The 143,841-nt window shown below is 43.6% G+C and overlaps 6 protein-coding genes and 1 non-coding gene across 7 annotated transcripts in view; 3 read left to right on the top strand and 4 right to left on the bottom strand.

The window, feature by feature from the left end:
- The window catches only part of GKN1 (gastrokine 1), an 8,086-nt gene extending 5,815 nt beyond the window's left edge, over positions 1–2,271 (bottom strand). The window contains exon 1 of the mRNA XM_048513319.1: positions 2,249–2,271. Within this exon, the coding sequence (XP_048369276.1) occupies positions 2,249–2,260 (12 nt within the window). The 5' untranslated portion in view covers positions 2,261–2,271. The remainder of the gene's footprint in view (positions 1–2,248) is intronic.
- Positions 2,272–6,969: 4,698 nt separating this feature from the next.
- GKN2 (gastrokine 2) lies at positions 6,970–13,191 on the top strand. Its single transcript, XM_048513320.1, has 6 exons — positions 6,970–7,010; positions 8,445–8,501; positions 9,431–9,562; positions 10,891–11,001; positions 12,013–12,166; positions 12,941–13,191. Exons 1-6 carry the CDS (start codon positions 6,999–7,001, stop codon positions 13,021–13,023), a joined length of 549 nt encoding a protein of 182 aa, XP_048369277.1. The 5' UTR covers positions 6,970–6,998; the 3' UTR covers positions 13,024–13,191.
- An 18,839-nt stretch (positions 13,192–32,030) lies between these two features.
- Positions 32,031–36,708, top strand: BMP10 (bone morphogenetic protein 10). The gene is made up of 2 exons (XM_048513303.1): positions 32,031–32,337; positions 35,000–36,708. The coding sequence occupies exons 1-2, from the start codon at positions 32,031–32,033 to the stop codon at positions 35,941–35,943; spliced, it is 1,251 nt and encodes a 416-aa protein (XP_048369260.1). The 3' UTR covers positions 35,944–36,708.
- A 20,399-nt stretch (positions 36,709–57,107) lies between these two features.
- ARHGAP25 (Rho GTPase activating protein 25) lies at positions 57,108–82,198 on the bottom strand. The gene is made up of 11 exons (XM_048512124.1): positions 82,138–82,198; positions 73,809–74,008; positions 69,282–69,369; positions 68,618–68,737; positions 65,551–65,758; positions 64,670–64,802; positions 63,937–64,010; positions 61,914–62,035; positions 59,603–59,802; positions 58,780–58,866; positions 57,108–57,308 (listed from the first exon to the last, which is right to left on the bottom strand). The coding sequence occupies exons 1-11, from the start codon at positions 82,196–82,198 to the stop codon at positions 57,126–57,128; spliced, it is 1,476 nt and encodes a 491-aa protein (XP_048368081.1). The 3' UTR covers positions 57,108–57,125.
- Positions 82,199–84,062: 1,864 nt separating this feature from the next.
- On the bottom strand, positions 84,063–123,249 carry CDS2 (CDP-diacylglycerol synthase 2). The gene is made up of 13 exons (XM_048512355.1): positions 123,053–123,249; positions 107,799–107,929; positions 106,996–107,092; positions 105,116–105,213; positions 100,248–100,387; positions 99,655–99,713; positions 96,905–96,987; positions 95,244–95,331; positions 94,623–94,691; positions 93,964–94,116; positions 91,755–91,874; positions 91,232–91,335; positions 84,063–90,307 (listed from the first exon to the last, which is right to left on the bottom strand). The coding sequence occupies exons 1-13, from the start codon at positions 123,113–123,115 to the stop codon at positions 90,181–90,183; spliced, it is 1,332 nt and encodes a 443-aa protein (XP_048368312.1). The 5' UTR covers positions 123,116–123,249; the 3' UTR covers positions 84,063–90,180.
- Positions 123,250–126,046: 2,797 nt separating this feature from the next.
- TRNAA-GGC lies at positions 126,047–126,119 on the bottom strand. Its single transcript has one exon. It is a non-coding gene; the product is annotated as a tRNA-Ala (tRNA).
- Positions 126,120–127,011: 892 nt separating this feature from the next.
- Positions 127,012–130,723, top strand: PCNA (proliferating cell nuclear antigen). The gene is made up of 6 exons (XM_048513503.1): positions 127,012–127,314; positions 128,608–128,705; positions 129,220–129,287; positions 129,618–129,812; positions 130,011–130,134; positions 130,224–130,723. The coding sequence occupies exons 1-6, from the start codon at positions 127,094–127,096 to the stop codon at positions 130,301–130,303; spliced, it is 786 nt and encodes a 261-aa protein (XP_048369460.1). The 5' UTR covers positions 127,012–127,093; the 3' UTR covers positions 130,304–130,723.
- The last annotated feature ends 13,118 nt before the right edge of the window (positions 130,724–143,841 follow it).

Genomic DNA, 143,841 nt, shown 5'->3' with positions numbered 1-143,841 from the left:
ACATCCTATTGAATGGCAGTAAAAAAAGGCAAAAAGCAATATGATCTAATCAGTGGTGGGATTCAAATAATTTAACAACCGGTTCCGGTGGTAGGATTCAAATAATTTAACAACTGGTTTTATATAAGCACCATTTTAACAACCGGTTCTGCCGAAGGGGTGCAAACCTGGTGAATCCCACCACTGGATCTAGCGGTAGGGATGCCAACTGCCTGGAGAAAGATTCTCTGTCTCTTTAAGTAGGGGCACACGCGTAGTGGTTAAGAGCAGGTGTACTCTAATCTGGAGGAACTGAGTTTGATTCCCTGCTCTGCCGCTTGAGCTGTGGAGGCTTATCTGGGAAATTCAGATTAGCCTGTGCACTCCAACACACACCAGCTGGGTGACCTTGGGCTAGTCACAGTTCTTCTGAGCTCTCTCAACTCCACCTACCTCACAGGGTGTTTGTTGTGAGGGGGGAAGGGAAATGAGTTTGTAAGCCCCTTTGAGACTCCTTACAGGAGAGAAAGGGGAGATATAAATCCAACTCTTCTTCTTAATTTGATGCTCAGAAAAAATCCTGTTGAGAATATAGTCTAGCTGAGCTTAGAACATAAGAACATAAGAACAAGCCAGCTGGGTCAGACCAAAGTCCATCTAGTCCAGCTCTCTGCTACTCGCAGTGGCCCACCAGGTGCCTTTGGGAGCTCACATGTAGGATGTGAACGCAATGGCCTTCTGCGGCTGTTGCTCCCGATCACCTGGTCTGTTAAGGCATTTGCAATCTCAGATCAAAGAGGATCAAGATTGGTAGCCATAAATCGACTTCTCCTCCATAAATCTGTCCAAATCCCTTTTAAAGCTATCCAGGTTAGTGGCCATCACCACCTCCTGTGGCAGCATATTCCAAACACCAATCACACGTTGCGTGAAGAAGTGTTTCCTTTTATTAGTCCTAATTCTTCCCCCCAGCATTTTCAATGAATGCCCCCTGGTTCTAGTATTGTGAGAAAGAGAGAAAAAATTTCTCTCTCTGTCAGCATTTTCTACCCCATGCATAATTTACAGTAGAGCTTCAATCATATCCCTCCAGCCACCTCCTCTCCAAACTAAAGAGTCCCAAACGCTGCAGCCTCTCCTCTCATAGGGAAGGTGCTCCAGTCCCTCAATCAATCCTTTGTTGCCCTTCTCTGCGACTTTTTCTATCTCCTCAATAATATCCCCTTTTTTTTGAGATGCGGTGACCAAGAGACTGGACCTACAGTACTCCAAGTGCGGTCGCACCACTGCTTTATATAAGGGCATGACAATCTTTGCAGTTTTATTATCAATTCCTTTTCTAATGATCCCCAGCATAGAGTTTGCCTTTTTCACAGCTGCCATGCATTGAGTTGACATTCCCATGGAACTATCAACTAAGACGCCTAAAGCTTGCTCAGTGGAGAATCATATTATGCTTTTAGAGGGCGTGAATATGAAGGGCCAGCAAAGTCATGTGTTGGCCTATGTCATAGAATCTGTATCAGCTGGTGTAACCCCATCATACCCTGAATTTCTCAGATCTGGAATTCAATGAAATCTCCCCCCACTTCCTTTTTAAGAAAGCTCTTGGCAAGGTGAAAAGCTTGGAAATCTAACCTTGACAAAAAGTTATTTGTGTAGACATACACCCTGACACAGAATTGATTTCTATGGGGTATGGCAGAGTTCTGGGAATCTATTTAATAATGTTTATTTATTTAATCTTATCTATAGTGATCAGATTATTTTTGAACAAACGTTTTAGTGGATACATTGGGTGCTTTTTGGCTGAGAAACCCAAGGGTTTCACTTTGAACCTGGAATAAATAAATAAACTTCAGTTTCTCTCTTAGTATTTGGTTACTGTGACCTGCAAGACTGAATATTTTAAGAGCGTATTCAATCACCACACATTACTGCAATTTAATGGTTAAGGCATTGCCTTAATTCAATTGCAGAGGTTTTAATCTCTGTGTGACTGTTTAAAGTAATGCCTCTTCACAGGTTGGTCCAAGCAACCGCTATCAATGATAAGCCAGGCAGGAGTTGAGGAGAAAACTAACCTAAAAAGCCAAATTGTGAGTCTAAAAATACTCTCCCTTGAGTTAAGCACTGAGAGTTTTTAAAGTCATTTCTGGATTTAAACAAAAAGTGTTAAAATTTGCCTTTGCTTGAAAACTTGTAAAAATGGCTACAGTCCAAATGTCGAAGGGATTTTGAAAAGAAAATTAAAAATACATATACTCACAATCAGCTTCATTTTGTTGCTGGTAGAGATGTGGGACTAGTCAGAGTTCAGTTCTTCACTTTATATACATGGGCCTCAAAAAGTTAGGTGTGGACAGGCCATTGAGATATGGCACCTTATCTCTGTGGTGTAACAGCTAGCACAGTCTTTCTTGGGTGACACCCTACAAATAAATTAAATTCAGTAGATAAAAGATAACCTGAAACTGATATAATCAATTTCTTTTGGATAACATTTGATTACACAGAACAAATGGGTGGGATGGGCCCCTCCTTTTTAAGTATGCTTAATTTAGACAGAATTTAATCCCATAAAACAAACAAACCCCCATGCAATAAAGTCAGGGCACATGCCAGAAGTTCTGCCCAAAATTACATTTGTAAGTTTAGATTTAATTCAGGATGGATAACATATAGGAATTGGGTGGATAAAAATCAGTGATTTTTTAAAAAAGTTAAAATCAGTTATTTAATTGAAATTTTAATTCAGTTGCTATATGTTTCTCTTCTAACAACCATTTGATTTTAAAAGAATGCATGAATGTAATATGGCAAAGCATGTTTAAGTCTACACAGAGGTGCCTTTAAAACATTATAAAGACATCAGGCGTGCCTTTTCATCAACTCATTCAAGGTTGGTGGATACCAGGATTGCCACATTAATTTGTGTACTTTTGCTGTATTTCTCCAAGCAACACAAGATAATTGAGGGGCCATCATCATTTGTACCATGATGTCACTTCCTCTGAAGAATTCCTAAAGTGGGGTGCTGTGTGGTTTCCGGGCTGTATGGCCGAGTTCTAGAAGCATTCTCTCTTGACGTTTTGCCTGCATCTGTGGCTGGCATCTTCAGGGGCGTATCACATACTGGACACAGTGTGTAACAGACTCCCCTCTGTGATACACCTCTGAAGATGCCAGCCACAGATGAAGGTGAAACGTCAGGAGAGAATGCTGCTAGAACACAGTCATACAGCCCGGAAACCACACAGCACCCCAGTGATTCCAGCCGTGAAAACCTTTGACGATACAATTCCTAAAGTGTCACTTTGTGGTCATGACATCACTTCTAGGTTTTTGCAGGAGGTGATATTACAATGTATGCAATGGTGTTTTTCAAGGACTCCACCTCCTGAAAGCTCCTGCTATCTGTGCAAACCAAGCTGGAAACCCTAGGTCAAGGTTTGGCAACTTTTGCCATCAACAGAGCCATTTTGCCCCCCCCCCCCCCAACATATTTGAGCCTTATAATGAAGGTAACACCGTCTATTAAGTCCATCAACTATTATTAGGTCTCGTTGAGTCTGAATTCATATTTTTTTAACTATTGCATGTGGTTATAGTCTGCAGTGGATTATTTGTGATTATTTGATACTTTAACTTTGCATTCCCTCTGCACTATTCCCATGCTTTGTTGCATTTTATGAATGGCCTATGGGCTATAATAATGGCAGACTGCCTGACCAGCAGTGCAGTCAAGATTGTGGTGGTAATTACTTCTTTATGCAGCACATAATAAAGAAATTAATCTGCACAAACATACTGATCATCATTAACACATATTGCTTCAAAAGGGAGTTAGACAAGCTCATGGAGAAGTACGCTATTAGCTGTATCTGCTGGACAGAACCTCCAGATTCAGCAACAGTATACCTCTGTGTATCAACTCCTGGAGAAATGCAGCAAGGGAAGGCTATGTGGGCCCATCATGCCTTCCAAAAATCACCTTTGATTAATTTACATATAAAAAACCAACCACTTCCTACCCAGATCTTTACCTGCTTCCAATAAATTCACCTTCATTAATATGTTTCTCCAAAATATTTATTTATCCTCTACCAGAGCCATAGAGAGGGGGAACTGCACCCTGCAGTTTGACCTGATCTTTGCCATGCCCCTGCCCCCGGAATACCCCCACCATGCTCATGCCACGCACCCGCACTGGAGCGCACCTGGTGTGCCACACCACGCCCCAAACCCCCTTGGCCCTACACCAAACCTCTGCCCTCTTTAAAAAAGGCAAAAAACATCCCATTTTCTACACTGATTCATAGGGTCATCATGAGTTGGAAGTGATTTGACAGCACTTAACACAACAAACTGCCTTTTGATGCTGCCCAAACACGTCCTATTGCAGCCCGAGGTTCTGCCTCTCAGTGGCAGCATAAAGCTCCAGGCTCAGCTAGAAGAAATAGTCAAGATCCATTATTTGATTGCCTGTCTCTTTATTCTGATAACAGTGGCCGGGGAAGCCCTAAGTCTTAAACTGGAACCCTGGTGCTGAAGGAAAGTTTTGCAAATGATTTCTCCCTCTGTGCCATTTTCCTCATGTAAATTTCCCATCTGCCACTCCCCAGAGCTGCTGCCCAAATAGGGAAAATATCTGTGAAGTCCTTCACTTAACAAACAACAGTGCAGCACTTACTATAGTGGACCTGGTGATTCCTAGAGTGGACTGATGTCACTTCCAGGTTTTCCCCAGAATGCCATCAGCTGACAGTACCCTTCTTTACCTCTGTCCCTCAGTCTTTCAATGGATACCCAAGTCCCTGTTGCTGTTTGCATTAAGACAGAAGGGGTTAAATATCCTGTTCTTGGGCCTTTCTCTTTAGTTCAAAATATGGCCCTGTTAGAAAGTGAAGGCATATGTGTGTCTTTAAACACTTGCGTCTACATCAAGGATTTGAGGACCCAGGTTAAATTTAAACTCTGCAAGTAAACACTCTCAAAGTTCCCTGCCTTTTCTGCCCCACCCTTTAAATTAATAGATTAGCTGGTGGAGCTGTATACACAAATGTTTGTTAAAGGCAGCAGCCACTTAGGTTAGGACCTATAAGTAAAGAAAAGGTTGGTCTTTCAAAAGTGTGTACTGATATGGAGTCACAGAAAGAGTTATGATTGGATCTCTCCAGATTTTGCATTTTTATGACACTCTCCTTACTTCTGTAGATACAAAATTAACCAATTCTGCTGTAGACTTTTGCATGGTTCCTTTTCTGCCATATATTGACATCATCTATTCAGATACTTGAGGCAAATTTCACAAAGATACAGATTGTTCAGCCTGATCTGGCTGTTTCAGTATCAACAGATCAAGGGGAAATTTATGGCAGGCAATTTTGAAAGGTTTTGTGGCATGCAGTTTCAGGCCCATTGTGAACCCTTGCTTCAGAGAGTGAGAACATCTCCCATAACATGAGCAGTGGTGATGCTGCAAAGCTCATGATAAATAATTCCCCTCCCTATAATGCTAATGTTTGTACCATTTGAGTTGCTTGCCTTGGAATTTTCATCACAACTGAAATTGAGATGCATTTAAGTCACATGACACTATGGGCCATTCATATTTAATAATCCCTGCCCTCCTAAAAATGCAGAAAATTCTAGATGGTGCAGTCTAGTGAATGTCAGTGATGAATATTCAGAAGCTGAGGACTTTTACAGTACACTTCTAAGCAGTTACAGCATATGAAACCTATCGACTTCACCCCACCAAGGTCCCTGTCCTCAGCAGACTCCATCCCCAAATCTCCATGAGTTTCCCAACCTGAATCTGGCAACCCAACCCCACCATGCCCCCTTGAAGGATCTGGCAACCTTAGGAGAGGAAGACCCTGCAAATGTTAAAACCCCAAGCAGATTCTTGTGCAGTTCAGTAATATTGACCCCAGAGGTCGGCAAGGTTGGTCCCCATTTCACCAGCCTCCATTCATTATATACATTTAGCACACGCTGCTGAATTACACATTAAGTTTGAACTTTTGCCTCCACCATGAATTCATGAGGCTATCCTTGGTTAGCTCCCTCTACAACATGGGGGTGCTAATCCTGATCTGCCATGCAGGGCACTTGTGAGAACTACAGCAACACTATATGGGCAAAACGCTTGGAACACTCCAGAAGTACTTTACAAATGCCATGAATACATATTACCTCTCTTGCTGTTATTCTTCAAGACTGCATCAGGGACATATTGTCTCAAATCAGATCAGTTGTTTAAAAGCTCCCTTGGGGATTGGTGACCGGGTCCCTTATGCACTCAACACCAACAGGTCTACCCTTGAAGGTTTTTAATTGGATGTTGATTCTTCTAGCACTGGCTGATGCTACAAATGAGCCAGTGTCCAATTTGGAGACATTAGAAGTGGCCAGAGACACAAATGTGGCTCTTGGTCGTTCTGCTGCCCCTCATTTCTGCTGCTCCTGAGCAATTTAACAGTTGTTCAGGATCATCCCCCAGTTGATGTTGCAGTTTAGTAAACTGATGTGCCTGACAAACTGTTCAGCAGCTTGAGTGATGGACACGGCCACAACCCCTCAGGTCACAGTTGACCCATCTCTTCCCTACAAGATGAGCTACGTGGCTCAGCGATTCCACAATCCTTTCCCCAAATGCACCTGTCATCCTTGTTAGTACAAAAAGATCAAGTTTAAGGTGTTCCTGATACCACAAACTAGGACATATGCACAACTTGAAAGGGTTAACTAATATTTGTAAAATGACCAATTTGGAATTTGTCATGGCTTGCTAATGAGCTCTGGACATATCAGGGCCTGGTTATCTGCCCAGGCTAAAACTCAGATAAAAGCCGTTTACTGTGGCGTGTCCCAAAGATATGGAATCACTGAGCTCATGAGGCATATTTCTGGGAAGTGTTTCCCACACCTACAGGCAAGATATAAAAATCCGAAGTCTCTGTGGTTTTATTCCATTTGCTTCTTATTAGCTTCTCGCTCTTATCTGAGGGAAAATGACCAGGCTTGTGAGTATACTTGACACATTCTTTCCTTTTAACAAAAAAATGAACGTATTTAGATTTGTGGATTGTCTCAGTAAAAGGGCGAACTCTTGACATGAATCATATGCCATCATTCATTAGGTGGTATAATAAGAGGACAGAAGCTAGTTTCCCTTGCCAAAATATACACACCACTCGATTCACTGGGGGATCTTCTCACCAGGGGGAGTATTGGGCTGTAACTGAGGCATGCATTTTTGAGGACAGTTAAGTAAGACAGGAACATATTTTGTGATGTTGATATGAGACCAGCCCAAAAAGTTTGATTCCTGAGCCACAAGAGTCCTTTTGTTGACAGAGAACACAGCCCACCCGCAAACTCTCTTGCAAGAACTTCACTGGAGTCAACAGCTCCAAAACAGAAATGTTCTGGGGTATCTTCTGTTCATTTCAATAGGGCATGCAGAAGAGAAGAGGCTGGTGGAGTATAAACTGTCGGTCAGAACCTGTCTGGCTCTTGTTCTCTGCTTTTGCAGGCTCACCAAATTGACTATCTGGCTTTGCCACTTTGTGGTAACTCCTATTCTGTTTGAAGTACAAGATACATCATTTATGGGGCAAAGTTAATTTCCAGATGAATGTATTCATGCAGTTCATTTGTTTCATAATTCACACTGTGAAATTTGCAGCAGGTAGGAAGACCAGAGAGAAAAGACACAAACATTCAGCTTGCAACTTAAAAACCCCCCCAGCAATTCTAATCTTAGTCTGAATTTTTGAGTATCCTCCCAGCCTAAAGCCATTGAAATATCTGCAATACACATCTTAATGCTCTCTTTGGTTGCCTATTCCTGTTGCTATTCCTGCTGGCCAGGTCAGAGCTGAGGAACCCTTGTGGTTCTGATCTGCTTCTGACCAGCCTCTGACTGTTACCAATTTTCCAGGGTAGTGGTCTACTGGAAACTTGCCTGGTAAATTAAAGGGCCAATTTGCCCCTGCCGGTGTGAGGTTATTATTCTGTGCCCCAAATTTTGGCAGACAACAACAGGCTATGTGTGCACAATTGAATGCTCTGCAAGGAGTTCTGCGCATTCACGGGCAGAACGGGAGACTGGCGTTGGCTGATTTACAGTTGCCTTGGGAAACTCTTGTAGACTTGGGGGTGTTGCCTTGAGTTTGGGGAGAGGAGATAGCTCAGTAGGGATGTGATGCCATGAAGTCTATCCTTTAACACTATTTCCTCCAGAGGAACTGTCCTCTCTAGTCTGGAGATCAGCTCTAATTCCAGGAAAACTTCTGGCTGCATCTGAAAGTTAGCAACCCTATTTGGCAACCCTAGGCTCAGAGGACCCAGAATATAGTAAATTTAGAAGGAGCCTCATTTTTTTTAAAAAAGAAATATGATTGTAGCCCAAATTTCTATTGAATAATAATGCTGTCATTTTCTTTCTTTTCCAGCTAATACTAATCGCTGTTCTGGGAGTCTTCTGGAGTCAAGCTTTTGCATCTTTTAGGGTAAGCAAATTACAAAGTTTATTCACTGCATTGTTTTGTATTTCCCAGTTTAAAAAACAATAGTGGACAATGGGTGGACAAGCAGGAAGAAAGGACACAAGCTCCAAAAAATCCAACAAGTTGTCTCCACCACATCACCAAAATACTGAAAGAACAAGAGTGGATTTGATTAAAATAGAAATTCCCAGCCTCTTTTGCCAGGACATGTTTATGGTACCTCCTATGAGCCCAAAGAACAAACCTTACAGAAGTTGTCTATTGTGTTTCTACATGATAAAATTGTTTTTGCCAGTTTCTTTCCAGTCAATCACTATTGGGGTGAGGACGTGGGGTTGTGGATAATTTTGCTGCATCCCTGCTTTGGATGGGTTTGGTTCATTCAATTGATTCCCATGTAGAGATTCAGCAGAAGCATCAGCCTTAAATTATGTTTTCTGGTGTATTTCTGTAAGTCCCCGTGCTGGGCTTGCTTCCTTCTGAAGAGGAACTCCCAGATCTACAGCAGCCAGAAGTATAATGAGTAGTTTGGCTTCTGTGAGGATAATTCCTGCATGTTCTTTTCAGGTATAAGAATGAAATGTGCTTCCAAAGTTTTAAATTTACAAAGAAAGTATACTTCTGTTATTCAAAAAAATTTTAATCCCAGATTATAGTTTGGACTTGTTACAATTTCCTATTTCTCTGAGTCTGCAGTGCCTGTTTACATGCCCTTCTTAGACTCAAGAAATAGTCCTTCGTAATCCCTACCACCACTGAGAGATGTTTAGTTTTAGGATAGGGGTTACATCCACTGTATCTCTAGAATTTCATTCAAAGTCAATAGCCTTAATATTAAGAAGACACAAGTCTTCTGACTTTAATGTGCCTGCCATGGCTCAGCTGTGCTGTGCATTTGAAAATAAAATAGCTTATGCTTCATTTATTCTCAGATCTTCAGGCTCCCCAGCAACAATGGTGATTACACCCAGCAAACAGTGACCATTGACAATGAGAATCAAATAGCCAATATCCATGTCTATGGTGGATCATGCTCTTCTGATACGATTTTTGACTACAAACATGTAAGTTAATTACAGTCTGCCTTTCTTTACCATTTATCTCCATTTGTGCATACTCTTCGGAGTTCACTGTGACTCATATCCAGATGGAACCATTTATTAGTAAAATGCACATTGTATCAAAATCTAATTCTCCAGTGCCAAGACTGTGTATTATTCTGATATTAGTCCAAGTCCAAGTCAAGTCTTTATTGTTTGAGCCATTGGCTATAACAATACAGAAATACATGCAGTTAAAACAGTAACTTAGTTAAAACAATAATTTAAATTAAAACAATAATTTAGTTTTACATTAAAATATAAATTATTAGTGTTCGCAATCTCTAAATTAAAATACATCATCAATACGTCAGATGTTTTTGCAGCTTCTTCAGCTAGTCTAAGTTAATCTCCAGTACTTTAGAACATCAGACGGCGGCGCTTCAAATGCATCGCTCATAGACAGATTCCATGGAGCCAAAAGCGGCGACCATGAAAAGCGTTGTGCAAACATTGTGCAGCACTTTAAATACTTTTACACCGTTTCCTTGCGTTTTCCACCCACTACTGTTTTTGGACTGTCTTGAGTCAACCAGTAGTTTCCTAGCTGCCAGGGCAAAGAGAGCCATCTTATAAGAAACATAGGAATCAATATCAGACAATAAGAAAATCAGTTTCTCATCATCGGACAAAAAAGCTGTCCTAGGTAGTATTGGCTCCAAAAACCTTTTCCTTATTTCAGAATATAAAGGACAGGAGAGTATGTAATGGAAGAGATCCTCAGGCTCTTGTTTTCCACAGATACAAAAGCACTGAGAAAATGGTACTCCTGTGTATCTGCCACTAAGCACTGCTGAAGGCATAGATTGAAATCTAATAGAAGTATAAGCTATTCTTAGGTTTCTTGTTAGTGTAGTGGTCAGATATGTAGCTCTAATATGATCTCTTTTAAATAGTTTATACCATGGAGCAGTTTTTGTCTGGACTATTAATTGTCTGTTTATTCTGGCATCTTATTCTGATATTAGAACTACCCATAAACAGTATTCATTGGGCTTTATGCAAACAGGAGGTGCTTTTTTGGCACAAGAAATGGTGTTTATCAGTGAAAGTTTGACTAGGAACAGTTAATTACATCAAATTCAAAAAGGCATAAATATTCCTTTAGAAACTGGCCTGGTTTTGAACTTTCTTTGTCTCCCAGTTTTATCTTCCCAGTATACTCCTTCAGTTTAGCCTTAATGCCAGTAAGACCCAGGTTGACTCCTATCTTAAAATAGCGAAGTAATGGATCCTTACCCTGTATAGATTTCCAGAGCTCACTTGTTTATTCCTGCTTTCATAAATGACAGGGATACATTGCAACAAGACTGTTTTCTCGACGAGCCTGCTTTGTTTACAAGATGGAAAAAGGCTACATTCCAGAACTGGAAGAAGTTGGACGTCTTGCTTATGAGAAACAGGTAACTGTGTGTAGGAAAGAAAAACCTGTATGAGTATTTCCATATTACATGCATATATTGGTTTTATACAGTTACGACTTCCTTCAAAGAATTCTGGGACATATAGTTTTTCAAGGATGCTGTGAATTCTACTGGATTTCCATAGTCTTCACAGCATTACAGTTCCCAGCTTCTCTATTGACATCAGTAATGTAGGTGTATCTGATGATGGTGCCAGGCAAACCAGGTCTGAATATGAAGCTGATGCAGGTGGAATGTTAGCAGTTATGGCTGTCAACAGTTACTTAGACTTTAGCTGCAATTTAGGGCAGTAACTTTCAAAGTCAGAACTGGATCTCAGATCCAAATTTCCTGTCACACAACAGAACTTTAAAAGATTTTGTGCACCCAGATGCAACAGCAACAGGTGTCACTGATGTAAGAGCCTTGGATGACTTGAGAAGGGGCTGAAGATTCATTGGGCTGCCAGAGGACCCAAGGTCAGAACTATGGGTGCTGCTAGGGGCAGTGTGTCCCCAAGTCTTTAAATCTTATCGAAGCCTAATCCCAAATCCAGCTCCTTCCTCCTCCAAGCATAGCCCACTTTGAGAATATTAAAGGTAGATTCAGACAACTTGTTGCATGAGATACAGTGTGGCAACCACTTTTTTGCCCAGACAGAAAATAATCTTCAGGAACCTGGTGAATTCCTGGTTTATCTGGCTGGAGCCCAATAAACTTAGGCCCCTTCCACACACGCAAAATAATGCGTTTTCAAACCACTTTCACAACTGTTTGCAAGTGGATTTTGCTATTCTGCACAGCTTTAAAGAGCACTGAAAGCAGTTTGAAAGTGCATTATTCTGCATGTGCGGAATGAGCCTTAGTGTCTGTGAGTACATGCAAGGGAAACTATTCAAGAGGGCAGCACCAACACTTTATCACCATCCCATGTTGGGAGAAGTTTCAGCGGGTCAGGAGCCACAAGCAAAATCCTTCATAATCTTCTTTTTTAACAAATTCTTCTTTCAGATGCTGAAGAACATGCTCTCTCCAAAAAATATATGGGTGAAATATGTGCCCAGTCATTCTTTCTTTGGATCAATCAAGGAGTGGTTTGTCTATGGCAGCTCCATTGAGAAGCTGTGCAAGGGTGTACCTGTTTACAAAGTTGAAAGAGTTGAGAGTGAGTATGAAGAAACCAAAATGCTGCTTTGTTTAGAACTGAGCTCTTCCAGAATTTCTCCGTATCTTATTGCTGATGTACAATGGAAACTTGAGTTCTGCTAGATTTAAACAGGTCTGCCATCTAGAATGACAGATTTGCTGGAAGTCAGCGTACATGACTAGCAATGAAACGGCATCACTTTTTGAGGCATTTAAGACCCCTAATATTTTCAGTCACTATTTCCATAAGTTACCATTTTAATGCTCATAAGAAGTGAATCATATCTCCCAGTTACCACCATTTTAATCTTGAGCTGGAAGCTACTAGTTCAAAAGTATGGAAGTTTGTAAATTTGGTCAGTCAATGGCCACATAAACTTGGTGGAATAATGGGAGGGATGCATACCATAGAAATAGCTCTCCAAAAAGAAAGACAGGACACCAGTTTAAGTCCATGCCTTCTGAGAGGGTAAAATTCATTTCAACTCACAGGCTGTTTTGCTGCCACATCAAAAGCAAGTTAGGGCACTGGGCTTGTGGCATGCATTTCAAGATCCATGGCAAATCCTCTGCCACTTTTGTAACAGAAAAAGCACTAGATTGATCCAGATTCCAGTTCCAGTTTAAATTGTTTTTTAGTGGACCAGAACGAAATGGTACCAAGGGCTACCAAAACAGCTGAGAGGTTCTGTCCATTCCTTATTCAAACCCAGATGGAAAAAAATATTGATACAATATCTTCAATCATTTGTATGTATGAATAACCAATCTGTGTTTCCTGTTTTGCATCTAGAAGTAGCAGGAGCTGGAGGATGTGTCAAAGCAGGTCTCCTTGGCATTCTGGGAATTTCAATCTGCGGAGACATCAGACTGTAACTTAAGCTGACCAGGATGCCATTGGCCGGATCCCTTCCCAACCAGTAAACACCCCACCTCATTGTGAATTTGGGAATGATGTCAATTTGCAAGCTTCTTAGGCTCTCTCGTATTTCATCTTAATGCTGTTAACCCAATAGCTACTAATAAAGATCAACTTCCACTTCTCGTGCGTGCATGTGTGTGTGTGTGTTACATTTTGAGAGAGCTTTTCATTTTGTACCAAACAATTATTTCACAGCTCCCATCTTCCTAGTGTGGCTGCAAGTTCCATAGGCAGCAGCCTCTAAACAGGATCAGCTTCTGTGTGAAAGATATGCAGCAAGTCATGGCATTGTGGGGAAATCGGTTTATTTTCAGACACACAAGTGTAACATGGCAAGGGGTGTGTGTGTAGAGCTGCACAGAAGCTAGTCTTTAGAGTTGCATCAGTGTCCCCATGAGCATGCCTGGGGTGCCCCTCCACAAATTTAAAAAAGACTGTTGCCCCCTTGCTGGCTATATTCCAGATCACAAATTGTTTCATTCAAGAGAGGTGTATGCAGTTGTCAGCAGCCCCCAGCCATGAAAAGAAGCCTCCTACTCTGAAAAGATATCTGTGAGCCAACTGTGCCCATGGAGGAGACGTCTCCAGCCCAAAGACAGTTTCCTTTCCACTTTATATCATATACAATATCACTACTATCATACAGTTGGATTACTCATCACAGCAGATGAGAATTGGCATAGATCAGTGGTGGCGAACCTATGGCACGGGTGCCAGAGGTGGCACTTGGAGCCCTCTCTGTGGGCACGCGCGCACAGAGTTCGTCATGTAGGGGGAGCGGAAAATCACACACACACCCCACACACACACATCTAGGCTGGCCTTGCTTCTGAATAAACCCTCCTAGGGTCATGATTCACCCATTTGAAGCGTTGCATGGTTGCTTCACCAAGCTTACTCCCGAGTAACGCGTGCCTTGAAGCAAACTGTATTTTTCTAAACTAAAACCTCAGCACTCAGGTTAAATTGCCATGTTGGCACTTTGCAACAAATAAGTGGGTTTTGGGTTGCAATTTGGGCACTCAGTCTCGAAAAGGTTTGCCATCACTGGCATGGATGTTCAGACCTGAGGTGGGGAGAAGAGAAGCAGGAGACTCCAAGGCTGCTGTGTTTCCTGATTCAGCTGCAATTTTTTGGCAACCTGGCAAGACTATTGACATCTTACCTTGTGTACTCTGAACTTGCTGAGTGCCTCCAGTCCTGGGAATGTCTTCAAACCCATGGTTGCCACCACAACACAAGCCCTCTTATGGAACAGCCTGGTAGTAAAAAGATATTTTACAGTACAACAAAGCCAATACTAACCTCAAATTTTAAGCCTAAATAAAAAGCTTGATATGGTGCTAAACATAACATGATTATGTTTTTGGGAATTTGGGGGATTTGGGGGGCGGGGAGAGCTTTCTTCATACTTTGCCTGGGTTCCTGAGCAAAAGCACTTTCATCTTCTTAGCAACATCAAGGCTGTTGTGTTCCCCAAATCTGGACAGCCAAATTTACATAGTATGCAAACTGTTTGTGGCTTATGCAAATACTACATTACATATCAATGCATGTAATTTCTGCTAGATGCTGAAGAGGCTTACTTGTTCCTTGGAAACTGGGCAGCAAACAAATTCTGGAATTATAATGCCTGCAAAGGGGTTTTTTTTCCTTTTAAAAATGGGGAAAAGCTTGGAGAGTCGTTCATGCATTAAATGGGTGCTGGGTGGCATATTCCAAGGAGTAGCTACATTTTTCTCCCAGAGCCAGGCAGCCGAGTTCGTGAGTGCTGAGAAAGAATCTATGTGAAGTATGCGATGCTGACAGCCGAAAGAACAAAGTGGTGGACTTGGGAATGTCAGGGTGGAAACAGAATGGCTGAAGAGTGTTTCCTTTGGCAAGTCCCAGCTGGAGCAGGAGAAAAAAGGAAGGAAAGAAAGAATGCCTAGTAATTGCTAATGGACACCATCACCACTTTTTGCAGTACCACAAAACTAAACATCGGATCCTCTGCACTGTCCACATCCGTTTTTTTTTGCTCCCATTCAAATGTGTTTCATTGAATGCTTTTTTTCCCGTTAAAGAAACTGCAAGTTAATTATTGCTGCAAACTTTAAATCAGCAGAGATAACATCAACAAAAACTTTTGCGAATTACTTGGGGAAATCCACGGCCACAAGTAGGTCCAATTTTAATTCACTGATTTGTGAATGAGAAACACTCTTTGTATTTTTGGGCTTTGTAGATCTTTTCTCAGGACCAGATTTCTATCAGTTAAAAGAGTTGTTCATTATATACATTGTTGATTATACGCATACACACACACACACGTATATGTATATGTATCTGGGCGGGGTATCATTTATACTTTTGTCTCCCTTTTTAAAAAAGATCCAGTTGTGCCTTTTCTGACATTCCATAAATGGCTGGGGGGGGGGGGGTTACAGAATTATGCCACTCCTCACAGTCTATGCAGTTTTATCTGACCATACAGCCTTTTCTAGTAATGTATAACATATTTTTGTCCCAAAATAAGAGTGAAAGAACACATTCAAGGGCTTCAGGCCTTGTTGAACTTCATAACAATATAAATATGTTATGCTTTGCAGACGTTTCAGCAATATTTTGTAATATTTATTATATCACCATCATGAGATGATTATAATGGTAATTTATTGAAATGTTTATGGTGTTTAAATGTTATATGTAATGCTGTAAGCTGCACTGAGCCCAAAAGGGGAGGGGCACCATATTAAATCTAATAAAATAAATAAATAAAAATAAATAATGGAGGGTGACTGAAATATATGAAAATGGCATCCTTTTTATGTGCATCTCCATTAGACGTCACCTGAATTTCTATATGCCTTTGCTAATTTATACAATTGAGATTTAATTTCCCCCCAATCCATACTGATGAAATATTTGGGAATGTTTTCCCATATCCACTGATGACATTTTCCCAGCAATTTTTCAAACTTAATTAATCAGCCAGCAGCCAGTCTACTACTTAAGAACTTTTAGCTTAACCAGCTATTCATTTTTATTTTTAATTAACTGATTGGCTGTCAGAATACCACTAACTGGCATGTGTAGAGTTCACCCTCCTAAAAGAGCTATTGTGTTTCCACTGGAAGATTCAGAAGGTGTGAGAAAGCTACTCCCTTTATAAACATGGTTACCGTCATGGTATAGTTGTGGTTGTACAGTTGTGATTGTAGGCAAGGATGCCAGAATTTCAACATGAATGTGCCGGCAACTGAATGTGCCTTGATCAAAGTTTTAACTTACTTAGGCCGTTTCCGCACGGCCACGATTGGGGTTGGGTCGGCGTATACGACGCCGACCCCACCCCCCTGGGACTGTTCGCACGAACGGTCCCAGAAACAGCCGGGAAGACGGCGCGGCGGAGCACCATCACCCGGCCAACTTGTCATGTCTGTGGCCGTCCGGTACGTCGCCGAGGCCTGGGGATACGCCCCCCCCCTGCCCTGCGCGAGTGCTCTAGCGTCGCAGGGCAGGGGGGCATGTCCCCAGGCCTCGGCGACTCGCTGGATGGCCACAGACATGGTAGGTGGAGGGTGAAAGGGGGGAGGGCGCCTTCGAGCCGCTGCCGTTTGCATGGCAGCGGCTCGAAGCCGCCGTTTTCCGAAAACCTTGCTGGGGAAGCAAGGTCGGAAAACGGCGGCTTCGTGCCTCCTGGGGACGGCGTTTTTGCCGTCCCCAGGGCGCCGTATTTGGCCCGTGCAGAAAGGGCCTTAGATAAGACAAGCTGCCTCATCAGATTGGCTTTATGCTGCTTTTTGACTTCCAACATGAACACCATGCCAAGTGGCGGTGAAGGTGTGCAACAGCTACTTCTGCTAGTAGGGTAATGGCTCAGTTGTGCCTTGTTAGATAAGTTTCATTTACTCTTGTGCTGCTGCTGGTAGCTGCTTTTGTGCCTGCACAGTTAATGGACTGGACTTTTTCAGTCACCAGAGAATAGCCTGTATTCCCCAAGTTCATGATTGGGTCATTATTTGTCAAGCACTCACAGTCAATCTCCTCTGTAAGAATGTTTATCCTTGCTCAGGAAAGTTCACCCGCCTTGTCTTGTAGTCATCAATGCAAATAGTGTGTGCCAGGAACAAGGATGCAGTGAATTTTTCAGGGGAAATGTTCAGCTCTGTGAGCCAATCACTGGACCTATTCAGTTCAGCAAGAAATTTGGATGCCCGTTGAACAACTCTGCATCACGTTTTTGCAAAACTGCACAGGCAAGAAAATACTACCAATTCAAACTGGTCGGAAGCTGTTAATGTCACTAAGGGCTACTTTGACAAGGAATGAATGTTAGCATTTTTTAAAAAACACAGCTTATTTATGTCTGATTTATATGACTTGTGATTGATTTAACTTCTATTTAAACAAATGCCTGCTGCGTAGCGCAACAGTGTAGTAAAGTGGGGGAAAGTCAAACATCACTGAGCTGCATCAGAATGTCATTTGCAAAAGCACTATTGAGTTGTACCGTACTGTTAGGAAGAACAGCTGAAGAAACCTGTTGAGCAGTCTCAAACAGTATTGTTGTGACTGTAAAATGTGGGAAGGGATGTATGCTACAAAAAGCTCAGAGAAAGGATGGGGTAAAATGTTAATTGGCTATGATTCCCCATTGCTTTCATAGAATGTACACGTGGGCAATTTTATTTAAGAGAGAAAAAATATTATTTATCGGTAGTCACAGTATTATCAACTTGTAGCCTCTTAAAATCAATATACAAGGCACACTTCCAGTGGCTATGATTCCATTACCTTTGCTGTTCATTGTTACATGATTTTTATCTTCCTGGCCCTTCCCTTTAACCTAACATTAGGTAGGATCTATGTTTCGTAGTGATTATCAGAAACACTCATAATATTTAGACAATTGGCAAGATAAGACTGAGGCCTTTTGGCTGCAGAGAGAAGAAATCAAATGGCAGGCCTCCTAACTAAGTAGCTTGAGAGTACTAAGCTCACCAGAGAGTACTGCGCTCTGATTTGCTTTAATGGCCCTTGACTAGGAAAAGGACTCCTACAAATGGAGATAACCCTCTAGGTCACCACTGTTGGGTTGTATGCCCGTGGACACTTTCCAGGAAGTAAGTCCCAATGACTGAAACAAGACTCACTTATGTGCACATGCATAAGATTTTGCTTGGTCTCCAATTCTGGTGTTTTTTTAACACCACCCAAACTCTTCTGTTGCCGGGGATAAATCCACCTTTTGCCTCAAAGCGTGAAAATCTAATCAGATGAGATTTTTGCACCTCCAAATATGATTGCCTCCTTTCATAAATGCATTTGAAATAGTAATCCCAATTGAACAAAGTAAAACTTTATCTCTACAATTAGAACATTGAGAAGCGCACCGAAAAAGTGATTCTGAGTAAAATAAATCTTCATCAACCTATCTCAAGCCAAACCATACTGGAGCATGATAATGTCTTATAGGTTATGACTAAAGGTCTTTGTAAAGATTCCCAGGGTAAAGCTATTCTGTAGTACTGCCTTAAAAACTAACACAGAAGAAAACCTTATCCAATATTTGAGGTGTGTTCTCTTCTTAGCAAGGAAAACAAATTCATTTTGAAGGGAGAAATAAATTAAATAGAATTTCTTAGTTCATGTAACTTCTCTAGATGTGAAAAGGAAGATTTATACACTAATGAAGCTTTAAAAACAAGCTGACAAGCTTCATATATATCTTATTAATTACAGGGTTATATTTCTACACTAAGGAGACGTAGATGACTAAGGATCATATATTTGTTTCTACACTTTTCATTGCATGTGGATTCGTGCCCAGTCTTGCACAGGCCTATTCAATGGGGTTAAATTGCACTGTTAGCCTCTTTTAAACAAATCTCAAATAATTTTCAATTCAACTGTTCATGATGAACTCAAGAACCAAAACACAAACTGATGCTCTTCAAGCTTTAGAGAAGGAATCAGGAAAAGCAACATAACTTTTTATCAATTTACTTATACAGAAAACATTTCAGATTCAAGTCCTCAGTCCCCTGAACAGGTGGACTGTTCCATGTTCCAGGGGCGTACCTAGGCGAACTTGAGCCCTGGGCAAAACCTGAGTTTGATGCCCCCCCCCTATGGGTGGCCACCCTCCCCCACCATGACCAAACAATGATTTTTTTCCACTCAGGTCGCTTTCCAAAGTCCACCCATCACATTATGAGAACATCTCCCAACTCACAAATCTGAACATAGCAATGGGCCATGCCACACAGCTGAAATAATATTTGGAAAACATTTTCAAAATGCTTTCAAAATGTTTTATTACTGCTATGAAAACATTTTATGGTAAGTTGCTTATCCCAGTCCCCCCCAATTGGGGGAAACAAAGCATCACTTTCAATGTTAATTTTAAACTGGGGGGGGGGGCAGATGGGTCTCCCTTTAAGGAATTGGATTTAAAAGGGAGGAATCACTGGGCTCCCTAGTTTAAAACAAAGTGATGCTGGAATCCACCCCCAAACAGCATCATTTCGTAAAATGGTGTTATTTAAAACTGGGGACCCTCAGATTCTCCCTTTAAATCCATGCCGAAGGGTGGTAGATTTAATAACAACCCAACAACAACAACCAATTCCTTTATTAGGCACTGGAGAGAATGAAAGAAAGAAAACAAGCATTGGTGGGAAGGGAGTGAATTTGTAAAAAAGAGAGATCTGGGGAAATTTAGGGGGGTGCCTGTTGCTTCAGGGGTGCAATTATTAAGATAGCAGCACCAAAATTTCCCAAGAGCATCTTCGGCCCAGAGAGATCCCTACTGATGATAACCCCACTCAGATTTGGTGAAGTCTGAGTTCAGGGGGGTCCAAAGTTATATGCTGGACCCTCAAAGGTGTAGCCCCCATCTCCTGTGGTCTCCCATTGGAAACAATGGGGGATGAGGCACTCAGCCCTTTGGGGAGTCCATAACTTTGGACTCCCCTAAAACCAAACCTCACCAAACCTGGGTGATATCATCAGGAGAGTCTCCCAAAAGATCCCTGAAATTTTGGTGCTGCTAGCCTAAAATCTGCGCCCCCTGCAGGCCAAAAACGGAAAAACACTGAAAATACAAAATCCCTCACAAACCTGCAATTTTGTCACCCACCACAAGGTGGCGCCCAGGGCAGCTGCCCACTTTGCCCAATGGGAGGTACGCCTCTGCCATGTTCCATATCTCATTTAGAGATCTGCTCAAGATGGCTCTCGAAAACAAGACACAACAAAATCATAGAAACAAAATCAGACATACAAATGACTAATGTTAAATCAAGGCATAAAACTCAATTAATTGACATTAAATAATAGCTATAAATAGGATTGGAGGCTCCTAGTTGGGAAATACCTGGAGATTTTGAGGGTGGAGCCTGAGAAGGGTGGGGCTTAGGGAAGGGAGGGGCTTCAATAGGGCCTAATACTGCCATCCACCACATATTCCAGAGTGGCAATTTTCTCCAGGTGAACTGATCTCTTGTCACCTGGAGATCAAATCCTAGCAGCACTGGCAATGCCAGCAAGCAGGGGTGTCCACAGCCACAGGATCAAGCATTGCCTGCTACCCTGTCACCCCCAGCTATGTTGCTTGGCTCAGAATGTGCAGGTGGCAACAATTGGCACTGGCTGGGGGGTCACACACAAGGGCTTTTTCTGAGCAATCCACCACAATGAAGAGTTTTGGGGAATTTGAAAAACTGCTTACAACGATGTGACCTTTGGGTTAATTCTAACAAAAAGGGGGTGGTTGTTTTAAAATGAAAAATAAAGATTTTTTTTTTAAAAAAAGGCAGTTCCATTTAAAGGACAGCAAATATGATGAGCTTGAGCATAGCTTATCTGTGAATAGTTTGGTAATTGTTGCTCATGGGTTTCACTGGCCAGTAGCAAAATACTCCTACAAAATTAGGTGACCACTAGGTGGCAAATGTTTACAACTGGAAAATAACTTAAAACTATTTAGTGACTTTGGGCAGACCTTTTTGAAACACTGGAGAGGCCTAAGGGGTGAATGTTCACTTGAGGGTCCCTTTCTTTTTCGCTGCATCCTGTGTCTGTGTCTTGTTATTCTTGGTTGTATAAAGGATTGACAAACGATCTTACTTGAAACTTTAAAGCTACTTATGCTCACAGGGAATTCCTGACTTGCTGTTCCTGTCACTGTGAATGCTTTTTTAGCGGAGCTTCTATACAGTGGTTATCCCATGCTTTGCCCTTTCACTCACTCACTCACACACTCACACACACACACGCGCGCACACACACACACACGGTGGAATTTTTTTGTTGAGATTTTGCAAGTGTCTATCACAGCTCAGTTATAAAAGGGTTAACTGTTCGTATGTAAACGTGTTGCTGAAGTCACTGTTTATGACCTGGTCTATTGATTAGCTATTGGTCAGTGAGGTCGCCATTGCTTACATGTTAGAGAGCACATACATCTGAAGTTATAAAGATTCAACTCTGTCTAACTTTAAGCCCCTTCCGCACATGCAAAGATTATTGCACGATTTTCAAAACCACTTTCTGGCGCTGTTTGCAAAGTGGATTTTGCTATTCCGTACAGCTTCAAAGAGCACTGAAAGCAGTTTGAAAGTGCATTATTCTGCATGTGCGGAATGAGCCTTTGTTTGAGCACAACCACACCACCACCACTACCACCATGAGAAAGCAGATAGATAACAAGATGTAACCATTGTACAGTAATGTAGATGTGTAACAGGAAAGAAAGGATTTCTTATTTTATATCCGTGTAACCCTCCCTTTATACTTAGTAAACTCATATATAATGATAGATAGATGATAGATAGAAGATGGATGGATGGATGGATGGATGGATGGATGGATGGATGGATGGATGGATGGATGGATGGATGGATGGATGGATGGATGGATGGATGGATGGATGGATGGATGGATGGATCCAACATTTTTGCCTTTGAAAACAGCAGTAAGCTAGGCTTGCCAACCTCCAGGTGGGAGCTGGAGATACCCTGGAATTATAGAAATTATACAGAAATCAGCTCCTCTGGAGAAAATGGCTTCTTTGGAAGATGACCCTATATTATATCCTGCTGATGTCTCTCCTCTCAGGAATTTCCCAATGCTAAGTAGACATATCACTGTATTGTGGAAGCAGCTGTGTTTGACATCAGAATTTAATGCCGCAGCATGTTGTTTTGAAAACAGATCTGTGAAAACGCCGACATTCTTTCTGCTTTCACTTTTTGTCAAATGATGCAAAACCAGGTACCATATTTATTTGTTTATTCAGTTGTTTATCTTGTACCCTTCCCTTCTTTTCACAGGCTCAGAGTAGCTTCCAACACATTATGAACAATAAAAGCGTAAGTTAAATTAAAGAATGAATGTACTCATAATAGCAGACAACATTCAGTTGTTGTAACAGATCATTTCTCTACTTTTCTTGTAGCAAATTCAGGGCGCATATAAAGAAATGTCTATCAGAAGGCCCTAGAACAGGGGTAGGGAACCTGCGGCTCTCCAGATGTTCAGGAACTACAATTCCCATCAGCCCCTACCAGAGGCTGATGGGAATTGTAGTTCCTGAACATCTGGAGAGCCGCAGGTTCCCTACCCCTGCCCTAGAAGTTGGAGATTCATGAATGTGTGTTAAGTGCAATCAAGTCACTTCTGACTTGTGGCTACCCTATGAATTAATGAAGTCACTAAATTCATCTGAGCATTAGAAGGTATTTCTTGGAGTTCTCTGGAGATATGTCAAAATCTGTGTTTTACTATATCTTCGCTATGATTATTTCCAACATATATAACCGGGGTAAAGCTTCATGCAAGGTGACAAATTTTTGTAATTATAAAAATCAAATCAATATATTATCATAACAAAAGCACCAGGAGATACAGGTGCAACTTTCTCTGGTGCGGTTTGTCACGTTTTCCTGAGGAATGCTTCGAGGTGTTTGACAGGAACACATCAATGTGATGTCCCTTGGGCATTACAGTGAGAGCTAAGCCAGGCACTCTGCCACCAGCTGGAGATAAGCCCGTCCCTTTGACACCAGGGGCTGCTGGGGAGAGGGGAGGCTGTGCCATGTACTCGATGAGATAAACGGCCTTCCACACCTCATAGAGCACTTGTAACTGCCAAGCGAGCTTGAGAAAAAAGGAACAAAGTGAGCAGGCAGGAGGAAGCCCCTGCTCACTCATCCACTTTGTAGTCAAACTGGGTACTCCGCAAACAGGTAGTACCAACTGCCCACACAATCACGTAGAGGGTCATTTATACAAATGCACTCAAGTTGGAAGCCACATTGTTTTCAGAAAGGGTTTGTTGCCCCTCTGGTTTCTACTTGTCATGTATTATTGCATACACACTGAACTTGTTTGTAATCCGTTATTTTGTTCCCCCAAATTCACTTTCACCTGCACCTCTGTCCTAGTGCTAGAGGGCAAATCTCCACCAGTGTCCCAATCCCCCCACTGATGCCCAGTGGAGTGGCAGGTGGAAAAATGGGGGGAAACAGCATCATGTAGTGTTGCTTCTGACTAGAAACCCAGAAATGACATTGCCATATCATGTTACATTCTAGGAATTTCCCTGTTCTCTATGGTTTTTACCAGAGAGTTACAGGAAAGCCCCTAGAGCATTGTATGACACCATTACATAACTTTTTGTTACACAATCAGAAATTGGGTCACAACATTGCACAATGCCCTTCTCCCTCATTTTCACTCCTGAGCCTCTCACCAGTTTTCAGCCAAAGGTTTGCAATCCAAATTTCTCAGTTGGAATCTGGTCTACCCAGACTTTGGATCATGTAATTGCTTCTTGCCCTGTCTCCACCACCACCCTTTAAAACAACACAACACGCCGTGCATACTCCAGGGCACTTCCTAAACTTTCATGAGATTCCATCCTCTCAGGAGGGTTTGATCATCATTTGGGTTGCTGTGACAATCCCACTGATTACTGCCAAACTTGCAACAGGAAGGAATTTCATGAAAGTCTGAGAAGCCCTATATGGTTTGTTAGGCTTGCTGTGCTGTTTTTAAAGAGGGCTGTACTTTGCTAATAATGGGTTGTGTTTTCCCACTACCCAAGGAAGCTTCTGCTTTGCAATGTGGCATTTTTTTTAATTGTGGGTGTAGGTCTGCTGATAGAAGCAGAGCTGGAATGGGAAGCAAAGCATGAATACAGTGGAAGGCTGCGTGTGTTAAATGCCATCAAGTTGCTTCCGACGTACAGTGACCCTATGAGTTAATGACCTCCAAAGCGTCCTATTGTTAACAGCATTGATCAGATCTTGCAGACTGAGGGATGTGGCTTACTTGATTTAGTTGATCCATCTCATGTTGGGCCTTTAACTTTTCCTAGCATTCTTGCTTTTTTCAGTGACTCTTGTCTTATAATGTGATCAACATATGATAACCTCAGTTTGATAATTTCACTTTATAGGGAGAGTTCAGGCCTGATCTGATCTAGAACCCACTAGTAGGAGGTTACCACCCACCCAAGTCTTTTGCCTGTGGCAACTGTCTCAGCTGGCTTCGTAACAGAGCCAGTCCTTGGAATCAGCAGTGAACTTTGTGTGGCAAAGGAAGCTAAGACCTAATCCAGAAAAGATTAATATCACTGTTGGTCAGAAACATAGTTGATGTAGGAATGGGTGTTGTACCTCTATTGGACGGGGTTGTACTGTCCCTAAAATCCAAGGCTCAAGGCTTGTAAGTGCACCTGGGTTTGCTCCTAGCTATCCTAGAGGCAACCTTGGCCAGGGATGACTTTAACTAGCTGTGGTTGGTTTACCAGCTGCAATGGCAATGAACAAAAGAGATATAGCCAGATATATACCATCCTCTGAAGATATATACCATCCTCTGAAGATGCCAGCCACAGATGCAGGCAAAACGTCAGGAGAGAATGTTGCTAGAACACAGCCATACAGCCCGGAAACCACACAGCACCCAAGATATAGCCAGAGTTGCTCAGGTCTGAGTGGCATCTACGCAAGACTACTGTAACATGCTGACACTGACTACTGCAACATGCTGACGCCTTTGAAGAATGTTCAGAAACTGCAGTTAGATTACTGATAGGGACAAGATTCTGAGAGCACACTGCTCTCATTGCATCTACATTGGCTGCCGGTTAGTTTCCAAGTACAATTCAGAGTCCTGGTTGTTACCTATAACATCTGATACTGCAGTATTCCAAACCTCTGGCAGGTGTCACATTCTGAGGGGCAAGGGAAACAGATCTCCAGGACATCTGTGAACAATAGGAACCATAGAGAGGAATGGAGAGCAGGGTCAAATATTGAGGAGGGTATGCATACTGATCCTTCCCTTCTCACCACAGAATGTTCTGCTTCTGTTCTTCACGGGTTAAAAAATGTACATCAGCAAACAGCGGCAGCAAAGTCGTGACTCAGCTGCTTAGAGGTAGGTCTACAGGTACTGAAGGTTCCAATCTCTAGCCTGAAATGGTGTCTATCTTTCTTCTGTGTATGCATGCAAGAGGAGGAGAGAGATCTGTTTCACACAGCAGCAAATTATTTTTCTTCTGCTAGAAACTGAGCTTTTTCTTCCCCCTCTAGTAGATTTGCAAGGACTGAAAATGTGCCCTTTAGAGGGAGATGGCTGAAGCCCTCCTGGCCAAAAAATCCCATGTTCCATACAGTGCAAGCCAACCAACTTTGAACACTGATCAGCATTTCTAGCAAAGAACTCTAGTTGTTGTAGGAATGTAAACAGACTGGCAACATAGCACATAGTAGTCAGAGAATTCCATATTGTTCTGAAAACTCTTTTTCCTCTCCGGATTTTTTAGCTATGGCAATTATCATTTTCAACACAATTTCTCTAGCTTGACTTTTCTTTCCTTGTCAGAGCGCTACCAAAAAAGTTGTGTCACTGGTGGAGACTTTTACTACTCTTTAAATGTTTGTCATTGACAACTAGAGTCAGCACAAAATATAAACGAAAATGCCTGTTTGTCAAACCAATAACACCCAACAAGGAAGCGTGGAGACAAATCTCCAGAGCAGACTACAAAAATGCCTTGCTATAAAGACTGAGAAAAATCGCTCCTGGGAATCTTGATGCTGAAGGGTTCATTGAGTTTGGGACTGGAATTCTCATTAATGATAAGAACGCGGGTCTTGAAATAGCACCACAGTCAAGAGAGGCAGACAATAAGTTGGAAATTTGTGAAAAGAGTTTGGGCTGTTGTCTTGCTTTTGTCAATGTCATGGGAGATACTCTTTTCAGCTTATCTGACACCCAAATGAATACCAAAGTCACAACGAAAATATGGCTTGACAGCAGGAGAATTCCAAAAATGTTCAATGAGAACTTCCTCCCCTTCTAGAGAAAAAGAGTTTCTTTATTGTAGAATCTTCTATTGACCAGATGAGCTTCGAATAATCTCAAAGAAAAATTAAAATGCAGTTCTATTCCCTCCACAATAAGGGATTGATTAGAATGTTAAAATGGCCCAACCTCTGGCCAACAGCAACAATAACAGGCGTATGTTTGCCCATGACTTCCTGTTGCACCAACACTAGTCAGGTCCAAGCCAAGTGGCCTAGCCAGTTGGGTTCCATTCATGTGTTATGTGTTGGGCAAGACCCTGCTGGAGGTGGTTTGGCAGAAGGCAACACTTGTTCCTGAAACTGAACACTTGTTCCTGGCCAGGTCTAAGCTGAGCAGCCCCTAAAGTAGTACTAGTCCCTTAGTGCTTGAGTCAGCTTGCTACTGTGTTTCCCCGAAAATAAGACAGGGTCTTATATTAATTTTTGCACCAAAAGATGCGTTAGGGCTTATTTTCAGGGGATGCCTTATCCCCCCCCCCCCATGATTTTGCGCCACCCCACGTGACCAGATCATCTGCGCTAGGAAATCTGTAACCAGGGCTTATTTTGGGAGTAGGGCTTATATTTCAAGTATCCTCCAAAAATCCTAAAAAAATCATGCTAGGGCTTATTTTCAGGATAGGTCTTATTTTTGGGGAAACAGGGTATTGGCTGGCTGCAGCCCTCCAGAATAATGGCCCTCTGGGAATTTTCCCAGTAAATGAAAGGGCAAGTTTGCTTTTTAAACCATTAATCATTATACTGGTTATGCTTCATCAGTGTATTATGTAACCATATATCCTCACACTCTTCCTGTTTTTCTCATCTCCCTTTCTTCCCCCTGTTGTTTCCTGCACTGTCAAAAGTTAATACCTGTGCAGATTACTGTGACTGACTTGGGGAGAATCAGTGCATGAAGGAGAAAAATCATGCTTGCTGACTGTGTGTTCAGACCTCACATGTGGATAAGTTTTGCACAGAGCCGATATGCATGAATGCTCTCTGCAGAATACCTGACCAATGTGTGGAGGTTGGAGGTATGGTCAGTAGATATGATCCCATCCTTTCCCCTCTATGCATCAATAGTTGTCTGGGCAAGACTGTTAATTGTAAATGGTTTGGGGTTTTTTTTGTTTTTCTTATTCTGCAAAATGCCGATGAGCATGAATGCTGCTATTAAAAGGACCTGGATCTTCTTTGCATAGTTTTATTTGACCGGGGACATCTTCAACCTTAAGAAGTGCCTTTATAAAAGTTAGGAATGGTCCATTTATGGAGACAACAGAGTCCAGCAATGAGATGCAATAGATAGGAAGTCAGTTTTTGAGAGATGCAGAAACGGAGGCTCATTCTGCACATGCAGAATAATGCACTTTCAAACTGCTTTCAGTGCTCTTTGAAGCTGTGCGGAATGGCAAAATCCACTTGCAAACAGTTGTGAAAGTGGTTTGAAAACGCATTATTTTGCGTGTGCGGAAGGGGCCGGATACTAATTTTAGTTAGCCTGTCGCTTGCTCATCACACTGTCCATGTCGTATCCTCTTTTATCTCCCATGTCATATCCAGTGGTTACTTCATGCATCAGCCAGCTTCTGCTAATGTGCAACAGGAGGAATTTCTCCAGTTTCAAGTACATCTTTTAGAAAGCTTCATACCAGCCATAGTTCAAGGAACCCAGCAATGATGGGTCATCTTCAAGTGGTTATCCAGAGCAGCACATATATAGATACAAATATCACTGCCAAACAGGAGACGTATGAACGCTGCATCTTGCTAGCCAATTTGGGAAGGTCAGAATTTACGTCTCAAAGTTGTGATAGCTTAGGCTCTTTTTTTACAATGGGAGGCACAGTCCCCTCTTACACCCAAAACAGGATTACTTTAGAGCGTGTAAGAGAGGAGGAGGAGGAGGAGGAGTCAACCTTTGCACTTCCACATCAGTCACTGTTCTGGAGCACTTCCTGATTGCAAGAAGGCAAGCTCAGAGCAGAGACTAATTAGACAGAACAAACAGCTTCCTCTGGGAGCTGATGCTTTCTCTGCACCCCTGCACTTGAATTTACTGAGTTCTTCGATCACACGCCTTATACAAAGATGAGCAGAACTGTTGTTTGAAAAGCAGATTGTTGCACTGGCTGAGCACCTTCTATCAACTGCAGCTGGATTACCAACAATCTTTTTTCTTAAACTCAGCCAACCTGGCCACGCTGATCTCTGTAACCTCATGGTTAGATTATTGTAATGCTCAAGGACTTTGCACTGTCCTTGAAGACAATTCAGAAACTACAACTGGTCCAAAATGCAGCAGTTGGTCTACTGTCAGGTGCTAGGTGATGGGAACATATATTGCTCATTTTGAGACGAAAATTAAAGGGTCACTTCATCAGTCACTTAGAGAAAAAAGGCCAAGGCTGATGGTGCAAGTAAATGAAAAATTATATTTTATTACTCAACTAAAAATTCCCTACATGTTTCACCAACAGACCTCTTAAGGGGAATCTGTTGGTCTTCCACTGTTTCTTCAACAAGAGTACAAGATCAGTAGCAATTGCCAATGGAAGGTCCATTCGGGTGTCAGCTTGTTTCTGAGTTCTGTTCAAGGTGCTGGTTGTGACATTTAAGCTCTCTATGGGCTTGGGCCATCTGTGCTGTGGTCTTCTGGCTGTACTCCCACTTAGGGTGGTCTATAGGGTTGCCAACCTGCAGGTGGTGGCTGGAGATCTCCCATTATTATGTCTGATCTCCAGGCGATGGAGATTACTTCAGCTGGAGAAAATGACCACTTTGGAAGATGAATTCTATGGAATTCATTATACCCCATGGAAGAACTTTCCCTCCACAAGCTCTACCCTCCTCAGGTCCCACATTCCATGTGATTCCCAACTTGGGGCCAGCAACTTGAGCAGTTTGCCTACTATAGACTAGAGCCCAGATTTCCCACCCACCCACCCACCCACTCACCCATCCATCATGGTTCCCACCTTGTGGAAAGAACTCCCTGAAGAAGTGAGGGGAGGCCCTTCACTAGTGATCTTCAGGATGGACTACAAGGCTTGTTTACTTTGTTTACCAGGGCTTTTGATGGGATATGAACAGCAGGCATCTTGGGGGGCAAGATTTGGGTTTAGGATGGTGCTGTAAGTCTGCATGCATATGAACTGGGTGGGACAGGGAAGGAAAGGCTAAGCATGCTTTCTCTGCTTACCACTCATGGTTGAGTGAGTCACTTTTGTAGCATCTAATTGGGCTTTGGGTCATCCACTCAGGCCAAAAATCTCCTAAGCATGATATTTGCTAAAATAATAATTTGAAAGTTTGAATTAGCCTTCTAAAATTAATGTTGGCACCTAGGAGGTCATAACAAATATCATGTACACAGCTCTCTCCTCCAACAGCCTGAAGGGCTTAAACTTATGGCATTTAACAGGAAATATGATTTTGTATTTTGAAAGCTATTTCAGGAAAATGTGTCACAAGCTTGTTATCCAGTTCTAATCAGAGAAAGGTCTTCAAACGTTTAAATAAATGTTAACCATTTGTGTAGAACTTGAAGCTCAAAATACCAGAAACAGACTTTGATCTTCATATTTTGAACACCTATAGCAAAAAATCCTCTTTTGGATTTTGTGTTGAGTGGGTTTGAGAGGGAGCAATACAATAAGGGGTCTAGACTCCGTCAAGAGGCCAAACTCCTAGCAGTGCCACTCAAGACAGAATGGTCACAGCTGAGATATCAAAGACGTGCCCACCCCCTAAAATGACTAAACTGAGGCTGTTATACTTTCGTCACATAATAAGAAAACCAGAAACAATAATGTTAGGAAAGGTTGAAGGCAGCTGGAAAATAGGAAGACACATTATGGATTGAATCTATAAAGGAAGCTATCCCCCCCCCCCCCCAAGTTGCAAGACCTGAGCAAGACTGTTAACAGTAGGACATTTTGGAGGACATATTCATAGGGTTGACTTGAGTCAGAAGTGACGTGACAGCGCTACACCTGTACGAACACGCACGCACGCACACACACAGAGCAAATGATATCTGAGAATCTCAGTTAAGACTGTCCCTCTCAAATCATCAGATCAGTGAAATTCACTCTCTGACTGGTTGAGAGCCACATTCACAATTCACCAAAAGAGCCACACAACTGTGTGCCCTGTGCATCACCACACCAAGCACACACACAATAGTGTATCTATAACAACTGAATATAGAACCGAAATCTTTGAAATTAAGAATATCTTTGTGCATGTAGGGTTGTCTCTTCTCACCACTGTTGAAATTTAGCCGGCTCTTGTGTATCTGGAGTGAGGAAAGGGCTTCTCTCTCAGCCTTCCCACCCTCTCTTCAGCATGAGGCATAGGAGCTCAAGTGAGAGAGTGAGACTGCCAAGGCCCCCAGATAAGAACAGCTTGGCTGTGAAAGTCAAAGTAGATGGGTAAAATCATTATCAATCTCACTTGCTCCTTTCCTGAGTGGCTTCAGTGGTGGTGGTAGTTTTACTCTATCTTCTCTACAACCAGTTTGGCTTTCCTTTTAAAGGAGAGCCCACAGACAACAGAAAAAGGCAGGTGATTATTGGAGACCTCTTCCATCCCTTGCATGAGGCCTGCAGCTCAGGGAGACTCACAGTTTATCCACCATTTTCTTCAGCAGCAGCTGTTTCAAGGGGGAGCCACATGCAAAGTGAGAAGCATTATTGGGCAGTGGCATACTGGCATACCAAACAATTTCCTGGAACATGGGGAGGGTAATGCACTGGAAGAAGTGCATGGAAGAACTACATCCATTCAATTCAGTTTAAAACCTTTATTGGCATAAAACATTTGGTTCCTAAGGGACTGAGTATTTGATTTTTAAAAATGGCCATCAGTGGCTCTAATTCATCCTAAACAGGGAATGTTTATTTTGAGTATAGAACTCTTTCCTTTCCAATGTCACTTTTCCATTTTCTGAACATCTTCCACCTTGCTCCGTCCGTCCGTCCGTCCGTCCATCTATCTGTCCATCCATCCATCTATCTGTCTATCTATCTGTTTGTTTTTGTGATCTCCCCTTGGAGAAGATGGATGAAGCTGAACTAAAACATCTCAAAGGTCTACCTGCTTCTGTAAAATACATGCTTTGTTGTACTAGCAGAAACTTGTTAACACTACGGAGCATGGGTGTGGTGTTGTACATATATTTAGCTGAAACTGTAACAAAGATTTGTGGTTTAAAAATGTCCAGCCAGGCCAAACAAATCAAGCAGCAAGAGAGGAAGGGGAGAATCGGGTCTTCTGCAGAAGAGGAAATTTTGCTTTGTTTCATAGCATCCAAATGTGGAATGTTTACAAAATGCTCATTAAGAGAAAGGATTGTGAGATAGCAACAGAAAGCTGGTGAACAGCTTACACTAGAGAAGATAAGGGCGCTACCATAGAAGACAGAGCAGGCCAATTACTAAGACCTCGATGAAAGGGGGGGGGAGGGAGACTGATCACAAGCAAAGAATTTCCAAACTTGTCAACTCTCTGACACAAGCCGTATATATCCATCGCTAGGGCTACAACAGCTACTTAGACAGCACCAGAGCTAAAACTTGTTGAGTACTGTGGCCAGCTAGAACAAAAGAATGGATTCTGTAGCCTTTCAGATCTGGGCAACCCTCTCTTTTCTGGTCCACCTTGCAAACTGCAGTCCCATCATGAGCCTAGATGTACCTCTTTTAGAGGAAGACATGCCATTTTTTGATGAACAGGATGTGCTGCTTCAAAATTTGCAAAATGCGTTGCTGAAGGCACTTAACCTCTCTGACATTCCCATGCAAGAAGCAGTCAAGGTGGACCCTCCAGAATATATGTTAGAGCTCTACAACAGGTTTGCCACTGATAAGACATCAATGCCATCTGCCAACATTGTTAGAAGCTTCAAAAATGAAGGTAAGTTCTGAGATCCTCAGAGAACAAAGCATGTTTTTCTACGATTTTAATCCCCATGTTTCCAATAATTAGATGATGACTAGATTGGTGAAAGAGAACAACTGTTACCTTAATGAGATCAAGATGAATATTTGAAGCAAAACACCAAAGTGATCCAGCTAATGTAAGTTAGTGGGTTTGCTTGCCATATAATGGAAAGTTGATTTTCATGCTGCAAACTGTTTGAAGCAAGAACTATTTCCTAGATCCTCTGTTGTCTGGCCAATCTCTAGATATAACTATTTTTTTAAAAGGTTGGATGTTACAACAATGCTTAGATATTGAGACCAAAAAAGGAAAAAGGGATCTTACTCAGCCATACCACATTTATGATACCTTCACTGTATTTAAGATATCTACACTACAGAAGTAATTTTTCATCTTTTCCAGATGGAATTACAATAGCCAAAACCCACCCAGAAATTCCTCTGCATGACACCAATAGAAATCATTGAGAGTTTTTTGCAAGACCATTTCTATTATCTTGCATTTCTATTATCTTCCATTCATTTCAATAGATCATGGGTGGTAGAACTTCCAAGTGGATTATGTCCATTAACTGGATATTGTCTTCTGATCAAACTTGTACCAAATTTGCATCAACCAGCCAGGCATAATGGCTAAGAGCAGCCAACTGTAATCTGGGAACCAGGTTTGAGTCCCCCCCACCTCCACTTTACAAGGTGTTTGTTATGGGGAAGGGAAAGGAAGCAGCTTTGGGATTCCTTAAAGGTAGAGAAAAGTGAGATATAACTCCTCTTCTAACTGCATTTGTTTTCTAGAAAGTTTATATAGAATAATGTAATAACAGTACCTATCAATGGTGTTTACATGGATAGGCTGATGTCTGATTTTTAAAAAAAGCTTTAAAAAGATTAAAACCTGTTAGAAGTCTAGGTGGAAAGGAAGGAAAGTTTCAGAAAGTTTTGTTTACTATTTTCTTGCAAGAAAACAGAAAAATGAAGAATTCAACATGTAGACAATTACCAAGGTTTCACTTACTTTTTTTTTTGCAAGAATTGCATGTTTTTATACATTGTTTTGATACCTAATAATCATTTTATATTGAGGTTCTGAAAATAAACAAACACCAGTTTGTCCATTTCATTAATATTGCACTAGAAACTAGAGGGAAATCTATGCATTCATGTTAGATAACGGTGATGCTGTGATCATCTACATGGAAGACTTCCTGATGAATAGAATATTTCCGTTTAAATCACTGAAGTCAATGGAACTAAACTGGCCTAAAATCTAACACTGTGTTCAAATTGGTGTGTAATGTAGGCTGTTATTTGCAAATGCCAGCGTTTAAGAAAAATAAATAATGGTGTAGCATGATATTAAATGGGCTTTGAGACTTTTCAGTGTGGCTTAACTGCCAAAGTATTTATGCCTAAACCACAACAAAACAAAACAAGATCAATCAATCCCTCTTTGCGTATGCACTTCTGGTGGAGAGCAATGCAAGTTTTTTGTATTGTATTGTATTAAGATCAATTAATCCCTCTTTGCGTATGCACTTTTGGTGGACAGCAATACAAGTTTTTAAAACAATACCAAACAAGACATGAGGAAAAGGAAACTTTAACTCTGTGTTATTTTCTCAGAATTAGACAATCCCCATCAATAGTTCTTTGTCCTGTGGGTATCTCTAAGTCCATTCTCTGTGTGGCAAACAAGAGTTTCAGAGAACCAACTGCAAGACGTTTAAACCCCTTCCCCTGTGCTATATTCCCTGTCTGATCCCCATATCAGGTACTGCTCTTTCCACTTAAATAAAATGGAAAATCCATTACCAGCTTTCTCAATGTCACATCTAAGTCGGTCCTTACTCAACTAAGTTGGTCCTTTCTCAACGTCACATCTAAGTTGGTCCACCTTGTGACTGAATAATCCATAAACCAGTTAAAAACATACTCATGTGTCACCATGAATATCCTGATACGAAAATATTTCACCATAAGTGTTTTGTTGAGCAGATTGTTAATTGGACATTTCTGCAAAACACATACATATATTACAATATAATGGAATATATCGTGACATGACCATTACTGAAGAAAACAGATAATTCAAAATGCACTTCTGCACCTAGACCCCCTGCAGTTTTTTTAAAAATGCACCCTTCTCAAAAAAAACCAGCACTGTCAAATGGTCTTTACTAAGTAATTTATACAGTGCTCATATCAAGTGCTGGTTCTCCACACATAATATTATAGATTTGCTCTTTGTGACTTCGTTTCCTTTTCCTAGAAAATCTTGATTTTACCCATTGTACATTGCTCCAACTTTCTTGTACAAATTTCCATTGTAAGCTATCAAGCCAATTTTGACACACAGTTAGTGAAAACGGCTTAAGAAGCTCTGTTTTCTTTTGCATTAACCTTATCTCATTTTTTCTATGGCCACAAAAGGAATCATATAAAACAGAAATTTCAGAGGACAGAAAAGCAGAATAAAAAGAAGAATGTGTTAACTGATCTTCTTGTTAAAGTACTATGCACCAAGATTCTTGAAAGATAGTCAAGTCAGATTCAATTTGCTTTAAATTCGCAGTGCAGACATGTATCCATACATTTACAAGGCAGAAGTGTAATAAATGTTTATTTTTAATCACCAGAACAGATTTTGTATCCTGTCCACTTTCATGGAATACGGAGATACCCTCTTCTTTTTAACATCTCTGTCCCTCACCATGAGAAGATAACCAAGGCAGAACTGAGGCTCTACATCTTGGCGGAGGACGAGAGAATGCGTAACGGTGGTCTGAACAGAAGGGTCACAATTTTTGAAGGGCTGGAGAACGAACATGGAGAAGAGAAGAAGAAAGGAGAGAATAAAATGAGAGTGCTGGCATCCAGACACATCCACAGCACTGACAATGAATGGAAAACATTTGAGGTCACAGAGGCCATCAGGAAATGGCATCACTCAGACTCAACCACTCATCGGCTAGAAGTGCAGATTGAGAACAGAGGAGGAGAGGAGCCTGACGAACGAGGAAAAGTAGATATAGACATCAATGAAGGGGCCAAACACGAGCCTTTATTAATTGTGTTTTCAGATGACCAAGGCCATGCCAAGAAAGAAGAAAGGCATGAATTGAATGAGATGATACAGCATGAGAAGATGCAAGATCTGCAGGACCTAGATGTGAATGATTTCTATACCAGACCCAGCGAAGAGAAAATTCTTCAGATGAGGTCCAACATTATCTACGACTCAACTTCCCGCATAAGAAGGAATGCTGGGAGCAGTTGCAAAAGGACTTCGCTCCTTGTAGATTTCAAGGAGATTGGCTGGGATTCCTGGATCATTGCTCCACAATCTTACGAAGCATACCAGTGCAAGGGAGCATGCTCGTACCCTCTGGATGATCAACTCACAACCACCTATGCCATGGCCCGGACTTTGGTTCACTTGAATGATCCCCAGAAAGCTTCTCCGGCCTGTTGTGTACCTACCAAGCTGGCTCCCATCTCTTTGCTTTACTTGGATAAAGGTGTGGTTACCTACAAACTGAACTATGATGATATGTCAGTATTGGAATGCGGCTGCCGATAGTAGCAGGGGGCCCCTTTGCATGGCACCTTTGGCCTCTGAGTATTTAATTGCCTGACCTGTAAATTTGTACAGTTTTGATTTGTACATATTTAAATCAGCCTATTTAAGTGAGGCATGTATAGATAATTGGAGCAGGCAGCAGATCAGAGGGGATATATATTTAGGCTTATTCACATGATACAAAGTTCAGGACACAAAAGGGACGTTGTATTGAGTGAACTGGCCCTTTGCTGCCTTCTTGACTTGGATGAATGGGGTTGTGTTTCATGCTGTTTTAGACAATACCAGTGACAAAGGTGGTGGTTGTTTTTAAAGTGTGCAATGTAAGACAGTAAATGGGGATGCTGTTTATAAGCCCCCCTACAAAATATAACTTCCCCAGAATGTAAAAATGGTATGGGCTTAGCGAAGTCATATCTCTGAAGGCTTTCTCTGACCTCCACCTGCCACACCCTGGCCAGGAAGAATTCTAAGCATCCCCTGTATGGAGTGGCATAGTTGGGAAAAGAGGTTATTATTGGATCCTGCTGATGGTATAAACTAGTAAACCCCAAAGTTTGAAATGCTGAGAGTTATTTCCCACTTTTTACCCATTTTATCACACTGCATCAAAAGAATGGTTAACAAGTTCTCATGAACCTAAAAGATGCAATAAAAACTGCCTCAGTGGAACAACAATCAATTCAGAGGGGGGGTGGGTTTCATGACTGTTCAGTGGGCACACAGATGAGATGCCCGTGTAATTTCACGTTGGGCTTGTGTTGATTGATTGATTGATTGATTGATTATATTTATATACCGCCCTATCCCCTAAGGGCTCTGGGCGGTGAACAACAGGATAATGTTACATAGCAACAATAGCAATAATAAATAATATCATTAAATAACATCATCAAACATAAAAACATAAAATTACAGCGTTCTACATAAACTACTTGGCGTCCAACATTAAAACTATCAATAAAACTCTACCAGAGAGGGGGACGGTAAATCTGGATGACATAAGCTCCCAGAATGTTAAAGGGGAGAGACAGATGAAGCCCCTGTGTATTTCTTTCCTATTTCACGTTAGGAGAAAATAGTTATTAGTCAGCCTGAACTCAGGGCCAAGCTACTATTTTTACTGGTAATTAGCAGATATGATGTGTGTGATTTGAACAGAAAATGTTGCGTGTGTATGTGTACAAGACGAGGTTCAACCACACATGAAGCTGCTTTATACTAAATCAGACCATTGGTCTACCCCAGGGGTAGGGAACCTGCGGCTCTCCAGATGTTCAGGAACTACAATTCCCATCAGCCTCTGTCAGCATGGCCAATTGGCCATGCTGGTAGGGGCTGATGGGAATTGTAGTTCCTGAACATCTGGAGAGCCGCAGGTTCCCTACCCCTGGTCTACCCATATCAGAATTGTTTCTTCTGAGTGGCAGAAACTGTCCAGGATCACGGGCTGAGGTCTTTCACATCAATTTCTACCTGATCCTTTTAAAGTGAGATGATGTGGATGGAACCTGAAAGAAAATGAGCCGCAACCCCACCCGTTCTCTCCATTTTCAGATTTTTCCCTCAAGATTCTTATCTGCCCCACCGCATGAAGCATTCAAACACCCTGCAAAGCAAAGTTAAATATTCAGGGGGGTATTCGTTTACACGCAGCATAGCCGTCTATTGGCTAAATCTGAATGGAAGACTTCTACAGACAACGAAGAGGACTTTTCTTTATAAGGACGTTGAATCCAGAAATTCCCAAGGCCATTCTTTTCCCTTTGCTCCACTTCAACCGTATATAGTGGAGTCACATGTCATGTTTCCACCACTCTTCTCCAACAAACCACTGCGATAAGAAGGTGTCAGAGCTGAGAAACAATAGACCTGATGCTTTATTTATACTAAGCTGGAAATTTGTCAGATTCCTTGCAAAGTGTAATTGATGGTGACTCTCCGCCCTTAACTACAGTTGGCTATACTGTCTCTTGCCTACATTGTACACTTTTAAGGCAAAGCTGTCTTCCCAGAATGAGATAAGGGATTTGTCTTTGAGAGAATGGACTATGACTCTTCATGGGAATTAACATCAAAGATGCCCCAGGACTAACTCAAACCAGCTTAATCTGCATCTGCACAGCCATTATTTATTGATCTATTTATTGACTGCTGTCCTTGTAATATACTGTAGAATACAAAATGTTTTATTTTTGTGCTTGTATGAAAACGCACTTGGGAGCTAATTGCTGCAACAAATGCACAGGGTCTTTTTTGGTTATTTGTAAATATATCATCTTTTTTTTCTAATTTCTCCATGTAATACAAATTATAGTGACATTCAGTATTTTGTAGATTTTTTTCTGGCTAGCATTAAGCATTTGGATACCTCAGGCAGGGAACTAAATCCACGTACACTCCCTGTCCCATTTCCCACAGATTTATGAAGACTGGCAAAGGTATTCCACCACCCAACTCTAAACCTGCCAGACCATTTTATCAAATTGTTTATAATCCATGTTCATCCAAACACTTCAAATTTTACCTGGAAGTGGCTCATGAATGCATGTTTAACACTACAATTCACTAGAGGGAGGCTGAAAGGACAGGAGGCATGTGACCTGGCCCTGGTGTAAATGCTACTAGTTTGGGCATAAGGGCACTTAGCCAGCACCAGGGCAGTGTTAGGGAGCCATGCAGCAATGCCACACCCAGGCACCAGTGCAGCCACTGCAGCAGTGCTCCTTTGACACAGGAGCTCATGCCAACTCTGAAGCTCTGAAGAAGGCACTCCTGGAGGTGGGGCTGGTACCCTGTTTCCCCGAATATAAGACATCCCCTCAAAATAAGACGTAGTAGAGATTTTGCTGAAGTGCGAAATATAAGGCATCCCCCGAAAGTAAGACGTAGCAAAGTTTTTGTTTGGAAGCATGCCCAACGAACAAAACACAGAAAAATAAGACATCCCCTGAAAATAAGACATAGCACATCTTTGGGAGCAAAAATTAATATAAGTCACTGTCTTATTTTCCGGGAAACACAGCATAAATTGGCTTCCTGAGCCATTTCGGCTGGAGAATGTCCCCATCTGCTGGTGTGAACGTGCAATGGTGCAGCCCATTGTCACTTACTATATTGGGACACGCCCACCCCACAAAGCAGCCAAGACAGGTGCTTTGTTTATAATGCTGCTCCATCTGGCTTCATTAAAGAACTACCAAAATATAAGAAAGAAATCTTACAAAAATGGTTCAGCAAATACCAGGCTTTAGGCACAAGAACTATAAACTGAGGCAACATGGAGGACATCACCACAGCCAGAGAAACAAGTCCTCCATTTATAAGGATTAATAAAAATGCGGGTGAGGTGGTGCTGGATGCTAACAGTGCCATTTATAATAAGGGACAGTTGCTCCCTCCCTCTCTCCTGAGCAATTGGTCATTCCTCTCTGGACAACTCACTTATTCTAAACCTATACAATTAAATGTGGCTTCATTGTACATATCAAAGGCACAAATAACTTTGCTTAAAAAGAAAAAAGTTAAGGTTTTCATAAGGTATAACCAAAATCAATCTTATATTACATTGATTTTTTTAGACAATTAAATCCTGAACATTTCTCAGAGAGTGGACTTTTATGCTGTACATTGAATCTACTCCCCCGCCCTCAACCCACAAAATGTAACTTCATGCATATAAGAACGTGAGTGTCAACAAACACAGCATTGGTCCTTAAGTCACCTTGACGAGAATCCTCTCCATCATGAATTTGTCTAATCTCCTTTAACGAAACCATCTATGCTAATGACCAACACTATACTTTCTGGTAATAAACTCCACAATTTAATTATTAATTGAAATATTTCCTTCCATGTGCCCTGAATCCATTGCCCAGCTGCCCCTGAGTGCCCCTGAGTTCTATTATGGGATAGGGAGAAAAAGTTACCTTTTCCCACTTTCTCCAACTCACACATAACTCCTCATTGTTGAGCCTGCCAGGGATTTTACTTAACAACAGAACGAAGGCTCTTATGCTCAAACTAGATCAGACAGGAAGGAAGGGTTTAATTGCTTCCCAGTGCGTAATTTTTTTTTCAACTCACATGGTTCCTCCAATACTAAAATGTGCCCTCTGGAAAAACGAAGATACCTACACAGTATACAGGCAAGAAGTTATAACCCAAGGAGTAGAATTTCCATCCTCCAGGGGAGGCATGGAGTTTTTCCACAATTTCAAGTGATCTTTAATATCACAGAGAGCTTTTGCATGTTAGCTGATTATGAAGTCACTATACATAAAGCACAGTGATCTTTCCCAGCTATACTGCACAGATACAGGGACAATACATGAAAACTTCCTAGTGGGTGTTATCCTGGATCAATAAATGGAAGAGGGTGCCACTGGGATTTTCCTTTTCTAGCAAGATAATGTCTCAGAGTCACCCTGGCCAAAATTCATGCAGCTTTTAGTCTACCCAAAATCTGATGGCAGCTCGTGCTACAAATGTCATTGGTTCTTGTGTCAGTGAGGTTAAGCAGGGCATGAACTGAAGATTCTGTTGAAAAGTTCTGTGTCGAGTTAAATTAGGAGGTTTAAGTGCAGGGTGGTCTCCACAAGCACCAAGCGCAGTAGCTAATGAACATTCCCAGCATCCACTGCTTTCAAGTTTATGTTGTCTTTTGCCGTAGCAACTCCTTATCTTCACAGAGATTAGAGTATTCCAGATCACTTGTTGCAAAGATTTATTGTGGGATCCATTTCCTAACCTGTCACCACTAGTTAAAACAAAGTCAAAACCTGAAGGGAGATAAACTACACTAGTAGAATTACAATTGCACAGTTACAGTCAGTATTATAGACTGAATTTCAGACAGGGCACATAGCTTCTTTCTCTGCCCACCTGACAGGAGAGCTAAGCATTATTTGCCAAAACCCACTGTAGTTTGTTTACTGAGAAGTAAAGTCCCTATTGAACTCAAGATGAGGGGGCTTACTTCCCAGGAAACATACATAGGATCCAGCGGTATGTCTGCTTTTACAAAAGAGCAATTCCAGGGGCAGTTTTAGGACAGCAAAAGGAAAAAAGATGCAAAGTTTTTGTAGAATTTCCTTAATCAAATTTTCCTTCACATGGATAAGGCTTTCCCCAATAGAATATTTCCATGTAGTTAGCATTAAGATTATCAAAATGAGGTTTCATCAACTGAAAATGCATAAAGATGCCCACTGTAAGCCTTACGACAGGTTGCAAGCCCCCTTCTGATGACATTAGGGCATATTTGAATGTTATTCTGAAATAAATACCAATACTGGGGTGGCAATCCAAACAAACCCCTGATTCTATCAAGCCCCGCTAGCGGTTTCCAGCCCCTTTAATCCAGTCTCACTCCCCTGACTGCTGACTAGTGAATGGTCAGTTGCCAAACTCTCAAATCTCTTTGCCAAGAATTGTTCATCTTTCTGTTTCCCCAAGACAGAGAAGGAGAAGTGAGGAAGACTAGCCTTTCTTCAGCTGAGCCGCTAAGCAATGGTAGGCAACAGTCAGTTGGCAAGCTATATGCCTTGTTCTCCCTTGTTATGCAGTTAACAGCTGGAATGAGAGTGTTTTGCATTATTATTGCATAAGCTTTCCCAGGACATCTGTGGCTTCCCCAGATTCCCCTTAAGTCACCTCACCTTGAACCTTATATATAAACAAGGTTCAGTCACTGGTATAAAAAGGAACGGAAGTGGCAGACTGGCACCTGGATAAAGGGGGGGGGGGGTCATGGGTTCAAACCGCTCCCATTACATGTCCAGCTTGCTTGAAATAATGCATGGAATGGAACAGCGGTAAAGACAGCTCAGTCACTGAACCAACCCCATCAAAAATCTATACCTACAACACTGTTTTTTCTACTTGACTTTGGAAAGCTGCAGAGCATTCAAACGTTACATCTTCTACCACCTTCTGGAAAGATAGTCCATTTTACTACCTTGACCACTCCACTTTGCTGTAAGAGTAGCACACCTGCTTGACAAGCAGTGGACTGAGATAGTAATGTAAATTCTACCATTTTACAGTGCACACGGGCAATACCATTGTTGAGTGTTCAGCTGTTGTTATTTTCTAAACACCTCCAAACAGCAAACTTGCCCTCTGGTGGGCCAAAATATCTGTCCTTAATCTAAATTTATATTTAGTGGGATTTTAAAAAAATGTGTGTGGAAGGGCATATTAGATCAGCCATTCTCAACCAGGGTACTGTGGTACCCTGGGGTGCAGTGAGCATGTCCCAGGGGTACTGCGGCAACACTACCGCCCGCCCCCCTCATTTTTCTGGTGTCTCCCACCAGTGCCAGCAAGGACATGGAGCTGGCCCACGGGGCAGGGCCTGCCACAAGGTCAGCAGCTACCCCCCCCCCCCAACTGCTTCCCTTCACCCTGGGAAAGGTACCTGGTCAAAGGTACCCTGACCTCGAAAAGGTTGAGAAACACTGTATTAGATTGCTGCAGATGGTGAGACCTTTCTTCGCTCAAATAAAGACACAACAATGACAGGCTGGAAAAGGAATGGGCCGCAGCCCAGTTTATTAATATATAATAATCAATAACATGATCAAACTTCAACTATGTACAAAATGAAGCTGGGCGGCAAACGGGTCGCACATCAACATCCCAATCTCCATTGGGAAATGTCGGGAAGGGAAGCCCCAGAGATATCACTCCGGCTTCCACCCTTCCCGCCCATGCTGAGGAGACGGGCACCGGCTAAGCCCATGGCCGCCTACCGGCCCGCCCTCCTCTCCTTGCTTGCTGGGGTGTCGGGCACTGGCTAAGCCCACGGCCGCCTATCGGCCCGACCCAACCCCACTCCCTGGGGTGTCGGGCAGCAGCCCGGCCTGCCAGCCTGCCAGCCTGCCCGCCCCACCCCCGGCCCTTCCACATGGCACAAGCCTGGGAGAATCTGCCGGAAGGCTCGTTTTCTCCCCAGATGTGCGACTCCCGTTGTCAAACCCGACAGGGCTGCGACAGTAATAACCACAACCCCAACCCCCTAAACATATAGGGAGGGTGGGTGGGCCACGCCTTTCTGAGTCTCGCCGCCAGGAAGGGCGAGGGCTGGGTGAGGCGTTCTTATATACCCTGGCTCCTCCCGCCTTTACCGGCCGGGAGCCAATCAATGCACCCCGTTTCTGCAGCATGCCGCCAAGCCATGCTTGCAACTTATTTTTGCTCCTTGGCTCACCCCGGCAGCAATGGCTGCCCCCAGTTATTCGGTTGCAGCTTTTTAATGGCAGTCCCCATCAAAAGTCTGAAGTACAACCCCCATTATTACCTCAGAAGTCAGCAGTCTAATTTTGGTGTCAAACTTCCCACACGCCCCAACACATGCTTAACCTGGGCATCAAATGTAAAAGGGGGGGATTTTCATTTCCCCCCCTCCCCAGAATTCAACAGACTTCTGGGGTTAGGAAGTATCATACAAGCAGCTATGAAGAATCCTTCTTCATACAACCTAATTCTATAAACTTGGTAAATGGATGGTATGGTCGTAACAGTTGTAATCATCTCTAGGTTAAAAAAAAGTAGCCTCTGACACCTTTAGAATACAAACTGTAATAGGCCTGGCAGGTCAAAGTAAGTATACTGAATTGTGCACTGAAGACAACATGGATATAGGTCACCTCACCAGCCGTAGGAGCAAACTGAGCTTCTGATGGACACCATACTTGGTAAGTGGACTTTTCCAATGTAACTGGTCACATTGTGCAGGATTTTCTTTCTTTGCCTCCATATCAAATTAGTGCCTTCCTGTTCATTACATCAAGGTCCTTGAAATGCCTTTTAAAAGTAAAAACGTGAGCAACAGTAAAGTGATCACCGGATATTTATTTTCCCACAAGTTGGTGCAGCATTCTTGACTTTGTGCCAAGATTCCAGCACCACTTGACTGGAAGAGTCCCATTTTGTTTCCTTCTCATATTTCCAAAACTTTATATTTCCAGATGTACTGAATGGTGTTGCTTACCTCAGTATAACGACAGCACTTGGTTCTAGTGGATGAGAAACAGCCTAATACTCAACCTTATCTCATTTCCACTGGGCCTGCCATTCTCAAAGTGTGAGGAAGGTCTCTCTAAGAAGGGGTCATCAGTTGCTAAGAGACTTGCAAACACCTCACTGATTCCCCCCAGGCTACCATATGTAGATACTTCTGATGGACTCCCTCACTCTGTCAGGGGGCATCACAATACTTAGGGTACTTTTAGCCACAAGCTAGACACAAAAAATCTGGTATGTGTTCCCGTTTGCTAGATAAAGCAGAACATTTGTATGTCATCCTGGAAGCAAGAGACATGAGGAACATCTTCAAATGTTCCAGTCAGACAGGTGAAGCCTCATTATGATTTCAAAAGTAGGTCAAATAGATTTATTTTCCAAACAGCAGTTTAACATCCTGTCTATTAGATGGAGGAGAGGTATCAGTAGAAATTTTGCAACTGAGGAAGAGTAAAATAAAGACTGGTGAAAAAAGACTGGGAAGGGAAGAGAGAGGAAAGAACTAACAGAGTAAAAATGCAAAGGACAAACAATAGAGAAAAACGGGCAGATGGGAAAATTCCTTTAATAAAACAAAGACATATAACAACATGCCTGAAGAAGGGAGAAATTAGCAGCAAACAAGCTCAGCAAAGGAGATACCAAAATTTCCTCACGTATCCCTTTTTAAAATAAGAAATGAACCCATTCCTCTAGTTCCTGCTCCAGCTGTTTTTACACACAGCCTTGAGAAATTCACTAGTTCAAAAATAGCTCTTTGGCTGCAGCAATGTCAATTCAGTAGGAGTGATCAAGTCACGTTCACTTGTTCCCAACTCCCATTATCGGTACATTGTGTCAAGAGGGCCTAAATATCGCATCATGTTTTTACGCATGATAAGTCAAATTTGCACAAGCTCTGTCAGCTGCAGCAGATGATATTACTGGGCACAAGACAGCAGCCTTCTATTCTTAAAGCGCAAAGAGACAGAGGAGCCCATTTGTGTATTCATTTAGTCCTTTCCTAGGCATGTCTTACTTCAGGGAACGGGGTTATAAAATTTGAATGCCTTTCCACAGGGAGCTCCCTACACATAGAATTTCCCTCGCCTGCCATGTTGAACAGACACCTGCCTTTTAAAAAAATTCTGCACCATGCAATTGAACAAAATAGCAATCAAATGTGCTTTATAGCTGAAAATAAGCTAATGTTAAAATATGAACATATGAACTAAAACCGAAGTCCAACTAGAATCCAGTATTCTGCCTTGGGAGGAAAAGAACCATTTCCTGTGTTATTGCTAACTGTCAGGTATAAAAGTAAACCCTGACAGATAAGTACCAAGTACCTGTAAAAAAAGTGGCACCTTCTACCTTGTGCTTTGAACCTGACATCCCGCAACAGCGTGAGTACCAATAAGAAATGTTAATGATTTTCACCCTTTATCTAATTGCCCAAATTTCACTACCTTGTGAGCCAGCATGGTGTAGCAATGGAATCTAATCCGAAGAACTGGGTTTCATTCCTCACTCCTCCACATGAATAGCAGACTCTTATTAGGTCAACCAGGTTTGTTTCCCTGCTTCTCCATATGAAGTCTGCTGGGTGACCTTGGGCGAGTCACAGTTCTCTTTGAACTCTCTCAGCCCCACCTACCTCACAAGGTATCTGCTGCAGGGAGTGGAAAGGAAGGTAACTGTAAACACTTTGAAATTCCTTAAAGGTAGGGAAAAATGGAATATATAAATACCAACTCTTCTTCTTCCAATAACAGAGGCTTCAGATAACAGGTTCAAGACTGATTCAGCCTCTCATCCTTCCAAGGTCGGTAAAATGAGTACCCAGTTTGCTGGGAGTAAAGTGTAGATGACTGGGCAAAGCAATGGAAAATTACCCCATAAACATAGTCTGCCTAGTAAACGTCATGCTGTGACATCACCTCATGGGTCAGTGATGACCTAATGCTTGCACAGAGGCCTGCCTTTACCATTTTATTTAGCTTAGCAAGTGAGATGGCTTAGAACACAGGTGTCAAACTCATGGCCCTCCAGATGTTGTGGACTACAGTTCCCATCATCCCTTGCCTGCATGATCCTGGAGGGCTGCTAGTTTGACACCTGTGGCTTAGAAGATTCAGTTGGCCAGGGATCATGCTTGTCATTCAATATCTGGGGGAGAACTGAAAGTGATCCTTTTGACTGGGATCAAAACCTCACAAAGAGGCAGAATGCGGAAAGTTCTGTGATGTAGAAAGCTAAGAAGAATGGAACCCAGAAACGAAGAAGCTGAAGGAGGAGTCTAGAGTAGGAAAGGGACTTGAGAAAGAATTGGAAAGATGGCAAAAACAATGAGGAAAAGCCAAAGGAGATATAAAAAGGACTCAGACATATTGTCAAGGGGTTTCACGGCCGGATTCAACTGGTTGTTGTGGGTTTTCCAGGCTGTGTGGTCATGGTTTGGTAAGTCTTGCATCTGTGATTGGCATCTTCAGAGGTGTATCACAGAGAGAAGTCTGTTACACACTGGATCTTGTGAGAAGAGAATTTTTAGTGGGGTATATATTGTCCATGTCCCAGGGTGGGGAACCAATCAGCAAGAGTTTGAGTGGAACTTGCTATGCAAAGATGTGGTTGAGTGCATTGTATTGTGGGTGGGGTTATCAGTCCATTTATATTTGTAGTCGCATTTGCATTCCCTGCAGCAGCAGTATTGATGAATGCAAATCCTGTGTCTGGGTGGAGTCCATTGTCCATGAACTTAGCATGCCATTGGCCTTTAATTCTGGTGTTTTTAAAGCTTGGCTACCAGTATCTAAAAACACCAGAATTAAAGGGAGGAAATTAGATGCACCCGAATAACCGGGGGCAGCCATTGCTGCCAGGGTGAGCAACGCAGCAAAATAAGGGGCTTGCATGGCCTGGTGGCATGCTGCAGAACCGGGTGCAATGATTGGCTCCCAGCCGAAAAGGCGGGAGGAGCCAGGGTATATTAAGACGCCTCTCTCAGTCCGCGCCCTTCCCGGCGGCGAGACCCAGCAAGGCGTGGTGGTGTTGTTTGGCATCTCGTGTAAGGCCTGGAAGGAGACTGGTTTCGGCCTCTTAGCTTGCCTCTCTTTTCTCCTTCTACCTTGCTCTTCTGCACTTCTTCGTTTCCAACCTTCATTTCTTCTTTCCTCCTTCTGGTCGCGACTGGTCTCGCAGCTTGCTATGGGGCCGAAGCGGGCCAAGAGCAGGGAGCCCCCCGCGGGGGGGTCGGCACCTTCGGGCAGAGCCCGAGCCCTCCTTAATAGGGTGAGGGCTCAGACTGGCCCAGGGACATCGGAGGGCCCGGTGGTCGGGCGTATCGGAGCAGCTGCGCAGGCGGCAGCGGTCTTTATCTTTATCTTTATTAACCTTTAATAGGCATAAAAGCGGCGGCAGCGGTCTTGGGCTTGTCCCCCATCGGACGGGGCAGGCCCACTGGCCCACCGGAGCAGTCCTCCCCGGAGGGGGAGGTCCTCCCATCAGTCCCGGGGGGCGCCGACCCGGCCTCCTCCCGGCCCGAGCTTGCCAGCGAACCAGGCCCCGATCCTGTCCTGGTCCGCAACTTGGCGGATACGCTCCTGCACCTTTCCCGGGCCCTCGGCGGAGCGGCCGGCGAATCCGGCACCCCGTCGGGTACAGGGGAGTTGGAGCCACCCGCGTCGGCGGCTGCCGGCGCGGCCCGGGCGGGCAGCGCGAGCGGAGCGGCGGAGGAGATCCAGCTTTCGCCACCGGTCAGCGCGTCCACGTCAGTGGACGCATCCGTTGGCCCCTCTGAGCGGGAGGGCAGGAGGAGGAAGCGATCGTCGAGGCATTCCCGTTCCTCCAGGCGATCTCCCAGCTCTTCATCATCGGGTGAGTCTACCGAGGACGATGACGTGCAGGCTAGCGGGGAGTTTTGGTACCATGGTGAAAAGGTGCCCGCTCTCCCACTTTGGATTGCAAAGCGCAGGCGTCTGGGGGGCGGGGAGGCGCCATCCCCCGGCCCGGCCCAGGACGACCGCGGCAACCCTCCCGGGTCCCATCTCCCCAGGAAGCTCAGGGAGCGGGCGCTGGATGGGTACTACGTTGATATCTTTAAGTTCCTACGGCGGGAAGGGGAACATGGCTTGTCGGGTGGGAAGGCCGACAGAAAGCGGAGGGACCCGGTGGCAGCCGAGCGGAATTTCAACAACTGGCTGCAGGGTTTCACGGAATTTTTGGCCCTCATCGGGGCCGCTTACCCCCTGCGGGCTTGGCACTTGGCGGCCCATATGGCGCACGTGCTGCGGGCTCAGGCGCTGGCCGGCGAACCCGCGGCCATAGCTTACGACGAGGCCATTCGCAAGAACGCTTCCCACAAGAGCCGGTTCCGCTGGGATCTCATTCACGACCAAACCTGGATGGTCGTGGTCCAGCCGGCCATGAAGGGGGCCGCGGAGCCATCCGTCCCAGATAAACCCAGCAGACCTTACCCGGGGCGGGCGGGGGCGAAAGGGCTTTGTTGGGAATTCAACAGAGGCGCTTGCCAGCGGCCGAAGTGCAAATACGAGCACGTTTGCTCCAACTGTTCTGGCAGTCACAGCAGAGTGGGCTGCCCCAAGCCGGCCGGGCGCTCTCCCTTTCGGCAGGCCCGGTCCCCCGGCGCCGGTCCCTCCCAAAAAGAAGCCGGTGGCCAGGGCAGCGCTCCTGCCCCCGCAAAACACTGAAACCCTCGCTCAGCTGCAGTCTTTGGCTCCCACTCCCATCCAGTTGGGGGTGCTGTTGGAATGGCTGCAGCATTATCCTGACAGGCGTGCTGCGCGCATGCTGGGGGAAGGCTTCTCCGTGGGTTTCAGGATTCCCTATCGAGGCCCCCGGAGGGCCTACCAGGCAAGCAACTTGAAGTCAGTTCGTGATCTCCCTGGCGTGGTGGCTGATAAGCTTAACAAAGAGATCAGGGCCGGTCGCATTGCTGGCCCTTACAGCCACCCGCCTCTCCCCAACCTCAGGGTCTCCCCCATTGGTGTCGTGCCTAAGAAGACCCCGGGGGAGTTTCGTTTAAGTCAACACCTTCCCCCCCCCGGGGCGATTCCGTCAATCACTTCATAGACCCCGAGGTCTGCTCGGTGCCGTATGCCACCTTGGACGAGGCCATAGTTTCCATCAGGCAGGCGGGCCCGGGTGCTCACCTTGCAAAATGTGACATCCAGTCCGCCTTCCGGCTCTTGCCCATTTCCCCCCTCAATTTCGAGCTGCTGGGCATCCATTTCCAAGGCAATTGGTACGTGGACAAGGCCATGCCCATGGGCTGTTCTTTCGCCTGTGCTGCTTTTGAAACTTTCAGCACTTTCCTCGAGTGGGCTTTCAGGCAGAGGGTGCCCTCCGGGCTGGTGACCCATTATTTAGATGACTTCCTGTTCATTGGCAGGCAGGGCACCAGGGAATGCGAATTCGCCCTGCAGGCTTTCCAGGCCCTGGCCGCCGAGCTGGGGGTCCCTTTGGCTCCCAACAAGACGGAGGGGCCTTCCACTGCCCTCAGCTATCTGGGCATCTACACCTGGAGTCACGGTTCTGGGTACTTCTATCCTCTCCCTGCAGATGTAAGCTCATGGCTCTTACCACCTTGCTCCACTCCAGCTCCTCCTGCGAAAATGCAGGCAATGCCTGGGTGAAGTCCTTACTGGGCCACCTCACTCTCAGCCTGCAGGGTGGGTGGGTACCTTGTGGCAGGGCTTTCTGCCATGTACATGCGAGGTCTTTGTCTGGCACAAGTCCCCTGACCATCACATCAGGGTATCTCGGGCTCTGTTAGAAGATCTGTGGTCTGGTTGTCTTTCCGATCCGGTGGGCTTCAACGGCATTTCCCTATGGCAGACGACTCTGCAACCCGGCCTGGTGCTGCAGGGTGCACTCTTCTGACGCATCCGGGCCTTTTGGCTTTGGTGTGTATTTCCAGGGTCAGTGGGTCTAGGGCCTCTGGCCTCCAGCCTGGCATCTCCACAGGGCACCACCATGATCTCACCTTTCTGGAGCTGTTTCCTATCTTGGTGGCGGTACATATCTGGCAACCGACCTCTGGCTTCTAATAGGGAGTGGTACTTTTCTCAAGGTGCCACAAATCCAGGTACGTGTGGTGCTGCGTGGTGAATAGGCAGCTTCGAAAGCAAGTCGGCATCGGGCTCATGCGCTTGGTTCGCAATTTGGTGCCTGCACATGCCTCACTTTAGTAACATTTCTTTCAAAGCCAAGCTTTGTTCCAGGTTTACAAATGAGATTGCTGACGCCTTGTCTCCGCCAGCAGGTGGATCGCTTCCGGCGCTCTGGCTCCCCTGGGCGGAGCTGGGTTCCTCGGCGACAGTGCCGGGCGCCCCTCTGGAACCTTGGCAGCCAGACGTCATCACAGGTGTTTTGAACTCAAGTTGGCACCGCCACGCTGCAGGCAGTAACGAAGTAGGAGCTGCAGTATGCGTGATTCTCCTGAGCTTCAAAGAAAGGCCAAGGGGCTTCCGCCTGCCTGTATGGGTGGACACAGGCCTCCTGCTTGAGTATTTGGTACATCTCCATGGGCGGGGGATGCACCCACGCCTTCCATGGGGGTGCAACTGGCGGGCATCGCTTCTCATTGCAGGGATTTCGGCTTCCCTGACGTGACCAAGTCGCTTGTAGTTCGCCGGCTGGTGGTAGGCTGGCGGCGGGTGGGCCCCAGGCAGAGGGACTCTAAGACGCCTCTGGGCTACCAGGGGGGGGTGTTAAAGGGCAGTCACCAGGGAGCTGGGCGGCAGGTGCGCGCCAGTCAACTGCCATGCTTTTCACAGCCGCTTCCACCTGGCCCACCACGGGGCTTGTAGGCCTGGGAACTGGTCGCCTGGCCCAGGGGACCGGGTCCGTCTCTCCACCAAGGCCCAAAGGGGAGCACCTCGTCTTTGTCCTGGGGACATGGTCTACGCGTGGCTTGCCCATCTCCCAAGACTGACCAGGAGGGCCAATGGGCGCTTTGGGTCACCATGCCAGTCTTGCCGGGCGACGCAATCTGCCCCCCCCCCCCACCTCCCTCATTGCTTGGTTCTCGCATAGGCCAATGGTTGGCGGGTATGCTCCTGGTGCATGAGGACGGGTCCCCCCCTCACCAGGTTCCAGATGCTTGCAGTGTTCCGGGCAGCTGTTTGGCCCGGGCTGGGTTGCACAGCTGCCGTAGTTCGCCTGCATCTCCTCGGATAGGGGCCGCCGCACGACCAAGCAGATCAGGGAGTGGGTAGGGCCCAGAGGGAGGACATCCGCACATCAGCTTGGGCAGGTGGCGGTCGGGGGCTTTTTCGGGTGTACATTCGGCCCACATCTGGACTTGTTGATTCCTTTGCAGTGGCCTCCCTAGGGACACCTCGCAGACTGTCTATCGGCAGGTGGTGTGGGTCGTGGGGCACAGCCTGCACAATAGAGTCGGGACTACGCTCTGCAATTCCGACTGGGGCCGGGCATCTCGGACTCGGGGCGCATCACGGGTGGCGATTGCCTGGATGGGGCAGGGGCGCATGTTTTGGGCATGAGCTGGAGCCCAAGATCATAGAGTGTGCATTTTTCAACTGGCCACGCCGGATCTCCTGGTTATCCACCTGGGAGGAGGAGGATCTCCCCGCCAGGCTCGGGCCTTGACCTCCATTGCGCGGTGGGCCACCACTCTCAGGGAGCTTTGCCAGGCATCGGCCTGCAGGCATGACTTTGGTATGGTCCGAGATGCTGCAGCTGGTCCACTGGGAGTGGGAGCTGTGGGATCCCACCCGCCGCGGACAGGGCCTGCAGAAAAGTTAACAAGGCAGCCGCCTAAGGTGGTGCTCTCCCTCGGGGAGCGTGCAGGACCACGGAGCAATCACCCGGGACAATAAGTGGGCCTCTTTGAGCAGGACATGTGATGTGCCTGCCTGTCCCAGTGGGGCATGGACTTGTGGCTCCAGTCGGTGCGATATACCCTCCTCCAGCTGGTCTCTGGGATTTGGACAGGCTCAGGCTTGAGGAGCTTTAGCGGGGAGCTTTAGGGAGTGGGCAGCTCGTATGGGTTTGCAACAGGTTGTTGCACATCTGGGAGAGAACGAGCTCCTCTCCGGGCTGGGGGCTCCCAGGCTTGTGCCCCATGCGGAAGGGCCGGGGTGGGCTGGCAGGCTGAGCAGGTCTGGCAGGCTCGGGTCACGTCTGCCCGACACCCCAGGGAGTGGGCTGGGTCGGGCCGACAGGCGGTCGAGGGCTTAGCCGGTGCCCCACAACCCCAGCAAGCACGTGGGAGGAGGATCGGGCCAAGCTAGGGCGGCCTTGGGGCTTCAGCCGGGTGCCCGCCTCAGCATGGGCGGGAAGGGTGGAAGCAAGCAGGAGTGTTATCTCTGGGCTTCCTTCCCCGCCAGTTTCTAAATGGAGATTGGGATGATAAAAGCGACCCGCTTACACCCAGCTCTCATGCATATAGTCTGCGTTGTTACATGTTATTGATTATTAATAAACGGGCTGCGGCTCATTCCTTTCCAGCCTGTCGCTGTTGTGTGTTTATTGAGCTGGGCAAGTCTCACCATCTGCAGCAAATAATCCGAGCCCGGTTCTTTTGTATTTACACCGCAAGCATATCCGTGCATGTGCATTCTGATTGGCTGTTGTTTTTGGGCAGCAGTTTGAATGAATATCTCCATCCTGCCTTTTGAATTGCTAGCACGAGTGGGGAAAAATGAAGCCTTCCTTTTTTCCATTTCTGGATAAGGCCCAGAACAGGACTCAACATGGTAAGTGGCAGCAAAAAACAATGGGGCACAGCATCACATCACATTCCCACTCACGTTCTCATATTTTTGTGGAAAACAAGAGACTCCCCCCCCCCGCACCCCGGTGATATGCCCACTAACATTCAGCCCAAAGTTCACATCTCCAAGCAACCAGTACATGTACAGAAAAGAAAACAAGGACATTTTCGGACCCCACTCCTGATTAACCCAGGCAAAACGGCACCTGGTCGATACCATGACAGAAAACGTGCTAGGATGGACGTTTCAGGAAGGGCGGGTTGCAACGGACAGCAGCTCAGCAGAGTTGAAAACTGACATGATGTCTGGTGGGGAGATCAGGGGGGCAGGTGGTGGGGCGGGGAGAGCAGGCGGCCGACGGGAAAAATAAACTGGTTCTGCTCCCGTGGAGTTTGCATGGTAGTGGGTTCGACCCAGGATTTTTTTAAAGAATTGCCAAATTGGCAATTTTTGAAAATCTCGGGATGAGGGAAATATCGCACGGAAAACCCACGTTAGGACTGGGAACCATATGAACTTCTTGCCCAAAGCGGGATATTTCCCTTGCTCAACCCAGGATAGTTGGACTGGGCAGAAACAACCAATGGTTACCACAAGAAATCAGGCAAAATGAATACAGAATTCATAGTACTGGAGGGTCTGTCTTCATCTACCAGATGCTGTGGAGCATGTTTGTGTAGGCCAATGACCTCGAACAATTGTCTCTCTATAAATATAACCATTAGCAGCTCAATCTGCAGATGGCCTGACCATCAGTCTCTAAAACAAACTTTTTTCATTGGATTTTTATAAACACTGTGAATTTTGAGAGGCTAAGAAATCATTCAGAGAGGTTAACACTGTTTTTCAAAAATAGATACAGTCTGACGCAGGCCTATCTGTAAAGGAAGTGGTGGAATTTCTAGTTTATATTAAGTAGACACTAACTTGGCCTGATCTCAGAGACCTTTTTTGCCCAGCTGAGCACTTTCATGTAATTAAGATGCATCATTGTTCTGTTAAGAAATGCATTTAAAAACATGAACAAATCCATCTATTTCAGCCCAAGAGAGATGGAGATGGTTCCTCCAAAGCTTTGAGTGATGGAGGCTAGTCACTTGTACAAAATACAGTGGAGTATTTGATAAGATTCCAAGTAGACACTTTGCACTGTATTACCTCCTGATCCCAAGAGATGGCACTGGCTACTGGTTTAGAAAAGGCTGATTAAACAAATTGATACAATTAAGCCCATCCTTCTGTCTAACAACCAAGGGCTGGGCTGGCTCGCACATGGATAAAAGAATGCCACACAATGGGGCCAATCACAGCTACAATGTAGGGTTCTGAAACCTGGTGGGAAGGACAGTTTTAAAAACTGGGGTATTAATCCCCCCCCCCAAAAAAATTAAGAGCACTTTCTGCACATTGAAAAAAAGTGACACCCAAAGGAGGAGACTATAGGAAATGGAACTAGAGCTATAGAAGGGGGGGGGGGCACCAGGGGCCAGCAAGGGAATGGGATTTTCCCTACCTATGAAGTCCTCTTGGGTCCCAGTTTTATCAATATCTAGTTATTACGAAAGCAGAAAAATATAGAAACCATTCGTTCACCACATTTCTCTCTGACAGTAATGCATGGGCCCTCTGAAAAGCAGAATAGCAACCATTTTGTAATATCGACAATGCTGGAGATTCATCTTTAGCTGCATTTGCAGCTGCCATCAATAAAAAGAGTCACACCAACTTCCGTTTCTGGCATGAGGGTCTGCACTTCAAGAGGGCTCACAGCTTACTCATTCCTCCAGAAGCAGCTGTTTCAAGGTGGAAACCACCTGCCAGCCACAAAGTCCACCAGTTCTTGTGTGAAATATGGGGCTGGTGCTACACTGGGAAACAGTGCTCAGAACAGCCACACGTGGCTCCCAATCCACTAAGGATCACTAATCTGTGTGTGTGTAAAGTGCCATCATCACAGCCAACAAATGGCAACTTCATAGAGTTTTCAGGCAACTGCCTTCCTACTCTGCATAGTGATGCTGGAATTTCTAGCTAGCTTGCTTTTTAGCATACTAGACAACAATCTAGTTGCAGTTCCATACAATACTTCCTAGATGGCAGCATCTGAGAACTCTGGCAATTTCAATTACTATCACAAAAACCTTGATGACATGCCAGGTGCCAACAGAATACATTTTTGAGAATCAGAGTTCATCTCAACAGATATGCTTCCTATTAATGGGCCAATACCTTCTTCAGGGTATAAGGAAAAGTGCTAAAGTTTAATTAGAGTCTTTCATTGGATATCTGTCAGGTTTACACAGAACTAGAATCATTTCTTTGGATCTAGAAACACAGACAGCTGGTCAGTATGAAAGCCACATACACAATATTTACAATCATATTTAGTATTGTAAAAGTTGCCCATTTGGGTATCAATCAAGTAGCAGAGGTTTCAGGTGCATTCTCTGGTCATTTTTTATGCATAGCTTTTCCTTGTTATCCATGAACACATGTCGATAGGGTCCCGGGTGAAGCCCACCACCTGTAATTTGGATTCCTGCTGTCCTTGGTCAATAACCAAGGACCAAGCAGAGGTAAGGTAAGAATCCCTTTAAGAAATATTATGCATCTCTCTTGAAAGAAGGGCTTTTCCCCCCCAAGGGCTTTGAAGGAGGCTATAATTCAGCAACCAAAAAGCACTCTCTTGATGAAGCAAAACAAAACAGTCTCCACTTTGCGCTTCCTGGGACTAATGACTGAGCAGGTGGTGTCAGAGCAATTCCAGGATTTCATTGGATATCTGTTAGGTTTACACAGAACTAGAACCATTTCTTTGGATCTAGAAACACAGACAGCTGGCAGTTTGAAAGCCTGGATGACACATCTGCTGTTGACCTTTTTCAGTCTGACTTATGGCTCAGAGACAGGAAAGAAACAAATTTGGCAGCTCTCGAGTACGATTTCCATGTTCAGGTAGATTGCAATAACTTATCTTTTCTGGTGTTGCTTGTTGGTAATGTTGATTACTATAACTATTGACTGTTCCATTCTGCTGGAGTGTTTTGGAGACTGGGTAGAAAGCAGAGTCCTCTAGTGGTTTAAGTCCTCCACATCCAAACATGCAAACAGTGGTGATGAGACGTACCTGCTTCTAGGAAGTGGTCCTTCACTGTTCTACAAGGAGTTCTTTTGTCTCCCATGCATTTTGATACCTAAATGCTCTGTCCTGGGCAAGTGCCTGGAAGCTGTGGTCAAGTGGCTAAAGAGGAAACCAGATGAGATGGAGATGCTGATGTCCTTGAGGAACCCATGTTGCCCACCCTTGATTAAAAGTCTTTTGCTGAGTGCCTCTAGGACCTCATTAAAAAGCCCCCATCAACTAAACAAGCCTTTCCAAGTAATGTTCCAAGGTTGCTCCCCTACCCACTTGAGGATAAGATGTCTCTGCATGAATTCTTTTTCTGGGTGACACTGCTCTGATTTTAGGAGGACACACAACTTTTCCACACTGTATACGTCAGATGAGTAGACCAAAATGTAGCCATAGCAAGGAATCCAAAATGGTAGACTCACAGAATTATACCCTTCTCAGCTCATTGACTCAGAAAGGTGCTAGTCTGCTTAGGATTGCACTGTCAACCACTTCAGTTGCAATTTCCTCCAAAGAAAGAGTGCCCTCCCTAGCCATCTCCCCTAGACTTAACTACATTTAAACACCAATCATGTCCCTCTTCTAATTTCCTGTAAAAGATATGATGAATGGGCCTGGACAAAAAAAATAAAGAACAGTATGTATTGCCCTACTTGCCAAGATTATCCATTTGGTAGGATGGAAGAAGGTTTCTAGATCACAGATTTCAACCACTCCCACCCCAAATATGTACACATAGTTTAGTCACTGAAGTAGATGTCCAACTAGGGAGCTTAACTCGAGCCTTAGCTGTTCGGCCTCTACTTTCCTCTTGGAAACTGCAGACCATCTGGACCAGACCTCTGTCTTGCATTACACCCTTCCCTACGTGACTAACTGGTCTCTGTAATCACAAGAAATGTTCAAAGATTCAAGTGAGTTTTAAAGGAAGATTGAACAGTGTGCAGGCAAAATAAATATAGAAAAAAGAAGAAGAATGCTTGATCCAGATTCTTGTACTTCTGGGCACAATCCTATTTTTAATTAACAAGGGCCAGGCAGGAAGGAAATTGCCATGTGGATGGGCAATTGCAAAGTGCTTTTTGTTGAGCCCACAGATCTCTAAGATCTTGGGTTCTGGTCACAAAAATACTTCTCAATATCCTCCAGGCCTTTCATAAGACCTAGCCATAAGCCATCTCTTCGAAGCTACTGTGCACCTGTACTTGCCAACAAATCCTCCTTCTGCCCAGGGCACATGTTTTTATGCACAAAGAGATACTGTTTTCACTTTTGGTTCCGTGCTATTTCATGGATTTCATGGAGTCCAGGATTTCCTGCTCTAGAAGTTTGTTCTTGTTCTCAGTATCATCTCGAGAACACTCGATATCCTGAAGCTTACGTTCCAGATCTGCAGATTTGTTCTTTTCTTTCTCAATCTCTTCGTTTAGCCTTACCACTTTGGCCCAGACCTCATAGTTTTCCTTCTCGAGGCTGGAAGAGAAACAGGGTGAGAGATGAGCAGAGGTCTTCAAGGAGTGCACCAATGTCAGTGAATGGAAGAGAAAGGTTTAACACTTTCTCCTCTCAACCTTGTTAAAAGTTCTGCTATCAGAGGTGGATCTAAAGGTAAAGTTTTCCCTTCAGTCGTGTTCGACTCTGGGGTACAACTGCAAGCAGTGATTTTATAGGCAAGCTGTTTTTGTGGGGTAGTTTACCATTGCTTTCCCTGGCTATTCTTTACCCCTAGCTATGAGCTAGGTACTCATTTACCGACCAAGAAATGGATGGATGGCTGAGTTGACCATGAGCCAGCTGCCAGGATATCTGACCCCCAGGGGGCTTGAACTCCTGACCGTGTGATTGGCAGGGCAAGCACTTAACCATTAAGCCATGCAACTCCTTAAGAGGTGAATCTACCATGAGGCAAATAGTCACAGCAAATTGAAAATTTTGGACACCATTAAGAACAACTTAGTGGGGAGCCATGGGCACAATTCTCCAGGAAAATCTCCTATCTAAGCCCCACTGGCAAGACCTCTTGGTATATGGTGCAACCTCTGGATACTTCACACTATCTCCCTTCCATATTTAAAGGGGCAGAAATTTGAACATAAGCAATTGTGTTATACTGAATCAGATATTTGGTCAATTGCCATTACTTAAACAGGTAGTGGTTCTTCAAGATCTTTCTCTTAGCCCTAACAAACAAGGAGAATTGGGGCCTCTTAAACACTGATTAATTTATTGTGGGAGGCACTTTTGTAAACCTGAACCTATTTCATCACATGCAGTCCTATTTAGCTAGAGATAGTAGGGACTGAACATGGGCCTTCTGCATGTAAGACATAAGCTTTGCTGTTAAGCTTGTCCTCATAGAGGAAGGAATTTTTTTTAAAAAAAAGTCTTCGATCCCACCCTTTTGCCTCCACAAGACATCCAAGATTGTCAAGATTAAAATTAATTACATGTAAATATATTTCTAAGCATAAATCATAAAACAATTAAAAACAGAAAACCAAGAGGGAAAAAAACTAGCCATCTGAGAAAGATGAACAGCAGAGGACAAGGTGGGCCAGATGGACCTCTCCCTGAGCAGGGAATTCCAGAACCAGGGCACCAATGAAAAAGCCCCATTCCTGGTGCCCCCCTGCCCAGTTTTGGATGGGAGTAGCACATGGAAGAAGGCCTCAGATGATCCAAGCATGCAGGCAGGCTCACGTGCAAAAAGGCCATCCTTTTAGAAGAGATGAGGCAACAGAATCCTTGTCAGTCCTTGTCGAAGCATTCACGGAGCAGTGCTTATATCTCTATTATTCCTATTAATATCATGGCTTCCACTCCTGTACACTTTACATTGCTGCCATCAGAATCTGGATTATTTTGCACACGCAAGGATTGAACAGAGTTGGCAATAACTACAGAAAGGAATAAGATCAGTGGAGGTGTTTTCATTACCTCGTTAATTCGTTCCTCGTAACCTTTTTTTTCTCGTATCTCTATCTCCCGTTTCAGTTCTTCCCATAAATCATCTTTCCTCAGGAACTTTCAAGGTCCTCCTCAGGAGGAGTTCTCATCTTCTTCAGCACTGGGTTTTGAAATGCGTCCCCATTTTGCCCAGGATCAGTCACCAGATCCTTCTGTGAAGTATCAGCAGATACAGCCAAAGAGTTCTCGCGGAGTCTGCTTTCCAGTCGCCTCCAGGGGAATCCAGAGAAGCTGTCAGAGTTCAAGAACTATGAAGAGTGAGCAGCTTAGAAACACTTCTCTGACAAGGTCCTTTTGTGAGTTCCTACTGAAGAAACAGGATTGGACTGGACCACTGAAGAAGGCTTACCAAAAGTCACTACTTCGAAAAGTTCACTTTGCTCCCCTCTGATGGAAGGAACATGTAACAAATATTTCCTCGGCTTCTAAAGGGTCTGAGTTCTTTTCCTGGACTGGCACATGCATTATTTCAAGAAGGTCTTTGGGCCGTAGTTCCTCATAACCTTCTTTCTGATGGATTCCTGAATTGCAGTTTAATTCACAGCTGGAATCATTTAGATCATCCTGCTGAAAAGCAAGAGCAAAACAAATTAACACAAATACTAAATAGGGGTGTTTGTTGGGTTCATAAAATACATATTAGCGCATGGATGGAGGCTTCAATTTACCACCAAATGGTCAAATTTGGACTTGTTGGATTTGGATTTTAGGAGATAATAATACACCGCCTATCTTGATGTGTAATCAAAACTATCAACAGGAGAAATTACAGAGTTAATGGTAATCCACTCACTGTTTGCCACTGGGTTCTATTCCCTCTGGATGATAGAGGCCTTTCTACAGCACCCCAGCCTACTGAACTGCGAGGCACTGAGGCCTTCTTGGAATCATTCTTCTGGAGGGGTAGAGAAGGAACCACATCTTTAGACACAGGAAATAGTGTTATGTGGTCACTGATCATCACAGTCATCACTTTCTGGATATGGTGAGTTCCTTCAGTGAAAGAGGGAGAGCAATAAAAACGTAAGCATAAGCATAAGCATTTTTATTGTCATTGTGTACGCACAACGAAATTTACAGCAGCATTCCTCGATGCACACAATTTCAGACTCATACATCATCCTCACTTTCCCCTTCCTCCACCCATCCCTACACAGCCCCAAATACATCAATATGAAGCAGCGGAGTTTAGCATAGCCACAGCTCTAGAGTAGAAGCTGTCTCTAAGCCTCTTTGTCCTAGTTCTGAGGGCCCTGTATCGTCTGCCAGATGGTAACAGTTTAAAAAGAGAGTGTGCTGGATGAGACGGGTCCCTCAGAATATTTTGGGCTTTATTTAGGCTTCGGGAATTATAGATTTCTTCCAAGGAGGGAAGAGGGCAGCCGATAATCCTTTGTGCAGTAGTGATCACCCTTTGGAGCGCCTTCCTATTCGCCACTGTGCAACTGGAGAACCACACACAGATGCAGTAGGTTAGGACACTCTCTATAGCACAGCGGTAAAAGGACACCAGAAGTTTTCCATCTAGTTGTTGCTTCCTTAAAAGTCTCAGAAAGTACAGTCTTTGCTGGGTTTTCTTAACCACCGCGGCAGTCTGTACGCCCCAGGTCAAGTCCTCTTTAATCATAACGCCCAGAAATTTAAAACTAGCCACCCGCTCCACTTGATCTCCATTTATAGTCAAGGGCTGAATTTCTGAGCTATTCCTTCTATAGTCCACGATGAGCTCCTTTGTCTTGTTAGTGTTAAGAACCAGGTTATTTTCCCTGCACCATGAGAGCAGTCGGTCCACTTCATTCCGATAGGCAGACTCATCCCCTCCAGAGATGAGCCCCACCACCGTTGTGTCATCAGCAAATTTGATAATGGTGTTACTATGATAGACAGGAGTACAGTCATATGTATAAAGGGTGAACAGTAAAGGACTCAACACACAGCCCTGTGGCGTTCCCATATTTAGAGTAAGAACTGAGGAAACCCGATTTCCCAGTCTAACCCTCTGGGAACGTCCAGACAAGAAGTCCCTAATCCACAAACAGATTGAATGTGAGAGTCCAAGATCCACAAGTTTCGTCACCAGTCTTTGTGGCGAGATTGTATTAAATGCGGAACTAAAGTCCGCAAAGAGCATTCGCACATAATTCCCCTGATTTTCCAGATGCGTCAAAGCAGTGTGGAGGCTAATGGCAATGGCGTCCTCCGTAGATCTATTAGTCCGATATGCGAACTGATGTTTATCAAATGTATCTGGAAGGCAAGAACTAATATGCCTATGGACCAGTTTTTCAAAACACTTCATGATGATGGGGGTGAGTGCCACTGGTCTATAATTCTGAAGATTGTCAGCAGGAAATCTCTTTGGTAGTGGAACAATGGTGGAAGCTTTCAAACAAGATGGGATGGTGGACTGGGATAAAGATCGATTAAAGATCCCAGTAAAAACACCAGCCAGTTGGTTAGCGCATTCCTTTAAAACACGACCGGGAATACCATCCGGTCCAGCAGCCTTCCTTGGATTCACAGCCCTCAAAACTTGCCTCACCTCATGTTCCTCCACAGTGAGGTGTGAGCTGCAATCACCTAGTGGCTGTGTGTCATCTCCTTCTGATAGACCTGTTTCAAAGCGGGCAAAAAAGTGATTTAGCTCCTCTGCCAGAGAAGAATCCCCATCTACAGAAATGTCATTGGTTGGTTTATGATTGGTAATTTGTTGAATCCCCTGCCACACCTGCCTCATGTTGTTATTATTAAAATAATCCTCAATTTTTCTCTTATAACTCATCTTGGCTTGTCGAATGCTCTCGCCGCACTATATTTTGCCTCATCACCAGATCTGAAAGCAATATTCCTGTCATGCAAAAGTCGCTGAACCTCCTTTGTCATCCAGGGTTTATGAGCCTTGGAATAATATCAAGTTATTTATAATACACATATTTGTAATTTTCTAGGGCTCTTTGTATCAGCATAACAGTATAACAGTATAACAGGTTTGGCTGTGATAGGGTAACTTTGCAAATGGAATGTGCCTTTTAGAACAAACGGAGCACCTGTTTAAATAAAAATGGCATAACGCAAACAGTTTAAACAGCAGCCCCCCACTGCACCTCTCATAATAGTTGCTGGATCCTCCACTTTTGGTCTGATGAGGTTCACACCAAACACTGTTGCCAGATTCTCCACACTCATCTTGTTGCTACTTGCGTTCTGCTGGATTTCATACAGGAATCTGTCGGAGCCCAATGGCAAAACAAAACAAGAAAGGGATGAATGGAAGCCATGTTCAAACTTTCTGCTCTAGCGCTGTGCAGACATTTAATTTGAATCTGGGGAAGGGGAGCTTGGCAGAACAATTCTGACCTACCCCCTACATATTGGAGGTCCTGTATTTGTTTGTGTTGTTCATTTCTTCCCAGTGGGGACCCAAATTGGATTGTGATCTTCTCCTCTCTTTCACTTTATGCTCACAACAACCCTGTGAGGTAGACTAGGCTCGGCGAGTGACTGGTCCAAGCCCTATGGTAGAATGGGAGTTCAACTCTGGGTCTCCTAGATCCTAGTCCAATATTTTAACCACTAAATAAGGGTCTGGCATGCATACATCCATGCCAACAGATGCATTAATCATTCAAACTGGACCTCCACCCAAGTTTGCAGGAGCCCACTGATCATTAATGCAGTGGATTTGCACGTTGGTGGGGCAGTGCTTTTTAAAAATTCTTTTTTTTTTTAATTAAAGATTAGAAACAGATGTATACAATAAAAATAAGATTTACAATTGTCTCCCTATGTCTCTTACAGAAAAGATTGCTAATGTTTTACAATCCCAAAAGCTATTCAAACATATTAAGAGCGTTTCAACAAAAATATAATATCATCGTTCGTGTAGAAAGTAACTGACCCATCAGGTTTATGAGACATAAGAAAATTTTCGTAAATACATGACTATAAGAAAGAAATTGAGCATATGAGAGTAGTAGGGAGGAGGAGAGAAAGAGTGTGAACTAGGAGAGAAGATCGGAAGGTAAGTGAAAGAGAAAAGAAAAGGTCAATAAAGGAGAGTGAAAGTAAAAGAAAACGGAGGAGAAAAAAGAGTTTGGACTTCCTCTTAGCTTTAAATTATAAATATATAAACCATATCTACTTAAGTACAAATCATTCTAGTATAAATTTATCAACATTGCAGATACAAAGATACAAAGTAAAAATTCAGTTTTCAAACATGATAAATGAGCAAGTTTCCTATCTTGTGCCGTTATCAAGGGTGCAGATATATCCTCCAAGGCATGCAGAAGTTTTCATCTTTCATCCACTCCAGATGCCAAGGAGTAGAGCCCATTTCATTCTCTGTATCTGAAGTCCACCTTCTCTTTCTCTCTAACTACACTTACAGAAGTTGCATGCACAGAAGAAAAGACAGATTTGTTTCTTCCATTCCTTACGATGTGCCATGCAATTACTTGCAAAGGGGCTCTCAGAAGCAGCTGAGAAGTCCTCATCTTTAAACCCATTTGACCCAAGAGATGATATATCAACAGAGGGGAAAAAAGGCATTGCTGGTGCTCAATAAATCAGGCCTGGCACCCCAAGCAGGTTGTGCAGCTGCATGTGTGACCTGCTGCCATCTCTTCTGCAACCAGCAGCCACTCAGCAGAGGAAGGGCTCCAGAGTCAGAGGCTGTGATTAGGCTTAAGCTTCATCAGTTCTTAGAGAAGCACAACCTGTAACAGAAGGGGAAGGAAGAAAGAGATAGGCTCTTTCCTCTTACTGGCACGCTAGGGTGTCATCTCTGCCTCTTCAGACTGCTGGTTCCTAGCAAATGTGATTGGTAGCCTTTGATGTACGCCTGCCCAGACCATTGGAAGTCCTGAAGAAATCTGGAAGCCTGCTTTATCAACTCTTTCTGCTTATAGCTGATTTGAATAACTAGTACAGAGGGAAGATTAGGGATTCTACTACTAGACTGCAGAACCCAAGTGTTGGAACCAAGAATTGCAGCTGGTACTTATGCTATCTTGGTGATGTAAAACTGATTCTCTGCCCAGAAGAGCCTTTGTATGTAGCCATTTCCACTTTCTCCAGATTAAAATACTGAATTACAAAATAATTTTTAAAAAGCAGAGAACCTACCGGCAAATGTAACTGAGAAGCTTGTAATTGTCTTGGGGTAAGAGAGACAACTGCTTCATTAGCTGCTGATGCCCCTGGAAGAATACAAAAGTGATTTTTTCAAAGGACAGAAGCATTTGCAGATAGCATAAAACACCAGCACTGTGGCTGCTGCTGCGGTTTTTATCAATTGTCCATTGAAGAAACAACAGAGGAAACCAAAAGTTGTGGAAGGGTTGAAAGAGCACAGCAAGGTGTAGTGATGTCTTCCCACTAAAGCTGTCAGACCTAGCTCAAGTCCATTCCCAAGGAAGCCACCCCCCTCCAAAGCTTTCCAAGGGGCCTGGGCAGGCTTTGGGTCATTGCAACGTCAAGCACCGGAAAAGCAGAAACTAGCAGGTCACAAGTGGAATTTGGCCGTGCCTATGGGGTCAGGCACATAGTCCGCTATGCACTGCTATGATTTCCAACAATAATCTGTTAGAGTCTACGTAATCCAGAGGTGATTTGCTTTTTTATTGCTGACTTTTCATATGTGTTTAAAAATGTTTTATGATATATTGGTTTTATTGCTGTTAGCTGCCTTGGGTCCAAAGGATGTATGTGTGTGCGCGCACATGCGTGCTTGTGTGACAGATTGAGAGAGAGAAACTGGAAAGTTTATAAATGCTGTAAGAATATAAAACAATTTCTGACACCACCACCACCCTGCATACAGTTTTCCTGCTAGGATTGGAGGTATATTATTTAGTACCTTTGTCTCATCAGCAGCTAAAAGCTGGCCACATAAGAGGAAGTCCTCATACTGGGTCCATGGTATGACTGGCTCAGGAAGTTCCCTTAGGTAGAGCTTAAACAAGGACGCCACTGTGTGTACATCTGTTTCTCTGTCAGATAAGAATGAGTTAGGGGTCAAAATGGTACCACGAAGAAGAACCATTTTCCCTTGAACAGTTTATAGATGGAGAATGGTGACAAGTACAATCCAGACAATTGTGGATTCTGTTTTGGATTAAATTTAGAGAATCGATAGGTCATAAAGGGTTATCCACAATGGGTTGTTCTAACCACTTTTGAAACAGCCAAGCCACATAATCTTTATTTGTTTAAAAATGTATAGGAAGCTCTTTCACTAAAGTCTGTAAAACAGTGGACAGGTTTATACAAAATAGATCTAAAAAGAAATGAAGTAAAACAGAAGCCCCAGAAGCAGCAAAATAAAAATGATCATACATAGAAATCAGATCAAAACAGCAGACCTCATTCAGTCTTTTAAAGCTTTGAAAAATGGGGCACTCAGATGAAAATTATGTTGCAGCCTCACTATTCTGTCTGGGGATGGTATTCCATTGGTGGGGTGGGTTATGTCAAGGTTAGGTCTAAGTGCCTGTTTAGTCTTCCTGGCTTCAGCTGCTCCTCCAGCTTAATGGCAAAGTCATTTAATTATGCAGTATCTTAAAACAAAAGACTATTAACGTTCATGTTTCCCCTGATACACAAGCTAAAGGATTTCACCAAATATCTCCCCAAAGGAGAAGCCACATAGCAAGCTAACCCCATAATTCCTCTGTCCCAATATAATGGCTACCAGAACCTGTAGCCTCAGGCACACTTGAGAATACATACAATCCTTACCGGTCAAACGACGGCCTCTCTCCAGCGTCAAAGGCATCCCTCAGCTGTTTCACTAGGTTGTCTTGGCCAGGAAGTCGGAAGATGCCCTCTTCATTGAGACCGTGCTTCCTTATGAACTCTGCACATTTCTCAACCAGAATGGGAACCTGATGCTGCCCAAACCTCTGTTCATACACCATGGTCTCCACCAGCTGTTGCCCAAAAACCACTGTGGGAGAAAAGAAGAAACACGATAAAGGGAAGGAAAGGAAAGGGGTTTCTCAGAGTGCCCCAAGAAGGTTAGAATCCAGAACCATCCTATAAACTTACATTCTATTGGTAAACAAAGACTAATTCTAGTAATAAAATACTTCACCAATATACAAGACTTGTGAGTATTCAAAGTGTTTTGCACACATTCCTGGGAGTACTTACAACCACCCTGAAAGGTGGATTAGTATTACTGTCCCTATGTTGCAGATGAATTGACTGAGACTTCCCAAACCGATTTCTTGGCCACTAGGTTAAAATCTACGCCGCTGCTTTCAAGAAAAAGACTTTAAAATGAGTCTCATTGCTTGGCAAGTACAGTACTGCATCTTGGTACAAGAGCTTCTGAAGCATTTGTTTGCATTGTTTGTCCATGGACAGCAGTGCCACATGTTATGACTGCACCTAGGAGGAATAGTTACACAGTTACACACACATCAGAGTAAATGAAACTCACGTTGAGCAACTTATGCTGTGCCTATAATTTGCAATATTTAATGACAGTACCTTTCCTTTGGAAAGTAGGCTCCTTTTTCCTGGCCTCCCAGCAAAAGAGCATCTCCGGAGCTGGACAACAGGCATTTAGCACCCAGCCCTTCATCTAATGCTCAGTCAGTGAGATGACAGCAGAGAAAATCCTCATTCTAACCAGCTCCAGAAACACTGAGAAAGGATCCTTGATGGTCCTGCAGTGATTTTTTTAGCAGCGTCTCCAGATCCCGGGGAAAATCTTGATGTCTCTTTTCTTTCCAAACCAGCATAATATTTGTGCTCCCTTCTTTTCTGGAACCCTGGAGGGGCCAGTCAGTGCCTGCCATTCAGAGGTCTGTTAAGAGTTTTTTTGTTTTTCTGTGGTAGTGGTGGCGGGGGGGGGGGAGGGATTTCCAATGCATTTACAAAGAGCTCTTTGGCTTCCAAGGAATCATCATAAACCTGTCATTGTATATAGTAAACAGATTATTTTTTTCCCGATGGTTTCAGTATATAACTTCTTTTAATACTACGAAAGTTGATCAGAGAGGGGGAAAAAAGCTTCCCTCTTCATGTCAAGTCTGCCTGTCTCTTGGCGCCCATCAAATGACAGGGAAAGTCATCATTTTTCAAAATATTTCCACAGACCAATGTGGCTCAGCCGGGGATCACACCCCAACTTCTGCCATGAAAATAATTGCAGTTTTAGAAAAAGGGCTATTTTAGCCTATCTCACACAGCTGCAGAAAGCACAAGCCCAGAGCCTCTGTAGAAGAACACAGCAGTGCCCATCATGACTCTCTGCTTAATTTAAAGCCAGTAGGATGAAGCCTGCCAATTTGTTGAGTGGGTAGCTGGAAGATCCTCACTGAATGGATTCTTCATAATGTGGTCCAAGGCTACATGCACAGCCATCTGCCTGCGGTAACCATGTGCATCACCATATCAAAGCCCTCTTGTATTAACCACTAAGATGGCCCCTTTGTTGCCAAGACCATGTTCTCCTACTGTAAATCTTGACTTTTGATTTATACACTGCTCTGAAGTCAATGTGTTAGAAAGGTATACAATGTGTTAGAAAGGTATACAAATAGCATACACAAAAAGTGACAAGGTAGGAACAGACCAGGCAGAAGAAGAAGAGTTTGGATATATATCCCACCTTTCTCTCTTGTAAGGAGACTCAAGGTGGCTTACAAGCTCCTTTCCCTTCCTCTCCCTGCAACAGACACCTTGGCCCTTTCCCCACTTACTGTTTGCTGCGCGCTACTCTGCCCAAATAGCGCGGGGTCCAGCGGCGCTCCCCACGAGTCCGGGCGGCGACAACGCAGCCGCCCCGACTCTGCCGCTCTCCCGCCTCCTCAGTGCAAGTCATTTCTGGCGCTGATAAAATGGCACCTTTCATGACCCCGCGCAGAGCGCGGGGCAGTGGGGAACACGACCCCGCGCCAGAAATGACTCGCGCTGTGGGTAGCGCGCCGCAAACAGTAAGTGGGGAAAGGCCCCTTGTGAGGTAGATGGGGCTGAGAGAGTTCTGAAGAACTGTGACTAGCCCAAGGTCACCCAGCGGGAATGTAGGAGTGCAGAAACACATCTGGTTCACCAGATAAGCCTCTGCCACTCAGGTGGAGGAGTGGGGAATCAACCCCGGTTCTCCAGATCAGAATCCACCTGCTCTTAACCACTACACCACACTGGCAGCAGGGTACCTGAATCCAACATCATGGGGGCTATCTGTCCAGCTCCTACCAAGCCTCAGCTCCTCAGGACCACATCTCCAGCCACTCCTTTGAATGTATTTTGGTTGCTTCTTCCCACCAGATACCAGCAACAGGCTCTACCCCTTCACAGATCCAGTAATAGAGAGCCCATGGCTCCTCCTTTATAAACCTCAGGGTCAATTTTTATGAGGAGCTGGAGTTGAGTTCACAGGGTAGAAACCATGGACCCTTGTGGGCTCTTACAACTCTATGATTCTGTCTGCTTTTGGAGGGCTTAAGAACATCAGAAGAGCTCTCCTGGATCAGACCAGTGGTCCATTGAGTCCTGCTGCATCCTGTTTCACACAGATGCCAACCAGTCATCCTGTATGATGGGCTCAGTGGCCAAAGCCTTCTCTTGATGTTGACTCCTATCACTAATAATCAGAAATTTGCGGTCTCTGATTAAGAAGATGCCATTTACTCACTGTGGCTAGTAGCCACTGATTGCTTCAAATTGCACTCCAGCCCTCCCTAGTTTCAGTGCCAGAAACCAGAAGAGTCATTATCCAGCATAGCCCTCACAAACAAGCACAGACCCAGTTATAGTTCCCTTCTTCCCATCTCAACGTGTTGCCACTCTTTACCTCCCAGTGGGGACCCTGCCACTCTTCGAAGCAATTTCACCCAGTCTTCCATTTCTGATTGGGAATTGGCCATCAGCAAATAAGAGTCCTGCCCTGTTCGATTCTGGTCTCTAGAGATCCCTGCAGGAAAATAATAACAATAAAAGTGAAATTACTCACAGGGAGAGGGGAAAAGTGTTATGTGTTGATTTTTCTATTGAGTGACATATTTTCTCTGAATCCTCTCTATTTGTAGCAAATCACAGCAGTGTGTAGCAATGCCAAACCCAGGTCATTTCCACTGAACATTTATGTAGAGCCGACTTTGTGTTTAACAGTAAGCAACAAACTTTCAGAAGGAGCCCTGTGGCACAGAGTGGTAAGCTGCAGTACTGCGGTCAAAGCTGTGCTCAAGACCTGAATTCGATCTCGAGTTCAGACTGGCATTCCTATTTTCTGGTATCAGATGTGACTCATATGCCCATGCTGGCTGGTTGATTTGCATTTCTGTCAAATATCTCATGTTTAATTATGAACCAAACAGGTATCTAGATAATAATCACAGGATTATGATAGAACAGATTTAGAAAAAGCAAGATTGATGTTTTTTCTATAAACATGCACTAGCACAATTCTGGAGCACAGCCAATCAAGTGCAATCAATAATTAATTAACAGATGCTCACCTGGAATTACCTCAAAGATAAACCGCCCTCCCTCATCAGAGGTGCCAGCAACCTCCTTGATTGTACTGCCAGAGAGACGGATCACACCCTACAATCAAAGAGAATAACTGTCTTGAAATAGCCACTGCAACACAAGTCCATTTACTACTGGAAATGCTAAATGTTCCTTTTGGAAAGGGACAATTGCCTCCCAATCAGGCCTTAGAGTCAGCTTGGCCGCCCTGATTTAAGTTTCAGTGAGAACAGAGAAATAGCCACATCACCAGAGGCAAAAAGTGTTGGAAGCAGCACAAACTGAAATGGATCTGCTTCAGGGATGCCCCAGTTGCACCAGCAAACAAAACAACCACTTGTTTTGAAACAGAGACACCACTGAGTGGTAGAGCACCTGGCCATCTAGGCACTTGTAGACTCCTTTGCATTGAGCATACATTCCCTTTGGGTTCTTGGTTATGCAAATGTTTCTCCCTCTTCAGCAGTCTGCCCAGCAGTCTGTTCTGAGAATCCCCATGGTTTCCAAAAGCCCTGAAAGAGCAACTTTCCCTCTCCTTTCCCAGGGGAAGCACGGGCGATCAGCATGTGCTTAGCTTTCGTCGGGTTTTCTTGCTCCTCCCTGCCTTCCTCTGCCCACACCACAGCAGTTCCTCCCACTCTTTGAAGGACCAGAAGGGTTTTTAAAAATCATGTTGAATGTCTACCGCAGGAGTGATAGACCCAATGAAATTGACAACAGTTTGACATGGTTTAATAAATTAATTCTAGACCCAAAATGGCAGCGGGGAAAGGCAGCAGGCAACCAAATGGAGTTTGCATGGAAACAATGAGGCAACAGCTAACAGACAAAATGCTGGCTAGGGACACTTTGTAGGAGAATCCCTGTGCAAACCAAAAAAAGTGGGAAAACCGCACTGTGAAATAAACAACCGTGAAGTAGTGCATGCATAAATGGCTTCTGTTGTATGCAGGAGGTCCCTGGTTCAATCCCTGATACTGCCAATTAAGAGAAGCAGGTAGCAAGTGGTGTGAAAGACCTTTAACCTGAGATCCTGGCAAGTTACTGCCAGTCAGAGTGGATCACATAGATCTTGACAGACCAATGGTAGAACTACTCCAGATTTAAATCTGCCACGGAAGAGTCAGCAGGACAAGAACAGGGAAGACCCAGACAGGGAGGCCATTGGCCCAGATTCCATTCACTCTCAGGAACTGGCCCATGAAGAGATGGCACTGGCACTCTATGTCATTGTACCCATTGAAGTCCCTCCCCTCTCTAAGCCCCGCTCTCCTCAGACTCTATCCCTCAAATCTTCCACCTGAAGCTGGCAACCCTAGAAGGCATGATGCAAGCAATGCTGAGACTGGATCTGTAATCATAAAACATACCTTGCTCAGTTAAATAGTGGGTCTGTGCTGCAATCAGACTAGCCTACCCCCCAAAAATTATTTATTAGGCCAGCCCAGGGAGGAAGGGCCAGACCCATCCATGAAAGTGGTGTGGGGGGCTGATATAAGGATGAAGGCAAACCTGCCCTCTTCATTCTATTCTGAGGCTCTTCTGAGACTGAGAACCTGAGACCCGTAAAAAGCAAACAGTGGAGGGGATTACACCCCAGTGCTGATGGAGCTTGATACTAAACCACCTCACAGTTGTTCCAAGGATGAAATGGAAAAGTTGAGAATGATGTTATCACCCACTTTGGATCCCCAGCAGGCAGAAGAGTGGGGTATACATATCTAAAGAAATAAATGGTCTAAAACTTAATATAAGCACATAGACTATAAGCTGTTTAATTTATCGGGCTACTAGAAAATGTTCTGCTTACTAGCAACAGAATAAAAGCAGTTATACCTTTTTTTCTGTCTATATAGTGACACAATTAGAAATATTTTAACAGCTATGGGGCAGGGATCTCCTTTCGCAAGTTTCCTCACCTGTCCCGTCTTTGATACCATCCACAAAGTGGTTCAAGTTCGGATATAATGCAAAGCCATTATTTATTTTAAACTAGTTTGTGAAACCAGGATTTGGCTTGTTGGTTATCATTCAAATTCTGGCTTGTTTCAGAACATGCTGGTTGCTCTTTGTCCTGCCCCTCTGCCGGCAGGGACCCAACTTTTCCCCAAGCTTGCATCGTGGTGAAGATGGCCCCAAGGAACAAGCCAGGGTGTTCACATTGGAATGTCACAAAAGCCATTGCTTGAGCAACTGGTTTCAGATCCATGATTTTGAAGGAATCCAACTATCCACCCCTTCCGCACATGCAAAATAATGCGTTTTCAAACCACTTTCACAACTGTTTGCAAGTGGATTTTGCTATTCCGCACAGCTTCGAAGAGCACTGAAAGCAGTTTGAAAGTGCATTATTCTGCATGTGCGGAATGAACCTTAGTGAAGTGGACTAATGACACTAACCATAGTTGGTTTAAGTCAGGGGTAGGGAACCTGCGGCTCTCCAGATGTTCAGGAACTACAATTCCCATCAGCCCCTACCAGCATGGCCAATTGGCCATGCTGACAGAGGCTGATGGGAATTGTAGTTCCTGAACATCTGGAGAGCCGCAGGTTCCCTACCCCTGGTTTAAGTAAACCATAGTTCCACACGATGTCTGAGCAGAGTCAGTAGTTTGAACCTCACTTCTCCTGAGATGCTCCTAAGGAGAGACTCAGGGTCTCTATTCTAAATATTCTAAACAAAAAAAGGCACTGAAGGGGGGAAAGGAGCTGTGAATTCCCATCACTTTAAAGGATGGCCAAAGGCTCTAATGGCATTAGGGTTGCCAACCTCCAGGTAGTGGCTGGAGATCTATTGCTATTAGAACTGATCTCCAGGCACAAGCATATCTGCCAGAGGGACATGGGGGAGGGGGTCAATTGACCTGGGCGCCACCCATTAGATCACATAGGGGGCACAAAATCACCCCCATGTCCCTCCTGCAGAGAGGCACCCTCGCCCCTCCACTGGCCAGGGCCGCTGCAGCCCTCCGCTGGCTGAAGGAGCACCCCCACCAGGCTGCCTGGGACCACCACCACCCTCCTCCTCCAGCTGGCTCCCATAAGTGGGGCATGGGGGGCACAAAGGACGCTTGAGGAGATGTTGCGCCAGGCGCCATTTTCTCCCAGTACACCTCTGTCTCCAGGAGACAGAGATTAATTCACATGGAGAAAATGGGTACTTTGAAAGTTGGACTCTATGTCATTATACCCCATTGAAGTCCCTCCCCTCTCTAAACCCCTCCCTCCTCAGACTCTATCCCTCAAATCTCCCACTTGGAGCTGGCAACCCTAGATGGCATGCAAACAATTCTAGACTGGATCTGTAATCATAAAACATACTTCGCTCAGTTAAATAGTGGGTCTGTACTGCAATCTTGAACTGGTTTAAACAGTCAGCCCAAATGCTGCATTTTGGGAAAGGAGAGCTATGGATCTCCAGAGACTTCTTAAACAACTCCTAAGCTTTCTTGGAAGGAAGCCACAACCATTTTAAACAACTGGATTAAAGCTGTCCGTTTGTAGTGGAGTCAGATCACTGTACAGATGCTGCCTGGTCAAAAGAGGTGCTTGTGACCAAAGCAGATGCAGCCTCTTCTTATGCCCACAGAGAAGCCAGCATGATGCCCTGACTCAGGGGAGTCACGAGGAAAGCTCATATGACTTCACCCACAGAGGTAATGATAGGACAGCTGCAAGTTTTTGATGGCTGTTTGGGGACATTGCACTTTCCAAAGGCTCACCAATTGCGAGCATAATAATATATGCATGGCAGAACTGGAGGGAGGAACTGTGCGTTAGGAGGGCGGTGGTGGAGAAACAGTTTCTGCCACAGGAAATATCATGGCAAAAATCTTAACGTCTCAAGGAGATAAATATGTGCATAGAGGTCAGCTGCTTTCCCTGCTCCCCGCCCCCCATATTGTATAGATTCAGCCATTTTGCACTACATCAGTTACTAGCAAAGTGCAGCATCTTGAACAGGATGTGGAGACTTGTTGGATACTTATTTACTCAATTTAAATTTAAATTCTGCCTCAATAGCACCCTGGAATAGCTAACATCCTCCCCTCCATTTTATCTTCACAGTCCCCCTGTGAGGTAAGTTAGACTGGGAATATGTGACTGGCCTAGTGTTACCCAATGAGCTTCCATGGGAAAATGAGGATTCTAACCTGAATTTCCCACATCCTTGTTTGAAACTAACCTTTTCCATTTATTTATTTAATGCTCATAAACCAGCCAGTCATGAGCAGCCAGTCATGAGCAAAAGAAGAGGAGTTTGGATTTATACTCCATTTTTCTCAGCTGTAAGGAGTCTCACAGTGAGTGTCTTACAAACTCCTTCATTTCCTCTCCCTACTACCGACACCTTGTGAGGTAACTGGGGCTGAGAGAATTCTGAAGAACTGTGACTGGCCCAAGGTCACTTGGCAAGCTTCATGTGGAGGAGGGGGAAGCAACCAAAACCAGTTAAGGATGATGCTCAGCTCTTAGTGTCTACAAGTTATCCAAGCCCCACCCCCTGCAGGTACCTGGAGTTTGCTGTCATCTTCATCTTTGTAATAAGACAGGTGTTGCCCTTTTAACACGAAGTATCTCTGCTGCCAGTTCTTGACGATGGAGCGCTGTTTCTTCAACCAGCCTGTTTTCAGAGGCCGCTCTGGAGGCTGGAGAGAATAGGACCAGTTGCAGGAACCCGCTGGGTCAACAGCCATCATGCTTTGGGAGCGAACTGAGGAGAGGAGGGAAACAGAATGTGGGGCAAATGCAGAAGGTGAAAGTCCTGGAACAAAGAAGCTGAAAATCCAAGGCAGTCTCTGATCAGAAGCTGCATCTGGCTTTTAGAAGAGGAAAATCCACCATAATCTTCCCATACTCCTAACCTAAACCAAGCAAATAAGTTGACAGCTAAAGATATGTCTCCTGCTGGGCCGATGTCCTGTGTCTTGTGGGGCATGTCTTGCGGAGAGCAGTTTATAACAAGGGAGCTACCACAGCTATTTGTCAGTGAACTTCCTTTTTCCTGTGCAGGCAATATTGTTCTTTGCAAAACGAGTAAAGAAACAAAAATAGCTCCCAAAGGGCACTGTGCTATTGTGTGTGCAGGAACATGGGGTGTGTATGTAGACTGTCCTTGCCTTGCAAATAGCTGCTGTAGAAAATAGGAAGGACTGATTAGTGCAACCCATTGAAAGTACTTAAACTGTTTCAAAACTCCTTTGCAAGGTCTGTGTCTTTTAGGGTGAGGGGCTGATTTCCAGTTATGAACATTAGCAAAATCAATCCACGGGCTAGAGCTCTGAAAAGAATGGAAGTTGAGCAAGAAGCTTTACCATTGGCATTTCATGTGGTTCTAAGAAGAATATCTGCTATGTATTTATTCTGCACTTTCTCAACTTTGCACAGTAAGTCATTGACCTGCCAAATGAGTCATTGACCTGCCAAAATTCACTGGTTGAGGGTTCAACATTGTCGGTTTGGCCATGAAGTTTGCATGGTTCCCGGTCCTAAAGCAGGTTTGTCTCACGATATTTCCCTCATGCCGGGATTTTCAAAATCCTGTATTGAACCTGCTATCATGCAAACTCCACAGGAGCAGAACCGGTTTATTTTTCCTGCCCAGCTGCCTGATCTCCCCGCCCCACTCCCTGATCTTCCCACCTGATGTCATCTCAGTTGCTGAGCCACCGACCATTGCAACCCGCCCTTCCCAAAGCACATTTTCTGCTCATAGTATTGACCAGGTGCCATTTCTCTTGGGTTAATCAGGAGTAGAGACCCCAAATGTCCCCATTTTCTTTTCTGTACATGTACTGGTTGCTTGGAGCACACAGCTAGGGCTGTGGTGGCGAACCTTTGGCACTCCAGATGTTATAGACTACAATTCCCATCAGCCCCTGCCATCATGGCCAATTGTAGTCCATAACATCTGGAGTGCCAAAGGTTCGCCACCACTGAGCTAGGGAGATGTGCAATTTGGGCTGAATGTTAGCGTCTCACCGGGGGGGTGGGTGTCTCTCGTTTTTCACAAAAAGATGAGAAGGTGAGTGGGAATATGATGTAATGCTGTGCCCTGTTGTTTTTTACTGCCACCTGCTGTGTTGAGGCCTGTGCCAGGCCCTATCCAGAACTGGAAAAAATGGGGGGCTTCATTTCCTCCCCTCGTGCCAGCAGTTCAAAAGGAGATGTTCATTCAAGCTGCCGTCCCAAAACAACAGCCAATCAGAATGTGTGACACCGGGGATGTTCTTGCATTATGGATACACTTGCGATGTAATGGCTAAAAGACCCAGACTCGTGCTTGAAACAAACTGGAATTATTTCCTCCCAGTCTTGCACTTGAATTCCTTCACTGACTTGGGCAGTCATGCAGAGAGGAGGAAACTATCAAAATAGACCCAGATTGTAAAATACCAATTGTAACCTGGCATAATTGTGCTGTGCAGAAATGGCCTAAGTGGAAGCTGAGGGATTAAACCCCTTCTTCCTTTCCCTCCATGGTGTAGAGGCAAAGTGAGACAATATAAGCCTGCAATCTGCATTTTGATGTAGATGCTTGCCTGTTCCACCACTGAGTGGGGTGTTGAACCCTATTCTTCCAAGTCATAAACTAAAACGCTAAGCACTCCCCCTCACTGACTGTTCGGCGAAGAAAACCATTTAATTCCCCTGCAAAACATTCAAGATCTTCCCCAGATTGTACCTCCCCCAAAACTTTTAACACAAAGTGCTGGGATCCAAAGCAAGGCTCAAACTCCACCTCTACATTTTCTACTGCTAATTCATGCTGTTCTGCTCTTTGCTTTATAGGGCCTTTTTTAGGGAGGTATGAAACGGACACCACAGTGACGAAACAGGATGTTAAAGTGGAAATGAAACTGATTTGAGAGACTGAACTACCATTCAGGAAGTCCCTGCTTGCATCTTCTGCCACTAACTCACTAGAGCAAATAGTGTGCCCGACGAGTCACACTCATGTACATTTGACCCTGGCAAGTAACATGTCCAAGGATTGCCCTGGAGGCAGGCAGAGAAGGCTGGAGGGAATACATCATATATTCCACTCTGTACTTGCTCATTAGGCCCGTTGGAACAGAAAAGTTGTTCAGAACAGAAACCGGAGTGTGTGGCTGTAAACACAGTCAATCCGCATAAACCACAAACACGCTTCTCCTCCCACCAGGAGCCAGCTGCAAGTTTGGAGATGAAGAGCGAGGGACAGACTCCTCAACGCCAGCTCAGTCAAATAAAGCCAATGCAAACATTTATTATTATTTATCACTGGGAAGACCTCCATGCCAAAGCAGCTGCCGCCAGAGGACCGTGGGGATTGGTTCCAGCCAAGGCAGCAGGTTGACTCACATCAAATCCAGCAGAAAGTCTTCCCATAACACAGAGTGTTCGGCACCGAGAAATGTTATTAGCTCTGCTGCCCCAAGTAGGCTCAGTGTTGCAGATAATGGCTCTCAACAGCTTTGACACAATGTGCTGAAACTGGGAATATTTGACCATTTTCAAATGTGAGAAAAAAATGTTGCATAACAAGAAAATTTGAGTTCAGCAGCAGAGCACACACACTTCACACAGACCCCAAATTCAAGCCCTAGCATCTCCAGTTAACACGGTCTCCAGCCTTGGAAAGGTCTTGGTATGAGGCTTTCAGGCTGGTCCACATAGGCAACACATAGCAAAGTGGTCCAATTACTCAATATAAAGCAGTTTCATACGTACATGTCATTATTAATGTTTACATCTGGGTATGCAACTAGGCCCTCTAAGTGCTGACTTAGAAGTGGGTCTCACACACATTGTTGACTTCTCAAGTTCAGCGCTGTGGCAAGGGAAAAATGGAAGTCTATGCCAAGCACCGTCTGGCAGAAGTGTCTCTTGACCCTTTCACCCTCAGAGTCTATCACAGCCAGCCAGTCCTTCTGCAAGCTCTACCCCGGGGGAGGAAGAAAACCCAAAGACCTCAGGTGCCTGTCCCATCTGCTATCCAGAGCTCCATCATGTATTATGCAGAAGGAGAAAGGAAAGAGAGTCTCCTTCCTTTGGTATCTGACAAAAGGAGCTTCGTCTCTCGAAAACCCTGAAAATATTGTTTGTGGCTTAGGTGTTACTGAACTAAAATTTAGCAATTCTTGTAACCAAGCAAAAAAGTTTTGGATGAAGATATATGGGTTGATAAAAGCAATAACTAAGATAGAGATAAATTTTACCTCAGACATATTTTTGTTAAGTATGGTGAAAACAGAAAAGCAGAATCTTCATAAACTGTTATTATACAGCCACCAGGTTGTTATATGCTCAAAGGTGGAAAGATTGGAGAATACCTTCCCCAGAAGATTGGATATTTAAATTAATTGATTTTGCAGAAACAGATCAACTATCAGGGGTCTTTATGAAAGAAAAAGAGCATAAAGTTGGGAATCGTACATAGAAATTTGGGAACCTTTAATACATTGCCTTAAAGCAAGCTATCCATTATTACCTGCTTCAGGTTTCAGGCTTTGTGGCTTTCTCTTGCCATGGGCATTTCACGGGTACATATACTCCACTTGCTTTACTGCGGCCAGATCCTCTGAAGATGCCAGCCACAGTTTCAGGCAAAACGTCAGGAGAAAATACTACTGGAACACCGCCATACAATCTGGAAAACCCACAACATTCTATTTTGGTGCAACAATGGAGGGGGCATTCAAGAGTTTTGGAAACCTCTTCTCCATACTTGCAATTGATTCAGACAGCTAGCGGAAAATAGTTGTTTTATGTTGTTCACCCTGCCTTGAGAATAAAACCCCAGATTTCCCCTCAAACCCTTAAAAAACAAGGACACAACAAAGTGGGATTAAACATACCAATAAGGAGCTGAACTAGATCTTCACTGAACATAGCCCTGAGATCTACAAGGTAGATGCATATATTATAAACATACTGGCTGGTTTTTACTTGTGGTTTGGACTTTTTAATAGCCTAGCTTAACCACAGCTAGCACTTAGATGGGAGACCAAGAAGGAAGTATGGAGTTGCTATGAAGAAGGCAGCAATGAGGAACCATCTCTGCTGTTCTCTTGCTTGGAACATCCCATGGGAGAGGTTGCCATAAGTCAGTGTTGACTTGACAGCATATGCTGTGCTTCTACTTGGAATTTTAATACTAAGACAATCTTGTCAAGCAGGATTGGATTTAATGTTAAGAGTCACTTATTTAAATCCATGTTATTTTGATTTTAACTTACCGTAACTTGTTAGGATTGTATGTGTGTGTAACAGTTTGACCACTTAGGAAGACCCATTCTGGTTAAATTAGTCCTTATTTTATGTACTATGTGTAACCATTTATGTGATCAATCTGATTGTTTTTCATTCAGTTTTTAATGGGTATAAGTGTTTTTAACTTAAAGATTGAGTGCACTGTGCAGTAAATGTTGTGTATATAATTTGTTTTATTTTCTTCTTGGTTCCTAACCTTGTTTCTTCTTTGAAGAGTTAATCCTGCTATGTTATCTTTTTCTGGCCCTTAAGATCACCTGGTCAGCACCTGGGTAGTAACAGTCTTAGATCATCAGGCAACAATTTGATTGGCCAATGTGCCCCTGATCACCTTAAGTCTTTTGCCATAAAGGTGACAACCCAAACATGCAAATTTATGCTTCATTGGAATCCGACAACAGGTTCCTAAGTTCACCATTCTGAATCTTGACAAGTGTGCTTTACATGCCTGAAATGATTATTGTTTTGACACCTTGGAATTTTGTTCTGGATAGCGTGGTCTCTGTGCAGCTGAAGAATACAGCTGGTATTTGGGTAACATCTTGTTTTGACTTTTGTCTTTGAAGAAATTTACATTTTACTGTTTTGTTAGTCCTCTTTGATACAGGTTTTATTATTGTATTCCCCACTTCTAATGTTCTTTTATTTGTATTCATGCTCAATTTCAATAAAGTTCCTTTAATCATATTTGAAAGTATTTTCTGTCTTCAGGTGGGTTCAATCTAAATCTAGTCCTGACCCCTTTGGCGACGTACTACCAAGTTAACTGTGCAAACTTACTGTGTAAATGGTCTGCCTCACAGGGCTGGTTTTCTTGTTTATACTCCGAAGAAGCTGGAAGTTTGCCTTTTGACTTCTAGTTGTTGGCACAGACAAAAAGGCTGGTGGCAGTACTGCCGGATGGGGGTTTGTGGATTCACAGCCCAAGGTTATTTAAGTGGTTTTGTTTGGGTCTCCCTCTTACCAGGTTATTGTTTGGATTAAGATATCCTGACATAGCCACCTTTAGATTCTACCAGAAAGTGTGAAAACAGTCTGTCTTACAATATGACATGATATGCATAACATCATCTTTCATGTGATTCTGCTTTAGCACCACGTTTCCCATTTTGCTTTCAAAGGCTGACTTGCAAAATCTATAGCAACAGGTGGTACCATTACAATCCTGTGAGCTTTTGTTAAGAAATTGCACAATGCAAGTCCAATTGACCTGGATAAAGGAACCTCAGTCAATTAGGATGGGCCAAGAGGGGTATTAGCAGTGCATATGGCATCTACAGGAAAACCAGTTGGGTTTTGTATGTGTGTGTGTTGTGTGTGTGTGTGTGTGTGTGTGCATGCATGCATGCATGCGTACACACACAAGCAAATATTATCTATCTATCTATCTATCTATCTATCTATCTATCTATCTATCTATCTATCTATCTATCTATCTATCTATCTATCTATCTATCTATCTATCTATCTATCTATCTATCTATCTATCTATCTATCTATCTAACTTTCATCCTGTTTTCCCAACAGGTCAGGCTCAGAATGGCAACAACATTCTATATCATTTATAACAAAAACATCAAACCAATGTAAAATTAAAAAACCCCAAACCTAGTAATAAATTTAAGTTAAAAAGTTTAAAAGATGACATCTTCAAAATTCCTCAACAACGGTGAACAAGCAGCAGTAATAATCGGTTTCAGTAACTCAACAAGGCACAGCACAGAAACCAAACAACAGGGGAGAACAGTTCCTGGAGGGGCCCAGCAGGCAGGCCAGATGTCGTAAACCATCACTGTTCCCACCTACAGGCCTGATGGAAACACCTCTGTCTTCCAGCCCTGTGGATCTGAGTTAAGTCCTGCAGAGCCTGGGTCAACTGAGTTCCACCAGGCTGGTGCCAAGGCTGAAAAAACCGTGTCTCAGATTGAGGACAGCCTGACATTTTCCTGTTGCTTCAGACCCACTTTGAAAATAATAAGCAAGATACCATGTTACAAAAACTAAATTATTGTATATATAAATAAAAGTGCTTGACCATTAACTTCATGGATAAACATGTAGAGTCTTAAGTCTTTTTGTAGACAATTATCCAAGCAATGCTGCTTTGCAAACAACTTTTCAAATATCCAAGCAAAACAACTCGACAGGTGCCGTGATTCTTCCTCATTTCTCAGTTGCTTCCTCAGAAGTCTATCACTTTAAATCACACGGGAGAACCTTAACTGCTTCCACAGGAGTCTTTCAGCTTCTTAACCCTGATTTTTACACAAAGTATACAGCATGAAGTTTTTTAAATACCTATGATTAACACGTGACGATTCCAATACATTTATTGCACACAGAGTAACAATACTATATTTACCCAAGGGAGTATTCAATCAAACACGACAGACGGCACTGAATCAGGACTCAAAGCCTTCCACTCTCTCACAAGCATCCGTCCTTCGCATTTCCCTCCCTCTCAATTTATAGTTAACAGTCCTTAATTGCCTTCAGCTGTCTAACCTCCAAAGCTTACTATGTGTTTTACGACCACCATTACAACCTCAGTAAATTACAAAAAAGAACAAGTCTATGACAGTATTCAGTGCTACAAGTTGAAATGTTTTCACTTTATGCGTGTAAAAAAACTGCTGATGGAGCCCTTTCAGAACATTTAACTTAGCTGTGTCCTATGCGTGAAAGCACACTAAACCGGCCAAAGAGCCACCAATAGAGACTAATATGAACCCCTACAGGCAGAAGCCACAAGACCTCATGACGTCAGCTTCGCAGAATTATCTGGCTCAAACTCCCTCGATGGCTCATTTGAATGGTAGATGATAACAAGAGCTTGTGATAGATGGAATCGTTTGACTTAACCCCATCATGCTCCTATGTTCTGGTCAAAATATGGAATGTGAACATTTTCTGACGGGGTTGGCGAGAAATATAGGTACTCTTGGTTAATAGATTAATGTAGGCCCTTTCCCCACTTACCGTTTGCTGCACGCTACTGCCCCCAAATAGCGCGTGGTCCAGCGGTGCTCCCCACGAGTCCGGGCGGCGACACCGCAGTCGCCCCGACTCTGCACTCCAACGTCCCCTCAGCATGCGTCATTTCTGACGCTGGAAGAAACGGCATCTTCTGACTGCGCGGGGCAGTGGGGAACACGACCCGCGCCGGAAATCGCTCGTGCTGGGAGTGTTGCGCCGCAAATTCAAAGTGGGGAAAGGCCCGTAGTCGGACATAGGGCCATTGGGTGTACATTTCCCTCCCCACCACAGAAACCCAGAGGAGATTATGAGGCATTGGACAAAATTAAGTTCATCAACTGGCAGAACAGCCATTCAGGATACAGAAATGACACCACTTGAACACAGCTTGCTTTAAAAAAAAGCCTAAACGTTTAAACCTTTCATGGAAAAACTAAGGGGTCTTTATGAAAGAAAAAGAGCATAAAGTCCCTCCCACACAAATACACTTCATCTGAAACTAGCCCTAAACTGGCTTTGCAAAGTTTCTATCAGCAATTCTAATTTGATAGAAGAGACAGGTTCACTTTTCAGGACAGGTCAAGGAAAATATGAGGGAAACAATAACAGTACCTATTTTGGACATATCCTTTTTCTGGTTGAAATTCCAGTTCCGTGGCAGCCTGAGTGACATCCTGGCTGCAAGAAGGTCTGTGTTGCTGAGCGGCTGCTCTTATTTGTCTCTACAAATCTTGTGCTTTAAAAAAAATCTTCCTGGGTTTGCTTGAAAAAAAAGTCTCAACTGAAGTTGGTTTGCCAACAACTTCCTCCTCTTCTTCTCAGTCTGATCTGTGAGAAAACCCACAGAAGCATTTCCCTCCAATCTGCTTTATATTTATTAAATACAATTCGTATCTCTGTTTGCAGCCCCCCCAGAACTTTGGAGAGCCTCCCAGTTCCCAAGAACTCTTCTCACTGCATTGAACTCAAATCCAGGATGCAATTAAAAAAAGACTGTCAGACCTGTGGCTTTAGTCACTGAGCTGCGTGGGTACGGCTGTCTCTTCATGCATTTGAGGAAGTGGCCCTCTTGGTTTCATTGCTGATGCACTCAGAAAAAAACACACCCACTATTTTGTCTGTGGTTGGTATAGCTCAGTCCAGAGTTTGGGGAAACAACCGATACAGAACACGGGCAAAATTCTGGCCATGTCTTCAGTTTTAAGTCAAAGGAATCAAATTGTAGGGTCTCTCCGCTACCCAGAGGTAGGCCACAGAGCTCATAATGTGGTCTCAGACCTGATTCTATGCTATTCTATAAAGGAAAGAACCAGAAAGACCCACAGGATCCATTGGTATCCTCTGGGTAGCCCAATGCTCTATGTTTCAGTGCAACAGTAGTACTTGGGACCAGAATGCTTGAGAGGCATTGCTTAAAATTTCTTTCCTTGTATTGGGGGTAGGTACAAAGACTTCTTAGCCCCTAAACATCGAACCTGATAGGCAATGCCCTCTTTCTGTGCAATGATGCTTATTATTCCAATCTTGCACCTCCTGTCTGCAACAAAACAATTCTTAAGGGGGAAAAAACATATTTCCTTGAAAAAAAATGTTACATGGAAGTCCTTTGTGAAAAGCTCTGAGTAAATATACAAATATTCAGTGTTTTACCATGTACCACTAATGCATATCCATCTATAGCTATCTAAAATATTTAAGTTATGTTTTTAACATCTTTCTGAATATCCTTGTTCTCCACTTTAGCCTTTCAGTACTATTCACTTCTGCTTTTATAAGGCATCTCTACACTGCAGATTTATATTACGTTAATTACTCCTTCCCAAGGAACTGTTCTGGGCAGCTATACCAGTATAAATCACAGGCCATCATCTGGTTGAAGAGTCTTAGGCCCCTTCCGCACACACAAAATAATGCATTTTCAAACCACTTTCACAACTGTTTGCAAGTGGGTTTTGCTATTCCGCACAGCTTCAAAGAGCACTGAAAGCAGTTTGAAAGTGTATTATTCTGCATGTGCGGAAGGAGCCTTAGTTGGCATACCTGTTCTAATCAACCTCTTTGCAAATAAAATAATAATAGTTCTGAAGGAACTAGCTTTCGATTTTGTGGTAGGCATCCTAGAAGCAGCATTCCCCCTCATGTCAGAGAGATACCTGTAATGTTGTTTAATTTATATATTGATATGTTTGAATTTTGCTGTTTCAAAGGAAGAATTTTTAAATGGCTAGCATGCTTAATAGATTAATAGTGCAATTTTATAGGAAATCAACACAGGCTTGCAGCATAGCTGTACCCATGTAACAAAAAGTCTTACAGCACTTAAAAGACCACTCAGTCAGATAAGCCCATAAATTCAGTCTCCCAACCATATCTGATGTTTTATGAACCTAAGTCATATCACAGAGAGAGAAAGAAATGAAAATATTTTTGTGTCAAAATCCCAGAACCTTTCCAAATTTCAGCCAGTGCAGTTTCAACTTTCCAAGCCATACATAACTTCAGCTTCCAATCCTAAAGAAATTCAACACACAAGCAACTAATTTAGATACATTTTTATTTAACAGTAACATACAGTATATAAATAGGGGTAAAATAACTTTATACAATATTTCACATTCTGACAGTCAAAAAAGCAAGTCTATGTGTGTCTGCAAAACTGACACTAATCCCCCCCCCCATAAAAGACAGTGCACAGAGAAATAAGCAAGTGATATGGATAGAATAAATACATCTGATCTAAAGAGCAGTAACCAAGGGGAGGGAGAGCCACGGAAGTACAGTGTTGTGCCTGAGCGAACTACAGGCACCACGAGTTCTTATGGACACACACTGACAAGTTACTAGTCAGCTCCAGGTGTTGAGTATACGTGGTTTCTACAAAGCTAAGTCACCCTCCAATATATCAAAAGATACAGGGGGAAAGAGTGGGGACTATTGCTAACATGATATTCAGTGGCCCAAAAATGGAAGTGTGAAACGTGGCTCTGGATCTGCTTTGAGTCACCATAAGTCTATTTGTCAGTGGGGGAATGTAGAAGTATTTTCAATCCAGTTTTTGGCATTTGGGGGTCAGGTTTGTTTTGGCAACAGTTGCTTCCATTACCTTGAGGGGGCGAAAACTCGCTTGGGAACAAACAGGCTAGATTCCAAAGTCCTAGATCTCAACTTCTCCTTTTCAGTAGTTTGTTGACTAACAAAATCCCAGCTTCACGCTTTCATATACTAAGCAAATAACACTGAGATAATTATAGGTTCTTTAAATGGGGGGTGAAGAAACTTGAATCTGCCATCCACATTCCAGTTTTCAGGTACCTCTATGCCCAAACTCCATTCAGTGAACTCTGCGAATTTTACTAAAACGTCATTGCTGGTTCTCGCATCCAATACAGCCCAGTTCATTACTCTCTTGGAGCCATTTTAACCCTAACTGGGCAGAAAGTATGAAATACTGTTGTAGGTCCAGTTCCAAAGGGGATGTCATGATTCTCTTTCCCACCCAACACAGGCAATGATCTCTTAAATGATCTACACAATCTAGATCCACCTCAAAAAGGGAGTCCTGAACACTATGCAGATTCCTCTTTTGCTGACCAAGCTAGTGGTGGATAGATATCTAGAAGCCACATGGCTCAGACTCCAAAGAGATGAGACTGCGAGCGCCTCACCAGATCTTTCCAGCAATGTCTAAAGCTTAATTACAGCTGCATCGTGCTCCAAACTTGGAGGGCGGGGAGTAAACCCTTTCAAACCCTAGGGGCCAGCCTGACCAGAAAATTAGCCATGTCTGGTCTAGATGGAGCATTCCAGCCCTGAAACATGAATAGCAGTGTTAGATCCCAATAATATTTTGTTGGTGGGAAATAATAATTCGCTCATCTGCAAGCCATGCAAACTGAAGGTATTCACCAGCAAATGTAGCTGCATCTCTTGACTTCTTTCTGAGAACTAACAGCCTTGAGACCAACAGAGTTTGAACACAAATGTCAATGTGAACCACATTGTTCTGTCTGGGTAGGAAAGATGAAACTATCAATCCCCTCCAGTGGTTACTGTCAGCACTGCAGTACTGAACACTTTCCAAAGCTAAACTAAAGCAGCTATAAGTGGTGCCTGATCACTGGAACTGCCATCAAGTAGAAACTAAAATACCATTCTCTTTTTTAAAGGAACTGAACTTAAATCGGTCAGTTCTTTCTTGCCACCAAAATTGACTACATGAACCAGAAGAATTGGCTATGTATTCAAATGCAGTCACCTTAAAGGGATTCCAAGCCTTTAGACTCTCTCTTCTGTGCCTCTGCTAACATTTTCTGTGAACAATACGAATGGCTGACTCTCTAAAAGATCCGTGAACTTGAGGGTTTCAGAATACAGACAGCAGTTCCCAACTCTGCCCCCTAATTAATCTCATATGATGTGTACTCGTATGCACACACATGAATGCATGCACAGGTAGGGTAATATCCAGGGTCTGAAAAGCATAACTGAAGCAGCTGAAAAACTACACTACAGTAAAAAAGCAGTGCGATCACACAACTACCATTTTGGCAACATAGAAACCACAAAGCTAGAGGATCAGCAGGACTCTAAGTCTATTAGCTGACCACCAACTCAATGTGACCATGTGCAGGGTCACCAATGCCTCACAAGTGGTGCAAGTCACAACAGAGACATGAAGCAGCTGCAAATGTGGGGCTGCGTTTGTACAACTATTGTTACTATTGAATTTCCTAGGCTTTCTTTCAAGAGCTGGCAAAAAGAATGAAGGTCTTAAGTCTTCTCTTCTGTGGGTGACAGCACCTTGGCATGGTTTGGGAGTGGGTAGGCAGACCTTCTCTGCTTTCCTGCAGTTCTGCGGAGCAAATCAGTTTAGCTTGACTGTGACTGCATTCAATCAGAAACCAAAAAAATGCCAATCAAGTTGTACTGGACAGAGACTGGTCTGAAGCACTCTCCTCCTTGAACTGGTTCCTCTTGAGCTTTGTGCAATATGGTGTCCATCAATTACCCACAAGCCATTGCCAGCAGGAAGTGACTGGTGCCAAAACACTCTGCTGGGTCAGGGTCACTGCGGTCACATGCTTTGTTGGAGGCAACTTGATAACTTCCAGCACAATACATAGCTGATAGGTGGTCAACATGTACCACGTGCTCATTTCCAGATTAAAAAACACCTCCTAGCTGAGGGCCAGTTTAAAGTACCCAAACATTTTTGGTCTCTGTGACAGCAACGCAGAAGCGTTTTTCCCCCAATTTCCCCTCAGTATTTGCAACTCTCAAGACTTCCCTGGAAGGATGCTGCCAACTGGAGCCATTCCTGTTTGCTAACGAAGAAATCCAACCACAGATCCTCTCCCATAGGCCTCAACATCTCTGGATCATTTGGTCTTTGATCACCAGAACTTGATTATTCAACCCCAGTGACTCACTTTTCTTTTAGTGGCTCCAGTACTCTGATGGGGGCAGGGGTGGGGACAACGTTCAGAACAGTCATTGCAAACTGTGGCATGGAGTAAGTAGTAACTGTGTCAAGAGACCATCATATCCAGTGGACATTAATTTTTTTAATTAAAGTTCAGTGATAAAACCAGCTAGCCTTGAGTAAAATGTCATGTGCATAGTCTGAACTGGATGGGAGGTTTTGGTTCCTTTTCTCCATTACTCAATCTGGAGGAGAAATTCTCCACCAATCATTTGTTTGAGAGCCAGTTAAAGCAATTAGAAAATCAAAAAGTAAAGCACTTGCTGGACTTTACCACTTATGAGAGGACTTTTTTTATACCCAAACATATATTTTTGGATGCTCTTCTAAGAATTATCAGAAACACTAGAAAAGTGGGGCTTCAGGCATAAGGTTAGGCTAGGCCCACAACACCCTGTTTTTGGCATACTTTTTTTCGTCTGCAAAGGAGCATTAAAGCATATAAGGCCCACCCAGCAATCTCAAATGGTACACATCCAGAAAAATGTTTCAGACTATAAATAATGGTGAAAATGAATAAACATGCAAACCTGGCACTTTTGTGTATAATCCTGACTGTTTCAGATGGAAGTGCTCTACAATGCAAAATAAACTCTAGGTTTAAACTACAGATCTTGTTTGAACTCTCAGAGGTTATTTTTTTTAAATGGCATGTTAAAAGAATTTGGCTATTCACAACTAAGTATTCAAAAATGAATATTAGCAAAAAAACACCCCAGGTGTTTCTAAAAGCCGCTGCAGTATACAGAAGGCAAAGCAGCATACAGAAAAAGAGGAGGAAAACCAGAACTCCCACTGAGTTTAGAAGACAGCAGCACAATTTGATGCGGAATGTTGCTTGCTAGATTAAGTCTCTCTTCAGTTACTCCTTATTTGAAAACAGATGCACAATGTATTCAGCTCCACAGTCCACTGCTTTTGCACTGTAGTGATATTCAAATTGCCATATTACATTTGTTCAGATTTTCAGAAAGGGAGGGCGACGACTTGGGACATTCCAGTAGTCTTCAAACCCAACTCTGAGAAGCTACCCCAGTGCAAGTGCCTGACGCTGCTAAGTCACAATTATAGTTGCAGACTGCACAAGAACACATATAACACCCAAGGTATGCAACTGCATATAACTGTTCGTGATGATCTTTGCTAGAGGAAAACAAGATGAAGTTGGGGTGGGAGTGGTTCAACCCTTTGTGTGGCTTCACCCACTCAATCATCCCTCTCCCAGTGGATTTCTCCACTCTTGTGATGGGAAAAAGGGAGAGGAGACAGAACAAGCGGGAACAGGCAAAGTACGAAAGGTGCATACAGAAAGAAAAAAATTTAGCCACATGAGCACTGATTGCATCACACCCACTCTTGTGATGATATTGCTATCATGTGTAATATTACCTATTGGGCCTGCGTAGCTTAAATATTCACTGTGCATACACACATCTGGAGTGTGTGACACAACCTGGCAAGGCAGGCTCTCCTCTTCAAGGATTTCAGATGCACTTGGCTTCAGATCCAAAAAGCCACCACAGCAAAAGCAATCAAGATTATCATTGGCTGCAGCCTCTGAAGGCGGAATTTCCATGGAATGACAGCCAATCCAAAGTGCCTTTTCCTACCAAACAAAGGCCTAATTTACACATGTTTTGCCTTAGCTGGCAGCAACTCACTCTTGGGACTCAGTATGTGTTCAGTGTAAATGGGGCTGTTACCCATGCAAAACAGCTACACAGCATGCCAGAGTGAATGCAAAGTCCCACTGATGTGTTGTTTTAGCTCACCAGCAGCATGCTTCAATTATGCTTTAGATAGCATGTGGCTTGACTTGTAGCAGGGATCATCAGAGCTCTAGAGCCAGAGAAAGCTACTCAAAGGGTTTGTCAATACTGATGGTCACGTGCGACAACCTGGGCTTGCTGGACCAAAACTACAGAGGGTTTCTTTCTTAGATCTGCAGCAAGTTTCCATGTAGCCAGATCTTATGCTTGATTCAGATTTAATATCATTTTATATTCTGTACTCTTCTTTCCCAATTCCACTAAAATGAAAAGTCCTTAAAATGACAGTAGGATTTATGAATTAAAAACAAAGGCTTCTCCCTTCCCGTTTTGGTTTTGCTTCAGCTGCCTTCCAGAGCAAATTGTTCACTCTGGATTCAGAAAGGTAAACATCTGCCAAGTTCTCTCTCCAATCTGGAGGATTCTTTGTTTAAAAAATAACACTGCAGCAATTGGGTTTTAATTTCTGGTTGCTCACTGAGTTTTGCTGATGCACGAAACACAGCAATGCCACTGTGACAACAGAACACATCCACGTGTCCCTGCTTATGGTTTGAGAACGTGCAGTTGGATCACAAGCACGCAGCCACTCTCCCACCTGGCTGGGATTTGGCTGCCGGATCGTGGCAACAAGCCCAGCTTTTTCTTCTTGCGCAATGAGGACAGCTCTGCTCAGGCTGTCCAGTTACCAAGCTACATTCACATATGGAAAAAGCCACATTCATACGACTGGGGGGGAACCACCAGCACCCAGAATGCTTGCCAAAGAGGATCAATGGACACGCCACTATATTCTCAAGGATGCGAAGGGAAAGAAAAGCTCACTTCACCACAAGCTGGACACTAATCAAGGCTCCTAAGGTCTGCATGAAACCTCTGTATCAACTGCAGAGTGTATTGGATTTGCCACACAGCAAGTGAAACGTGAATGTGGGACAATGGCCTGTCATCTACCTGCATTACAGAAACTCCACTCGGCATATTTCTGCCCTTGTGTATCCAATGTGCCCTGTTGCCATTCCACACATCCCCGCCCCCTCCTAGGGAGTGAGGGAAATGTCAGCCTCTTGTAACTTTCAACCCACGTCGGTCAGGTGAAAAAACCAAGCCTGCAAGTACAAGGGCCTATTAGGATACCTTCCAAAAGACGTGGTCAAGTTTCTCCTTCGATGCCATAGCTCCTTCTCAGCTGAAAGTTTCAGTTTGCTTGTTTGAAACCACAGCCTTATAAATACATTTTTTTTTAAGTTACAGAAATGCAAACCTCTTATATGGAAAAAAAAATAACAAGAAAATGAAAGATGTGAGGCCTGGTCATTGTCCTAAATCAGGCAAGCCAAGAGGGGATTTCCTTGGGTGGGGGGAACTTGCCCACTTTCAGTCCGATCCTGATGGCACAGCTGCCTACGCTTCTGATCCAGTCAACATGCCCTTGTCGACGAGGTGTGCCTTTAATGTGTTGAAGATGTGTAGTTGTTGGTCTGGCCGCAGAGTCAGAAACTGCTGGATGAGTTTGCTCGGATTAGGACCCCTTAAATGAAGAAAAACAGGCATTTGTGTCACATTTCCAGGTGATGGAACTTTCCCAGAGGAGGCTCTTAGTTGTGGAATGAGCTCAGACTCAATTTCATGAAGAAGAAGAAGAAGAAGAAGAAGAACTTGGATTTATATCACCCCTTTCTCTCCTGTAGGAGACACAAAGGGGTTTACAATCTCCTTGCCCTTCCCCCTTCACAACAAACACCCTGTGAGGTAGGTAGGGCTGAGAGAGCTCTGAAAAGCTGTGACTAGCCCAAGGTCACTCAGCTGGCATGTGTGGGAGTGCACAGGCTAATCTGAATTCCCCAGATAAGCCTCCACAGCTCAGATAGCAGAGCGGGGAATTAAACCCGGTTCCTCCAGATTAGAATGCACCTGCTCTTAACTACTACACCACTGCTGCTCCTTGAGCTAATGGTAAGGGAAAGACAGGACCTTCTTGACCTGGATAATGCAAGCTAGCCTGATCTTGTCAGATTTCATAAGATAAGAAGGTTGAGCCCTAGGCAAAGGCCTTTAAAATCCAACGGGGTGGCCATGAATTGACTGCAACTTGACAGCACTTAACACGCACATAAAACCACACCACCTGATCTGGTCCTTTGAACCAGCCCCTGCAGTCTCAAGCAGGTTCTCCACGAGGAAGGAATCATTCACACAGAACACAAGTTCTGGTGGCATAAAAATGAAGTCACAATTATGAAATTGCCTCCAATTCAAGAACTAATTCCTGGGCATTTGTTTCATTTTCTTTGCCTTTCTTAAGGTTCTGTTTCTGGCCTTATTTTAAATTCCACTTCAGTTTTATGGCAGTGTTTTAAGTTAATGGATTATAATGCAATTTTATTGATGGTATCATAAGTTGGAAACAGCAAAAGCATTTAAAGGTAAGTAAATGATTTTCAAGAAGCTTTACCTGATAAAACTTGCAATGTACACATTTACGAAAGTGGCCATTAGGTATTGGCAGTCAAACCGGTCCATGATGCCGCCGTGCCCTGGGATTGTGTTGGCAAAGTCCTGTGCAATTAAAAAAGAACTCATCAGAACAACCTCTGCAGTCAAAAGCCTGGCGGATTTCTGACCCAAGCACTACCATATCTATACCAGCAACAGCAAGCAGAAGGAAGACTTATTAATAACACTTGCCCCCTCTTTTGTTGGTCTGCAAACCAGTGGTAGAGGGGGGATACCTAGCAGGTTTTACATGCTTTTGATCTTTTATAAAACTATTTTTTTGTTAACAGAGGTGGAGGCTAGAAATGAAGCAGATGGACATTAAGCTCTCCTGTTTGTTGATTATCTGAGTATTTTAAATGCATGGAAATTAACCCTCCTCCCACAGCACCACATTGTGTATTTCAAGAGTTGCAACTGCAGAGCATGTGTGATTAGATCAGAAGGTGGATACAGTATCTGACACTGAACTTTCCATTTACCTTGATTTTGAAAGCTCTTTTAAATCCACTGGCAAAAAATCCTCCAAAGGGACCAATCAGGGAAGCAAAAGTGGAGAGTGCAATGCTATGTATCTGGAAGGGATACATTTGGACAGTTTTCTGGAGAAAAAGAAGGACAACGATCATGAGTTTCAATAGCACAGTGTATCATTTCAGGGGGGCACAAGAGCAGGAAAATCTCAGTGCAAATAAATTCTGCTAAGGTACACTAAATAAGAGTATTCAGTGTTGGATTGAACCTTTTTTTTAAAGGCACCATTGGATTCTTTAATACTGGAAGTAGTTTCACATTTTCAAGTGCTCCCCCCACCCCACAATCAGAATTAAATTCTCTCAGAGGAAGCTTCCTTCCCAACTTTCTGGCAAGCTGCAGAAGGCCTCTTCGTTCAGCACACAATTACATTCTCATTTGCACAGACGATAATTGAGCTGTTTCATCCTTTCTCGAGATCCTCAAGAGGACAGGAAGAGGTTTGGATTCCCAAGTAACTGAGATGGTTAAGTGGATGGAAAGAGGAAACATGGCCCAAAAAAAAGGTCACTGTGCCCAGTAACTTCATCGAGCACAAGTCTTTCCTTCCACTACCCAAAAAATCAAAGCCAGACAGAAGGGATCAATGTAGCCTCTAGAAAGGAAGGCTTCTGAATGCTCTCAAATGTCATTAATGATTTCTTTTTAATTCTGAATGCTTCCATCCATTCTAAATAGGTTGACTCAGATAGTAATTAGCAAACATGTCCTAGTTTTTTATGACTTGGGCTGGTTTCTACATTCCATGAAATCAAGTGGATTTACTTTCTTCTCTCTGAACTGTAGAAATCTCATAGACCTTTGAGTAGTATAATCTCTCTATGAAATGTTCCCTCCATCCCTCCTTTCACGTATCAAAACATATTCTCTTTTGCAATCCCCCTTTAACACAGGTATAGCGGTAGAGTCAAGGAAGACCTTCACTACTTGATTCTAATGCAAATAAGAACAGATCTTTATTTAGCTTTTCTGTTCTATGAGAGATGGTGTCCAAGGCCATCCAGAATGCTTCATTACACTGTGAGGATTTCGCACATCTTCACTGGGAGCCTTGCCCACTTTACATCCCCTTGGCCCAGCCACCCATGTAGATAAGCGCTGAGGTGTTGAGCAGCCAGTCGCAAAGCTACAAGGGGATGGGGGGCGCCGTGTACCGGGCGCATGCCTGGGGTGCAAAAAATCGCCCCAGGCCCCTCCCCCTTCTGCGCCCCCAACCCCCCCTGCGGCGCCCCCAACCCCCCGGTGCCCCCTCACCCCCCTTCCCACACTTACTTTAGTTCCTTTCCTAAAACTTTTTCAGGCTGCAAAAGGCCTGTTCTCAGTAAAAATGGCCTGAGGAACTACAGGAACTACAGTTCCCAGGAGATGTTGGGGCTCACAAGGTCTCCTGGAAAGTATAGTTCCTCAGGCAGTTTTTACTGAGAACAGGCCTTTTCCAGCCTGAAAAAGTTCTGGAAAAGTAAAGGAACTAAGGTAAGTGTGGGAAGGAGAAAGGGGGGTGAGGGGGTGTGGGGGGGGGGCAATGTAGAATGTGCACCGAGAACAGTTTGGCCCAGCCATGCCTCTGTGAGCAGCTGAACCTCAAGATAATTTCACTATTAGAGGAGAATGTAAATTACTTGTTAATTAAAACTTTTATATCCCGCCTTTCCTTTTGGTTCAAGGAGTTTTACAATAATAGTTAAAAACTTTTTTTCAAGCCAAAAAACAAAAATAAAATAGCAAACCCCAATCTCTTCCCGCTCCTCTCTTTAAAAATGCCTGCCAACTCAGACTCCCTCAAAAGCCCCGGTCCACAAGCAGGCTTTGCAGCACCTTCTGAGTCTCTTTAAGAAGAGCCCCCTCCTCCCCTCTTCAGGGAGCGCACTCCACAGAGCCAAAGCCATAGTAGAAAAAGCCGAGGCTCTGATCACTGCTGGTTGGACCACCCTAAGTGGCAGGACAGTCAACATATTGCTGCCTGATTATGGTAGTTGGCACACAGAGACTTAAGGAAGGAAGAATGTATTATGAAGCTGCCTGGCCTCTGCAATACCATGCTTAAGGTGGAATTCAGGGAACCCTGTTATTCAGATAGAAAGCAACTAAGGGTTATCATGCACATCTGCTTTTGTAAATCAAAGATCCCAAGTGGAAAGCCCAGACTGGAGTGCCTACCCAACCGATGACAGACTGAAGCACGGACGGCATGTTGTACTTGTGTAACTGAAACAACTCGGAAGGCTCACAGTCCACAGTGAAGCTGTTGGTGTCATTGTTGAACTCGACGGGACACACAAAACATCTATATCCAGACATCATGTATGACAGCTTGGTTTGGAAAGAGAAGGGGGAGAGAAACAAGGGTTAATTACTTCCAGGCAGCTTCTACACACATACATGGACCCATCAGATAGATTTGATACTTGGGCACTGGAGAGAACAACAGTTCTATCATCTAATTCTCAGGATTGAACTAATCTTTACCATAATGGGTGATCTGCCATAATGTCTTTAGCCTGAACAAAACAGTGCTGTTGTACATTCCGCATGTGCATTCCAGTTCAGTATTTTTCCGTTCTTTCCTTGCATCCATAAGTTGAGTTCACAGAGTCAACTCATCACTGTCTTCCACCATTCTGATTCAGTTTAGTGGGGCTTGCACGAAAGGATTTCCTGGTGGGCTGCAGGTCTACCACACCTCCCATATTGCCATAAGTAATAGTAACTCATACCTGCCCTTGGCCTTAACTCCTTGGCCTAGAACATGTATGTTCATTTGTACTCTTCTCCCCACTCCCCTCCAGGTCTCGCAGAAAAGTCAGTTAAATACTTACTAGCAAGCCGAAAACCACGGTGGCAAAGAACCCTCCAATAAAACCTTCCCAGGTCTTCTTTGGGGAAAGCTGCAGATAAAAGCACAGGCAATAATGTTTACTAGAATACTACAGACTGAAGTATACTGTTATAGATTTCACAGAATTCTTGGATATGATAAAAATTAGTGTTCACAACATTGCCTTAGCAACTGCTGAAAAATTCTGGCCTGGTGCTTGAGGGAGGATGGTGTTTAGAGAGGATGTGATATCACTTCTGGGTGACACTCTAGGCTGACTCCTCTAGTCTCTATGGTCTTTACAACAGATTTGGAAAACTCCTAGAGCATCAGTATGTGGAGGCCCCTTTTTTTCTCCGACTGCCCATTTTCCTGGAGGTGGGAAATTGGGACTAGTAATTCCCTGTCCTGGGTGGGTAAATGGGAAGCCTAAGTAGGAATTCCAAAAATAACAAATAAAGATAAAATAAGCATTACTTAATATGCCACCTGCCAGGGTGCTCTGCAAGGCCAGCCTCCGCAAGTATACTTTTTGAAGGCTTCAACAGCCTCCATTAATGCCAAAGTCTGCTCACTTATAATCAGTGCAATTCATCTTTTTAAATTTCTGGATCTCACAAACCTTAATCAGTGGAGTGCGCCCAAAGAAGAACCCGAACATGTAGGCCATGATGTCATTGCAGATGACACATGAAATTGGGACAATAAACCTGGAGAGAAACAGGAAAAGAGACAAGGAAGCTGTTCAATTTGGATTGAACAGAAATGAGTCTGCAGCCCCTTCATGCAGTAGTCGTAACTGCAAATTAGATCAAAGGTCTGCTTACCAGGGTTCAGCGGCCCCTGAACATTTAAAGAGTGCTTGGAGAACCTATCCTTTATCAGGTGAACATATAAGGAACAGACTCCATTTTGGCTGGTATTAATGATACCAATGAGCCTCTCTAATTAAAAAGTTTGTATCCCATAAAAATATTCTTAACTCAAATACTATAAGGTGGCTTACAAAACCATGACCAATTAAAACAACTAACACTGAATAAATAAGATAAAACAGCAACAGAACCACACATTGTCACTCCCTACATGAAAACAACAACTGCTACCAACACCCAATCAACAGCAGCAAGAATATGGAGTTTGAGTCAGGAATTCAGGCACAGTTCAAGGCACCAAACCAGAGGGGAGGAATAGGGCTAAGATGAGGCTGAGGGTCAGGAGTCTAAGTAAGTGGTTAAATATGCAAGGGCCACAGGCAAGAAGCACAGTAAAGGTCAGATCAATGGTCTTGATTCTGAGAGAGCAGTTCAGAGAAAGAATCATAATCAAAGTCAGATTTATGTCTGACAGGATCACTTTATATAGGGGAGAACATGTTTTGACTGGTAAATCATTCTAATATTGCTTTCCAAGTAAAATTATGAAAAGTTTGGTTAACCCTGAGGAAACTAAAAGTGCTTTGGTTTCCCCAGACAAGAGAAAGTGGGAGTGTGACTTTCTTAATTCTCCTGGACTTATCAGCGGTACAGTTGTTATCTGGTTTTTGACCGTAGTGGTTTGGCTGGCATATTCCAAGGAAAAGAAGTTCCATTAACACTGGAGTATGTTGTTCATGCTGAAGATATGCAGAGGGGACAGATGTTTGTAATGCAATCAAGAATTTAGGCTTGTGCCAGTGCTGTCTTCTCAGCAGAAATCCAATGGAACCAAGTGCTTGGCTTTAGCTTTCATGTGCCCCAAATTTTGTTGAACAGTTATTGGTTTTAGTGGGCAAGCTATTTTCCAGGATCAAGTCCCCCTGAGTACCACTGCCGTATTTAACAGAGACCACCTGACAACCAGTATTCAGACATTGCCTAGGACCATGGTGGCGAACCTTTGGCACTCCAGATGATATGGACTACAATTCCCATCAGCCCCCTCCAGCATGGCCAATTGGCAATGCTGGCACGGGCTGATGGGAATTGTAGTCCATAACATCTGGAGTGCCAAAGGTTCGCCACCACTGGCCTAGGACAACACTGTTTGTCAACTGATTTTCCAAACCAGGAATATCATTATGCACATGTCAAGGGAGACACTACTCTACATCCAGCTATGAAGTAGTGGAAGAAAGATTTGAGAGTGTGGCTTATTTACATTTTTTTGTTCCCCTGGTAAGTTGGTTATGTCACAGTTGCATGCCAGAGGGCCCTCCCCATGCTGGGCTTTCCTCATAGTGACTCAAGTGACCCATTCCACACAGCACAAGCCTAAAGACATCTGTACGCAGTACTGACTCACCAGATCATTCCTTCAAACAGGTTGTGAATGATGAGGTGCGACTGGGTCACAACAATTAGCAAAGTCACATGGGTCCAACCAAACTGGAAAGAGAGAACAGCATGCAGTCCCAGTTTGCCAAAAAAAATTCCCAACATTTTTTTTTCAAAAACAAGCCAAGATGCTGATTAAGAATATTACAGAAGCAGACACAGATCAAGAGCACCCAGATCCTGCAGAGAATTTAGTATTGAACAGTCTACAGCATAGGTGTGGCCCTCCAGATGTTGTGGATTACAGTTCCCATCATCCTCTGCCAGCATGATGCTGGCAGGGGATGCTGGGAACTGTAGTCCATGACATCTGGAGGGCTGCTAGTTTGACACCTGTGGTCTACAGTAACAACACTACTCTAGTAAAAAAAAGTTGAACCTCACCAAACATACCTTTTCCAGTGCTATCCTAAACTCCAGTGCTGAACTCACTAAGCCATGCCCAGCTTCTCCCCTGAGAGTAATTTTAACAGGCTGAAACACTCAACTTCCAGAGCAGCCCAAGTTCAAATGCTTCAGACCATTTTGAACTGCCCAGGGCTCTGATCAACACCACATTTTTAACAGGGATCGTGTTTTGAAAGGACCAAGGGATGTGATGTCAGCAGAACTGGCTCTGCCCACTGACTCACAACTCATAGGAGAGGGGCTGCTTAGTCCACTCCTTCCTGGGGGACAGCATTTCAGCTGCTCATGACCATCTCCCTGTGTCTTGGACTAGTAACATGAAAATGATCCCTTGGATATTCTGAAGGGAGAGCTCCGCTAACTGGGTTTTCACAATAGCAGGCTGCTCATGTTTCAGTTTGGGGAGAAAATATGTTGCTATGCACAGGACAGGGGAAAGGGCAGTGTTCTTTGGAATGTCCCTGTGCAACAGCAGTTTATGATGCACCTCCCTTCCTGTTAGCCAGTTAAAGGTGTTATCAGCACTAATGAATCAGGTCTAGCTAGTGCTACTATTAGTTAAGGTTCTTCGCCGATTTTAACACCACTATTTTCTTGATAGGAGCGTCAGGCTTTGCCTTAACTCTTATTTGTTTTACACCTGATAACTGTGCAGTACATTAAGTCAGAGGATGTTGCAAAGTCAGCTTTTTAAAGCCGCCTGCAATTCTTATCCCCATGTCATACCACATCCCTTCTTCTAACACTTTAGTCCAATGGAAAGAAGGTGGCGTGGCAGCCACTAATGCCTTAATTCACAGCAGACCAATCCTTGCTATATGAGAGACCACATTAGACTTTCTGCCCTACCAATAGTGCACAAGGTAGATTACATCTTCCCCATATGAAAGACCAGGCCAACTCTGCCCCTATCCTCAGCTGTCTACAATAAGGGACCTTACGTGGAAGGGAAACCGGGATAACGGCATTGAAAGCTGCTACTGTTCTATACCCTTTTCCACCAAAAGATCTAAGCTCAACAGTGAATTAATCTGCCACTTCTTCCTGGACCTTCTTTGTAGTGGAATACTCCGTGGGGGTCATAGCGGCTACCAAGTTCTGCTCTACCCTTTAGAACGATTATGAACATTCAAGAATCGCTTTTAAGCGCAGCCTTCGTCAAAACCATCATTCTGTGCACTGCTGAACATTTTACTGTGATAAGAGAGCCTTTATATTGCTTTGAACGACTAGGAGTTTCCTCTGCTCACAGTTCATCCAATGGCCATTTCCATGTAAAAAGCAGAAGGATAAAGTTTGTTTATCCTGGTGATCCTGTGCATGTGTGGGAGGTTTTTTTGCTTTTTTGTTTTGAGGGAGGTGTCTTTGTAGCTTTGCAGAATGTATATTAGAACAGCAGTTGCTAGGAGGACTAGTCTACCTCCCACTAAGATGAGATGTAAGCAGAGGAAACTCCTGGGGACAGTCTTTAAATGGCCGCAGGCTTCTGAACCCGGCAGAAAATGGCAGGCGCTACTACAGAAAGAGGCAAGTTTCACCAGCACTTGTTTGAGACTGCATAAATGCTCTCTTATCAAAGTAAAATGTTCCATAGCACACAGAATGATGGTTCTGACAAATCTCGCACTTAAAAACAAATGTTTAATGCTAATAGAGAATTGGGACTATTTTCAATAGTGGAAAGACACTCCTGTCACTTCTGCTGCACCACGCATGACTATGCTTAGATCTTTTTTTGGGGGGGGGAGGTATAATGTTGGAGTGTGACCCCATCACCAGAAACGGCAGCTGGCAGCTGATCCACTGCACCACTGTGTTGGCTTGGAGTGTTATACTAGAAGCCTTCGTTGGCATTAAGGCCACCAGAAATTTTTACTCAGCAAGTTGGAAAAGGAGAAAAAAAGCAAGAGTCTTTGCTTGAAACATTTAGATCTGGTAATGCCAGTAAAATCATCATTTGGACACTGGAGTGTTCAGCTCTAATGCTGCTTGAAATTAATTGTTTAATGGATGCAAAATTAAAGGGAAAAAACATATCGCTACTTCTCAAATTAGCATGAAATGCAGGCTGTCTAAGGAAAAAAAATCAGGCAGTGCAATTAGACGTTTGCATTATTCAGGCTGCCAGGAATTGCCATTCTTTCCCCTCCTAAGGCTTCTCTTAACACAAAGGAAGTACAAGAATGTCCTTAAAGCCTGCATGGTTACAAACCAAATACATGAATAGCCTGCTCACTTCCAGCTCTCTTTTTTTCTGCCCCCTCAAACTATTAACTCTGAAAGCAGAAAATCCATTTTACTTAATCTTACCATGTAAAATTGGAGTCGATAATGCTTCTTGACCAGACTCAAGACAAACATGCAGAAGCCTAGAGACAGTAAAAGAAATGGAATGAGAACTTGGCATTTCAAAGGAACGTTCCCCAACTCTCTACATACCGGTATGTTATCTCCTCTGTAGTGCAGGTATGTTATAACATTGCTTTCTGCTGCACCATTGGGAGGATAGAGAAAGGTGCAGGAAAAAGCATAAAGCAAGGAAGTCATCATTCTCACATTCCTTGCAGCAAAGGGGAGGGGGAGCTCAACCCAGGAATGTAGCTATCAACCCAAGACTTGTGTTTCCCCTTTACCCATACTGCTGCTTGGTACTGACCATCAGCCCCTTCCCTGCTTCTTCAACTGTCTTCAGTTGTGCTGCTGGCTTAATGCCTGCAGCAATCAGCCTTCCTCCAGCGATATCCTGCCAATCAGAAGGCAGAACTAAACACTCTGAGACTCCTGTACAGGGTTGCTTGTCTTCCAGGATATGGTTGGTGAGTTGGACTTCTACAGTGCTCTGGGAATGCCACCAAACAAGTACCCTCAGAAATAATGGGGGGGGGAGGCACAGTGCCACACACCTGTTAAGTAGAGGGCAAAAGAAATGAAGCGATGATATTTGCTGAGAATCCTCAAAGGCTCCTCCCTCTGGACCAGAGTGAAAAAATAATCTGTAACCGTCTCGCCATAGAAGAAGTAATTCACGCACAGCAGGAAGTACCTGGGGGGGGGGGGGGGGGGGAGACCCAGCTTTTCAATACAGGAACCTAAGGTCTTTTTTTTCAGAGATCCTGTTACCAAGGCTTCAACATGCTCAGTCAGCTGCAGGTGAAAAGCCCTTGGGGGTTAGGGCGGTATACTAAATTTAATAAATAATGAGAACAACAACAACAACAATAATAACAACAGTCACATTTGCACTGATAGCATATAGACAACCATATTTACTCCTGTTGCTAAGAACTCCACATCTGGAGTCTTGGTCTCTATGTCCTGTTGTTGGACCTCCAGAAGACGAGGTTGGTCACTATGCAAGATAGAATGCTGGACTGGATGAGCCACTGGTTTGATCCAGCAGGACTCTTTTTACGTTCTAAGTCATCCCAGAGAAATGTGTACTAGGCAGTGTCAACAACTGATGGGGGGGGGGGGGGGAACACACCTTTTTAATGACTCCATTCATCCAATCCAAGTCTCAACTTTCCTCTGTTGAGAACATGATTTGGGTTCAGCAACTTCTCTTCATGCTTGAGATGAACACAAAAGAGTTTTACAGAATCTCAAGGACTGACATTTTTTTGGGAGAATAAACTTTTGTTTAGATAGCAGAAAGAAAAGGGAAAGGTTGAAAAGGCCGTTAAATGCAACATATACCTTGTAACATTTCTAGGCAAAACTCGTAAGTACAGTTACCCTCCCACATCCCTGGGGCTAGGGGTATGATGCCCCCTGCAATCTGGAAATCAGCATTCATTTTTTTTGGCCCTTTCTTTGTGCCAGGGAATAAATGTGAATTTTTTTCTTTCTTTTCTTTTAACTTTTTAAAAGAAACTGTGTATATTTGTTGTATTAAAATATAAAATACGTTTATATTATACAATCCTATACATATATTTATGCATTTCTGAGTTTCTAAACTTTTTCTGTGACATCTGCTGGTCTTCGTATGTCTGTGGCTTCCGCAAAACTCTAAAAAAATCCCCATTTAATTTTGCATGCCAACCTGCGATATATCAAAACCATAATGGGAAAATATACGATGTGGAAGGGATAAATGTGTAACAGAAAAGCAGGCGGACCATTCATAACTGGTAATAGTTATATTATGTTAAGTAATTTAATATCTGCAGTGATTAAGAAAGAGGTCAGCTTAATGTAACCTATTGATATATTACAACATAGCAATTTTTTGTTACAGTATCACTTTGAAGTTCCTTTATTGAACAATTGTAAGTTTCATGACACCACCACAATGTCCAAGAAGAACAAAGTGTTCTGCACCAGGTTTCTGAATGTTGCTATTAGTTTCTGATTTGCTTTTAGAAACTAACTTGTCTACTATGTTGACAGTAGAAGAATACAGCTAATAGAGACTGACTGTATACGTGCCCCTTGATGTTATGCTTGTCATGATGAGGACTATGTGAACAAAAGAACAGAATTGGCATCTGGTTCTGCTGCAGGGTACTGTTCCTAGGATAAATGTCTCTGTTTGAGAGCCCACTGTTGTCGAATATCCTGATTACAGGAATAATATCCTGAGGACAGGATAACTGCCTCTTTGTTGCCTTTAGCCTTCCATTCTATTGAGAGCACCAGGTTCTGGTATAAATGAGATAAAACTAATATCAATCTAAGACTACACAAGCTTTTAAGAGAATTATACTCTACTCTGATCATTAAGACAGAGTGGATGCCCATGGCCATTTCATGGATTCAATTCTCCTTGTGAAAGGGGTTAAACAGGGCTGTTTGCTGGCTCCATTTTTATTTAATTTTCATATCAATGATACGGGTGAAACAAGCTACCAAGTGAGGTCTGGGCCCTGCGAGAGCTATCACAATTCCGCAGGGCCTGCAAGACGTGGCTGTTCCACCAGACTTTTCCGATCTAGCCAGCCGGATTGAATGAAGATCTCCTTTTGGCCTCCAGAGGGAGGGAGGGAGGGAGGGAGGGAAAGAGTTGGCAGAGGGGATTATGTATAGCCATCAGTTTTTAGCATCTATTTTAACAATCTAGCACTACAACACATTCTTTTAATGTTTCTATTAGAAATCTTCGATTTTAAAATGTTTATGATTGTTATTTTAATTTATGTTGTGACCTGCTCTGAGCCCTGCAGGGATAAGGTGGGACAAAAATCAAAACAAACAAATAAATACTGCCCAAGTAATAAATGTTGTAGATCAATTCACACCCTCCTTGATGGAATAGAACTACTTTATGTGGATGACATGGCCCTTATAAAATCCAGCCTAAGAAAGATGTTCTTCCCTTTAGTGGATTATTGTGATCAAGTGTTTTTAAAGATCAGCTATAACATGACCAACATTATTGTTTTTGGAAAGGCTAGACTATAATCACAGAATTGAGCAATATATACCCTTTAAATATTCAGGCAGTGCTTTTCAGTGCTCCTGATCATGGTGAGCACATTTAAATACCATCCTTATGTCTGGGCAGCGTACTTATGGAGCCATCATAATTTTTTTTGCACTAAAGGAGTGCAGCTTATTGTCCCATCCCTTCTAGGTAAGGTAGTTCCCCAGTTACTATACAGGGTCCAGATTGGGGAGGGAATCAAAAAATGTTGGACATCATTCAGAATACCTTTATGAAGAAAATCTTAGGACTTCCTTAGGGCACCCCAGCATCACATTTAAGAATCGACACAGATCTGCCTTCAGTTTCCATGAAGGTTCATTGAAAGCTCTTGTGGTTTTACCTCAAATTGGCCAGTGCCAATACACGGCCAGTGCTAATACACGGCTTGCCTCATATGGATATCACTTGTACCTGAAGGAAAACTGTTGGGTCAAGATCTTGACTCTTATTCTACAAGTTCATGATTTACCTCTCCTCAAGACCATTAAAACCTGGGCCTATAATAAAATTCGAGAATGGGTAAATGGATAAGAAATGGGTAAATGGATAAGAAAGCATGGGTAAATGGATAAGAAAGCATGTAAAGACATTTGCTTTGCTGAAAATTCTTTGCTCAAAGGTTTTTGAGATGGCATTCTCACTTTAAGTCAGTTAAAAACTCACAATATTTATCTGAACTTATGATGCATCTCTGATAAGAGAATTTACAAGTGCTCAATTTCAGACAATGCACTCGGCTTACATTCAGTAAAGAGAAGCAGTGGCGTAGTGGTTAACAGCAGGTGTACTCTAGTCTGGAGAAACCAGGTTTGATTCCCCGCTCTGGCGCTTGAGTTGTGGAGGCTTATCTGGGGAATTCAGATTTAGCCTGTGCACTCCAACACACGCCAACTGGGTGACCTTGGGCTACTCATAGTTCTTCTGAGCTCTCTCAGCCCCACCTACTTCACAGGGGGTTTGTTGTGAGGGGGGAGGGGGGAGGGAAAGGAGATTGTCAGCCTCTTTGAATCTCCTTACAGGAGAGAAAGGGGGGATATAAATCCAACTCTTCTTCTTCTGGGCAGATAATAGTAAAATTTCTCCAGATCTCAGTTTCTGCCCATGTGCCTCTAATCATGTAAAAGACCTTGCCCATTTTTTAAATTGCCCATTATATGATATTCTCCTTGCCAGACTGAATCAATTTGCTCCGCATTATTCCGCATTTTTTGAGGTCAGAAGAGGACAGCATCAGTTTTCTTCTGGCAGACGCAAATCCACTGATTACACAGATGGTTGCTTCTTTTATGTATTTATTGATTACACTAAGGAAAAGATTTGTGCATATTATCTCTCAAAAATAGATCTGCTTGTCTCATTTCTATTTATGGAATTGAGTGTGTTTTCTTTTATTGTATATTTTATCATACTGTTTCTCTTTTATTAATATGGTTTTATGTTATGTTGTTACAGCCTGTGGCTATAACTTTTAACAAATACTTACTTGTTTTAGATTAGGGTAGGGGTCTGCAACTTGTGCCTCTAGAGTCAGGTATGGCTCTTTAAAAATGAAAACAAATAATTACATTAAGGTATATTGGAGTGATAGATAAGAAGCTGGAATAGCCAGTGAGTGAAAAAAATGGCAGGCAAAATTTTAATGGGATTAAAGGACTTCTTACAGATCCTTTACAGCACTCGCGGCCCTCCAGATGTTATGGACTACAGTTCCCATCATCCCCTGCCAGCATCATGCTGGCAGGGGACGATGGAAACTGTAGTCCATAACATCTGGAGGGCCGCGAGTTTGACACCTATCCTTTACAGAAAGTGAAAGGATAGAGGCAAACAGCTGCCAGTAACTCAAGTTTGAACCATGTGCAGACTTATGTCAGTGCAGTAAAGCAACTGGACAGGGTTCTCCAATGCATGGCCCTTTCTGCATAACACATGAGAAGTTGACTTCCACTGACCCAAGGTTGGTACTATCTACTCTGGCTGTTGGGAGCTGTCCAGCATCTCAAGTAGAGGTCTTCCACATCCTTTTAACTGGAGATGTCAAGAACTCAAACTGGGACTTTCTGCATGCAAAGCAGATGCCTGAACAATGAGCAATGGTCCAACCCTATCATAAGATATGGGTAAGGGTGGTTCAGCATCACCTGCCTATGGAGCCCCAGCCACCTCTGGCTTGCACATTATTTCTGTCACAGTGTAGTACAAGGCTCTGTGTTTGGACTGACAAGCTCTGGTTGTTCATGTAAACACAATCTATTTGTGCCTCCAGGAAACTTCTCAAGGAAAAAGTAACAAGACTCAGAATTAACAAGTAACAAGAACAGAATTAAATGCAGCTCCACTTACCAGCTGAGCGTTCTGAACCAAGGTAGCTCATAGGAGTGATAGACGTTATAGCCAATTGTGATGATCTCATGGAAGCACTTGATCTGTACACACATCACCTGCAAGAAATGCAAAACAGGAGCGTATGATAGAAGCTCCTCAACTTTTAGTTTAGAGAAGCCAATTGCCAAAATAAGCTTTAAAATAATGTGCGGTACTGCAGAGTTTTGGCAAGTAAGCTAGAAATGTTTCAAATAAAATTAGCCAAAAAATATACTAAACAGTCCGTAATTTTATTAGGTGTCATTTTTGCTGACCCTGTAACAGACCAATTCCATCACATAGGAAATTAAAAACTCATGTTAGCACTGTCTCTCCTCCTTTTCTGATGTAGGGAATCAGTGGAAGGCAACTCCATTTTCATAAAATGATGAATTTTTCTTCAGAATGATTCTTCCATCTGGCAAAATGTGGTATTTACTACATCTTGGAGACCAGCAAGAAAAGCAGAGTCCCCCCGACATGCAATCATCACTAGTTCTCATTACATGGGAGACAAAGAAGAAAGAGTAATCCGACAGAATTATAGGAAAGCTGATATGGAGAGTGAATGAGGAAATCCACCTCTTAAGTACAAGGAGTGTTCAAGTTACCACTATATGACACTAGTCACCATGAGGTCAAAAATCACTGCAGTCCGTTAAACTTTCTGACTAGAGAATTATTAGTATTATTATTAACTTCATTTATTGCCTGTCTTCCTCGCCGAGACTTCAAGGCAGATTACAAAATATGAAAAGCAAGGATGGCAAAGACCTCGAATAAACAATGCAGCAGAACTAGGATTATGGAAATCAGGAAAATGCAAACAGACACTATCTGAGGCATGGCACATCGCAATGAAAAAGGGTAGAGGCTTTTGACAACACATATTCCTGTCCGTGGGAGGCTGGAGGCAATCTCCATCTTTGGGAAAGTGCTGTCTCTAGGAGAAGATTTTGGATTTATACCCCGCCCCCCCCACCGTAAGGAGACTCAAAAGAGCTTACGAACTCCTTTTTCTTTTTCTCCCCACACAGACACTTTGTGAGGTAGGTGGGGCTGACAGTTCAGAGAGAGCTGTGACTAGCCTGAGGTCACCCAGCAGACTTTAAATGTAGGAGAGGGGAAACAAATCCAGTTTACCAGTTTATCCAGTCCAGTGCTCAGGTGGAGGAGTGGAGAATCAAACCAGGTTCTCCAGATTAGAGTCCACCTGCTCTTAACCACTACACCATAGTGGTGGGGCCAATTTCTAAGATCATGCAATGACAAGAACCTCCAATCTCCAGTACAACTCCACAAAGGAGTGGTACTGGCAACATCAGCAGGTTGGCTGAAGCAATTTTTAACATAATAGAAGTCAGAAAGGCAGAGGGGTCACTTGGTGAAACACCACCCATTTGCCTTACGTAGTGCCCATGAGCATAACAAAGGCACTCTCTGGTCTTTACTGAATACAGAAATGTACATGATGTCAACATTTCCCTTCTGATTTAGAAGAGAGAAGTGATATCATCTAATTCCCAAAGACGGGGTATGAATTGTTGAGAGCAGCACCCCAAGATGTCAGCACTCTTGGAAGCTCTTTCCTTCTAAATCAAATGCAACTGCCATAAAAGGATCAACTTCTAGTGGAGAAGATTAGCCCCCAAAGGCTGCTGGTGTAGCTGCTTCCCCACTAACAGGCTTATCAGTGCAATCTTATCTGAGCAGTGAGGCTAAGAAGTGGAATCTTATCTAGCACTTGGAATGCTTCCTGTCCTGCACCAGAAAATGGTGGCGATTTCCTTAGGATGAAGACTGGTCTCCCCAAGGGGAAAAAGAAAGCATTTCAGAGAAAAGTGCGTACGCAAACTTACAATCATCATCAACACCATCGGCCCCAAGTAGATTATGATGAAGAAAAAGACTATCATAGCCAAAGTCAGGATGCCTCTCACCCACCAATTCTTCCATCTGCACGAGAAAGAAGAGAAAGAAAAAAAGACAAGCAATTACATGTATTGCACATTTTCATCTCCACTGAAAGCAGCAAAATGGGAGACAGACAGTGGACCCACTGAGTAACATTCAGCAGCAGAAGAACATGCTTTTTATTTTCAAACTTCAGTGTTGCCAGGGAAAGGATTTTGGGTGAGAGGATTGAGAAGATGGGTGCCTAAGATCTCCAAAAACTGGCTTGTGTGAATTAGGTACTCGGCAGTACATCACAGAGGAACTCTACTGCAAAATCTGAGCTCCTGTTTGCTTCACTGACCTTTGGGCAACACAGCTTCCCCACGAATCACGTCACATGCTCATTGATGAGGAGGAGGAGAAGGATTTGTTGCCTCAGGCAGCCAAAATGTCTTGAGCGGTGCCTGGGGTGGAATAGCTTCTGAACAACATTTATTTGGGGATGGGGCACCCTAGCTTCTGAACAACATTTATTTGGGGATGGGGCACCCTCTAAGCACAAGGGGGCGAGACATATTGCCCAAACTGACACCAAACCTATAGCCAATACCTTGTCAGCTTTCAACTGCAAGAATACCGCTGCCATTTTGGCTCTCTGCAGAACTGAACTACAATAATTACATGAAGTGGACCTTTATGGTTCATGGGGAAAAAAACCAAGTTTATGCAAAAAGATCAAAAAACTGATTTTTTCTGTGTATGCTACCTTGATGACAAGTTGGACAGTGCCCTATTAAGAACTTCTGGAGTATCATCGGGGGCTGCTGGGGCTACTTCTGGCTTGCCCTCAGTATCAGATGCAGTTTCTCCATCCAGCTTGTTTTCCAACTCTGATTCCTGAATAGAAAGAGACAAGGCTTTATTGCAAATGGGCAACAGATTCAGCATTTACTTTTTTACAATTCACAAAAAAATCTCAATGATGTCTGTCAGATCAGGACTGCAAGCAAACTAATGATTTTTTACTTTTAAAAATATCAAATTCTAAACCAGTACTATACACAGTGTGGTCTAATTTTAGATTTCTAAACCATTTTTTACCCCACTAAAGAAACAGACTTGTAAGGAAAAACTGTGAGGGTAGGAAGGAAAAGGGGAAAGGGCAAACAGGCTGAGGATCAGATTTATAAACACTGAAACAAAAACATCCACAAATAGGTACAAGATATCTTTCTTTGGCACGATTTGTTCTACAACCAAGAAATGGTGTTCAATAGTTTTGGAATTCTGGAAATGAGGAAAGGAAGCATGTGAAGACATACTATGCAGAAGAAAATTGAAAGATTGCTGTAAGCTTAACAGCTTGGGAGCTAGAGTCGTCAGGTTCCCTTCTGGCCACTGGTGGGGATGGGTGCAGTAGGGTTGCCAGATTTAGGGACGGAGCCTTGAAAGGATGGGGACCTCAATTGGGTATAAAGCCATAAAATCCACCCTGATCTCTGTAACCTGGAGATAACTTGTAATTTCAGGGGATCCCCAGGTTCTACGTGGAGACTGGCAACCCTTCTAGGAACACCTGCAATGGTGTTTTTACAGACCATATTTAATTTTCTTGAGACCAAACAATGGAGATATTAGCAGGAAAATACATTGGTATAAATATTTTACACGGAAAACCTACAAAGATGTTGGAGACACATCAAAACTATTTACCTCTCCACTAGCATTTTTATAATTCCCTAGGTGCTAGTGTTTACAAGTACCCATCTTCCACCACTTGATTGTAGTAGTATTTTCTACTTTGTTGTATTTTAATTGGATTGGTTATGTAAGCTGCTCTGGAGAGATTGCTGGATGAAGAGTAGGATTGAAACGGGATTAAATGCATAAATAAAATATCCCTCCCCAACTCCTGTTACCATCAGAATTTCAGCAAAATTTGTCAGCACAACTCAGGTGCAGGATCCCAGCCTGAAGTATTCCAGGTTCAGCTCTCGGACCAAGTGAGCTGGCCCTGGCTGGGTCATTGTCTCTCAGCCTATACTACTTTGCAGTGTTCTTGAGAGGACTCAATACACAATCCAGTGTTCTTGAGAGGACTAACACAATCTGAGATCAAAGGAAAAGTGGGATACAAAGAAAAAAGGAGATAAAAATTGAGGTGGAAAGGACCATCAAGTCACAGCTGATTTATGACAATCCTGTTGGGTTTTCAAGGCAAGAGATGTTCAGAGGCAGTTTGTCATTGCTTGATACCACATCATGGCCCTGATATTTCTTGGAGGTCTCCCATCCAAATACTAGCAAGGACCAACCATTCACAGCTTCTGAGATCTGATGAGATTGGGCTAGCCACAGGTCAGGATAAAAATACACACCATACTATTCTGATGTTAAGAGGCCTTTACACACATCCCTGCCTGCATCAGAGCTAGCCTGCTCTAACTTCATGCAGATAGCTTTATGTATAAGAGCGGGTGGGTAAAAGGAGACAGGATGAATGAAGGCCACAAGCCTCAGGAAGATGAAAGTGGGAGTTCTTCCAGCATTGGTTTCTGGAAAAGAGTAATTGACTATACACTGTTCTTAATATAGGATGCGTGCGGGGAGAAAAGACAGGAAGCCGGACAGTGCATTAATTGGCACCATCTTCGCATCTCCCTTGCAAATCACAAGTGACGCCCTTCAAACCAGCAAATTCTGAAAGCCAAATGAGCTGCTTTTACTGTTGTGCTGAGCTGTGGTCCAGCTGACAGGTTTCCATGGCAACCACCTCTAGTTCGCTCTGCCTCTTACGCGCACACATTGTGAACTGCTTTCCTTGTTACTGACAATCTGCACGCAGAATTATGGTAACCCATACATGCGAAGCGTTACAACTCCACTGTCTGCATATGTTAGATGCATACTACCCCTGATCATTTGGAGAATTTAGACAAGACGGTGCTTAAAATCAGAATTACAATTATTAAAAATAATAATCAGTCTTTTCACAAGCTATTTGAAGTCTTAGTCATTAAAATAGATCCTCGCTATATGCAGAGTCATATTTGTTTCACTTATTTGTCGTCGGCAATTTGATCACATTACATAATCTCCAGCCTGTTTTCACTCCCACTGCACTATCATTATAATCAATGTATAATTAAATTTTGTAGAAAATTTGTGTGTGTATGTCAGGGGGTTAACTATTACAAAACTGCAGAGCCCTACCTCCTAGTATTCATGGATTTCATGAGTCACAGTGATCACAGGAATGGATATTTTAAGTGTTCACCTGCAAGTGACTACAACTAACACCTACAAGTGACTGTAACTAACTTGAGTGACTATAACTAACATGTTTCCCAAATGAGTACACTATCTTTAGATTGCCAGTACTAGCTGCATCTCTCTATTTCACTCATATTGTAGGCACTCCAGGTTGGCAGCAGTACAACAGAGAACGCAGCCCAAACTCATACTTCCTTTACTGGGAGTTTAAGTTCTGTTAGTTTGCAGTGCTTATCTTCAACATACTGATGAGAATCACAACTTTCCCAATTTTTCTAATGAAAAAAATTGGTGGAACATTGAAAAGAAATCCGTATAAGTATTTTCTCTTTTAATTAGTATAATGGTATGTAAGGTAAGTTTTTACATTCAAAATGTATAGAATGAAGAAATCTCAGGAGTCCTTCAATTTTTCCAAATGTTTCCAGTCTCCATGACAGAGTTTCTTTCCAAATAATAAACTGTCTTTTGTTTACTTCAGAATTTACCTTCAATTTCATTTTCCCTATCTCTCAAATGGCAAAAATTAAAAATACTTTTGTTATGGTATCATAGGATATTGCAGGGTGCAACTCTTTTTTAAGCATAAGAAACCTTCACAATTTTTCTTATAGAAAAAGCAGTATGTGTATATGGCTGTTGTGGATTTTCCGGCTGGGTGGCCGTGGTCTGGTAGATCTTGTTCTTAACGTTTCGCCTGCACCTGTGGCTGGCCTCTTCAGAGGGGTATCACAGAGAGAAATATGTTGCACACTGTGTCCAGTATGTTTATATGTTTCAATTCCATAAATATTACAAATAGTTCTACTTTATAAGGTGAATAACTTGTAGTAATGTACTTCATGTTGTCAAATCAGTAAAAAAGTTTTGGTTTCAGAGGAAAGGAACTACTGCATATATTTAAATCCCCTGCTTGTTGCCCCCAGCTCAACAGGATTGGGATTCCCATTTGTCCCCCTAGTCCACCACAGGAAACATATGGGAAAGGGAATTTCACTCACTTGCACCTCCACGTCTCTCTGTGGGATGCAGAGAGTTCCTGCCCTTCCTCTTTCTGTTTGGTTCAAGTGGCAGCACACACACACACACACACACACACACACACACACACACACACTGAGATTATTTAAGCTGCCAAATGATTTTGCAGAATTTTTCCCCTTCATCAATTGTAGCTTAGAAAATTTCAGTCCCAGTATAACTTCATCATGGCCAACTGTTATCAAGTACTTTTTAGCTCCCTTTAACCTCCAAACCACTCTTTGAACATAAAACACATCAGGTTGGCCTGTGTTCAGAACCTGTTAATATAAACATAATAGTGTGATCAGAAAGAGAGCTACACTTTCTCCTGCTTCTCCAAGCAACTCACATCATAAAATGGATAAATTCCTTAGCAATTCTGAACTACTGTATTCTGCCCAACATACACTACTGAATTCTTCCTTCTGTTTTCACTTGTAAACATTTATTTCAGGCCAATAGTTTTTATGTGCTTCCTAAACATGCAGAACAGAGATACCATTTTTCATATTCCCATGAGATGCTCCATTTTACTAACAGAAGTTCAGACACTGAGAGCATATTTTACAACATAGAGGAGGGCAAGTTCTCTAACAGGACTGTTGTCATGTAGCAGGAAGAAGCTCCTGTGATCTGGAACATAAATGCTCAGCAACAGTAGATATGTTACATACAAAATCCAGAGCGATGCAACATTAAATGGATGGTATATTTTACCTTATAGTTGAAATTGGCAAACTTTTGTAAAAAAAAAAAAAACCAACCCTTCACAATTTGATTAAAACTAGATCAGGGGTCTGCAACCTGCGGCTCTCCAGATGTTCATGGACTACAAATTGGCCAATTGGCCATGCTGGCAGGGGCTGATGGGATTTGTAGTCCATGAACATCTGGAGAGCTGCAGGTTGCAGACCTCTGGTCTAGACCATCAATGAAGACAGGATGGCAGATGAGGTTCCTTTCCTACCCACAGTGCCATGTGTTGAGTTTCAGTTATTCCTAAACGATTGTTACTGAGTTACTGTGTTTATCTCAGAGAACAGATAACTGCAACGTTAAAATGAACTCAATGGGAGCTAATTATGTTAAGGGAAAGACACTGGTAGAAATATGGTGCTTCCCCATACAATCTATATATATAAAAATCTATCAGTGCGTTTTTCTACTAACAGAAAATCTCCCAAACTACTGGACCGATTGCTTTGAAATTTTCACACAACGGCGCATTCGCGTGCGGCCAGGTTTCCATACTGTTTCCACACCTCCTGTTGTGTACATGTCACAACTGTGACAGTTATTGTGTACATGCCACACCTGTGACAGTTGGAACCACTGTTCTGTTCCGCAACAGCGCCATCTGCTGGCCGTCAAAGCAACACCCTCTGATACAAGGGAACCAACCATGCCTTCCTTGAAAACCACAGCCTTATGGAGTGAAAGGAATGGGGCCCGCCATCTGGACATGACCCACCCACCCTAGCGGAGGAAGGGGAAGGTGAGGGAAGGTCCAGGGGTTTGCTGGACCACACGCTCTGAAATTTGAACACAACATAGCTCATGCATCCCAGCGTGTTTTACGCTAGATAATTTGCCTGCAAGGGAAGGGAGTGAAAGGGACAGGATCAGCCACCTGCACATGGCCCACCCACCCTAGCAGAGGAAGGGGAACGTTAAGGAGGGACCAGCTGGGTTGCCATGCAAGGGAACAGGAGAGAGGGAGGGGAGCGAGGGGCCCCTTGCCCCTCCCCTCCCTTGCAAGCATTGTGCAATGACACATGTTTGAACCATTTGCTTCCCCTTTTCTTTCTTTTCCACTTCACCAGACTCAGCCACAGCAATGCGTGGCCGGGCCCGCTAGTATGGTATAAAGAACAGATAAAGCAAAAAGCAAGTCAGCAATACAATTTAGGTCAAGAAAATGAGTAAAAAAAAATTGATCCTTTCTTTCATGAAGATGCAGACCTGATAACTGTGCAGTATTCCTGCACCCACACCCAATACCACACACGACCCAAGCAAAAAGGAGAGTAGAGCTTCCAGCTGTAACAAATGCAATGCAGGCCACTCAGACTGCAAGTGGGATTTGCATGACTAAACCCTCTTCAATAGAGGAGTCCTGCACATAATAAGGTAGAAGGTTAGATAAGAGGTTTTTTTTTTTCCTTTTTGACACATCATTTTCTCCATAGGGAGAACTACAGTGTGGCGTAGTTGTTAAGAGTGTTGGCCTGGTACCTTGAAATCCCAGATTCATATCCGCACTTGTGTCATGGGTGACACACACTCAGCCTAACTTACCTCACAAAGTTGTTGCGAGAAATAAAATGGAGAACAGGAGAATAATGTCAGTCACTTTGGGTCCCCATCAGGGAGAAAGGTGGGGTATAAATTAAATCATATGCTTTAGACTACAACTTCTGTGCCAAGAATAGTCATTTTCAAGGTCCCACAGGAAGCTTTGCTTTGCTACAATCCAGTAATTGGGTATTCCCTCCAATGTTTGTCATACTGCAACTGCTTGTAGCATGGCAGGTGCCTGGCTGCAATTCATAGCCATTAGGATGTCTGTTCTTGTTCATCTGTGCTCTCTCACCCTACACCTCCAGAAAAGCTGCTGCTGCTGCTGACACTTTTCTAAGTGTTAAAGAATAAGCTAGAAGCAAACAAAAAACACTGCTACCACACCTACTCTCTGCAACCATTTCCTGCAGCAATTTCACAAGCACTAAAACCAGACAGCATATAACCCCTTAAGCAAAACAGGACAGCAGAATGAACCCATTTCCTTTTATATTGGTGTTTCCTCTGCTATACCTTGAGAAAAGAGTTTTTCCTCCTGTCTCATTACAAATGCATAATTTAGCTGTAAAACAAACACGGGGGGAGGGGGGGGAGAAAGAATAAGGCATATCTGTTAACTCTTTCAGGCAATTTTGCTTCTGTAGTGTGAAAACAATATGGGACAATATTATTCTGAAGTTTTGATTATATACAAACATAAGCTCATTTAAACTGAATACATTGGTTAAAATTCAGATAATGCATCTACTACAGGTTCATTTGTTGACCAATATGCTTTAACAATCAGGGTTGTTTCTCAATTGCCCTAAAAGAGACAAAACCATTTCTTATACAGGCAACTCTCAGGGTATGTGTATAACAAACTGAAAGTCAGCCTCTTAGACCTTTGACAGTGTTACCCAACCTTGGACATGCTGGAAAGTCCAAGCGCAAACAAGAAACCTCCCAGACACAACATCCAACATCACTGTGAACCACCATTAACAATCAAAATTTTAATCAGGCATGGTTATGTTCCAAGGATACCCCAAGAACAGTGTCTATCATTTCACACCAAAAAGAATCAACACTTCCAAGACTGGTTCTGAATACAGACAGAGGGGCACCATTCACAAGTACCATAACAGGCACCAAGCAACATCAGATTTCCCACTGACCTCAGAAAAATATGTTTAGCAAATCTAATTGTCTCGATACAATATTAAACAGATATTTCTTTCTTATTTTACTGGGGAAAGGAGAGTCCACAAGAGGGAAAGTGAAATTACAGTCGGTCCTTTCAGTCAATAATTATCATCTGGATCTTTTCTGACAGCCTAAATCAGATGTGGGCAAATTTGGGAGGAGAACAATGTGAAAGCTATTAAGATGTCCCCCAAGTTGATGAACTGTTGGCAGCAGTGGCCCATCGGACTGCAGCATTAACTCACAGATTAATGGCTCCCCCCCCCCCGCCCCAAATAGTTAAGCAGCAGCTCAAGAGCCAATGATCATACCCGGGTACCCACCCATACCTGGTACACTTTGGCACAGGAAAGACGACAAGATGGGATCCACCTCATTGCTTTCCAAAGTTGGCAGAAACTCAGATGTGGCCTTTTGCCCCCCAACACCCAGCTTACTTCCACTAAATTCCCATCACTCAGTTTAGAAAAGGGGCCCCTGTGCATTTGAAAAACTCTACTGTGAAGACAACATTCTTGCCCTAAGCGACCATACGGTTGCCAATTTTGCAAGAGACAAGAAGGCTGATCGTGATGAAGGCAGCCCAGGCTAAAGGGGTCAGGAATCCTGCTCCAAAAGAACAACCCCTATGACAGCGATGGTGAACCTTTTCGAGACTGAGTGCCCAAATTGCAACCCAAAACCCACTTATTTATCGCAAAGTACCAACACGGCAATTTAACCTGAATACTGAGGTTTCAGTTCAGAAAAAAAGGTTGGCTCCAAGGCATGCGTTACTCGGGAGTAAGCTTGGTGGTAGTCAGTGGCTTTGCTTTGAAGCAACCGTGCAACTCTTCCAATGGATGAATGACGACCCTAGGAGGGTTTACTCAGAAGCAATCCCCCTTGCCAGCAACCGAGCTTACTCCCAAGTAAAGGATCGTAGTTCTTCACATGAAAATCAGTGGGGTTTAACAGAGCTTGACAGGGTTACCTACACTGCTTCCCCAAAACGAGGTCTTAGGTTTAATGCTAATAATCGAGCCCAGCGGAACAGATGTGGGGGGCACTCTGTTTGCAAGTGCCCACAGAGAGGGCTCTGAGTGCCACCTCTGGCACCCGTGCCATAGGTTCGCCACCACTGTCCTATGACAACATGATTAGACAGAGCAACTTGTTTGACACAAGTATCTGAAACATACAACTATTTACAAGGGACACAGAAGGCAGAGCAGAGAGAGAAAGGGGGACTCTTGTACTGGCATGATATACACCATGTGTTGACATGTTTGCTCTCTAGACTTCCTTATTTACAGAAAACTAGCTCCAAACAAGGCTTCCAGGAGGAAACAGCCAGAATTCTCCACCAATCCAGTCAAATAAAATATTTATTTCCTCATGACCCTCCCCATTGTTGTTAGATATTTTGTAGCAAAGGGGCGGGGGAACTTGGTTCAGCACTTTCATTTGTGCCACATCATGGTTTCATTGTGCAACAAAACTCATTGTTATTTTGAGCCTATATTGGTTTGAGACAACAGACAGCCTGGCCTTATTTCCTCACACAGACGTGATCTGGAGGAGTCAACACAACACCCTAAAAGGAAAACTGTCCCTTAGAATGCAGAGTTGGAAACTTGTGTGATCTGACCCTAAAGGAATGAACACAACAAAGAGAAATGCAGGCAGTGAAGAAAGAGAAGGGATCACTGCATAGACGTGAGGACACAGCAGAGGAGAAAGTCTACGAACATCCTCTCTGCAGTAGCCAAGATGTTAGATATACATGTCACTTTTTCACAAGCAAGAAGCTTTACAAAATCTATGCAACTAATTCCAAAGAGTACTTCATCGGCTTGATAAGGGCATATCCCACTTCCTGCTCCCTAACAGGAACAGTACCTTGGCACTTCTAACTGCATTTACTCACACACATCCCTTATTAACCTTGTCTCTCCTTCATGTCTACATTTAAACTGCAATCTCCTTGTGTTTTTCTGTGGTTTTGCTTTGTTTATGGAACTCTAACGATACTATCAATACTCATTTACTATTCCAGGGAACAACAGCAGAAAACTATTTATCTGAAAAGACGATGAAGTCATTTCTGCAGGGCAAGTGCAAGGCTGATTGTCAACTTTTTATTATGTTTACAGTGCAAAGATAACCAGGCTCATGGACTTAAAGAGAAACCAAAACAGCAATGGGAAAAAAAATTCTATCTCCCAAGGGAATTTTTCCTGCCAGTCAGTTCTGCACAACATCCTGCCAAACCACACTGACGTTTCCTGAGGCCCTGAGAAGGAAGCAGCAAACTCAAGAGAGTTTAGGTAGAGAAGACTCCAGGGTAACTACAACTGCCCATGAAAGTCACCCTCTCTTACTGCAGTCCGTGGAATTCTACCTTTGGAGTGGAACAGGGGCTTTGAATGCCAAAACTCAGGCAAGCCCAAATGAAACCACAGTATGCCAAATAGAAAAGGCTAATAGATCTTTAATAGCCCATATGTACACCGAACCCTCAGCTGGCAGATATTTATCACAGTCACACATGTGGGAACAGAGAAAAAGAACTGTGGACAGTACGGTCACAAACAAGAAAAGCATCATGAGCACCCAAGGCAGCTATTCACAATGCATCATCTAGATTACAAGTGAAAAATGATCCAGCAGCAGCCCCCACAGAATTGTACTGCAAATCAAAACTGCAGTTTTTAAAAAGATGGTTTACAGTCCTCAGCGGTCTACGCTGGTTCAAAACCCCTTGGAGTAAAGAGGACTAGCAGCATAACATTCTAAATGAAGTTTACCTTAAACCAGAACTGAAATTCTGCCCCATCCCAAAATTAGAAAAGAATTCTCATTATGTGAGCATTTGTCTTCAGGTTTGAGACAGAGTTCCTATTTCAGCTAATTTTAGTTGTTCTTGAAGCAATTACAACAGCAGAACTATAGTAAGTCAATTTTAAAACAAAACAAGTTTGTTATATCTGCACAAACAAAGAACTCAAGACTAGTACATTACATGTGGACACAGCTTCTCATTGCAAAAAGCTGATACATGTTTACTGACCTAAAGATATCCATATTCTACCTGAATCCGCTTTAGGTATGTTCTAACAAAGGCCCCTTCTGCACAGGCGCGAGCAGAGGTGCGTCGGCATAAACAATGCTGGCACAACCTCCCCACTCCCGGGACCATTCGCATGCATGGTCCCGGTAGGGGCGCAGGCGGCGGCACAGCCTTCACATAGGATGCACCATCCCTGAACGCTGTACCTTGTCTCCTGGCTTCCGGTGCGTCGCAGAGGCCAGGGGACACCCCCCCCCCGGCAGGCTGGAGTGGAGGCTCTGGAGTCGCAGGCCAGGGGGGCCTGTCCCCTTGCCTCTGCAATGCGCTGGAAGCCAGGCGACGAGGTACAGCGTTCGGGGGGGGGGGGGGCGGCGGAATAGTGCCTTCCAGCTGCTGCTGTTCATACAGCAGCGGTTGGAAGACACTGCTTCCAAAAAACCTCGCTCAGGAAGCGAGGTTTGGAAGCAGCATCTTCGCGCCACTTGGGGGTGGCAAGGCTAGTGCTGCTGCAATGCAGCAGTGGTGGCCGTGCAAACCCCTCCCCAGGGACGGCGTTTTTGCCGTCCCTGAGGTGCTCTATTCCGCCCGTGTGGAAAGAGCCAAAGAGACAAATGTGGGTGCTGAAAAGGATTTTGAGACAGACAAGGTACATGAATATGAGAGCAAACAATGGAATCCTTTATTTAAAATATATTTATTTTGCCATTCTCCAAAATACTACAGAAGGCAGCTAACAGAAAATGAAAGCAGTAAACACAAGAACAGAGCAAAATTAGTAACCAAATGAAATTACATTAAAATTTCAGTATGTAAACCAAGCCACTAAGACAGCAACAGAAGGATAATATATATTAATACAAGTAATATTTCTAAATGCTCTTTGAATCAAAAGTGTGAAGACAGCATTGGGAAGCAAGGAACAAAGACTCAGGGTTAACTTTTAGTGGAGAGAAATTTCCATAGGCCATATTCAGCATATCTGTCTGAATAGCCCAGGCTAGCCACTTTGGAAGATAAGGAGGCCTGGCCATGGTTAGTACTGAATGGGAGAGCACCAAAGAATACCTGAGCTGCTATGCAGAGAATAGCAAACCACCTGTTCATCTTTTGCCTTGAAACTCCATGGTTCTGGATCACCATCAGTTGGCTGCAACTTGACAGCACTTTATTGTTATTATTCACTGTCTATCAGCGTTGCAGGACAGGACCTCAGCAGAAGATCTTCAGTACTGTACTCAAGGCCTCCCCTAAAGCTTCTCAGAGGTTGCTCAACAAGAAGGATCATGAATAGCAAACCATTTCCCTGAAAGACATCACAGCTCTTCCCCTGCAGTAGCTTCGTCCAGCAGCCACAGGAGAGTCCTGGGTATGTCTTAAGTCAAGATAAGCTCTGAATTTACATGGAAAAATGAAGAGGCCCGACAGATCTGGGCAGTACTTTGAATGAACTGAGTGTGCCCCAGAATCATCTGCAATCACGTGCTTGGGTCCCACAGAATCGATACAGAGAAGGGATCTGAGGTACCAAGACTGAAACCAATTGTTTGTACAGGACTGAGAAGCTGCCGTGCGTGGCATCAAAGAGGGCTGCTCAAAGCAGCTCAGGAATGAGCAAGGTTATTCCTTGCCTTCTGCGTTGTTTGTTTTAAGGTATTTTGAGGGAAGCAGAGTTTAGCCAGATATTTCCATTAGGAAGGACCTCATGCTCAAGCAGAATTAACAGAGGTCTCAGTGGGAGAAAAAACTGAGAAATTAAATGCTATTTTTAAAAAAGTCCTTGAACCTTCTTGGCCACAAACTTACTGCAGATTGCAAAGACACTGCCAGCTCATGGGGGTGCATCTGTGAAGTTTATCCCCCACCAATACTCAGCAGCAATGATATTTTGCAAAAGGACTTTAACTCCTACCGACACCGACCTCTAAATTCCAGCCACCGGGGGGGCGGGGGGGAGTAAATCCTAACAGGGAGCCCCTTTTGAGTTCTCTTTTATTGCTGTTAACATTACAGTGATTCTACATAAGAACATAAGAATTCTCTATTAATGATCCCTCTGTCAGCAAACACTGAATCATCAGTGAAGTCTACACATGCTGAAAGGTATCAACTAAACAATTCTTGGAGAGCCCCTGTGTGCTGTAATGGCAGGATGTCAGACAAGAATCTGGGAGAGCCAAGTTTATGTCCCCACTGAAGTAAGGAATGCGTTAGGTTATTTGGGGCCAGTCACTGGGTCAGTCTAACCTACCTCACAGGGTTGTGGAGAGACTAAATGGTGAAGGGGAGAGTGAAGTGCACAACACCCTGAGCTTTTTGATGGAGATGAAAGATTTACTAAACAATAATAATCATACCTTGTTACCAACCCCGCCCCCCACTTTAGATAATTTGAGCTGGCCCAGAAAAGAGTAGCTGTGAAATTCTTAAGAGGCCACTCTAATAATCTGAATATTTTTTTGGGAAGGACCTGAGATTGCTCTGTGATTCACTTTGAGGGAGAAGCAGATGGAGCAGCAAAGGAGCCAGCCAGTTCACTGAATCAGCTGTCAGACAGCACCATGAGTTTAAATTAACAATGGCAATTTTCCTTTTTTTTAAAAAAAAAAGCAAAATACAACATGATACCAAGGTTTTTAACTCCACTTTTTCCCATTCGAAATCTGTTTGGCAATTTTTGAGTGTATCTTGGGCATACAAGTGTTTGTTGAAAGTTGATATTTCATGTATTCGGTGCTGTTTTTAAAGGTATAGCCTCCCCACCCTAAAAGTTCAAGGCAGGGAATTCACACATTCATTTGTACTTAAACTCTGTTATTAACTTCAGGGAACAAAAAGACTCGACTAGCTGTGACTTGATTGAGGCACCTTAGCAGCCCACTGCTCTTGTGGGATTGTAAGCCACATATTGCATAGATGGTCATTAAAATAATGTCCAGTACATACATACGCCTTCATTGGCATAGTCAGAAACAAATACATAAATCAGGAGCAAATGCATGAATACATGATAGATAAAAAGGCTCCATGGGGAGCACAACAAGTACGTTCTACTGAGAACTCTCAACTATCTCTACAATGAAATTGGTGACCTCTTCACAAAGACCAGGGTCCGAGTTGTTTAACAATAGAGATAACCTAGTCAGATCAGGCAGCCCAGATTGGAAGAAAAAAATGTAAGTTGGTATATTTAGATCTGATGTTATCAAATCTGGTGAAGTGCAAGAGTTGGTGAGTCAGGGTTTCAACCACATTAAGTTTGCAACTGCATAGCCTTGCAGATTTATCTAAATTGCTGAACCTACCCTTTAATAGGGCAGAGGGCTTAACGTTAAATCACGCAATGGTAAGGGCTCTCCTTGCACGTGGGTTTGTTAAAGTATGGAGGTAGTAGGCCATATGTCTCTGCTCAAATGGAATTAAGAGTTGTGTTGGAGAGCAGTAATTTCCAGTACAGCAAACAGTACTTTAACCTTTATATTGCACATTAGCATGTGCAAAGAGCTTCACAGAAATTATCTCAGTAATCCACCCAACAACCCTATAAAGTTATCACCACTCTACTGATGAGAGTTAAGAATATGGCCAGCTAATCAGACAGAGACCAAGTTCAAACTGGAGACAACTCACAGACCTTTGAATAGGGATGTAAGGTTTCCAATCATGGTATTACTGATTATTTAGTATCCATATTTTTTTCACCTGCCTCTTGTATACACCACTTGCACTCACTTGTGACCAGATACACTATAGATGCACTTATACAGTTTCATGGGCCCCTTGTAAGGGGTCAAGGGATGGGACCTCTAGCCACACCAGTAAAAACTGGCAGCCAAGAGCATAACAAGACTGAGGTGAATTGAATCTCAATTTATGTATGTTCACTTAGAAGTAAGTCCCACTGTATTTAATGAAGCCTAGTATCAAGTAAGCAAGCAAGAGTTCTGAGCTTGGAGATGCTAGAAAAATGCAAGTGCCATTTAGAGATGTTTATTTAAGATTTTGAAGTAGTATTTCTGGCCAGGCCACACTGGAAAACAGACTTGCAGAGTTTGTTGAGCAAACCTTTGTTGATAAGTGTTTGGTCTCGAACCTTGAAGCAATAAATGGACTCTGTATTGTTGATCAGCAGTGTTTATTGATAGGCATCAAAGCACCCAGCTGGATGAAGCCAGTTCTGGCGAACCTGGTTTTTGCTACCCCCTTTATCCCGATGTTAATCCCCCCTCCCATTTTCCCAAAGAATGTGAGGAAGAGTTAGTTTGGAGCTAAGGTCAGCAACAGACAGAGATAGAGTCACCTGTCATCCTGTCCCCAGGACAATGGAAACAATTCCATTTCCCTTGAGACCAAAGTGTCAAAGTGCCTAGTTATCTACTCAGTATGTGAAGCCATAAAGCACAGATCGAACGGCAGTGATAACATATAGCAGGCTGGCTGTAGCAATTATATTGAGCTAGAAATGCATCTCAATCAACCTGATACAATTCCCCTGACAATAAGAATGTACCACTTAGACAATGAAATTTCTCAGTGCATTGCTGAACGTTCAGTTATAGCCAGGGGACTTCTTGGCTGCTGACTCAAAAAAATCACTGCAGCTCAGGTCCTCATGAGTCACAAGTTTAGTCGTGAAAAACATGATATAGAAAAAAGAGAAAGCAAACTGATTTTACAATAAACCTTTTTACAGAATCTCATTCGCAATCCAATCGCTGTGCTAGTATGTTGCACCAAGATTTCATTCAGTTCCAAGAGGTCTTAGTTGCAAGTTGCGTACGCAGGCTTAAAAGATGGGACACTTGACAGAATTCGCACGGTCCCATTAAGGTGAGAAAGGGAGACGCGCTCGTTGGGCACAGCATCTCTGAACACAGTTATTCTGCAAACTGCTGGTGTAATGCACTGAAAGTCTGACATCCGTTGGAAGACGTCTTTCCCAGGCGAAAACGAGGTGGTGAAAAGACTACCCGGGGCAGGATCAGCCTTGCAACAACGCGAAGCCCTCCCTCGCTATTCTCAGGCCCTCTTCGCCCCTTGAAACACCGGTCACCTCTTCCCACAAACCATCCCCGACCCGTGCAAACTCTGCAAGCCGTCCCGAACATCCCCGCGCGGCCGTTTCCGCCATGCATTCGCACTCGCGACCCTTTCTCTTCGGCAAACCTCCCGCCAGCCAGCATCGATACCTTTTCCTCGGAGTCCAGCGGTCCGTCAGCATCCCGGCCAACCCTCTGCCTCAGCTCGGTCATTTTTGCGGGTCCCGGCAATAGCAGCCGATGCTGCCCGAGCCGCGCCTTCTGCTCCTCGCCGCGCAGCAACCAGGCAGCCAAGCAGCACCAGCAACAGCGGCGCGAGCAGCCCAACAACCTGGCCAGGCCTGGGAATTAAGGCGGGCTCAAAAGGCAACAGTCCAATAGGAGGCTAGAAACCTTGGAAGTGGGCGGGGCTCTCACTTTGCGCTCTCCAACCTCCGCGTCCAACAATTGCGACGTTCTTCAAGCACCGCTTTCACCGTCGGTTGCCCGGATGCGGGTCATTCTCTATTTTCTGATTGGCTACTACGTGTTAAGCGTCATGCCCCGCTCCAGGGGTCATGATTCGTTGGGAGATTGACATCTGCCCGCTTCTGCAAAACGCTAGGAAGGGTAACATGCGGAGGCGGCGGGAATTTCGACTTCCGACCACGTTTTTAGCAGGTCTGAGGCCCTTTCCGCACATTCACTTTGCAGCTGTGCGGAATAGCCGAATCCACTTGCAAACAATTTGAAAAGTGAATTATTCTGCATGTGCGAAGGGGGCCTGAAAGCAGCCCGCAAGAGACTGCAGTTCCCCCTCATTTCTCACAGTGCGAACTTGGCTCAGTCGCCCTTAAGAGTGGGTCCTTCAGTTCGGAAAGCAGAGATCGCTTCGGGGGTGATTTTTTTTAATTATGCCATTCCTGCAATATTGAGTGACTGTGGCCAAGCCCACACTTATCATATCCTGTGCGCTGCATAGGCCTAGGTCACACTTGAGTACAAATCATGGTTCTTCACTGTGCACCCTGGGGTGTGAGTAGGTGTCTGCGTTCCTTAAAGCATTTTTCTGAGAGTAAATATCTGCATAAAATGGGGCCAACTTCTAAGTGGACCTGCTTAGACTTGCTCGATATGCATACATAAACACACACAATAAGCTGCTCAAAGCAGCGGGTTGTTTTTATGTTCACACGCACAGATATCACCTTGTCTATTAGCCTATGAGTCACAATAAAATGCATAATTATTTAGGATGCTAGAAAATTAATTGTCTAGAAGTCTCTAACATGGCTGGAATTGATGTTAGTTATGCCTACATTTTCACAAGTTTTAAGTTTTATACACACTTTCTTGGGAGTAATGTTCAGTGAACATCATGGAATTTACTTTGTGAGGAAACATACATAAGGCGTAAATTGCAGGATGACTCTCTTGCTTATTATTTTACTGATATATAATAAGCACATAGCCCCATTCAGAATTTAATGGGGCTTTTAAATACTTGTTGAAAAATTACTTGAGTAAGGTATGTGTGACAAAGCATTCCACATACTGCATATGTTTACAAATGTGCTGTCAGTTCAGTGTTTTGTGTGCTTGTTTTTAAAGGAAATAGATGTCAAATTACCCAACAGTAGCTTGGGGAAAACAGCTGAAAGGAAGAGGCACATACAAACACAACTAAAGCATAAAAATCAGTTACGCAAATCATATTTAATTTTTCAGAGTAACTCTGGGATTTCTCAGGAACTTTTCAGGGGTTAATTAATTAGAAGATTTGTAATTTTGTCCCTACTGGGGATGTTTCTGTGTGTGGTGTAGCTCCATTAGAAGATGTGGTATCTTCCAGGTTGCTCTGTCAGTTTATAGGAAACCATAGTGCATGCAATATTAGCGCACATTATAGAATATACCTTGTAGTCTTCTGTAATGTAAAGCAGAATTCCCAAGTTCTCTAATGTTAACATGGAAAAGGTTTTCTGAAAGTGGAAATCTTTAAAATGGTGGATATGGGTTTGTGGTAATGGGGCATCATGCTATGTATGTTGAAATTCTCTCTACAATTAATACAAATACAGAAGTTCTTACAAGAAAAAAGGAAGCAGCAAATCTAGATAATCTTGACCTGGAAAACCCAGGCTGGCCTAATCTTGTCAGATCTCAGGTGCTAAACAGGGTCAACCCTGGTTAGTATTTGGATGGGATACCAGCAAGGAAGTCTGGGTTGCTATGCAGAGGCAGTAAATACAAACCACTTCCGAATGCCTCTTGCCTTGAAAACCATATGGGATTGCCACAAGTAGGCTGCAACAGGAGCGCATTTGCTCACCACCAAATCCAGATACCCTCACTGAAGTTCAGGCCCACACAATTTGAGATCCATTAAGACAAACAGAGCACACTAGTCATGCAGGACAGACTCAGACCTTAAGCAGGGTTTTTGTAAAGGGTCTGGCAGGTTACAAGCGTGAACTTGTGTTCTATGGTCAGCTTTTGGCTTGGTAATCACCAGGAGACATTTGCCACGTTTATAGCAAAGGCTCTCTAGCAACCCCAACAAGAGGGGGGAGGAACCTTGCACCAGCATGAGTACACATTCTGCCAATGCAAGGGGCAAATGCACCAGTGGAGCGGCAGTTTATCCAAGTTTAGCTCCATGGCAGCTAACGTGGTAGTTTCCTCTGTTGGCCAGGCCTGCCAGCAGCATTGCAGGGCGGGGACTAGTCAGCCTACAGTACCCAGCCAGGCCCTGTGTGCTGGCAGAGCTGCTTGCAGACATACACCACTATTTTCATGGTGTATCTCTGTTCTCCTGGGTTTTGTTGCTGTTGATGTTTTCAAGTTTGCCACACTGAAGGAAAGCTCTTTCACATCTGAGACATAGGAGGTAGAGGCTGTATACCCATTAGAAAAAGTGGCACAGCACTTAGCCATTTTTAAAAGGAACCTCAAGAAATTACAGGTTTGCAGTGAGCAACAAATAGTTTTTATTTTCATACTCATTTTTTAGAATATATTGTGTTTGAACATATGAAGCTGCCTTATACTGCCTTATACTTGGTCCATCAAGGTCAGAATTGTTTACTCTACTCAGACTGGCAGCAGCTCTCCAGGGTCTCAGGCAGAGGTCTTTCGCATCACCTACTACCTGGTCCTGTTAGCTGTAGGTGCCAGGGATTGAACCTGGAATCTTCTGCATGCCAAGCAGGTGCTCTACCACTGAGCCACAGCCCCCATCCACATGCATATTATTGTCTGCTTCTCAGTCTTTTTTTGATAGATAGGAGAGAAAGACACTCACACTTAAAATACTGGCTTTTGTCAGATGCATCTGCTGATATGGAACATCTGGAAATCCGCTTGCTTCTTTCTCTTCACCTTCATTTGGAGAGGAGCTTAGGTACCATAACAGCAAGTGAGTTTCTGTTTTGAATCTTACCTGTGTCATGTACACACTACTAAGTATCAGCCCCTACCACATCTGTTTATAGTTATACTAACCTACCTTGAGGGTTTCTGGAAGTATTCCAAGACAATGCATACGAAATTATTAGGATATGCTAATGCTACTTAACTCCTGAGAGCTAGTAGCTCAGCCCGACTCAAGACTGGTCGCTGTGAGAAACGCCATGGCATGAAATTACCTAAATTGCTAGAGAAACCTCCACAAAACACACTTTCCCAAGACCGTCTAAGAGCCAGCAACAGACAGGGCATGCCCAGACATGCCCACAGTCAGACATAGCAAAGGGTTTGCAATTTCCCACGTGTCCCGCCTCTTCATTAATGGCATTTTCTATTTATTTATTATACAATTCCCTCCCTCAACTTTGCAGGGGAGGCGAAGACACACAGAACTTTCCTAAACAGGGACCCGGAAGCAATAGTAGCGCGTGCCGATTGGTTCTCCCAATCCAAACCTGACACATGACCGGCGTCCCCCTTGTTCGAAGTTTTTTTGCGGGAGAAATCGATGACATATTATTATGGGCGGGGCATCGAACGGCGCGCACTGAAGCTCCGCCTCCATTATGACTGTCAATGATAGGTTCACCAAGGAGAGAAGGGTGGAGCTAAGTGAGACGGGGGCGGAGTCCTGGTGCGAGGACATATATAAGGGCTGTTTTTTCGCGCGCCCCTGCCACTTTTCCGGTGGGTTTCTTGCTCATTGGTCGTACGCTTGCTGCAGTGCTCCTTTTCCCTGCGAAGATGTTCGAGGCGAGGCTCGTCCAAGGTTCCGTCCTGAAGAAGGTGCTGGAGGCCCTCAAGGACCTCATCACCGAAGCCTGCTGGGACTTGGGCTCGAGCGGCATCAGCCTGCAGAGCATGGACTCCTCGCACGTCTCGCTGGTGCAGCTGACGCTGCGCTCCGAAGGCTTCGACACCTACCGCTGCGATCGGAACATCGCCATGGGGGTCAACCTTGTCAGGTATTGTCGGGGGGGGGGGGGGGGCAGAACGGGGACTCCCTGATGCTTGTTGCGGTAAAATCTGAGGGGGAGGACTAAGGGTTGTGGGGCGGTTGTTAAGGCGGGAATTCTCTCCTCCGTTGGGCCAGCCGAAAACAATCTTGCCAGTCGCCTTTGTGACGCGAGAAAAAGTGGCTGGCTCTTTATGACGCTTTGGCGGGAAAAGAAGGCAAGAAGAGGCGTGGCGAGCCTCTTTGCCTGTCAAGGGCCTTGGCGCGCGCTCCCTGTCCAGCAAGCTGATTGGCTAGTCTGTTTCCCTCTTCGTTCTCTGCCCAATTCTATTGGTCGATACCAGCCCTGACGTGTGCGTGTATGGAAGGGTGGATGATTGGCAAAGTAATAATTCCATATCACGATGGGAGCAGGCTTGGCATGTGTCACGCTTTCTTTTTCTGAGCCTGCTGGTGCCCTCTGATGCTGCAGGCCTAAAGCAGAGAAAGTGGTGCACTGATGCAGCTTGCTGCCTCGCCTGCTAAGTTTCTTAAGCAGCAGAAGGCCTGAAAAATCTGATAACGTTTTTGCTGCAGTGTGTGGTTTATTGTATTTCAGTGCTTTATAACAATTGGAAGTAGGAAAATGGTTGATTGATGATGCAGATGCCCCTGTTCGGCTGGCTGTTCTGTGCCGAGCATCATTAAAGTCTTTGAGTCAAGAACTGCTTCTCTATCATGTAACCATTTTCAGTCATTGTCAACTCTACCAGGAAAAGAAATCCTTGTCACCCATTTTTGCATCATTACATATTCTGTACCTCAACCCAAAGGTTCTCAAAGTTGTTTATAACATAACGTAATCCAGTTTCTAAAATTAGTGGAACAAATAATACTGTGAAAACAAGTATCATTGTCCAGCAGCACCAAGAAAGTAGTTAAATTGGGAAGTAAACCAAAGCACTACTAATGGATAATGAAAGCAGAATAAATAGCGCAACATAGATATATACAGGAATGGCACATAAATATTTATATTACATTAATGGCCATTTTAAAAGAGTAGGAAGAAACAAATACAGTTAGTATACAAATCTTCACATTGCACTGAAAAGTCAGTGGACGGTGCCAAGAGAGTTGATGAAATTAGTATTTCACATTTTGGGTGCTACTGTTAAGAAAGTGCTGCTTCTGAACCTGCTGTTTTGCCTTTCAATTTAACAATGGAGCAAGACCTATAATTGTATCAGTAAATTCATATAACTTTATACTATAATAATGTATCTGAGGAAATGAGCCTAACATTTTGCCTTTTCTTTCCTAGTATGTCCAAAATACTGAAGTGTGCAGGTAATGATGACCTAATCACTCTGAGAGCAGAAGACAATGCAGATACACTCGTTCTCGTTTTTGAGACACCAAGTGAGTAGAACTGGTCACCTTTTGTGCTAGCCTCTGTGTGTTGCCCAAATTATTAGTCTTTCTCCAGGAATAATTAGCTTATTCTGTTCCAATTGTTGACAGGCAAGTTTGGAACCCAGTCCCCACCCCACAATCACTAGGGTTCCCGACTCACTCCTTGTGCCTTTTTTGTAGAGCAAAACAGTTTCGTTTTGCAGAAATGGGCCTTGAGATAAAGTATGCATTTCTCGTGAGTCATTACTAGTTGAAGTTTAGGGATACTCTGATGATAACCTAGCATGTATCCACTGTAAAAATATGATGTAGGTGAAGAGTGCCAAAACTGTTCCATGAATACTATGGACCATATTTTCGGTTGCACCTATGTACTATGATCGCACACATATTGGCCATTGAAATATCTGGGCTTGAAGCATTTCTGTTTGTAGATCTTCTTCAATTCTGAAACTTAATGCTTGGTTGGAGAATCAGTCATGTAATATATTTGATTGACTTGTTCCTGTTGCTTTTTTAGACCAGGAGAAAGTTTCGGACTATGAAATGAAATTAATGGATTTGGATGTAGAACAGCTTGGAATTCCTGTAAGTGTTTCATTTTCAAATACTGTGATTAACTGAGCTAAATCTGTTAAAAGTTTACATCTTGTAGACACAAGGGATTGTGAAGCTGAATTAGAAGAGGAACGAAAGCAATACTGAGAAAGGAGAAGTTTTCCCAAAAGCAAAGAAATTGATATCTCTCGGTTACCCATAAGAATTCATCCATTCATTTGGTTAACAAATCAGATATATGGAGAAATGCTTCAATTACCCTGTGGAGTTCTTGAAGCATATTACATTTCATGATTAATCAAACAATAAAATTGTGAAAGATGCTAGTTGCTTATATGAAGCTCTGTTTGCTTGTTACAGGAACAAGAATACAGTTGTGTGGTTAAAATGCCCTCTGCTGAATTTGCACGGATCTGCAGAGACCTTAGTCACATTGGAGACGCTGTCATCATCTCTTGTGCAAAGGGTGGTGTTAAATTCTCTGCTACTGGAGAGTTAGGAAGTGGAAACATCAAACTGTCACAGACTAGTGATGTGGATAAAGAAGAGGAAGCTGTAAGTTATCAAGTTAAATTTGGGGTATTTCTGTACTTTGCCTTATCAGTATTTTGCCTACAGTCTTCAGTTGTGAAATAACATCTCTCCCTTGTGGTACAGAATAACTCAAAGGGTGTAGGAATTTTATTGCATCTTATGCAAATACTTGCTTTGGGCTTTTAGAATGCAATGCTATTGTACTCTATTTTGTCATAGGTTACAATAGACATGAACGAGCCGGTCCAATTGACTTTTGCTTTGAGGTACTTGAATTTCTTCACCAAAGCCACCCCACTGTCTCCTACTGTAACACTTAGTATGTCTGCAGATGTTCCACTAGGTAAGTGTTCTCATTTAACTGTAACATGCTCATTGTCTTAGTTTTAAAATGTAGGCTTTGCATTAATTTAGTTGATCTGTCTTCTGCAGTTGTGGAGTACAAGATAGCAGACATGGGACACTTGAAATACTATTTAGCTCCAAAGATTGAAGACCAAGAAGAATCTTAAGAGTTTGGGAAAAGAAAACTTATGAGAAGTGATCTGCGCTGGAAGCCAGCAGCCATTCAGTTTTTCCGTATCGGTGCATCGAGCTATCAGATATCTGTGTCTTAGGCACCACTGTAGATATTTCTGTGTAAATATTTCTTTCACTTGATATGTATACGCCATTTATAAAATATCCCCTTTTTTCTACCTAGCTTCTACCCAATGTTTTTAGATCCTATTTTTATTACTAAACTTTTACTCCGTTTCACAGGAATGGTGTTGAAGTATTTAAAACAAGAATGGCAGTCTCTTTACTTTAAAATGAGATGCTGATGACTCCCAAAATAATTTTAGGAGAAATCTGCTTTTAATGGTTTGTTTTGAAGCTGGAACTCTGACAAATGAACACATGTCAATAAAGAATAAATATTCAGTTTCGTACCTTGCCTCAGCATTGGTTTTGATTCTGTGAAGCTCTGTTGCTCAGATAACAAAGATGATGTGCTCAATCTTTTTTAATGGGAGAGTTTTTATTCAATATTTACATGTAGTTTTTCTTTATGTTTTGAAGCCACAAATATAAAGATCTGATGAAGGCGGAACCCTAAGCAGCCTTCACTAAAAGTAGCAGTTGCCTTTCCTACTGCAAGATGAAATTGACTTCTGCATGTTTGTTGAACCTTGCAAGTTAAATAATGCAAGATGTGTTCTGATTTTAAAGCAAATGAAGCAGTGAGTAGTAGCTGTAACTTGAATCCGTGCTGTTTGCATTCATTTGGATCACAAGAGTTCTATGAAAGGAATATCTTTTTTTCATGCATTGCAACTGTGCTGAAGACTGATTGTCAAAGATTAGAATTTCAAAGAAATCTGGACATTTCTGAGAAGCCAAAATAAAACATGCATGTTTAAGGTCTAAGACAACATGAGGCAATCTATTTTAGCATGTTCAGTGGTATTAATTAGTTATTCCTTTGCCTAGTTATTTCCTATTCAAAGTTTCAGGAAACACAGTCTCAAGCATTTAGGCAGTCAACAAGATTGACTCCTGAGGATTACAAGCAGGGAATAGAACACAAAACTTGCTGGCTCTTAACAGCCTTGGTTGTTTGCAGAATTGCTATCCCTGAACCGGGGTAGCTATAATAGCCTGTTACAACACAATTACGTGGGTCCAGTGGCACTTTAAACTAGTGTGCTATACTTATGCCTATAAGTTGCTTTTAACCAACCAGGGACCATCACTGCATTTGTAACAACAGTTTCCACAGTTGAGTGAAGAAGTTCTTTTATTCTGAATCTAGTGCCTGGTAATTCTGTTGGGTGCTCATGAGTTACCTAAATACTCTATTCACTCAGTGTGTAATTGAATAAATGTATATTGCAGTTCACGCCTTTTAAAAAGCACTGATTTTCTCAGTCTTCTCGCACAGGGAAGAGGAGGCCCTCAGTCATAGCTGTATTACAGTGCTGTGTTCTGAATAGTTGGAAGACCACTGAGTTAGGTGATAAGCTAGATAAGAAAATAAGATCAAAGCTAAAATAGCAAAAAAGTAAAGGCAAACCAGTAGTTGTAATAAAGCCAAAGGAAAAAAATCTCAAGGCATTAAGTTCATTCAATGAAACAATTAGTTTCAGAGGGTAATTGTATTGGTTTGCAGTAGAATAGCTAGATTTGGGTCCAGTGGCACCTTAAGAGACAGATTATGTGCGTAGAAGCTATCCAGAGTTATAGCTCGTCAGGTATCTGGCGTGGGGAGCTGACTGCAAAGCTTATATCTCCAAAATTGTGTTGGTCTCTAAGGCACTGCTAGACATACATCTGGCTGTTCTAACTGTTTAGGTGATAAAGAAGCCTAAATATAGTTTCATGAGAAGGTATGTGATTTGCCTGCATATGATCTGGTTCATACAATCTGCAGGGTTGTGCTTGCCCTGGAGGGCAACAGCCATTCACACTTGATTAAGAGTGGCACGAATCGCCAGAAGAGCTCCAGACTACTGAAGTCAGTTACCCTAGAGAAAATGGCTGCTTTGGAGGGCAAACTCTGGCACTGAGCCTCCCCCAAATCTCCAGGTATTTTCCCACCAAGATCTGGTAACCATCCTGGTTTTACATTTTGTGAGATGTCCTGGGGAGAACAACACAGCTTTGCTAAAACAGATTTTGGAGCTCTAGGCTGACCACTGCAAATTGCAAGGTGACTTGCACAGCCAGTGAGAGCCAGCATGATGTAGTGGTTGAGAACAGGTGCACACTAATCTGGAGAACCAGGTTTGATTCCCCGCTCTGCCACTTTAGCTGTGGAAGCTTATCTGGTGAACTCGCTTATGCACTCCCAACACATGCCAGCTGGGTGACCTTGTTCCTTCCCATTGGGAATTGTAGTCCACGAACATCCGGAGAGCTGCAGGTTGCCCACCTCACAGGGTGTTTTTTGTGAGGGGGGAAGGGAAAGGAGATTATAAGCCCCTTTGAGTCTCCTTACAGGAGAGAAAGGGGGGATATAAATCCAACTCTTCAGTGGATTCGGCACAGCATATTTATTGCCAGATGCAATCGCTATAAATGAATTTGTTTTCTATTTATAAAAAGGGGAAACGAGTTCATTTATAACGATTGGAACTCGTTATAAATATGCTGTGCAGAATGAACATTACTGGGCCTTAAAGACTGCAGGAGTGGTCTACACGTTGATCTTGAAATGAGACCACGGCCGGGCTCTCCGGGTCTCAGCGCCAAAGTCGTGCAAAGCAGAAAAGGAGCGCCCTCTGCTGGAAACAGCCGGGCCAGCTTCTAAGCGCCAATCCCTGTGAAGGGGGAAGTGAGCACCTAAGTTCCGCCATGCCCTGGAAGGGGAAGGAGTTGCAAAGACCGTCCACTTCCTGGTTGCGTTTGTTTTGCTGCAGGACGGGAGAGGGTGATCCTGCTAGAAGACAGTAATGGGCTTGATCGTCAGGTAGACTGCTTCGAGCCAAAGGGGGCTCAGTTTTGCGTCTCGGTGTGCAACGTCTAGAAACCTTTTCAGGTGGGTCAGGATCTGTGTAAAGTCCGTCTCTGCACTTGAGATTGGAGCAAGGTTCCTCGGGCTGGGTTTGGTTTGTTTGCCCTGATTCTTCAGCTGGCATTTCAAGCTTTCTTGTATGCATTGAAGCCAGCGCGGAAACGTGCCGAATCTATATTTTCAAAGCGATAAGGTACCCATGAGTGGTGTCTTGGTAAAGGAGGCCTGCCACCAGAGATGCCAGCCTCCAGGTGGCCCCTGGGGATCACTCGGAATCACAGCACATCTCCAGGCTACAGAGACCATTAGATCTCATGGAAAAAGTGGGCAGCTTTGGAGAGTGGACTCTATGACATTGGACCCCACTGAGTTCTCTGTCCTCCCCAAACTCCATCCTAAATCTTTAGGAGTTCCCCAACCTGGAGATGACAGTCCTCCCACCCCATCCCCCACAGGCAGTGGTGGGATCCAAAAATTTTAGTAACAGGTTCCCATGGTGGTGGGATTCAAACAGTGGCATAGTGCCAATGGGGCTGTGCGGGGCATTAATAATTTCTCTGTTACTGTAAAATCTTACTGTAAAAAAAAAGTTCCTAATTTCCAGCTGGTATCTTTCTGTCCATAATTTAAACTCATTATAGCAAGTCCTATTGTCTACTGCCAACAGAAACAACTACTTCTCCTCTAATTGACTGCCTGTCAAATACTTAATATTTTCAAATACTTAATTTTATTTCTAGAAATCAAAAGAAGGATACTTTCCTTAAACAAGGAACTGTACCATATTTCTAAAACATGTTTTTAAAACAGCCCAACAGGGAGAATTATCCCGTTTTCTACCTTCGCTAACCAGCCACATAGGAAACAACAGGACTTTATGATTTTTGGACCTAATGGAATTTCTAACGGAAAAGCAGACCCAGTTAGTAACCCCCTCTCGGCACACACAAATAATTAGTAACCCACTCTCGGGAACTGGTGAGAACCTGCTGGATCCCACCTCTGCCCACAGGTGGCTGAGAGACCTGGCAACTCTATCTGCCACCATGATGTTCTAAAATGAATGCAGTTTCTTAAAGTGAAATGAAGTATTATTCACCCTCTGCTGCATTGCAGCTATAGTTTCAGTTCAGGGAGACTGTCCAGCTCTGCAAGGGCCATGATTGACAGGCACTTTACTTGGAGACAATAATATGACTTGGCAGTTTTTATAAAAAGCATTAACCCGGCTAATTTGGTTGAGCTCCTTGCATTACTGTGTGCCTGTGTTGGTAGGGGAGATTTGTTTTTTAATATGCTGAATTCTTTTTAATTATCACAAACACTCTGTGAAGTAGGTCATCACTTTCCCCATTTCACAGGGGTTGGACTTTCACTTGTGTGCATTCTTTGCTTGGACAGTTACATGAAGGGCTGCCTGTCTGGATATGGCCTGTGTAGTATTGCACAGGTCTTTTCTTCCTTGTTTTTCACTCACTACAATTCTGTAAGGTAGATTTGGCTGTGAGAGAGGGTCTGGTTTAATGAGCAGAATTTAGACTGGGATAATGACTTCCTCCCACAGATGGATGTCCTGTTAGTTCAGGATTCTGAAAAGATAGATGAGCAAGTATATTGCAAAAAGATGAGGAACAAGTTGGGAAATTTATGCTATTTCTTGGTCTTTAAATATATATTTTAGATTTCTATGTGTACATTTCCAAAGCATCTGGAAATTGAAACAGGAACAGACCTTTATGTACACTGAACTTTTTCTCATTAAGGAACCCTTCCCTGAAAATGTCAGTGCCGTCATCTTCTTTTGCAGCTTCTTCAAATAGTGAAATGTGAGCCACCCATTGGGCTAGTAGAGAACAAAGTGCAGTGTGAACTTAAGCTCTTTTAAGAGAGTTTTTGGCCTTGCACTGCAGTGTCAGATATTATTTATATTTATTTTTGAAATTCATACCCCTGCCTATAGGGAGGTCCCTATACAAAATTAAAAAACAATGGTAAACAGGAATCCAAGCCAAGTGCATGCAGCCAACAGATCTTGGCCCTGCCTTGTTTCCTTGGTCCAGGTGTCCCTCTTCAGTCATCTGCTGGCTGACTCCTGTAGCTTCTCTTGTCTGTCACAGACAAGTAGCCTGTTCCTGGCACCCTTTCTTCCCTCCAGTGGCCACAGAGCAGGTAAGTATCCTGGCCGTTGACCATTGTTGGGGGGCGGGGGGTGGGGGTTCAGACCAGACATTGGCTCACGCATGGGCATTTATTAATTAAAATCTGTGTCTATATCTAACCTTTCCCATATGGCTCAAGGTGGCTTACAGTCCCAAGATTAAAAACACACAAGCAGGTACCTGCAAAGACTTGTGAGGGGCATCTCATTTTCCTCTCCTCCACTGTTTCTTCCTTCTATTTCCTGAAAGCCCGTATAGATTCTCCCCTTTTCCTGCTTCTTTCTCTCCTTCCCACCCAGCAGCCAAGATACATTTATCTGCCCTATATCTTCAGATTTTCCTCATTCAGTAGCCTCTACCTAGGGAAATTATGGGCCTTTGAGCCAGGCTTATTTGCATGAGCCCCCTGCCAGCTTTGCCACTTCAGTGGCTCCTTGCATGGCATTTTCTTTGCCTGGCCAGCATGTATGGCTACTCACCTAGCTACTTCATTGCCGTGGTGGTGCAGCTCACCTGCCCCCGCATAAGTTTCACCACATCAATAGTTTTGCTGGCTACTTACTTCGTGTCTTGCTTGTCACAGCAGCTGGCATTGCTGCTTCAGTGCTTCCCAGCAGTTTTGCTGACTTAGCATCAGCAGCCTCTCACATCCTGCCCCTTGGTCTTTTTGTGGCCAGCTACAGCCCAACTTTGGGTTGCCTCAACCACGCCAACCACTTGCAGCTTCCCCTCTACAGGAAACTTAAGAGCTGTGCACATGCAGACAGAACTGCTGTTTTGGGGAGTCCCCCAAGTTTTCAGGAAAATCTGTTTAGTGTACAGGTGATCCTGATCAGCAGATTTAGAGATCTGCTGGTGGGGGCCACACATTGCTATTAGGTGTATAGTTGATAAAAATACAATGAGACCTACCCCCCCCCCCCCTTTAAGAAAATGCACATAGGCTTTTGTGGGTTTTCTGGGCCATGTGGCTGTGGTCTGGTAACCAAAACGATCAGACCATGGCCCCACAGCCCAGAAAACCCACAACAGCCAGTTGATTCCAGCGGCGAAAGCCTTCAACAATACAATGTTCACAGTTTAGATCACATTACAAGCCCTTACACATTTGTAATTGGTTCAAGGTGAAGGAAAAGAGATTCCACATAAACATCAGGAAAAAACTTCCTGACAGTGAGGGCTGTTCGACAGTGGAATGCACTACCTCGGAGTGTGGTGGAGTCTCCTTTTTAAACAGAGGCTGGATGGCCATCTGTCAGGAGTGCTTTGATTGTGTGTTCCTGTATTGCAGGGGGTTGAACTTGATGACCCTTGTGGTCTCTTCCAACTCTATGATTCTATGAAATAAAATGGCATTTGATTTCCCCACTTGCCACCTCAGGGAGTCTTTCCATAAGGTGGGAGCCACTGTATGAAAAGGAGAAAGCTCTGTTAGGTGGCCAAACTAGTTACCTTAAGGAGGGGAAGAGCTAGAGTGTGGTAGCCAGAATACCGCAGTTGGGTAAGTTCCTCATTCAGGCCAGAGGCCTTCTGTGAGCAGTCTTTTGACCCTTGCCTTTATGTTCCTAAAGCAGAAGAAAGCTATTGCGGGCTTACCCCTTTCCCAGTAACGGGGTGACTGTCCTGCTTCTAGAAGTGCCACGTTCTACAGTCCTGTGCCCTAGCCACAGGCTTTGACTCACAGCAGGATGACAGCAGAGCTGCCTAGGCAACAGAGCTAAATAAAGCCTCTGACTGAACGGCTGCTGTCTTTGTAGTTTTAATATAGCAGCGTTGGTGGAGAATAGGACTCCTTCTCCTTAGGTATTCCCTCCAGAAATCAGCCACCATAGTGGGCCATTCTGGCACACCCCATTACAAACAACCTGATTTTTTAAAGCAGGAATGACTGTTCTATAGTCTCCCTGTGCACCCCCTAAAAATGAATGAGGGATTTTTTAAAAAAGGATCCCATAGTATATGGGGAATTTTCTTAAAGGTTCCCATAGTACAGGGGTAGGGAACCTGCGGCTCTCCAGATGTTCAGGAACTACAATTCCCATCAGCCTCTGTCAGCATGGCCAATTGGCCATGCTGGTAGGGGCTGATGGGAATTGTAGTTCCTGAACATCTGGAGAGCCGCAGGTTCCCTACCCCTGCCCTAGCATTATTGTCTTTTCCATTGATTTTTGTCTTCTCATAGTGTGGCCAAAATATGATAGCTTCAGTTTAGTCATTTTAGCTTCTAGGGAGAGTTTAGGCTTGCTGCATCTAGCCCTTACTTATTTGTATTTTTGGTGGGTCACAGAATCCGTAAATCTTTCCTCCAACACCACACTTCAAAGGGATCTGCTTTCGTCTTGTGAGCTTTCTTCATTGCCCAGCTTTCACACCAACACATAATAATAGAGAATACTATGGCGTGAATTAACTAAATCTTGGTTGCCAGTGACATCACTATGTTTAAGGTACTTTTCTAGCTCCTTCATGGCTGCCCTTCCCAGTCTCAACCAATTTCTTGGCTGCAGTCTCCCTTTTGGCCGATGATGGACCCAAGGAACAGAAAGTAGTTTTCTTCATTGTCAGCGTTAAAGTTGAGTAATTCTTGAGGAGTCATTACTCTTGTCTTCTTGATGTTTTGCTGTAACTTTTGGCCGTCATTATTTCAAGTCTTCGCTGTTTTTCTCCAGTAATGTGTCTTCATATCTCAAATTGTTAATGGTCCTTCCCCCAGTTTTTACTCCACCTTTATTTAAATCTAATCCAGCTTTTCTTATGATATATTCTGCATATAGATTGAAGTGATACAGAGATAAAATACCTCATTGTCTGACATCTTTGACTATTGGAAACCATTCTTTTCTCCTTTTTAACAGTAACCTCTTGTCCAGGATACAGGAAGTGCATCAAAACAATCAGATATGAGGCACCCCCATTTCCTTCGCTCCATCAGGTACCCTGAAGCAGGGGTCGTCATGTAGTCCATAGGTGTCAAACTCGCGACCTTTCAGATGTTATGGACTACAGTTCCAATCATCCCCTGCCAGCATCATGCTGGCAGGGGATGATGGGAACTGTAGTTCACAACATCTGAAAGGCCGTGAGTTTGCCACCTGTGATGTAGTCTGTCAGCTACTGTTAGCCTTTCTGATGCTTCATGGGGTATCCCTTTTATCCCATGAAAAGATCCGCTCTATTTAAAACTTTTGTTTCATAGGATTTTTCTCTGTGGAGCATAGCTGACAGCTTTATTGGTGCACTTCTAGGTCAGTGGTCTATTTTTCTACAACAGAAAAAAATAGGGATGGGAGGGGTATTTTGGGATAGTTTTCGTTATTCAGGAATAGGTGAGATTGAAGAAAAGGTTGGTGACTCTAGTGCACACAATGAATTTATATGAAAGGCTGCAAACAACAGAAAAGGGGAGGGGGGAAGATGTAATAAAAATAAGCCATTTTAAAAAGATCTCACCAAGCCACTCATAGTTGGTATGAACCACTTGAGATTGATAGATAAGCAAAGTAGAATTACCATCAAATCTAATCAGTGCAAGAGATATGCACCTAATTGTATCTGATGAAGTGAGCTCTGGCTGAGCAAGCTCTTTTTTTTTTTTTTTTTCTGTAAGGTGTGGTGATCTTGTAGGGTTTTTAAGGCAAAATACAGTTCAGAGGTAGCTTTCCTTAGCATGGCTCTACGTTATGACTGGGGCCCCTTCCGCACACGCAAAATAATGCATTTTCAAACCACTTTCACAACTGTTTGCAAGTGGATTTTGCCATTCTGCACAGCTTCAAAGAGCACTGAAAGCAGTTTGAAAGTGCATTATCCTGCATATGCGGAATGAGCCCTGAAGTTCCTTGGTGCTCTGCCATCCAGTTAGTAACCAGGGCTTCACCCTGCTTAGCTTCCAAGATCTGACAAAAGTGGACTTGCTTGGGCTAACCAGGACAAAGCTTATGTTAGAGTTCAGTTTGTTCATCTTTGAGATGCCACTGGGTATGTTATTGGTGAATTGATTTTTTTGCTCCTGACATTTTCGGCTCACATGCAAGGACCATAGCCCAAAGGGAAGGGTTCTTACTGAGTGATGTGCTTGTCAGCATTCCTGCATGTGTGTACTCATACAATCTGACCTGTGTTACAAGAAAATAGTTACTGTAAACCAGGGGTGGCTAACATTTGCACATGAAGGCTCTTATTGTTTTAACAGTATGTTAATGAAGTCAACATTGAACAATGCATGTCAAAGTTTGTAATTTACATGTAATTCCATATAAAACTCCCCTGCCTGGGAACTGCACAAACCAATGAAATAAGTTCAGATTCCCTTTGAAAGTGGAGCCAATTTTCTATCTGAAATTTTTTTGGCAATGACCAGTAGTCTTGAATAAAGAACCAAACATGAAATGTTGTTCCAAGAGGTAATATATGCGTTATGGTTAATTCAAAATTTGCAACAAGATAATATTCACATTCTGGTAAGTATGGGGATATGCATTGTGATATAATGGAAGTCAGGAACAACATAGAAGACTGAAGATTCTAGTTTGGTACCAAGTGCCATTACTGTTTTCCAAGTCATGATTTACTGAAAGAAAAACATGTTTTAGTGAGAAAGCTCATCTTTAATTCAAATAAATGTTCTGTACACCCGGTTTTGTGTTGTGAAATTGTAGATCTTGAAAAACTTAATAGGTTCCACATTAAAGCATTTTTATTTTCTAGGCTTTTTTAAAATTTATCTTTTTTTTTCTTTCCTGCCCTGCTTATAGTTGAATATCCCTTAGGCATTGATTATTACCACTTCTGATTTTATTGTTGACTTTAAAAGTTTTTGATTCAGTTTTACTTTTGGTTTTAATGCTATTGTTGTGCTGTAGTAGTTTTTTTTAATAGGTCTGTAAGTTACTTCAGGCGTAAACATGGGATACAAATGTTTGTAATAAAATTATTGGTTCCTGTCATTCAGAAGAAAGCTAAATATTAGGCATTCACAAATTACTTTGTGGCCATACTCAGATGTCACAGTGAACCTCTGTTCATAATGTGCACAAATTTTGCTTGTTTTCCATTCCTATCTGCTTTGTTCTTTCTCTGCTCAGATTTTGAAGCCTTCAGTTGAACTTCAGTTTGCTGTGACATGTGGGTGCAGGTAGCTAGGTAAAATAGATCTTAGTTCTTCTCTATCAACTTGGGATTCCAAACCACACTGGGGAAATCTTGAGATTTGCACAGGCAAACAGTTGAGATGGGGTGGGGGGTGGGGGGCGGGCAACAGCAGGAAAGTCTTTGCTTTATGCCCTTTTCTACGGGCATTTGGTCAGCCACTGTGGGACAACAATGGATTAGTTGGATCATCAATGTGATCCAGCAGAGCTTTGTTATGAATTTTCCCTATGTTACCAGTTATTATTAGACTTTTAAGGAAATTCATATGTTTAGATTATCTCCATGCAAAGGTTCAAACATTTGTGACTCCAGCTTCTTCCTGTTGAATAACAATATGCTATAAGTCATATCTTAATGGTTTTAATTATGAAATATATTAGTAAAGATCTGGGTTGTACAGTATATATATACAAATGTCCATTGAAACCTCCTTTTCCTGGAGCTTCTTTGGACTTGTGCTGGGTGGGTAGGTTTGCTCCAGTTTGGGAATTTCTGGAGATTTGGACATGTTATCTGGGGAGAGGATGTGATACCATGGAGTCCAGTTTCCCAAGCTGCCATTTACTCCAGAGGAACTGATTTCTGTAGTCTGGAGATCAGTGGTAATTTTGGGAGAAATCCAGGCCCCATCTGGAGGCTGACAACTTGAAGTGGGAAGACAGAAGTAGTCCTGAATTTTTGCTGTTTTTTGAGTGGATAATACTTCCTACTTGGATAATAGTCAATATTTAGAATAGAAGCTTGTTTATCTTTCACTACTTTGGACTACTCAGATTTGAGCCCAAGCTACCTCAGTATTATAAATACATCGGGTTCCAGATTGGGAAATTTTTGGAGATTTTGGGGTGGAGCTTGAGAAGGACGGGGTATCGGGAGGGGAGGGAGTTTAGTGGGGTATAATATAGAGTCCACTTTCTAAAGTGTTCACTTTCTCCAGGTGAACTGATCTCTGTCGCCTGGCAGTTGTAATAGCAGGAGATCTCCAGCGACTGCCTTCTAATGGTGACCCTAAAATATTATTATTATTATTATTATTATTTATTATATTTATAAACCGCCCTCCCCCGAAGGGCTCAGGGCGGCGAACAAACAAATAGATAGAGCACAAATAAAATCAAAATTTTTAAATAGTTATTAAGTATGGCTCTATAAGTTAAAATCGACCCCCATTAAAATGCAGCATCTATCAAAATTACCGATGGCGTCCTACTTGTAGTCCCCTAAGAAAAGAGGGGGGGAGGAAAGAAGAGGGAGGGGGAACGGCAGAAGTCCCACAGATTTTAGAAAGTAGCATCCATGACGGAGCTCTCCCCAAAGGTCCGGTGGAACAGCTCCGTCTTGCCCAGGCCCTGCGAAATTCTCATTAGATCCCCGCGAGGGCCTCAGCGCGTAGCTGGAGAGGAGGAAGAGCGTTTCCACCAGGCAGGGGCCAGAGCTGTAAAGGCTCTGGCCCTCGCGTGGAGAGCCAGCCGCATCATTGAGGGCTTAGGGATCACCAGTAAATTTGCCTCTGCTGAGCGCAGAGGCCTATTTGAGACATATGGGGCAAAAGACGGTCCCGTAGAGTCACGAGGGTCCCAGGTCAGCGTCAAGGCCTTAAAGGTCAAAACCAACACCTTTGAAAATCGATTCGGAATTCAATCGGAAACCAGTGCAGGAGCACAGCACAGGCGGAGAATATGGTCTCTGGCGGCACCCTCCTGTGAGCAAGCGTGCCGCCGCCATTCTGGAGCCAATTTTAATTCGAATCAGACGCAAGGGAAGGCCTGCGTAGAGCCGAAGTTGCAATAATCCAGATCTGGAGGTGACCGTTGCGTGTGGATCACGGTGGCCAGGGTCCGGTTGAGAGAGGAATGGGGCCAGCCACCGGGCTTGGCGCAGATGGAAAAACGCTATACTCGGGTTACATGGGCCACCTGGAGTCTCCATTGAAAGAAGACGAATCCAGGTGGACCCCCAGGGCTCACCTGAACGGAGGAGGCCGGCGCCAATAGTAGCCCCCCTCCCCATGTCGGGCGTCTGGGAGATCCCTTCCCCCTCCCTCCGCCCCAGCCAGAGGATCTCCGTCTTTGACGGGTTCAGTTTTAATCTGCTCTGCTTCAACCAACCAGCAACCGCCTCCAACAATGCTGGAGACGCAGGGGCGATGACAGTTCCCCTCTCCATCAACAGGAATCGAGCTGAGTGTCATCAGCGTACTGGATGACAGGGTCAGCCCAAAGCTCCGGGTTACCACCAACTGAGCAAGGGGTCGCATATAGATGTTAAATAATGGCGGGAACAACGAGGTGCCCCCTGAGGCACACCACAATGAAGTGGGCGATCTCCGGGAAACTTGGTCCCCACACCACACTTGCTGACCCCGGTCCCGGAGAAAACGAAGGCAATCCACTGAAGGACGGTGCCCGCACACACCCAGAAGCGACCAGGCGGTGGGTCAAAAGGTCATGGTCAACCACATCAAGCGCTGCGGTAAAGATCTAGCAGCACCAGCAGCGCCGATCCCGCTCTCGGTCAAAGTTGCATCACGGAGCGTATCTGTGACGGCGACAAGAGCAGTCTCCGTCCCATGCCCAGCACGGAAACTGGACTGGAAGGGATCGAAGGCCGATGTGTCCTCCAGGAAGCCCTGAAGCTACTTCCACAACACCACTCTCTCTCAATTACCTTCCCCAGAAAGCGAAAAGATTCGAGACGGTAGTGAAAATTGGCCAGATCTCCAGGATCGCGATGGTCTTTTTAAGAGTGGGCGGACCACTGCCTCCTTCAACCCACGAGGAAAAACTCCTTGCTCAAGGGAGCTATTGATGATATTCAACAGGTGGGGTCGTAGCTCCACCCGGCATGCTGTAAGCCAGGAGGGACGCGGATCCAGAGGACGAGTAGTAGGTCTAACAGCAGCCAGGACCTAATAGGCAGCGGCTTCAGAAACGCAGGGAAAACTGGGTCCAAAACAAAGCATGAGAAGGCGGCAAAGGAGCCTCCAGTTCATTTATTGTCTCTCTAAGGTGGAAGGAAGGTCCTGGCCGGGCGACGCGACTTTATCATAAAAAAAGCTCATAAATGCCTCATAGCTAATAGTAATTGTTGATTTGTAGAGGCCACGGGTAATGAGGTGAGTGACCGAATGATCACGAAATAGTATTATTGCCGGGTGAGAACTAGCAGAATCGAGCGAGGAGAAGAAAGTCCTCTTCACCTCGCCATTACATCTCATAGGCCTTCATAAAATCCTATAAGATGT

This window comes from Sphaerodactylus townsendi, linkage group LG12 (genome assembly GCF_021028975.2).
Source record: "Sphaerodactylus townsendi isolate TG3544 linkage group LG12, MPM_Stown_v2.3, whole genome shotgun sequence".
NCBI lineage: Eukaryota > Metazoa > Chordata > Lepidosauria > Squamata > Sphaerodactylidae > Sphaerodactylus > Sphaerodactylus townsendi.
Note: the sequence above shows the minus strand (reverse complement) of the source record. Positions and strands in the feature narration are given on the sequence as shown.

Coding starts and splice junctions, on each gene's coding strand:
- CDS2 (XM_048512355.1), bottom strand. CDS start 123,115: ATGACCGAGCTGAGGCAGAGGGTTGGCCGGGATGCTGACGGACCGCTG. Junction 107,930..123,052: donor CGCTGGACTCCGAGGAAAAG/GTATCGATGCTG, acceptor CTTTCTATTCAG/GAATCAGAGTTGGAAAACAA. Junction 91,875..93,963: donor TTCAGTCTGTCATCGGTTGG/GTAGGCACTCCA, acceptor CTTTTTCTCCAG/AAAACTGTCCAAATGTATCC.
- BMP10 (XM_048513303.1), top strand. CDS start 32,031: ATGGATTCTGTAGCCTTTCAGATCTGGGCAACCCTCTCTTTTCTGGTC. Junction 32,338..34,999: donor TAGAAGCTTCAAAAATGAAG/GTAAGTTCTGAG, acceptor TTTAATCACCAG/AACAGATTTTGTATCCTGTC.
- GKN2 (XM_048513320.1), top strand. Junction 11,002..12,012: donor GTCTTGCTTATGAGAAACAG/GTAACTGTGTGT, acceptor TTCTTCTTTCAG/ATGCTGAAGAACATGCTCTC. Junction 12,167..12,940: donor CAAAGTTGAAAGAGTTGAGA/GTGAGTATGAAG, acceptor TTTTGCATCTAG/AAGTAGCAGGAGCTGGAGGA.
- PCNA (XM_048513503.1), top strand. CDS start 127,094: ATGTTCGAGGCGAGGCTCGTCCAAGGTTCCGTCCTGAAGAAGGTGCTG. Junction 129,288..129,617: donor TAGAACAGCTTGGAATTCCT/GTAAGTGTTTCA, acceptor TGCTTGTTACAG/GAACAAGAATACAGTTGTGT. Junction 129,813..130,010: donor TGGATAAAGAAGAGGAAGCT/GTAAGTTATCAA, acceptor ATTTTGTCATAG/GTTACAATAGACATGAACGA.
- ARHGAP25 (XM_048512124.1), bottom strand. CDS start 82,198: ATGTCACTCAGGCTGCCACGGAACTGGAATTTCAACCAGAAAAAGGAT. Junction 69,370..73,808: donor AAGATGACAGCAAACTCCAG/GTACCTGCAGGG, acceptor CTTTGATTGTAG/GGTGTGATCCGTCTCTCTGG. Junction 62,036..63,936: donor CTTCTCAGTTACATTTGCCG/GTAGGTTCTCTG, acceptor GGGCTCCGACAG/ATTCCTGTATGAAATCCAGC.